We start from the raw sequence: 109,221 nt of genomic DNA, 5'->3' as shown, positions 1-109,221 counted from the left end.
CGAAGACAGCATCAGCGAGAATCACAAGATGGGCAATAGCTCCAATGAGTTTTGACTATGAGTTGAAGTACACGCCAGGAGAGCAGGTACCCCATGCAATGCTTTGAGCAGAATGGATTTTGACGAAGACGAATCGGACAACGATCGAGTGTGCTTCGCAATCAATAACATCTACTTCGCCCAGAGTGATTTGGTGACCCAAGAGGAAATCAAAACTGAACTTGGAACAAACAGACTCTTCCAGTACATAATGAAACGAATCAAAAGCGGCAATTGGAAACAATGTTCAGAAGCGGAAAAAGGATTCGAACAACAGAAAGATGCACTTACTTTACATAATGGAATCATCTTCAGAGGTGTTGTTCCTTTCATTCCACCAAAACTACGACACTTGGTTTTGGCAAAAGCGCATGAGACACATCCCGGGAAGAATGCAACTGAGGCATCAGTCAGAATGATAGCATGGTGGCCCGGCATTACCTAAGACGTTCAACACTTTGTTAGTAAATGTAAGAATTGTCAATTGAACAGGCCTAGCCTGGAAAAACAGTCTCTACGTGGCCAGAAGCCGACGTTTGGGAACGGCTCCACATGGACTGGGGTTATGTTAAGGAACAAGGCAATATCTTAGTAATTGTTGACGCAGGTTCTGGTTCGATAGAAGCCTTCCCCGCGGGAAATAGAACATCAGAAACACTTAAAATATATCTTAGTCAAATCTTTGCAAGATTCGGAATACCAAAAACTTTAGTATCTGATAATGGTCCTGAATTTGTAAGTGGTGACCTTAAACAGTGGTGTGAATCACTGGGAATTAAGAAAATGGAATCACCCGTCTATCATCCAAGAGCTAATGGACTAGCTGAAAGAGCAGTTCAGACAGTGAAGCGGGCACCTGAAGCGTGGAGTCCCAAACTTAATGTGTCATTTGGAGCATTCCTGCAAAGGGCACTGATGACACATCGCAACAATTCAAAGACGAGGAGCAAAACTCCAGTTGAACTCGTGTTGGGACGCAGAATGAGGCTACCAGCAATAGCAGATTTCGACTTGTGCGAACCCTTTCTATTCAAGGCCAACGAAAAGACAAAGACAGTTCCTTCTAACTTCATCATCAGGAAGGGCTTGAACACATCCTTCATACAGACCGAAAACTCAGCACGGACTATTCTAGTGAGCGACAGCCAAATTGCGAGACTAGACGAGGACAATGTGAAAACTGAACCAGCAGTTCAGGAGACCATATCTCAATCAGAACAACAACTTCAGAGCACAGATGTGGAACCTTCACTTCAAGATGAAGCCTCTGCAGCCACATCTGCAGAGCACCAACAATCCGAAAGCTCAGAGCCTTCACGAACATCAACAAGAAACAGAAAACAACCGGACAGATTTGGAGAACCTACACCCACAAACTTGCTTAAAAAGGAGGGAGGATGTGATGGTTTCAAAGAAACATCAAGAAACTTAGAAGTTTTCTTTATTAAAGTTTCAAAGAACGAAAGAAGAACTTACCTGACGAACTTTACTGCTGTGTCGATAAGTAATGGCCACAAAACTAAACTCAATTCTAATTTTATTTTGGCGCTATCATTATCTTATTGACCTATCAATCATATGTGAGAAGCAAATTCTCCCACCAACAGATTCTAACATCCACCGACCTCCAACTAATGAACTCGATTGAACCCAAGCCATATATGATTCTCATGAAATGTTGATGAAAATAGAAAATCACCCCCGGGATTCGGAGTTAAGATCTATTCACATGCCAATCATGTAACATATTTTTAGCTAATCTAAATTTTCTCTGTATATTTTCGCATAGATAACTACTATAAATACAAGCTAATTTTTGTATATTTTCAGTTCAAAATTTAATTTAAAATCCAACTTATTGAATTCTTTTACCCGTGTTATCGACCACGACAGCTTATTTGCACGCAATCCGAAGCTCCAAAAATGACTGCAATTCTAATACTCACTTTTGATTTAAAAAATCAACCATCATAATTTATGCCCTGCCTGTCCTTTACTGAAGAGATTTAAAACAAGTATAGTAGTGAAAATATCAATTTCAAAAACAATGTAACCACAGGGACAGTATGATGACAGAAGAGTAATTATAACTCATATCATTACTAGTTATGATAATTAAAATATTATCATCATTACTCCGAAAGAGAAAGTAATTCAGAAATTAATTGAGTAAGAATTGAATAAAATTGTAAAATTCTTATTTTAAAAATAATTTAATGGTTTCTACTGCACTTAGTACTATTAATGATTACCAGATAGATTTAATCAAATTAAATTGCTAGCACTCAATGAGATCATTGACGGCTGAGAACATCAATTGCGAAACTCACGTTGTATAAATTGCACGTTACGGCACAGAGATCATATAAATTGCACGTTCGATCTTTTCAACAATCGAGTCCTATTGCCAAAGGGGAGATAATTCTCGAATAGAATTTAAACAAGCAATTTATTGAACTATCAAAATTTTTCTGAGACATAGGCGAGTGAAATTTATTAGGGGTGGCGATTTTCGTCTAGGTACCAACGAGGCGATTGCTTGAAAAGATCCTTTACATCTTGTGAATTTGCGAGCTTGAAACAATAGGCCAAAAATAATATTTAACTTCACGAGTTGTAAAATTAGGCTTTGGCATGAAAATTTGCTGTTGTTTATGACAAAAACAAACTAATGAGAATTGAAAACCATAAAATTTAACAATTTGTCCTGTTTTTATTACAAATTTCAATTAGATCCACCGCTTTTACCATTAACGGTGCATTTTCCAGAAAAAAATGACGAACAAAGCCAAAAACAACTCGATGTTTTATCACGTCCGTCACCAAATATCATGTCAATGCAAATAATTAAGTCAAATTTATTCTGATAAAAATATTGTGTATAAACGAATGGAAAAGTAAATTTTAGCACTAAAAATTTTTTGGCAGGAATTCATGTCTAATATTTACACACCACGAATACAAAAATATAAAACCAAATTTATTCACTTAAGTTTAGCACACATAGTAAACCTGCAAACACATCCAAAATTACAGAAACTACTTGAAATATTCTGCAGTTTTCATCATTTTCGGCAAATATGAAAAGATATTTCAAGTCAATTGCAAAAACAAAATGAGCTCCTTTCACTTTCTTTTACTTTCCTACAGTACATAATTTTTTTTCTGAGAATATGGGTATTAGGAAAAGAAAGTAAGTCAAATGGAAAAATTCACCAGTCACTGCTCACTTCCACAGTTGAAGCAACATCGCGATGAATGAATGAAAATGTGGCAATTTTATAAATCGGAGTATCATTTCGATGCCCAGCTAAGGCGCAAATGTACACTTAACAAGCGTTGGTCAAACCGTAGTAAATTCAGAAAGCTATTTAACCTCTGTTTCTTCAGGGAAAAATAATTTCTGAAGCTTGACACTCAAAGCACTTTCCTTTTCTCCGCTTTTTTCTGTGGATTTTACCAGAGCTTTCCAGTACCCAGGGGTTTTGCCAGCTTTCATCAGGTCGTTTTCACGGCAACGTTTTTACAATAGCACACTCATTTTAAACAATATTTGAGTGGTCTAATTGAGGAAAAATTAACAATCATTTAACAAGCCCGTGAAATCACTTTGTTCTTGAAATATAACAGATCAAGAAATAAAACATAACCGACTAACGTCGGAAAAATTGCTCTCGGACGACTAGTGGGAGCTCTAATCTATTGCAGCTTGCTTCCGTCGCGGAGGCGGTAACTAAATTCACTAAGAGTTTCAAATGACGTCATTAGATGTGGAAAAAATTACACTAATTTTGGCGCACTTTTCATTTGAATTGAAAAAGTCAAGGGCGTGACGAAAAGTCAAGGGCGAAAAAGTCACTCGAAAAATCAAAAGGGTCAAGCGAAAATTTTGCATGAAAACACTTCGCTCGAGAGCAATTATTCAGCAGCCAAGAATTAACCTGAACTTCGTTTATAACGTTATCAAGTCTTTAAAATAATTAAAATGTCCGAAATTAGAATCAAGTTTGTTAGTATAAACCGCATTCTTGTAAGTTTTTCTTCACTATGACGTCTGTAACTGCATCAAAAACGAACTGAATGTTAGTGGTATCGGTAGCACAGGTAAAATGCGGGTAAATCTCCTTCGTTTGTTTCCGTTTATTCAAATTTTCAAACTTAACTTGAATGTACCTCCCGGCTTCATTATACGTATTTTCACCAGCGTATTCGGGATAGCATTTAGTAAGCGGTGAAAGTTCGATTTTGGCTTCGAATAAATCCATTTTATTTAGAAAAAGAATAATTGATGTTGTGACAAACCACTTGTTATTGCATATTGACTCGAACAGCTGCATGCTTTCGTGCATCCGATTCGTTTCTTCATCTTCGGCTAAAACCTAAACACACGAACTTTTTTTTACGATTATTTTATTAGACGAAAAACGATTTTCCACCAGCTACGATCTCCTAGTACGCTTTTAACAGCCCTAACTGCAAATTCTACGCCTTAACAGTACTTGATTCTATGATAAAAGGATGCGCGTCTGCGATGTTATAGATTAATCCGGGGGCGTAGGAAATTAGTCGAAAAGTCGATTGACAAATAACACGAACGCTGTTCCAATATGTTGATAAGTTTATTAAACCTTGCTCATAGTGCACCTTGTTTTTATCAATTCCTGAATAACGATCCACATAAAAGGATTATTTCTTGCAAATTTTCAATTCCAAGAAGAATGCCAACTTTCGCCAACATTTGTGGTTCTTAAAGTTGGCTCCCGATTGTAGACGTTCCACAAAACATCGTTTTTTTTAATCCAAAAATTTAAAAGTTCAAGAAATTTCTTAGAAGCTGGGTGACTTGTAAAAACCCGGCGACAAAAACCGGAATTCTTGAAAGAGTTGTAGCAAGGAACGATATTTCCAGTAGGCAAAAATCCAATAAAAACTTTGCTGAAAAATTGTTTAAAAGGTTTGCTAGAGTTGCTGTAATCAAAAACCAAACCAAGAAGTTGAATTTTTCGGTATAAAGGTTGAGTAAAATAGAAAAAACAACCGTAATGATCAGTGCTCGGTAGCTCATCAATAATTTCTGCCATAATTTCAAATTCATGCTCCCTCAAAAAAATTTTTTTGTTAAAATATTGTTTCCAAAAAATTTTGACATTTTTCTGAGATAATGCACATAACAAAACGATAATCTTCAGATTTTTCTGATAATAAAGCCCACAAAAATGGTATTTTTCTATCCGAAATGACAGCAAAAATTTGCTTAAAGGTATTGATGCAGCCTTAAAAGTTCCACGCCAAAGAATAAATTTGCTTTTTGCAAAATATTAAGCAATTTCTTGCTTGTAAATATAACCATTCCTGGTTCCTGATGAAAAAAAAATCTCGGCCATCGGACGTTTCTGCCCAATTTTTGGGACTAAAAAGTTGGTCCCAAATTTTGGTGCTGGTGCAAAAATTTTCGACTGCTTTTATGAAGTCCACTTCGAATTGTATGAAACTCATAAATGTTCCGAACGTTTTTAGAAGGATCATTTTCATTCGCACATAAAATTTGTTGCCTATATTTTGCATTGGCAATATATTCAAAGTCCGGGTTGTCACAGTGTTTGGATGATTTCGTATAATTTCTGTTTTTTTTTTCTACATTTGCTGCAAGTCGACTGGTGCAACCATTATTTACCGGTTTTTGGTTATTTGTTTCCTTGTAACGAAATCCGTTGTCAAGAATTAAATTACATCAGTCTCGTCTTTTGGATTAAACAAGTTTAAAAATTTTATTTTCATTCATTTTTGTCAGTTTAAGAGAATGAAGACCGTGGACCGTTTTTTTTTTTAAAAAAAAACAAAATTTGTTCAACTTTAAAGTACTTGTTCCGCGCCTGGGAGTAATTACGACTTGTTACAATTTTCCTGTTTTCGTTCATATTTTTCAAAGTCAGTTATGGTTACCAGGCTGTTAATTTGGTACGGTCAAATTTGCATGCTGTCGGCTAAATTTGTGGAAATTCAGCCAGATTTCCCCTCATTCAGATAAATCAACGCTTATTGAGACCAATTTAGCTCAATCTGTTCATTTTTCTGTAATAAATTTAACCAAAAAGCTCCCCAAAACTATAAAAATTTGGAAAAGGATACAAAAACTTAAACATAGCCGGCAGATTGCCGGAATAGCTGCGAAAGAATAGACCTGCGTGCCATACAACAGAGATAGAAACAGATACAGATCTAAATTGAAAAAAAAAATCGACGCCGCTCAAAAAAACTAGGTAAAAAACATTCAGCGATAAATTAATAAAGCTTGTTAAAATTCATTCCGCAGAAGCCTCTTATTAGGGACCTTTACTGCACGTATGATCAAAATCTAATCACGCAAATAACCTAAAAACTTTTGCTAAAGCGAGTGAGAAATGACGTCACGCGCGCAAATTCCGTTAGTGAGAGGAAGAAGTCATTCAGAAAATTTGACTTTTTCAGCTTTGCTGTGTGAAGAAATGTAAAACGAAAAAAGAGCGTCAGACGACGAAACAAAAAAACCAAGAGCATCGCAATATAGCTTCGCTCAGCTTACAGCTTCGCAGCTATAAAAAGCTATTAAAATAGTAGTTGGACAAAAAATTAGATCAAACTTGCGCAAATGTTTTTACACGTACTTTTCTCGTTCTCACTTAGAACAATGAATGAACAAAAAGCAATCTAAATTTCTCTCTTCTTTTGACTTTTGTTCAGCAGATTTCCACCTATACACAATAATATAGAAGTCACCGATTAAAAGAAAGAGATCACGATTAATCCACTTCGAGTCGTAAAAAAGACAAAGCACTAATACAAAACAATTTTTTTCCATTGTAAAAAACAAAGAGAAGGCCAATAACTGCCCAGCTGTTGCTTTGCGGCAATAAATAAACATGGCCGGCAGATTGCCGGAAAATAGCCGCGATAGACGCTTGAGGCCTTCCATGAATTGAAACAACTAAAGAGTCTTTTAATAGACCACTAGACTTTTTGGGTTAGCTTTGGACTGTCATTTTTATGAGACACATAAGCTCTATAAGGAGAAAACCTTAATAGGGCTTTTCAAAATTAGGATCTTTTCCGTTTGTGCCCCCTCGGCTTAGTGGGCGCATATTATTTGCACCCCTCAGATGCACGTACAATATTTTTTACATAATGACTTACTATGTAATGGCACGTGCTCTGTAACTGAGAGGCGCATAACGTAATGGGGGAACAAACGGAGAAGATCCCAAAATTAATATTCGAAATCAAAAACTCAAGACTCTAATAATCAAGAATTAGGGCATATATGTTTGGCACTACTTAGATGAACACTATTGATCTTTAACAAGTAAATGTTCATAAAATTTAAAGCTCCATAAGTGAGTTCAAAAGTCTTGCTTATAGAGGTAAGTCATTGTGTAGTACTGTGTAGTAAAACTGTGTAGAGAGGTAAGTCATTGAAAAAGTCAATTCCAAGAAGTCAGGGTAAGACGAAGTAAAAAACGTAGCAGGACAAGTCTTGAAAAACAATTCAAAGAATTGAATGAAAAACTTAGAAGTACTCGACCTGCAGATCGATTGAACAATGCCAGCCAAAACACAAATAAAATCATCTCAAAAAATGATAAACAAACAATCAAGCGAACTAAACAAAAATGTACTCATTACTAAAACTCTTGAAGCTTTTACCCTTTAGGCAAAATTTCATCCTTTGTATATAACTATTTCAAATATATGTTCAAGATCAATATTTGTTTTTAAAATCGGCCCAGTATATCTGCATGACCTGAAAAAAAACGACCCTTGAAGATCGATTGACTCAAAAACGACCGAAAAATTTAAAAAATGAAATCAATTGCAAACTTTAAAAAAAATTTGCTGAAAATCGTGATATTAATATCTTCAGAATCATTTCTGTGTCTCTAGAGGCTATCCATTAACCCAATTCCGAGCATTAAAAAATTCATTGGTTCAAAGATCGATAGGCAATAATTTTTAGAGAAAATCTCAAATTTCAAAAAATTTCTAAAATTCGAAAGGTTAAACTATTGGAAACAAATCCATTGAACCTAACAACCATGCAGTAACTTTTATCAGACCGTGAAATAGGTTTTATGGCACTTGAGAAAGGACAAATATCAAAAATTGACAAAAACTTTAGGAAACCTTGAAAAGTTTTCAGATTTTTTCAAAAAAAAAAAAAAATGCCGAATTTCGAGACATTAAAATGTTGAAAACAAATCCATTATTACTAGAAACTATGCAGTGCTCTATTTTCAAACCAAAAAGGACATTTACTAGCCCCTGAAGCTGGAAAAACTCAAAAAATGACAAAAATTTTCAAAAAACTTGAAAAAATTAGTATCAATTTGTTTGTTTGTTTAAGTTTGTAGTACCAAAATATATAGCTCATAAAATGGTCATAACAAGTAAATTTTTCTCGCAAAAGGCCTTCATCATTTTTCAAAAACTTCAACACAAGACTAATCAAACAAAAACTCAAAAAAGTCACAAAAAACATGAAAAATTGCCACATTTTGAGCCCAAAAACTCCTAAAATGACCTTTTAACCTTAAATTAAGGCCATCCCAGCAGCTGTACCACCCTAAGCAATTGAAAGACTACTGAAGCCCACTTTGGTCATCTAATGAAACTTGATGCCCGCTGGGCTTTACACGTTTATCCCGTTTTGAAAGATCAAAGTCTGAAAAATGTGTGAACACATCTTAAAAAAAAACAGCGCCCCAATACAATTCAAATTTTTTGAATTGTAAAAAAAATTAGGAGCGCTATAATAGCCGCCTGGAATTGAGGACGCGGCTATTAAAGAGATGCCAAGTCACCAGAGGCCAAGTCAATCAGGCTCTAAAGACTAGACATGAAAACTATGAAATATGCAAAATTCTACTTAAATTTGCCGGACCGCGGTATATTTTCTAGCGGATAGAATAAATGCGCCCAACAAATATGTCTGATATGTAACCTGATCGTAGGCTGATAAAGCAACGCAGAATATGATAGCAGTGACTCCCTCAAAGCAATGGATCCACTTCTTTCGCTCTGATCTTTGACCTAAAAAATCAGTTAAAACAATCCTCACAAAGTTTGATTTCCTAACTCCCAAGTTGTCCAGCTGTTAGTGCAAATAGGGGAATATAATAAGCGTGGAAGTAAAATTTCTCTTTCCTTTTAAAAACTATCCAGGATGTTAGATAAGAGTAACTTCATTCCCAGAAGTTGTAATTGGAACTAAATTGGTTTAAATTTTAGATTTTTGCACAATGGAGAAAGTGAACTGACCTCCGACATCAAACATTCTGAAGTTGAGGCGTCTGAAGGAGAACTGGATCTCTACGATGCCAGAGGTGCGCACTCTGGTGCGTAGGATGTCCTGCTCGGTGGGAATGTAGCCTGGCTCTGATATTCTGTCTATTGAATCGAAGTAGTACGCCGCACTGTCGTTCAGCTGATACTCGTTCGACCGGCTGTAGCATTCGTGGATACCTAAACAAAACGTTCCTTGCATTTCCTAACAACGATTTTACTTTTTTGGACTTTCCCTTACAACTGAGTAATACAGCAGCTCTCCGTCTAAATTGTATGAACTCTTGAAATCTATTAGGTTAAGTTAATTTGGTTGCTCGCATTTGATTTCCTATATAGTGCCAGATTTGAAAACTGTCTGTATCTTAAAACTCGCAAAGTGCGTGTATCAGGTAAGTGTGCGGGACTCGGCAAAAATCGGATCAAAATTTTGGTTAATAAATACACGCGCTTCCCGATTAATGCCAGATTTTCCCCCTGACTTCATCAGAGTCACGTAAAATTATACAAATATTCATTGAAAACAAAAAATTCAATACCAAATCACAATAATAAGTCAGCTAAATGAAAGAAGTTAAATGATAAGCATTACCGACAATTGACAAAATCCGGCAAAACAGGACCATAATTCTATAGTTTGGGTGATCTATATTGAAATTCAATAAGAGTTTACTTTCTCAACCTAGATTATATACGTGAGTGATTTAATATGGCACGAAATATTAACAAATTACACAGCATTGATCTAAAAACTCGAATACTATTGACCAGTTTTTGTTAAGAATTCAATTTAAATCATCTTGGTTATCAAAATTTTGGTCACTCAGATGAAAAGGAACAACAAACAATTCTAGAATTTTTGAGTTTTTAAAGAGCAGCCTGACTTTTGAGACAGCCCATTGATGTTGTATGTTGACCGTACATACGATTGACCTCTCTCAAGAAATATCAGCTAACGAAAGAGTGTTATCTAACTTTTGTTACAATTTTTGTCCGTAAGGTACTTCAATATTTGGTTATTTTACTCAGAGCTCATTGGGGGAAAACAAATTGCGTAAAAGTTATCAATATCCCCACTCAAACAGGTGACAATGATACAAACGATCTCTCCTCTGATTAGGCGAGTCGGCAATGAATGGAAAACAGTAAACTACTAGTGGGCTTTGCTAATATTATAGTTGATGATCCCCGAAAAATTGACCAATAAAAATTTCAACAAAATGCAAAATGCCAAGTACCAAATGACATCCCATGCATCGATACAGCTGGTCCATAACCAAAAAAGTGGCAATAATTATTGTCACGTGTTCGTGGTCGTAACAAAAAACCACGAAACAAAACCACGATATAATAAGGGCTTTTCTATCGCTTCGCGACAAATAAACAATGATGGAACAATTCATCTGAAGAAAATTTTAAAATTAACGCCAGCCTATTTGCACAACCAAACACAATAAACTATCGCCTGTCTTTTCGAAAATGTATTTGAGAAACCTATGAATGGGCTTTTAAACCGTAAAAGTGTTTGATCGAATAATTGGAATCTAAAGAAAAAACATTTCCAATCTATTCTCAAAATGACATTTAGTTACTATGGTTGCTCCATGCACAATAATTTGTTCTCATTAATTTGAGCACTTAGAAAAAAACTAAGAACGCAGATTTTTCCAATATCTTCGAAAGATTTGAGAGCTCTATGCCAGTCCAAGCTTCAATTTTGCTGAACGTATTCAAACCAATCATTCTTATAAGAAGTTCACCTCTTTCTTTCCAAAACAAAATTTTAAGAAATCCGTTTTATAAAACTAATCAGACAAGGTTTTCGGTCTGTTTTACCACATTTGTACTAAATTCATCCAAAAAAAACAACATTACCCAAAAATTTTGAATAACGAAAAAAAGTAAGAAGAAAAACCTGAAAGTAGTGGTATCTTATTGATACCTCTTCCAATAAAGGAAGGAATTATATGCTAGTCTTCCCTCCTTTGTTCCGTCAATTTTGAGAAACCGGCTTCTAAAAAATTCAATTTTTCTAGAAAAATAGCGAGCATATTCAGAACCCAGGGTTTGACCCCAAATTTTGATGCCCCAATTTTGATCTAAGAATCAAGCGAACCAATTGAGCCCCCATGTTTAACAACCAAATATTTACAACATAGGTTTTCCTAACATAATAGGGGAAAACTTGAGACCACATTTAGCCCCTCCTCCGTCTGGTGCACCCGGTTTTTCGAAGTCTCCCTGAGAAATTACGGGAAAATTTAACACAATTAATAATTACTTGAGTTCATTGGAACACGTCTATTAAAGTTTCCCGTTTTCAAAAGCAGTAGCTGCGTGACGATAAAAGTTCTCCCTTAATATTCAAAGAATAGATACTTAATAGCTTGAAAATTTTTCAATAGTTGGGTATATAAATGAAAGAATTACAATCATCTCTCAAAAGGTTATTTAGTAAATACAGTTGCTATACGAACGATAAAGTGATATCTATATCTTCATTGCTTACAAAAATACTACGATGGTACCTTTTCTCATTATTATTCGAAGAAAGCCCTATGCAAATTAAAAGTTTTGTCATGATTCAATATCAGTGAAGGTATTCCAAACCAATTATTGTTGTATGATGTTGAACACCTTTCTCAAGACTGCAATTCCAAAACAGTATTTTAATAATATAGCAATTCTTTTTTACAATTACTGAGACCATATTTTTGGCGTATTTAACACCTTTGCTCTACACTGATCCAAAAAAAAGATCAATAACTAACAAGGACCAATATTCCCCCAAAAAACAAGAAAACTTTAAACAAAAACCCAGCAGAATAGAAAACTCACAGCTTGGAAGCAAAAATTAGTATTTCTGGAAAAAAATTGGGGACCAATTTGAGCCCCCAGGTTTTTAAAAAATCGATTCCCCTAATATAATAGGCAAAAACTTGAGAGAACCGTTTCGACGCCTCAATTTTGCCTCCCTCCCCCGTTTTGAGCTCCCGGTTTTTGAAAGTTTTGTTGAGAAAATACGCAGAATTGAACAGAAATAATAAGTGCCGAGTGCATTGCAACACGTCTATTAAAATTTCCTGATTTAAAAAGCGGTAGCTGTGTAACGATAAAGATATTTAATAGCGTAAAAGTTCTTCAAAAGCAAGAATTACAATCTGCTCTCAAAACGTTATTTATTGACTATGCTGGCGCCACGAACGACAAGGTGATCTCTATATCTTCATTTCTTACAACAATAATACGATGGTAACTTTTCCCATCATTTTCAAAGAAAGCCTAAAGCAAATTACACATTCTGACATGATTCAAAATGATTGAACGTATTCCAAATCAATTATTCGTGCATGATGTTGAACACCTTTCACTTAACTACGATTCCAAAACAATCTTTTACGAATTCCATTTTAACACTTATTGAGACCCCAATTTCGGCTTATTTTAACACCTTTGTCCTTATTTCATCTAAAAAATAACATTGACCAATAATACCAAAAAAAACTAGAAAACAGCATAGAAAATATACGTCTTAGGTAGAACATGATTGTGGTATCTTAATGATAAAACCTCCTGAAACAATGAAACAGACTATATGCAGGTCTGACATCTTTTGCTCTGTCACTTTTGAACTCCCAGGTTCTTGAGAGCTTAGTTTTTCTAGAAAATTAGGGAAAATTTTGAAACCCCCGGTTTGATGCCCAATTTTGAGGCCCCAGGTTTGTGAAAAATAGGTTCCCTGAGAAATTAGGGGAAATGTGAGACCAACGCGTTGACTTCCCAATTCTAACCGCCTCCTCCATTTTGAGCCCCCTGGTTTTTCAAAAAGTAGTCTTCGTAAGAAATTACAAAAAATAAAAGTAATAGTTTCTGAGTTTGCTCGAAAAAGTCCAGTATAATTTCCCGTTTTCAAAAGCAGTGCCTCCGTAACAATAAACGTTCTCAAATAGACTTCAATGATTAGATATTTTATAGCGTAAAAGTTTTTCAATAGTTGGGAGAAAGAATTGCATTGTGCTCTCAAAACGTTATTTAGTAACAAAGATTACTCCACGGACAATGACGCATTTTTGAAGACTTTCCATTATTTTTGAAAGAATTGAAAGCTCTATGCAAGACAAGATTCAATATTATTCAACATATTCCAAAACAATTATTGTTCTATGATGTTCAACACCTTTCTCAACACATTAATTTCAAAACATTTTCAAGAACTCCTTTTCTTACAATTATTGAGACCAAGTCGTTTTTTAACACAATTGTTTCTAATTTGATCCAAAAACAATAATCAATAACTACCAATGACCAAAAAAAAACAACTTGAAAACAGCAGAATTGAAAAAGTTACAGCTCAGAAATAATAAGATTAAGTTACCTTATTGATACAACCTCCTAAAACGATGGAAGAAACTATATGGTAGTATGAACTATTAGTTCTGCTTTGAGCACCCAGGTTCTTATAAATTTTTTTCTAAGAAACTAGAGAATATTTTAAGACCCCAGGTTTCACACCAAATTTTGAGGCTCCAGGATTTTGCAAAAAAACTTCCTATGAAATTAGGCAAAACTGTAATCCCCGGTTTTTTAAAAAATATGTTTTCGATAGATATTATGAAAAATATTCAGCTCATCAGTTTGACGCAATTTTGCTCACCGGTTTTTGAAGAAAACAGACCTTGCTTAGAATTTAGGCAACGATTTGAGCCTCGCATTGGAACGCTCTATGCAAGTTACAAATTATGATTCAATATTATTGGACGTATTCGGAGCCAATCATTGTTGTATGATGTTCATTACCTTTCAAGACTTAAATTCCAAAACCATACTTTAAATACACTTTTAAAAATTATAGAGACCAAGTTTTGAGAAATTTTTCCACATTTGTCCCTAATTTCAACGAAAATCAAAAATTACCAAGAAGTAATATTACTCAAAATTTGTGGAAATACAGCGAAAAAAAATACAGCTGAAAACTAACAAGATTGTAGTATCTTACTGATAAGACCTCAATGAAGCAAGCAACTATATTGTAGTCTAGCATCCTTTGATCAGTCAATTTCTAAATTCTAAACATTTTATAAACTCGCAACAATTCTAAATGAGGGGTTTTTGCTATTCTTTTTTGTTGAGAAAAGAGGTGTTTCATAAAAACTAGGTTTACCCTAAGCAATTTGCGATAAATTTAGCGAAATTAATAATTGCTGATTAAGTCAAACGTCAAAATTTCCGTTTTCAAAAGCAGTAGCCGTTTAACGATAAAGGTTTTCCCTTACTCTCCAATGATTAAATATATAAAAACGTTGTATTAACAAGCTATTTTTATACATTTTGGAAGTTCCGTATTAAAGAGAAATAGATTGCCGGTATTCATGCTAATTCGTAGTATCTTTCACCTGAAAATAGTGCAGCAACTCTATTTGACGGATTTTGTTTGGTGCTCGGGAAGAGCTAACTATAACTCATTTCTGCGCTCCTTAAATAATTAACCAATTAAGTTTAAAAAACCTTAAACCTTTTACTTAACACTTCAATGTTTAGCTTCTTTTGTGCCCCTTAAAACCATAATTTGGTCAATTGAAGACTTATACTATTACTACTACTCAGCTCTATTAATCTAAGAAACTGCAGACTTTCCAAATTGTGAGTTTACCCCGCTGCAGAACATTTCCCGTTTTTCAAGTTAGTCCATGAGGTGTGCACATTCTTTAAAAAACAACTTAAAATAATAGCTGTTTTAACGCTTGAGTAAGCAATTGGCAATTTTGCTGACTTTGGAAATGCTTTTTTAAATAAGAATAATGTGAGTTCTTAAATTTCACTGCATTCGTAGCTTTTTGATGCTATTTCAATTAAAGATTACAAAAAATTAGATGTTTTCCAAAAAAAAAAACAAATTTTATTTAAGTATTTTTAAAGTGTCAGTGCTTATCTGCTGATTTATTTAAATAGCTCTTAATTCATGTTAAAACGCCGTCTGCCACCCAATTTTACCCGAATGTTGCGTTTTATAATTGTCTTTTCCTGCTGTTAACATAGAGTTTCATGTTTGTTGTTTTCGTTTGTGAATTTTGATGGTTTCAAAACGCAAATTGTTCTTCCGACCCCACTTGTGGGGGATGAACTATATACTCAAATGGGTTTTTTGTTCAGACAATTTTGGCCGATCGATATATTCATCGTAGAGAAATGTCAGTGGAATCATTAAAAAGCTCGTCTAGCGTAGATTTCGAGATAAAGATTTTTTTAATTTCGCTGTTTTCGAGGAGTTATCGGGGTTAAACGTTCCATGTGAACACGGGATATTTGGTGTACTTTTGTTCACTTCTACCGTAATTTTTGTTCGAATTAACATTTTTTCTATAATTTAAATTTACATTTCACGCTAAAAAAAGCATCAATTAGGTGTTCCTAATAGATAAAAGGCGATTACAAAGACTAGTTCTGGTCTCATAGGGAAGTTTCCTATCAAAAAATTCAAATTCTATTTGAGAGCTGTTTTTTGTTAAGAAAACCTTATACATTTCTTTGTTTTTAAAGTCACTAAGATAATAGTCACCTTTCATATCCAGGTTCCGTTGATGACAAAAGTCATCTAAAAACCAATGATGCCCAATGAATAGAAAGTTAGCTTTCAATGAATCGCTCATATTTTTTTGGCTTCGACTCACTGTTCGTAATTTCGAATGAAATTTTGATTTTCTTTTTGAGATAGTACTGAACTTTTGAAGTCCTATGGCACAGACACGTTGACTAAAAGTGCCATAGTCTACCTAATGAGCATTAATTGAACCTATCTAGTGCTTTGAGTGGACAGCTAATGACTGCTGAATCTTTGAAAAAAAAATTGACCTTCAACCAATCTTAAACTTAGTTTTGTGAAGCGTAAGTCAATCTCACTAATGACAGGACCCCCGTCTTTTCTACTGCAATCAAAATTAACTTGGCTGGCGGTTTTATCTTCAATTATTGGTTTAATGAATTCGATGCGACGAGATTTCATATATATTGTTAAATTTTTGGATAAATTATTCAAATTTTGTTTCCTTTTGAAATCTTATCACACTATACTTTTATTGATGGTTCTTATTGGCTCAGAGAAGACGTTAAAAGAATCATGGACAAAGTTTTCAGAGAAAACTTAATGCATTAAATGGGACTTTCGTCTCGCACTTTTCCACTGAATTTTTCGTTTCTGCCTTTATTTGTTATTGTTTTCGTAGTCACAAGACTTATTCTGATGTCTTATTGATGATTGGTGAACAACAAACAGCATTTTCTTCCCGTCGAGGCGTAACGTAGCGTATTTATTGACTTCGTTGAAAAGTATTGAGTTTAATGGTGATGATACTAAGGGTTTTCGAAAGATTTCGTGGTTTTAAAATATTTTTCATATTTGTTGAGTTTTTGAAGTCTTATAGTTAAAAAAAAGAATACTATTGTTGTTTAAAAATTGATTTGAAAAAAGAAACGTTTGTACTGAAAGTTTAATGGCTTTGACAGTTTCTTTCTCATTTTTTTGAGTTTGCTGTTTTTTTGCTCTTTATGTAGTCGTAAAATGCTGAGAGTTCTCAAAGGTTTCTAATTGACAATCGAATGAATGATATTACTCTATGCAGTCAGTTCATAGCAAATAGTCTTAAAGTGCACGATATTGTTCTCTTTCAAAATTTTTTAAAATTGTTTATGTTCTTTTGGTCAACTTGTAACTTGTCTTCATCATTGAGAGGTCCCATCCAATTCCTTGTTATTCAAAAATTGAACTTCCTATTGATATTATGTCGTAACTGATGTTTTGTTCGTGGGACAATATGCGTTTTCATAAATGTTTCATGAGTGGTCATTATTTGTGTTTATTTTTCTCTTCTTTTATCACATTCGCGTAATAACAGAGCCCAATTATTTTCAAATGATGCCCACGTGAACGTATTGAATTGTTCAGTATAACTTTAGCTCAATTAGTATAGATAACAATTGAAAAAAAAAATGATATTCATATAATATCTATTGATTTTATTGGCTTCAGTAATTTGTGTTTACGCAGATTGTTTGTAATTTCTTGAGTTTTCTGCTTCTTTAGTCGGTTTCTATTGTTTAGCCTGACCAAAAACAGGTCCTATCAGTTTCTTAAGGACTTTTAAGTAAATTAATCGAGAATTATGTTAAAAGCTAATGATTTTTAAGACGTTTGAAATTAATTGGTTTAAAAAAATATTGATAGATTTTTGAATTTCGCCTTAATATTTTTTTTCACTTGGTACCTAGTCTCAATAGGGAAAAGTCCCATCTGCTGTATAGTTAAGATAAAAGAAAATTTGTGCGGTTAAGGTTTTATCTGATTGCATTTTGACGTTGTTTGGGTGATTTTACATTTAGAAATAGTTTCTTTGCAGTTATTTTTTTTTAGTTTTGCTAATATTGTTTGTTTTTTGTTCCCGCAGTCGTTTATCGGCAGCTCTCGTGAGCGCATGGCATTATGTAATTCAATTAGTAGTTTGGGTGTGTAAAGATTTTTTAAAACTCAAACATCTATTTTTGGTTATCTCTTCATTTGGTTGACAATTAAGTCAAAAATGTAGATCAGCTCGGGTCAGAACATCATGTGCGAACGCGCATTAACGATCCTCCTTGTTAATATAAGGACTCCTAAAGGGTTTTTTCCAAAATATTATAGTTTTTGACTATACTGTCGTTCTTCTTGCTTTACTTTCAATTCAAGACTTTGCAACAAGTTGTATGTAATGAAACTTCGTTTCAATGCATGAATATTTTGAACAGCGTTTAATTTTCATTACTTTCAGAACGCCAAATTGCACAGAAAAAAAGTTGACCTCTTTCTAGTTCTGCCAGCATCTTTGGCTTATCTGCCATTTCGTGCTATTTGTAAAAATCAGTTCCTTGGCTTTACCAAAGCTTAGCCATTGATCTTAGTTGCCGTGAAAACAAAATATTTATTTAACTTTTTTAGTTTTGCCAGCCTATTATTGTCGTTTGTTTAATTTGATCATTTGCAACTAATAAAAAGGTGGCATGCTTTTGCAAATGAATTGCAGTTGTAGTTGCTCGGTAGTTCAAGCGTTTTTTGACTGCGACAAGACAATTTTTTTTCTAAATAGTTTTGATTCTCAGTTCCGCGAGTACTTTTCGCTGTTTTTTGATGTCATATCTAGTTGTTATTGAGGCCTTAGACATCCAAACTTGTTAAAACAACTTGAATAAGCAATGAAATTTGAAAGCTTCTAAAATCTTTTTCATTGCATTTTTATAGCAAAACTGCTCAAAAATATTCTGATCTTGCAGCTTTTATCTTATGTAAAATTCGCATTTAAACATTAGTTTCAAGGCATTAACACATCGAGCGATTAAAGGATCTTGATTATTTTTGTGCTTGTTTTTGCTTAAGCTTGCTTTGCCTTCTTGCGTTTTTGCGTGTCTCGTAGGAGATAATGGTTTTCATATCCTTTATCTACATGCTTTAAAAACTTTTATTATGCTTTTAGAACAATGAGATATGCATTTTGAAACATTCGAACTGTAGGCTACAAAGAGCATCTTTTAAATTTTTCGTGTTTTCAAACCCTAAGGTAAATAAAACCCACTTATGTTGGACTTATCATTGCTCTCGGACACCGATGGGGGCATTTGTTAGGTAGCTTGAATAAGCGCGCACCACGAAGCATCAATTTTTTATTAGAGCTAATTAAAGAACATTAAAAAATTATTCGTATTGAAAAGACCAATTCATTCTCATTTGCCTGTCTTAAAAGTTCGGGAAATGAGTTCAACTGAAGAATTGTGAATCAATGCAACTTAGACCACGCAAAACTCTAAAATTGAAGAGACAAAAATCAATCGGAAAGTGAATCTCAGGCAAACAAAATTGAATTAAACACATCGACCATAACAATAGCTTCAAACTTCGTTCGCGAGCAATTAATGAAATATACCTAAGATAAACCTAACCCAACAAACCAACGTCGGATGAATTGCTCCCAAACAACCAGCGGGGCAATTTAATTTGTAGGGGGCGTAGCATAGAAATGTTTTATGGGTGCAAAAAACGATTCAACAGGGGTTCGAACCCAGGACCTCAGTCTGACATCTTAACCAAACAACCGACTAACGTCGGAAGAATTGCTCTCGAACAATTGTCGAGCGCTGGTTTCTCAATAGCTTGCGGGGCTAACGAAAGCCAGCTTTAGGTGGGGAGAAGCAGGGAAGGGAATTGGGTGAATGAGGAAATGGGTGAATGAAGCGGACTTAATTGACGGGACGGAATGGGAGACTGTTTCATCTGTTTTTGAGGACAAAAATTCATGGTCAAAGGAAAAGCCGGTTGCAATTATATAATACGATTGCAACAATCTTCTTTTGATAGCAATTAATAGCAAAAATACAGCTTTGCCCAAAAAAACAAATTGAGTTTCACGTGCTTCGACCGGCTAAATCAAAATCGTATTGTGAGCTGAGTTTATTTTTAAAATAACCCAATTACAGCACATTAGGTTTCAATATTTCGGTAGGATGCATATTACAAAGTTGTTGATCAAATTTGGAACCAAGGCATGTTGAATTAGACACTGTCTGGTTTCTTTCATTTTATTAGTTTCAGTTAACTCAGTAATCGCTTATATGGATGGTTCTCCCCTTCTTGCAGCAAAAGAGCACCAATCATGCTCCAAAATACCAAAACCTAAAAAAAAAACAAATTGAATTTCTAAGATCAGCTATTGCTATTTTAGATTTATCATTACTCTGATATCTTCATTGCGAAAACCTCTAGCTATCATAGCAGAGTCATTTATATGTAACAATCTCGTTCTGTGTAACAGTAAAATAAGAACTCTGAGCAAAATTTACTGTTCTCATTTGCCTCGAAATAGTTTGTCATACGATGAGACAAAAGAAGTTTTGGCCATTTTGTGAAACTACTACAGAGTGGAGCATCTGATTCCATCGGGCAATGTCACACCACGTTTAGCTTTCTAATAAATTAAATTCAATGAATTGACACCTCTTGATTTGAAGAGATCCATAGCGAGTTATTTTAGTTTCAAGATTCGAACATAAACAGACAAATGTCGGAAGAATTGATCTCGAATTACAGCGAGGCAATTTAATTCAGGGACAAATTCAATTTTTCTTTATCGATCGCAGGAGCAGACGAATTAAAAGTTTTCCTTAATGACCAACATATTTCAATTACAGACTTTGGTCTTTCTTAAGCTTTTTTTTAAAAATAAATTTAAACGATTTTAAACGATGTGTATAAAAGACATATCGTAATGACGACTTTTTAATTGATGAGCCAATGATTCGATATGAATTTTCTTTTTCGATTGCATGAGCACACGAATCATAGCGAGTTATTTTAATTTCAAGATTCAAACATAAACCGACAAATGTCGGAAGAACTGATCTCGAACGACAGGCGAGGCAATTTAATTCGGGGACTGTAGCCTAGATAAATTTTTCATTATGGGTGCAAAAATAGTTTACCACGCCGGGATTCGAACTATGGACCTCCCGATACCTCACCAGAAGCACTGCCTACTCGGCTATCAGGCCCTTCTTTTTCCCATGCTGCAATCGATTTTATATTAGCAACATGCTTTAGTTCAGAGTGAGAACAAATGAGATCACTAAATGAAGAACGAAAGCGTGAAAAAGTCACTTGAGAAGTCAAAGAATGTTAAAGAAAAGCGCAAAATGGTCAAGCAAAAAAATTGCAGAAAAAAAACGACCAACGCGTTTACAAAAATTGTTACAAACTTCGTTCGAGAGCAATTAAACGAATATTTTGAAAAAAAAACTGCAGCTGTGTTTAGCTCATTCTATAAGTAGCTCATGTTATAGACTTCAAAAAATTTTCACAAAGTAGATTCATTATTTCTTAACCTGAATTTCCTCATCATTGCTTGAGTATAGAGAAGCAATTTAGCTCAGTGGCTTTAATTCTCGTTTCTAGAACATAAAAGGGCAGAAATGGTCAAGCAAGAATTTTGCATAAAAAGACACAATTACAATATTTGCTTCAAACTTCGGTCGAGAGCAATTAATAAGAAATTTCTTTGAGGCTAGATTGCCATTTGACCATATCCTCTTGTGACAAGATTCAGGAACCAAATACTTTTGGGAAAAAAGAATATCAAATTTATTCTCTTGTTTATCTTAGTTTCGATCCTTGTGGAGTTCCTTCCGCAACTGCAGGCTACGCTCAAACAAAAGAATAAATATTTATCTGCATAACCCAACAATTTGAAACAATGACTCTTCAATACCGATTCGAAAAAATTAGAGAAGCAACATTTCCTATAGATTTCTCCAATGAGGGATTCTGTTTTCCACAAACCAAAATGTCAAAGAAATCAACGCAAACATATCAAACCTAATAACTTGATAACATTCAGTTATTATGTCATTCAGTAATAAAATTCATTTAATATCAAAGCTGACCCAGTTCAAATTGTGATCAAAATTAATTGTTTAAAATGTTCGACACTCAATTCAGTTGGCTCAAAGAACCTAAAACATCTATTTTCTAGTAACAGTATTGCTGCCAAACATCAGTTTTCAATTAGAACAATATTTACTTTATGACTAACATTTTCATTTACAGACTTTGATCTAAAGCTTTTCTAAAATAATTTTAAAAGACGTGTATCCGTTGTATACTTCATATAAAGGACAACGGGAATGACAAATTTTTAATTGACGAGCCAATGTTTCGATAGTTTTCTTGTATTTGCCGCCAATTCTTCTTTTTCAATCGCACGAGCAGACGAATTAAAAATTTTCTTTAATGACCAACATTTTTCATTTACAGACTTTGCTCTTAAGCTTTTTTAAAATAATTTTTAAAGACGTGTATCCGTTGTATACTTCATATAAAGGACAACGGGAATGACAAATTTTTAATTGACGAGCCAATGTTTCGATAGTTTTCTTGTATTTGCCGCCAATTCTTCTTTTTCAATCGCACGAGCAGACGAATTAAAAATTTTCTTTAATGACCAACATTTTTCATTTACAGACTTTGCTCTTAAGCTTTTTTAAAATAATTTTAAAAGACGTGTATCCGTTGTATACTTCATATAAAGGACAACGGGAATGACAAACTTTTAATTGACGAGCCAATGTTTCGATAGTTTTCTTGTATTTGCCGCCAATTCTTCTTTTTCAATCGCACGAGCAGACGAATTAAAAATTTTCTTTAATGACCAACATTTTTCATTTACAGACTTTGCTCTTAAGCTTTTTTAAAATAAGTTTAAAAGACGTGTATCCGTTGTATACTTCATATAAAGGACAACGGGAATGACAAATTTTTAATTGACGAGCCAATGTTTCGATAGTTTTCTTGTATTTGCCGCCAAGTCTTCTTTTTCAATCGCACGAGCAGACGAATTAAAAATTTTCTTTAATGACCAACATTTTTCATTTAAAGACTTTGCTCTTAAGCTTTTTTAAAATAATTTTAAAAGACGTGTATCCGTTGTATACTTCATATAAAGGACAACGGGAATGACAAATTTTTAATTGACGAGCCAATGTTTCGATAGTTTTCTTGTATTTGCCGCCAATTCTTCTTTTTCAATCGCACGAGCAGACGAATTAAAAATTTTCTTTAATGATCAACATTTTTCATTTACAGACTTTGCTCTTAAGCTTTTTTAAAATAATTTTAAAAGACGTGTATCCGTTGTATACTTCATATAAAGGACAACGGGAATGACAAATTTTTAATTGACGAGCCAATGTTTCGATAGTTTTCTTGTATTTGCCGCCAATTCTTCTTTTTCAATCGCACGAGCAGACGAATTAAAAATTTTCTTTAATGACCAACATTTTTCATTTACAGACTTTGCTCTTAAGCTTTTTTAAAATAATTTTAAAAGACGTGTATCCGTTGTATACTTCATATAAAGGACAACGGGAATGACAAATTTTTAATTGACGAGCCAATGTTTCGATAGTTTTCTTGTATTTGCCGCCAATTCTTCTTTTTCAATCGCACGAGCAGATGAATTAAAAATTTTCTTTAATGACCAACATTTTTCATTTACAGACTTTGCTCTTAAGCTTTTTTAAAATAAATTTAAACGATGTGTTTAAAAGACATATCGTAATGACGACTTTTTAATTGATGAGCCAATGATTCGATATGAATTTTCTTTTTTGATTGCATGTGCACACGAATCAGAACAACAGTGCAAGAAAATGGGCAAATTAACCTATGAGAACAACGGAAAAACACCTGATTGCGGATTGATATACAAAACCAACCTGAGTCATCCCAGAGATCCCGAATAGTCTGCCAAAACTGTTCCGAGAGATCCCGCGATTCCCTCTCCGCGTGGTCCTGTGCCAGTCTGAAAAACTGTCTGGCAGCTTCTTCCTTCTCAGGACTACTAAATGGTATGCTCAGTTTACCCATAGCACGAATAATAGCCACCATGCTTTGTACTGTATTGCTGTACACAACAGGCTTGTACTTTAAGCAATCTTCTTCGTTATAACCTGTACGGTGAATAATTTGCATCTGTTTGACTATTGTGCTTTTACCGCTCTCTCCTGCACCTAGTAAAAGTAACTTCACGTCTCGTGCAGTTCGTTCACGTTCTTCACGTAGCGACTTCTCAATGTTTCGATTGACTTGGTTTGCCCGACGTTGGTCGGAGTTCAACGTGCAAGTTGGGGCTGAGTCGGGTCCTTGGTAGCTCCCACCACACAATCCACAGAGAAGAAATGAAGGCCATCGTTTTCGCTGACTTGAATCGTCACCGTCCCGTGTCATATTGGCAGCTTCGGCTTTAGGTGACGTCGCCGAAACTGCTTTTTGCGTTTGCTTTGGGTTCGAGCCCGCTAGTTGACCCGAACTTTCACTTCTGTCCGGGGCCAGCTTTTTAACCTTGACGCAAAATTAGGGGTCTTAGTAAGGCGTATTTTTGCTTTGTTAGTTTTTCTTTGTTGCTTTCGAATGACGCAAAAAAGTTGTCTTGACTTTGAACTTGACAGCAGTGAAAACTGTTCCTGTTCTAGATGACGCAGGTAAGCTGAAACTGCGCTAGTCTGCAAACTAGTGTGACTTAGTTTAGCAGTGGCAGCAACTTGTTCGTTCGTGACGCAACTTCAATGCGGTGAATGAAATCTTCTGACGTATTTTTTCAACTTAAAGACTATAGTATTTTTTATCTCAAAACACAGGAACAAAGTTGTAGTAATTTTTCTTCATCATAGCAATCAAGGAATGGCAGCCTAAACTACGTTTCTTTTCAGTACTATCAAAGAGCGGCGGCCCATTTCAATTCAAGTTTTCTTCGTTACAAAGCGATAGAAAAGAGGGGGAATTGTGCGCATATCAGCCTGAAAAAAAGGAAAACAGTTTCAAAAGCGAGCAAACAATTTCAACGAAGTATATTCAAGAACTAAGCGAGCACAAATTCAATGACGATTTCTACTGAAAAATAATAAGTTGCAAAAAGTCAGGATGTAAAATTATAATCAATTTTTACACTTCCAAAAATAGTCACGAAACTTCAGTCTAATAATCTTTAAGATACAAAAATGCACCATCGAAATCTAATCCAAGCTCTGAGCGTGCATGAACTTTCGCGGAAATTGGGAAACAAAATTATCCAGGAGGGCAACATTTATTTTTAAACAATCATTATAATAACTTGCTAAAGTTATCGTAACAGTTGAACACATTTATTAACTTATCAATTCACTGTAACTCAAGATGAGCTCATTGTTACCAAAAATAGCACAGATTGGAGCAACTAATAGCATCACAAGTCACGTAGCCGAATAGCTTGAGCCGCTTAATGTGAATCCCACATTGACTTTCAGTCAATCAAATAACTCATTAACTGTAACACTCGACAAATAACATCACTGATTGAGCGGATTTTGAGGCGACTTCTGAAACTCCTTCCAAATTATTTCCTTGTACTGGGATAGTCTCAACCCCGGCTGTTCGCCTTTTAATGCTGGAAGTCGTGATTTTTCGTAGCTTTTCAGAGCAGCTTTCATTCGTTTCTCAGGGTGTTGATCAGCAGCTACACCGCCATCGCCAAGACTAGAACACATTTGAGTCTTATATTAACAACCTTAACATCACTTGCTCTTATAACAAGGCTAGTTGTAGCCATTTTCATGCATTCCTCCACCCTAACAATACAAGATGGCTCGTGCGAGTCTGTTCGTATTACAGTATGTTCCAACATAACTCTCCGTGATTCGAAAAACAATTAATTGCTGTCACAGAAACAGTTGGGAGTACCCGAACGCAACTTATATGCATTCAAGAAAAACAACTTGTTCCGTTTGAACCCAAAAATATACCGTCTTTTTCGGCAGACAAAAAGGAAAACTCCTTAGCACATCTCAGCAATCTCAAACTCCTTAGCTCTCATACATAGCACATACATTACATACACACGCACTCACATACAAACACACAAGCGCAAGCACATAAACATAGCCGGCAGATTGTCGGAAAATAGCCACCGTTGACGCAATAGACGAACATCGGGATTGAAACAGAAACATACCCGGCAGATTGCCGGAAAATAGCCGCCGTTGATTCCCATAACCACGAATGGGATTGAATGAAGGGAAAAAATAATAAAAAAAAAAGATTTTTAGTAAAGTTATTTTGTAAAAACAATCGTAAAGTGCGAACTATTTTGATGTCATTTTTAAGTTGAACATACTCCTGTTTCATAGTGACACGATACAGGAGCTAATATCAATACAAATAAGCATTGGAGACGGTAACTAAGACATATAAGAACCAAGTTCGAGATACGGGCATCTAAAAATGGGCTCTAAGGGTTTATCCCGTTTCAATTTCTGATTTCATTTTTTGATACGGACTCCGTTCATTTTGAATTGCTTTGCTGAGCAACTGCTGTCTAAAAACACTTTTAGCAGAATGAGCGAACAATGAAACTATCCTAGAGAAGTCAAAAAGATTTCACGCAAATTGTTGAACAAGCTATGAACTAAGGTAAAGCGAAAAATCTTTATTCGACGAAGTAAAAAAAGGAGCGCTATAATAGCCCACTGAGAAGCTGAGGCGTCTATTAAAAAGAAGATTGAAATCGACTACAATTTTTCCAAAGTTTCAAAAACTGTTCTAATTCAGTGTGCAGTTTTAGTTGATTCTAACCTCTACTTACATCAGCTTCTAAACTAACGGGTATTAAGCTTAATACTAGTATCAGCTAGCAATCGCTCTAATGAACTTTGATAACCTAAAGCACTATGATTTAACGACCGGGCTTTATCAGTTTATCCCCTTTTTTGACTTTGCTCTTCTGACCTTGGCTGTATTCACTACATTGCATAATTCAATGCGTGAAAGAAATTAAAATTCATTCAGCTGAAACAGTGAGTGAGGTAAGGCAGAAGTCAAACCTGAAAATCGTGACTTAAGTAAAACAAAAAACGTGAGCAAAAAGTTAAAGCGAATTAAAAAAAAAGGAACAACGAAATATAAGCCGTTTGAGAGGCAACTGGCCTCCACCCATGGTTCGAATCGTTCATTTATATGACATTCTTATTTCTGCTCACCCATATAATCACTTACGCAAACAAACTCGCGCTCGCACACACACACACATACACACACACACACAAACACGCAAACGCATCTTTTTTGGAAAATTAGGTGTTCACTTTTTGAGGCAATTGTATCGGTAATTTCAAAATTGACACAAAATTTTGAAATAAACTTTATTCAAATTTTTAAAAATTTTGTGTCGTTTTGACCTTTCAGGAGAATACTGGGCCAAATCGTGTTTTTGAAATCTCTCAGATGTGCTACCGGCTATAATTAATACACACAATCTTGGTTTTGACGATAATCAAAACCGCAAACTGCAGCATATATTAGGTAATTTTAATAATTTTTAAGATTTATTACAGTTTCACACTCTGCAAGGTATGTCAAAGGCCGCCCTTAGAAGCTCCAGATTAAAATTATTGAGTATTAAATGTTTTGAAACAATATGTAATCAGTAAATTTCTGCTTTTTCACAATTCATAGTATTTTAGAAAATTAAAAATTTCTAAGAACTGAGAAGGAAATGAATTTTTTTCTTTCAAACACACTCTTGTCTTTTATATGAAGAAAAAGTAATTGGTTTTTAAATTTACAGATACGTCCACTGTCACGAAACGATCAATTCGAAGTGCAAATTCAAAAAACAGAAGTGAAAAGTAATTCACAACCTGGCAATCTAACAGTCACTAAAATTATCAGATATAAAAAGATCAGGGAAATACACCGAGAAAGACCTCACAAGTGAAATTTTTAATCTTTTGAAACAAAATGTATTTAAAACGAAATCGCCAGCAAAAAAGGTTTGAAAAAAATTACGCTATGCTGCCTGTTTGATTTGATAACCTCAGCCTTAATTTAATTCAATTAAAAATAATTACACAATCATTAAAACATAGCTGCAAGATTGCCAGAAAGTAGCCGCAATAGCTTCGTAGATCTGCAGTCTAAAAAAAACAGAAAAACGGACAGACCAAAAAATTATTTTCATTGAAGGCCGAGCGAGATGTTGAAATTTGATTAGGAATCTGTATAAGTTACTGCTGCCTCTATAAGCTGCTCTTAAATAACCTGTATTTAGAGTGACACGCATTCAATTGAACTTATCTCTTCGAATTAAAGTAAATAAGAGTCAATTTCAAAGTCAGGAAGTCATTTTTGAGAATCTTTTTGATGAAACTCGCTCCACTAAGAGCAAAAAATGACGTCACGCACGCATTCCAGTTGAAATTGCATGAACAAATGAACAAAAAGCAGATTTGAAGTGGTTGTGACGTCATATGGTCGTAACAAAAATCTTGGCAAAATAAAAAAAAAAACTGAGAAGGCAAAAAAACAGCCCCAGCTATCGCTGTGCCGCTATTAAAAACAAAAACAAAAAAAACTCTACTTCAAGTGTAATGTTCTGTTAAAAATCGAATGAATGGCTGAACGCAAGAGGCAATAGATCTCCGGCAACTGTAATATACCTTGATGCAAAATTCCAAATTTTAGCAAACAGCGAAAGGACAAAAATTAAGTTCTTTAGGTGAAAACATACCCCGCAGATTGCCGGAGAATGGCTGCTTTTCATTCCCATAACCCCAATGGGGATTGAAAGAACAGAAAAAATGGAAACCTGAATGATGTAAGAACATTGTTAAAGTTGCGAAATATTTTGATTTCATTTCGATGTCAGGCATACACCTGTTTCTAAATGAGAGGGTACAGGGGATAGTATCAATACCAATAAGAATCAAGCATGGTAACAAATACTTATTAGAACAAACTTCAAGCAGCGGGCATCTAAAATTGGGCTTCTGGGTGTATACCGTTTCTATTTTTGATTCTCTTTTTGGATACTGATTCTATTCATTTCTGATTGTTTTGCTGAGCAACTGCTGTTTAGAAGCACTTTGAGCAGAACGAGCAGACAATGAAACTATCCTAGAGAAGTAAAAAAAGCAAAAAAAATGTCGAAAAAGGAACAAAATGAGGTAAAAACGAAACAAAGTTTCACAAAGAATAAATAGCAGTACGGGTCCTAAAATACAATCCAAAGAATTGAATGAAAGCCTTTAAACTACTGTATCTGACCGGCAGATCAATTAAACAATGGAATCCAAAAAACAAACAGTAAACGGTATCTGACCGGCAGATCAATTGAACAATGGAATCCAAAAAAGTAAACAGTATCTGACCGGCAGATCAACTGAACAATGGAATCCAAAAAAGTAAACAGTCCGAAAATTGGAGAAAAAAATCAAACTAACTAAACAAAACATGAACATTGCTAAAACTCTAGAAGCTCTGAGCCTGAAGGCCAAAATTTCTATTTTCTCTACTCTCTCCATTATCCTATCTGCAAGACCTAAAAAGTTTCACTGGCCCTTAAATATTGATAAACTCAGAAAATGTCATTAATTTAATTGAAATGTTGCTACAATTCGTGATATTAATACCTTTAGAACCATTTCAATGTCTTCAGAAACTATCCAGTGATCCATTTTCAAGCCTGAAAAAGTTTCACTGGTCCATAAAGATTGATAAACTCGGAACATAGTTTTCAGAAAACTTGAGAATTTCAAACATTGCAAAAGTTAGTATCATTTTGCGTGTTTATGTTTGCAGTACCACATATATAGGTCACAGAAAGGTCATGAAAAGTAATAACGTCTTGCAGAAGAGCATTATCAACTTTGACAAACGTCAATTTGAGACCGATAAAACAAAAAACTAAAACAACAAAAAATGACAAAGTGAAAAATTGCGCCATTCTGACCTCAAAAACTCCTAAAAATTGCCTTTCAAAGTCATGAAAAAAGACATCTTACAAAGAAAAAGAAAGCACCAACAATCCAAATTGTTTGGATTGTAATAGGATTGCAATAAAAGCCTGCTGAGATGAGGGCGGCTATTAACAAGACAACTGACTCAAATCGCGTCGAAGGGTTACTACCACGGGCAGTTACAGACTGGTATCAGATCACAGAAAAGGATTTCACTGGATCAACTTGAACTTTACTGCAACAGCTTATTACTACCGTTCAATTAAACAATCCCATTTCCGAAAGACAACATTTTGTTAAAAATAAGTTATGACTTTTCTTTCCCTCAATTTAAAACATTTCTTTTTCCTTGTTAGGTGATTTCTTTCTTTTTCTGACAGCTTTCAATCATAATTGCGCCTGATATAAGTTGTTTTTGTTCTTTCCAATTTTCTGCCAATTCGCTAGTTTGTTGCTGGAATTACGAGTCTGATGCCCTTTCGGCTATTTGCCCTCTATTTCCTTCAGGTGTTTTCTTGGAAGCTTCTGTTCACATTGGGTTTTTGGTACGACTTTGAACCGTTATACCGTTAGGCTCGGTGACGATTCAGCTATAATCATATTTCCACTGGGTCCTGAATTCAATTCGGTTGTGAACAGGCGTTCATCGCGTCAGTTGCGCTGGGGTCACTCTGCGTTGTTGCTTGTGGAACGGGTACAACTTTCAAAAACTATCGGATGTAGTCCTCCCAGCTTTGCCAATGTGGTCTTTGTTCCAATGCTATGCTGTCTCCATCCAAACCTCCGTTATTTTTTAGTTTCTAATCCAGTTATTTATTTAGTGCTCTCACTTATTCATTTTTTTCCGTTTCTTGTGTTGTTTTCTCCTCGGATTCCAAGTCCCAACTTTCCTACTCCTGGTTGATTTTTATTCCACTCGAGCATCCACGTTCTTCCAAGTATTGCATTTTCACCGTTTCCCGCGGTTTGACTTCACCGGTAGTCCACAATTATCAGAGCGATTATCCATCCCCCTTGGTTTACGTTGCCTCCCATTCACCCTCTATTTCCTCTACACGGTGTTGACCGACCCATTCGTCGTCCTCCGATTACCATTCTACCCCAAACGCATTCGCCGGGTAAACATCGTTATATGCCGCAACAGATGCTAGGATTTCCAAACATTTTTTAAATAGTTGGTTCTGTCATGATAGCAATGAAAATATCGCTCAAGGCAATTTTCGGTATTTGGCACTTAATTGCAATTCGATTTAACGTCGCATAAAATTTTTCCAACAGCCCTCCTTTTCGTTGTCTTGCGGTTAAAAGCTGGAACCCCTCTTACGTTATGTTACTGTCTCGTTTGAACATAACGGTGGACAACGCTAGGTATAGGTTTGAGATTAACTTCCTCTCTTGGCGTCCGGAGAAAGCTCTGCAGTTTGATTAATCATAATGTAATTCACCAAATTTCACAGCTTCTCCAATCAATTTGTTGTGCTCACTATCATTGCTATTTTAAAAAAGCTTTCTATCCTACGTTCCCTAAGAACCCGTCGATTAATTGCACAGATCGGCAAGAAAGGGGCTAACACCAATTATTTCTACTCATCCTTAGATACAGATCCCGCTGATTCCGCCATATACCTCTATGGTCAAACGAGAAAACTAACCATAATTTCACCAGCGCATCACTACCAAGGGCAGTTACCTACTGGTATTAGATCACAGATAAGAAATTCACCAAAGAAAGAACGAATTAATTTTGTTGCTGAATATTTACAAATAAAAATAGCAAGCAACGTGGACAAATAACGAGATCAGACCAATCTTCTTTTTCGGTTTGCCCAATAAATTAATGACTACGATGACTTGGTATACGTTCGTTAAATATGTTCAAAATATAGCAAAAAAATATTCATATAGGGCATCAATTCAATAAACTAGAGTAGCACATGTTCAATATCAAATTGAAACGGTAAAATATCACATGTAGTTTACTTTTTGAGTTCCAAAATCTATTTATTTTCAAAAAATATGCGTTTGTTAAATTTTGAGAAAATATTACTGATCAAACTATGCGTTTTCGGTGTTTCTTCTTTGCGAAAGTTCGAATTTTTGTGCTCCTATTTTTTGCTTGTCCTGAACCAAACGCACCGCTACGGCTATCTAAAATTTAACCACATTAGGACAGCCCAAACCAAACGTCAAGTGCAATTTTAAAAAATGTTAAGGCAATGGAACCGCAACCACATTCAACCTTCTCAGCTATCATTGGGAGAACAATCCGAACATTTACTTAGAAAAAAGAACATAGCTGGCAGATTACCAGAAAACAGCCGCAATAGCTTCGTAGATCTGCAGTCTCGAAAAGTTTCTTTTATGGTCTGTTTCTTATACTTCTCCTTACAAAATGCTGAGATGTTAACTTATTACAGCTTCTAATAGGTGCTCTCAAATACCCTTCCATTGGAGTGACACGCACTCACTTGACCTTATTTCTTTCAATTAAGGAAATAAAAGTAAAATACAGAGCCAATTTCCAGAAAAATCAAAAAATTAGTCACGCGAATAAAAAACATAGACGGCCAATTGTCGGAATAGCTGAGAAAGAATAGACTTGGGTGCCGTATACCACAGACAGAAACAGATACAGATATAAGTTGGAAAAGTTATCGACGCCCCTCAAAAAGCTATGTAAAAAATTCAGCAAAAAATTAATAAAACTTGTTAGATTTCATTGCGCAGAAGCCTTTTCATTAGGGACCTTTATTACAAATACGAGTTCATTTGAACATAAACGAATTCAAATTAAAATTAAGTTTTAAAGTGAAAAAGTCTTTTTATTGAGTGAGGTAAGTCATGATGAAAATCTAATCACGAAAATGAGCTAAAAACCTTGGCTAAAGACAGTGAGAACTGACGTCACGCGCGTCCCGCAAGCAATTCAGTAGAAACTGCATGAAGGATTAAAAAACAGATTTGAAGTGATTGTGAGGTCATATGGTGGTAACAAAAATTTTGGCGACGAAAAACAAAAAACCAAGAGAAGGCCAATAGCAGCCTCAGCTATTGCATTGCGGCTTTTAAAAAGTAATAAATTGTAGAATTTGATATCAAAAAACTATGCATGCCACCTAAAATGCTTAAATATTCGCAACATAGTGAGCAAATTGTCAAACACAGCCACTCGCTTGCTATGCTAAACAGATCGAGACAAGTATTAATTCTTGATGAAGTTTCTTCCACTGCAAAAACTGTAGATAAAATATCAAAGTTCTTTCATCAGTGCGGTAGCCATGCCCTGTTGTTATTAGCCGTCATCATCGCAATGTATTTCCTTGACTTCCAATTCGTACTCCAGTAAGCTTAACTTACAAAAGTAACCAATAAAAGTAACCAATCGAGTGAGTAAAAAAATCAATCGAGTTAGGTCATTTATGGCGAAAAACTAAATAACCGACTAACGTCGGAAAAAATGCTCTCAAACTAGTGAGAGCTCGAATCCATTACGCCGGCTTCAGTCGGTGGCTACCTAAATTCACAAAGGGGGCTTCAAATGACGCCATTACAGGTTATTATACCACTATAAAAAGTTGCACATTTCATTTGACTTTTAGTCGTGAACTGTTGCTTGATTTCAACTACTGACACTTGTGAATGAGACAAAATTCGATCAAGTCAAAACGGTAAAGCCCATTTTTCCAACAATTGCTTCAAATTTAGTTGGAGAATCAATCCATTCTTGCATGGCCAGACTTCAACAGTTACGGTTCATTCTCCGTTTTAATTTAGTTCGAATAATCGGTTTGCCTTAGGTCGCTATTTGTTCAAGAACCCTAAAAATGTACACCTGAACAGCAACCTAAAAGTCTGATAATTGGACTGAAAATTTTCATTGCAAGTAGGCAGCAAGACTCTAATACTAAAGAATTAGGGCATATACGTTTGGCACTACTTAGATGCCCAGTATTCACCTTTAACCATTGAATGTTTAGAAAATTTAAATTTCACTAAGAAGTCAATCGGGTTCAGAAGTCATTTTTTGAGTGAAGTAAGTCGCGCAATTGACTTAAAAGCAGAAACATAGCTGGCAGATTGCCAGAAAATAGCCGCAATAGATTCGTAGATCGGCCGTCTAAAAAAAGCAGTAAAAAAGACAGACCAAAAAAATCCGTCTTTTCATTGAAGGCTGATCTGCTATATTTTGATTAAAAATCTGTATAAGTTATTGCTGCCTCTATTAGCTGATCTGAAATAACCTTCATTTAGAGTGACACACACCCATTTGACCTTATCTCTTTGAATTAAAGTAAATAAAAGTCAATTTCAAAGTGAGGAATTCATTTTTGAGAGTGAGGTAAGTCAAGTGTGACCAAAAATTTAATCACGCGCTTGAACAAAAAAACTCGCTCCACTAAGAGCGAAAAATGACGTCACACATGCAATTCAGTTGAAATTGCATGAACGAATGAACAAAAAGTCGCTGTGACGTCATATGGTCGTAACAAAAATCATGACGACGAAATAAAAAAAAAACCAAGAGAAGGCCAATAATAGCCTCAGCTATCGCTGTGCGGATATTAACAAATGACGTCGTCACGCACACAAATTTTAACTACAATGCAGTGAAGTCATTGAAGTCATTGAAAAAAGTCAATTCCAAGAAGTCAGGTCGTACGAATCATCGATGGAGACGACGAATTAAAAAAACATAGCAGGACAAGTCCTGACGTACAATTCAAAGAATTTTCATTGATTAAACAGAAAACCTAGACCTAGAATGGACGAGTGAATTGCGAAAACCATTTAAAAAATCAGATAAAAAATAAGAAACAGAAAATCAATGTCAAAATGCCGCATGTGAACAAAAAAACCACAAGCGAGAAATTAAAATTTAATTCAAACAAAAAAATTAGGCCTAGAATGAGCTGTGAATGGATTGGGAAAACCATTTAGAAAAAAGCCGATCTAAAAAAAATCGAAAAAACAGTAAAAATCAGAGTAAAATTGCCGCATGTGAACAAAAAACCACTGCCGAGAAACCGAATTTTTGTTCAAACACAGTTTTCTCACTATCTTAAAATTAGAGCGAAAAAAATTCACACAGCAAAACCACTCGCTTTTTCGCCCATTTCCTGTTTCGGCGTGACCAAAATCACTACTCCAATTTGACTTCAAAAATCATGAAAATGTGCGAACAGATCTTAAAAAAGTGACAGCGCCCCAATACAATTCAAATTCTTTGAATTGTAAAAACATAGCAGGCCAAGTCCTTAAATTCAATTAAAAAAAACTAAACAAAAATATACTCATTGCTAAAACTCTTGAAGCTTTCACCCTTAAGGCAAAATTTGATCCCTTTAAATATACCTATTTCACAATTATGTTCAAAACCAATTTTGGTCTCTGAAATCGGCCCAGTATTATATCTGCAAGACCTAAAGAAACTGACTGGCCCTTAAAGATCGATTAACTCAAAAATGGGCAAAAATTTTTAAATGAAATCAATTGCAAATTTTAATGAAATGTTGCTAAAAATCGTGATATTAAAATCATTTCTGTGTCTCTAGAGGTTATCCAGTAATTGAATTCCAAGCCTTAAGAAATTAATGGCTCAAAGATCGATAGGCAATAATTATTAGAATAAATTTCACATTTCAAAAAGTAGAAGTTCCTTCATTAAAATGTTGAAAACCATTCAATTGCCGCGTAGCAACTATTTATTAACATACTACCAAACCCTGGATGAGGTTACCTGGCTACAGAGGCAAGAAAAACCGAATGAAAGAAATGTTTTGAAAAAAAAACAAATTTTATCTAAAAATTTCTAAAATTCGAAATGTTAAATTGTTGAAAACACATCCATTGACACTATCAACTATGCAGTAACTTTTTATCAGACCGTGGAATAGGTTTTCTGGCACTTGGGAATGGACAAATATCAAACAGACAAAAATTTTAGGAAACATGAAAAATTGCAGAAAAAAATTAGAGTGATATACTCATTTGACCTTATCTGTTTGAATTAAAGTAAAGAGAAGTCAGTTTCAGAGTTAGGAAGTCATTATTGAGAGCGAAGTAAGACACCAAAATCTTAATCACGCAATTGAACAAAAACTATCTCCAATAAGAGTTAAAATGACGTCAAACGCCCAATCCAGTTGAAATTGCATGAAGGAACTAACAAAAAACAGATCTAAGTGATTGTGACGTCATGTGGTCGTAACAAAATTCTTGACGACAAAATAAAAACAAAGAGAAGGCCAATCATAGCCTCAGCGATCGCTTCGCGGCTACCATTAAAAATAATTTCTTAACTTCGTCTTACGAAAGTTGCGGTTTACAATAATTGCAACAACATGTCGTACAAAAATTTATTAAGCAGCAGAACCAAACATAACCGACTACCGTTAGACCAATTGCTCTGAAACGACTGTTTTAGGAAGACTGGCTTTAGTATAATTGAGGTGGGAGCATGGGGGTGCGGTTCTCTTGTTTATCTCGTTTTTGCGGACGAAAAGGCAAATTGTAAGACGAAGTAAGGCAAACTGTAAGGCAAACTCTCAAACAAAACAACGGTAGTACCAAAAACCGCATTAAACATAGCCGGCAGATTGCCGGAATAGCTGCGAAATAGACTTGCGTGCTGTAAAATAGATAGAAAAAGATACAGAAATGAGTTGATAGAAGTTATCGCCACCACCTAAAAAAATTACAAGCTTAATTCAAAGGAGGTTGTTTTTGGGTGCAAAAAATGTTTCACTGCCGCGGCTCGAACGGCCGATCTGATTAAATGCCTTAACCACTCGGCTGTCGGACAATGCAATCTTTTTTCTTACAATCAACTTTGTTTTAGCCACAGACAACTTCTGAATAACCGCAATTTAGGTCACGCAGAAAGCGTGAAATCAAGCGCGAAAAAAACCATTTAAGCAGTGACGAGACAGAATGTTCTAGAACAGATGTAAAACGAAAATGGAGCGCCAGGCGACGAAACAAAAACATAGCCGGAAGAATTCCGGAAGCCACTCGAAGCGTCAAAACTTCACAAAAAGTCCGTAATTGTAGCTGAAGCCATTACCTTTTGTATTGGACCATTAACTCATTACCTCTCCAGGTCTGATCTAAAAATAAGTGAAATCTAATCCACTGTCACCAAGAGAAACAAAATGCAGCAAAAATTTATATTATTGAAAACGTTTGGTAATGTTAAAAAAATCCGAAAAAATTAGGACGGACAAAAATCTGATAGGCTGAAAAAGCTGACAGTGGTATCAATTGCCTTCAATTAAATCAAGATTCTTATCTCAAAAAAATCGCGAAAGCAAACAGCAGATAAATCTTAGAAAATAAGTTAAATTTTTCAAAAAAGAATGCTCAAATTTAAGAATAAGAAAACCACAATTAAATTGCTAATCACTACAATTAAGACAAAACAACATCTACTTCTTCCTTGTTGTATATACGCTAGACAGCTGATTTCATACGAAATCAAAAATTTAATGAATTATAAAAAAGAGATAAGCAACAGAATAAAATTCAAAGGCAAAAAATCGCTTAAACCAATACCAATGCCGGAAGAAAAATGCAATAAATAGTATTAAGTGCAAATTTTACCAACAGGTTTTCTAGCAAACCCACAGTACAGCCATAGGATGAATGAAATCAATTGCAAATCAAAGAAATAGCAAAATCTAAGAAAAAACTGAAATCATTCAATTTTTTAACAAATGAAAAAATCAAAATAACCAATATAAATCTAGGTGCCAGGAAAAAGCTAGACTGATAAACTAGAATGTGAAGAATACACACATTGTAAAAAACACCGTAACAAACACTGATTCTTGATTCCTGAAAATTAAAAATCAAATTGAAAAAATCAAGAAAAACGAATACATTTCATTGTTCAGCATTTAAGACATAGAAAAGACAACGAGTCATCCCAGACAAAGATCCGTCATCAAACAGAACAAAAAAAAAGAAAAAAAAAACAGAATTCAAACATACGAAACATTGAAGCATTTTGAAAAAAAAATTGGTCAAAAGAATTTTAAGACTGCATTTATGAAAAAAGTTCTATTTTTTTTCAATAACTTAACGACAAAAATTGATTGAATTTTAATGAAACGAAATTAAAGTCCCTTCTGTTGCACAAAAACACTATTTGCAGTAATTAAAACCAAAATACAAGCAAAAAATTGATAAAAATTAAAAAAAAACTACCAAAAACGGATTAGCATATGTATAATTTTATAAAACAAAATTACATCGATGTAGAAAGAGGCGTTGAGTATATGATTTCTCAAAGGGAAGTTGCTATATTAACTGATTTTTGACAAAAAGACCAATTAAAGATCCAAAAATGAAGAAAATACTTGAAAAAAGCAAAAATTAACTAAAAAATCAAGAAAAAATCAAGAAAATCAGGAGATAACTTTGAACTTCAAACGCATTTTTAGGCTCTGCAAAACACTATGGTATCAATTTCCGAGGTTTATATTTCAATATAACATCGAAAAAAAATTATTTCTACAAAAAAAAACAAATTACAAGCAAAAAAACTGGACCACTTGGACGAAAAAAAACGGCTAAAAACGATTATCTATATGTGCCATTCAGTCAAAAACTACTTTTCTAAGTCAAAAGGTCATTCACTAAACGCAGCGCATGATCAAAAAAACTTCTCTCGCTCAGAAAAAAAAGTTCACTCGCAATTTTACTCACTTTCGCTTTTAGGTCAAAACATCGTCTGAACGAATAGTACTTCCGGTAAAAAAAACCTTAAGAAAACCAATGCTCCTCTTCGAGTCATAAAAAACCAAGAGCACCGCAATAAAGCAACGCTCAGCTAACAGCTTCGCAGCTATAAAAAGACCAGCAGGACTAGTATAAATAGCTAAAATATTCGTTTGAAAACAATTAACCATCTTTTGAGTCAAAGTAAGCTTGTCTAAAATTGGTATATCTCATTTAACGAAACAAAATACGTACGCGAGTTGCGCAATAGCTTCGTCGACGTTTCTAGCTCCAGTGTCATTCAATCCAATCTCTCTGTTCATATTGGGTACCAGGTCTCTGTCATCATCTTCGTCATCGAGTTTGTTGGATCCTGCAGCACCTTGCCTAGCGGAGCCATCACCTAAACCCCTTTGGATTAGAAAAATCAAGAGTTCAGGGTCATGCTAGGTCAAAGAAGCGACAAAATCAGCTGTCAAGTAGTTCTCTAAACGGCGCACTGTGAAGAAATTGAAGATTCTTTTAAAAACAAGATCGTCCCATATCAATTTCTACGTCTCAAGGTCCAGAATAGTTCTACGACTTTAATTGAGATTCAAATTTGTCTGATGTCAATTAAGTATACTTGTGAGTTTGAGTAATTTGGACTTTAAAAAAATCGATGATTCCACTGTCATTACATTCAGGCGACATTGATTATTAATTTGCATAATATACCTGATTGTGCAGCATTTTCGGTGCTCTTTTGGGAGGCCAGCATGATTTCATGTCTTGTCATCCTTGAGTTACTAGCAGACGCGTTCGTAGACTGTTTTCCTCCCAATTGTGATTCCTCATCTTCAAGCAGCCGCGAGTTCTCTTGTTTCTTTTCTAGCTTGTCATTTTTCTTCTGCTCACGCGCTTGCTGAAAAATGAAATTGAACACTACACTGAAGTCGGTTGAACCTTTGATTTCGGCGCCAATAAAAGAGCTGAAAAAAAACTTATTTGAGTATTTAAGGCTATTATTGTAATCAGAAATTTTCTGATTACAATAATAGCCGCGAAACCATTAATACCAAAAGAAAAGGGCCACTGACAACAAAAACGACCAAACTATACAATAAGAATCTGATTGTAAATTTACATCGAATTTCAAGATTACTAAATTAAAAAAATAAGCTAACTAATTTCAGAGCACCGAACGAGTAAAAAATTGCTGTTTCCAGCTTTCGAACACGTTCAAATGGTTGCGAACATTCCAACAAACTCTGGACTCCGCAAAAAAGTCAAAATTGGACAGATAAAAAACGATCGAGCGACAAATTGCATTAAAAAGCAACGTCTGTGATGTAATTCGTGCTAATGCCATTCCCTTCGAAAGTTATAACGAATATGAACAACAACGATCTCGTATGAGCAACACATCTTATGCCAACAGAAAAATTTATAAACCGATTGACTAATTGGGTAAAGTATAAATAATAACAGAAAAACTATCATTGTGACCAGAAAAGACAGATGTGGACAAATTTGCGCTAAAAGGCCTATCTATAGATTTCTACATTAAAAAGAAAAAAAATTCTCCAAGCACTCAATACAAACAAACTTTAACAAACATCAATCTATAAAGAGACTTGGAGGGGACCGACAACAAGACAAATTGTCCTCAACACTCTCCCTTCAAAATTTCAATTATGAGATTATTGAAAGGTTAAACGAATGCATACATTAAGGATATACATTAAGTAAATTTTTCCCCCTTTTCCAGCATCATTAATGAAAATGTGCCGGAAAATTAACTCATGGTCCCCAAAATTTCTTCCTCCTTCAAGAGAAACCAGGCTTATTCTGACAGCCCTGCCGCATGCACGTAAATGGTAGCATAGATTTAATCCATACAAAAACATTTTTTTTACAAGCTCTGTTGTTAAGTATGTAAGAGTATTTCAATTTGTGATAGAGATTACTTATGTCAATACCAGTGCAGTTATAAAAAGTAGTAATGAGATTCTGTTTTTGTTAACAGGTTATAAAGTTTTGCGGCGCGAAATCGCACAGCCATTCTTTCAGCTTTATTCTACAAAAAGGTTCAAGCAAAAGATTATAATCATTTCTAGCAGATCTTTTGTTCTCAAAACAAGTCATTTATGTATTTTTCAGAATGCAATTGGTATGTAGATCTCAAGACGAATTTGAGCATTTCGTAGATATGTAGTTCGAGTACTGACAATATTTTGTGTCTCTGAAATATATTCGTTAGATATTTTTCTGCAGACAAATTTGTTCTAAATTTGAATATTTTGTGCAACCAGATATTAAAACATCGTATTGTATTGTTGGATTTAAATTGCTTTTATAGTAGCGAACTAGCAACTGCCTTGAAACGTAATGCCTTAACTTACAAATAATTCTACACTGTTGACCGAGTCTCTTTTTAACAATCAATATGAAAAACATAAACAAAATCGAGAACATTTTAAACAAAAACCAACAGAATACAAAATGATTCCACTAATTGTTTAATTGGATACAATATTCAACCAATGCAATGTTAAAATTCCATCAAAATGGAGAAAACTAGCTAGCTTTTAGTTGCAATAAAAATTACACGAGTTTGAAAGTCGGCAATCACAGAATTAAAAATCTTAAGAAACTTCCTTTTGCCAACCTTTGAAAGCAAACTTTTGCGATATTATAGCTAGATGTGAAAATCAACGCTACTGGATAGTCATTTTTTTTAAAAAAATAGATAGCCAAAACTAGTTTCACATTGACAAACCCTTCTCGGTTCATCAAAACACGATGGGACCAATAACAGCTGTAGATGTACCACTAAGTGGCTATCAAAGAACTCGTTAATCTGAGTTCATAGTCATATAAGGCTTCAGTAAACCGGAGTCTGATGGGTCTCAAATCTTTTCACTTAAACAGCTTGTTTCGTTCAAAACTTAGCTGATTTCCGAAAAGGCCGCAATGAACATCAGGCAAAGGTTTGTGTTTGTCGAGATTGGAGATACTTTGTTTACAGACTACTTTAACATATACAGCACTGGTTACAAAAATTTAACCACAACAAGAATAAACAGTCTATGAAGGGCAGAGGACAGATGCTTTAGACTCACCTTGCGTTCTTCCTTTTTCTTCACATGCTTGTCGTCATCAGCCCAATACGCGTCCTCTTTGGCTTTGTCATCTGCTTGCTGCTTTGCTTCCTTGGCCGCAGTCTTGCGAGCATTGGCCTCAACGGCCTTCGAATTTTGTTGCGGGAACTTTTTGGGCATGCACTACGTTATTCGCAATTACTTTCGATATCCAGTAAATGCGAAGTAGCTTTAACAGCAATGTATCTGAAATACAATGCAATTGGAACAACAAACATACCCGGCAGATTGCCGGAAAATAGCCGCCGTTGATTCCAATAAGCATGATTGGGATTGAACGAATAGAATATATTGAAAAAAAAAGATTTTTGTACAAAAAATTTTTTAAGTCCGATTTATTTTGATGGCATTTCGTAGTTGAACATACTTCTGTTTTAGAGAGGCGACTACCATCAATAACAATAAGCATTAGAGATGGTAAATAAGACTTATAGGAACGACGTTCAAATAGCGGGCATCTAAAATTGGGCTTTATGGGTTTATCCCGTTTCTATTTCTGATTTTTTATACCGACTCTGTTCATTTTGAATTGCTTTGCTTAGCAACTGATGTTCAAATTCACTTTTAGCAGAATGAGAGAAGAGTGAAACTAGCCTAGAGAAGTCAAAAAGATTTCACGCAAAATGTCGAAAAAGCGGCAAAATGGTAAAGCGAAAAAAAGTTTGACGAAGTAAAAAAACATAGCAGGACAAGTCCTGACACACAATTCAAAGAATTTTCATTGACTAAACAGAAAACTAGACCAAGAACGGACTATGAATGGATTGGAAAAACCATTTCGAAAAAAATCCGATCCAAAAAATCGAAAAAACTGTAAAAATCAAAGTGAAATTGCCGCATGTGAACAAAAAACCACTAGCGAGAAAGCGAATTTTTGTTCAAACACCGTTCTCTCACTCTACTTTAAATTTAGAGCGAAAAAATTTCACGCCGCAAAACCACTCGCTTTTTCGCTCCACTTCCTGTTTCGGCGTGACCAAAATCACTACTCCAATTTTACTTCAAAAATCATGAAAATGTGTGAACAGATCTTAAAAAAAAAGACAGCGCCCCAATACAATTCAAATTCTTTGAATTGTAAAAAAAATACGAGCGCAATAATAGCCGGCTGAGAAGATGAGGGCGGCTATTAAACATTAATTAAATCGAGAACATGTAAAAAAAGTCACTAATTTCCCATCAATGTTGTATCCTACCCATTCAAACACGTAATAAAGCAACCAGACCAGACAAACTAAATCACATTTTGAATTAACTTAATTGTCATATTATGAAACTGTAAAAACGACAACTTTATCAGCAGCAAATCGTTAGAAGTCAAGTAAAAATAAGACAGAAAAGGGTACCAAAACATACTTAGTCTGAAGCTGAATAACGAGTGAACTACAATCGACCTACTGATCAAATTATTCGACGATTTACTCACAAACTGGTTAGCACCATTATAGGATAATGCAGAACTATCAGCTAAGAATTTCACTATAGATGACTGCTTTAAAGAGCACTTATTGCACTGTGGGTACAGAGCCTGTTTGAAATGCTTCGACTGAAACAATAGCAGTTGACAACGATTCCACCACGACTGCATCAAAACACCTGAAGGAGGCTGATGATCGCTTATGAAAGGCTTCGTCGTCGTCGGGTATTTGATCCAAGATTTCATAGACTCTTTCATGCGTTGCAGGTACAGCTTTGAACCACAAGAATGACAGCCATATGTTGCGCCAAGTTTTTGGATAGCTTCCTTCTGATTCTGAAACACATGAACACCCTGCTAATGAGATCAATTTCAGCAAAAGAGGATAAAATTTGAAAAAATGATCTGCGTAGAAACTCATGTCACCAATTTTGCACTCGGAGCCGGTGTCAATGTTAAAATAAGCATAGATTTATGAGAAACGGTCAGAGACGGATATTAAAACAAGCTTTGATGAATTCAGCCAAATGGGACATTTATATAGTTAGAGCACTTCACAAAGCGAACCTTGATATCAAAATCTGTTAGCTTAACTGAGGGGTGAATCGTAAAACCTTATAATTTGCTTAACGTTTATTCTGAGTAGAATCGCCATTATGTGAAATAGAGAAGACTAAAAATGAAGTGTAATCACTTAAACGTTTAATTCTAGGCTCCAAAAAAGTTTCTAACCTTCGACGCGCTTTTGATAGAGCAGGATAGGCCTGTCCTTCCATAACCTCCAACAGCCAAAAGGTGACTAGGAAGCAATGAACTTAATCTCCCACCACAAATGTGAAACATGACCAGATTTGCCAGCAGTGACGCAATCACTGGTTTCATTTCAATTGTCTGCGTTGCCCCAAAGATTTCATCATAAACTGAAGAAAGCATATTCTGATTGAAATTTATGTCACGATTGTTTCTGGTCAAGATTCGCACATGATCCTCCTTGTTCATCGTCGTGAATGATACATGAAATACGGTTGCTGCCAATCCATGGGCGATGGAAAAAGAAATCAAACCTAAATAAGAAACCAGCTCAAATCAATAAACACAAGCCAAGAGTGAAACCGTTAACGCTGTACAGTTAAGTTAAAGCGACGTGTTTAAATATCATTTGACAATTTCAACACAATTTTATAACTTTAATAACTTAATAATTTATAACTTTATAATTTTATAACTTAAAACTGAATGTAATCCGAACATGAGTACGATTTGGCAGAAAACAAAGCTACACGATTCCTGAAACTTATAAGAGACCAGTCCATCAAGATATTGTCGGAAAAGATCCAAGACGTACTTCTATAGAGAGAATGAAAAAGAATGATGTTTCAAGACGGCAAAAAATTATGAATTAATTGTAACCAGGACGAATTAAGATAATTCAATATCACATCAACTATTTGTTGAAAGGTGGAGTTAATCCGTTCGAACATTTAAGAACCGCCCTTCACTCTCTTCAAAAATGTCTCCTCAAAACAGTTTCGGTGAATGATATACTTAGAGACTAGCAAGGCTCGAGAGCTGCTCAGTCACGAGTGCTCCGACCGCTACCTGGTATGTCAACTATATCATTCTTCAATTTTAAAAAGAGGTAAGTCATTTGAAGGTGCAGATGGGAACTAAAACCAACAACAAAAGTGTGGTATTGATTTAAATCAACTCTCGTTGCGATTAGAACAGTTACATAACTTAAATCACTGGCCCTGATTACACTAAGAGTTTATCACACTTCTATCGACAGTGTTTAAAAGAGTGCGATAGGCTCGTCTAATAACGAAGCAGATTTGTGTTAATTTGGCTTTAACGTGATACTTCACCGGTAAGTTACGCAACAGTTTTTATCGCAAGGGGAATTGATTAAAATACATTTTGACTGTCCCATAAGCAAAGGGAACAAGATTGTCCAAATGATGATTATTCTGAATTTAGCTTATTACTAATTGACTATCAATAAGGGTACTGGTACTGAAAAATCGCTTGCTCTACTGAAAACCCTTTCCTTCGACAACGTATGTAAGTGAGGAAAGTCGTAAATTGAACTTGTTTAATGCTGACTATAACTAAACTAAACTAAACTTCACGCAAAAAAGACATTACGAAGAAGTGGACTGACTACAGCCAACCTATATGAGCATGTATTTGGGTGTAACTGTTGAAAAATTATTAGCGCACCAATTCAAAATGAACAAAGTTACCAGTAAAATGGCATCAGCATCAAACCTTACACTTGGTTTACCATCAAACGCATCCAAAAACAAGGATAGATCATTTCCATTCACTCGTATTGTCCGATTATTATTTTAGTTTTATCTTTTTTCCAAAACTTACCCTCTCATTCTATTGATAGAAATAGCAAACATATACAATGAGGAATTAACGTTTGTTCTCTCAAAACCAAATACGATACAGCTAGAAATTGGCTAAGACAAGATATTCCGTCGTCAGCACTTTTCCTTGATAAATACTTGATATACAGAAACGATAGCAAAATTTCTGAAGACCGAAAGAGCAAATATGGTGTTGTTCTCATCGCAGTCACGATGAACATTCCTCACCAATATATAGAGTTCGGAATTGAAAACCCGGACTTCAGCATGAAAATTTTGACAATAACAGGTTCTGATATCTTGATTTGCAATATATACAATGCACCGAACCCTAGCCCCTATCAATGGAAATTAAATGAAATGCAGCAGCTCCATGAATAAGCAGTTGAAAATCATTGTGATAGTGATAATAACGGGTGACTTAAATTTCTCACAAAAAACTGGGCCTCTATGTCGTCGTCAAAGCTTGATTACGAAAAAGAGCTATTAGCAAAACTAATTGACCTTAATTTGTAATTTTTCTAATAACGAACTTGATGTAGTCCTTTGTAAAAATCCTCATTCGGTAATAAAATGTGATTATCAAGAAAGGTTATTGATAGATCTTTTCCAGAATAACGAACAATTTTCTGACCACAAGCCGATCGAAACAATAATTGAATCGTCTAAAGTTGAAACTTCATCCGTAACAAAATCTACAATGTCAGCCTTCAAAAGAACCATGGGGAGAAATTAAATGAATGCATTCAACAAGAACCGTTTTTACCTTTTTGCTAAAGCAATGTTGACGAACTATTGTTCCGATGGTACAAATGGTTATGGAAAAAATTGACAAAAAATTGTGCGAGGATAACCAATCACCGAGCTAATCTGGTTCCATGGATTTCAAGTTTTACATCAAATTTAATCAAACGACTGAATACACTCAAAAAACGAACTAAGTGCTCTCTAAGCAAATTGATTAAATTGATAAGGCTAGAAAAGCAAATCAAACAGTAGAGTAACATTGACTGACAAGATTTCGAAAAATCGGTTTTTGAAGAGCGAAACTTTAGTAAGATTAAAAAACATTTGAAGTGCATCAGGAAGACCGCTTTGATACCACCAACAGTGAAATTAAATGATGAGGAGACGTCCGTTGACATGGAAAAGGCAGAACTATTTAATCGTTATTTCGTTTCAGTATTTAGCAAGTGTGAAAAATTAGCAACAACGAAAACTAATGGAAACTTAAATAAACTGACATGTAGTGAAAAGCAAATCGGCGATATTTTATGTGATCTAAATCCAGACAAATCCACCGGACCGGATCGAATTGGGAAACTCATATTAATGATTTGCCAAAAACTTTGTGTAAATCAATGAAGTTACTCTTCCAGACATACATAAACAAACAGTGGTTTCCTACATATTGGAAAATAAGCCAGATAACGCCAATGTTTAAAGAAGGAAGTTAGGCTGATGTGACATATTTGACAAATTTTACTACTTTTTTGAAAGAAAGTTGCGCCCAAGTCAGTACGGTTTTAGGAAGCGACGATCTTCCACACTTCAGTCCATCACTTTTCTAGATCAAATTTCTGATTAAAACGATCTTAGAGAGACAACTTAAAACGATCTTAGAGCAACTAGAGAATTAAGTGTACTGTGTCTTGATTTCGCCAAAGCCTTTGACACTGTTTCGCAAGTCGTCTTAAAAAATTGAAATATCTTGGAATTGGTGAAAGCATATGGGGACTAATAAAGTCTTATCTCTCAAACAGAGAGCACTTTGTTCAAGTAAACGGCCAAGAGCCTTCCCTCCAAATTGTCACAAGCTGTGTACTCCAAGGGTCAATTCTTGGACCACTTCTGTTTCTCCTGCCTGTTCATCAATGACTTGCCCGAAATGATGCAAGAAGTTGAAAGGCTGATGATTTTAAATTGATAGCGCACAACCAAAATGACCTGAATAAGGCAACATAAACTATTCAAAAATGGCTTGAAACCAACAAAATGAAACCAAATACAAAGAAATCTCAAATACTTAATAAATAAAGGGAGCATCAAGGCAAAAAATGGGGAGAAAGATCTCGAATCAGTAAAGTCTCAAAGAAATTGGGGACTCAATATACAGCAAAATCTAAGTTGAAATGAAAATTACCTTAGCAAGTATAGGAAAGCAAGCAATGAGCTCACCCTTTCAAATAAAACGTAATTTGTCAAGCTCATGTGACTGGAAAGTGAAACTAAATGCATACAAATGATATGTTGTGCCGATTGCCGTCTATGCCTCTCAAACATGGCTACCAAGTAGAAGTAACCTCCACGAATTTAAAAAAGTTCAACACCAAGCAACGAAATGGATACTCAACTCAAATCGAGCTACCGGAATCGCTTAGTGACCTTAAAACTGTTACTACTGAGTCTATGTAGAAATGCACGATCTTTTGCTTCTATTATCTATTATTCGAGGGGATTATGATGTAGTTATTAGCGATATTGAAGAAGTAGTAGAAACAACACGTCAGACCGAACGAGGTGAACATCGAACCACAAAAGCGAGAATTAACAAAACTAACGATAGCTTTTTAGAAGAACGAAATTGCTCTTCAACAAGTTTTCTAGAGTTGCGCATGAGATTATGGAAAGACCCTAAACAAAATTACTTTACAGAAAATATACTGGAATTTCTTCACAAATCATTATGTGGAAGAGAACAAATGCACATGGAGAGTAATTTGAAGATGTCGAAACTGCAATATACTAAAGAAGAAAACTGATCTGAACTGTAAATTGGGTGGAAACTCAAGAGTCGTACTCTAAATCCTGCACTACTACTACTAAATCTTATTGGAAAAAAATCTTTAAGACAGATAGCCAATGTCTCATTGAATAGAATTCTCAATTTTGTACAGCACACAAAAGACCACTCTAAAAAAGCTTCAATATAAATCGATAATAAGCCAATCAATTTTGACCAGCGTGCCCATACCTTCCTTTTAGCATCAAATCGTAAATCAAGATCAGCGGTTCAACTATACAAACTTTTAATCGCAAGTGGAATAAACATTCAGTTTCAATTAGATCATGAAAGTCGAAGAGCAAATTCGAACAAAAACAATATCAGCAAAGACTTGACGCCACGAAAGAGTTCTAATGGACAGAAAATAGACAGTTCTAATAGCAGGGTTCATACATTTTAATAAGATTAATTGAAGAAAACCAATCCTTAGGTTGATCCAAGTTAAGAATAAAATTGTTTGATTTTGAAATTTCAAGTAAAACTAACTAAGTAGCTATTTTTTATTTAAATGTTATAGACTAAAAAATGAGAGAAAAACTCGTCCTTTAACTGATTATCAAATTTCGTTGAGATTAAACAACGGAGTGTATATGCACTTGAAGCCAATCTGAATGTACATGTACTTGACGCCGCAATTGAACAATCTTCTACCGCAATTGAAAAATAATTTAGCCTTAGAAACCAACTAACCAGAAAAAGTACGATCAAAAAGAACAAATACATTACAAAACAGTCGTCAAAATAATTATCATAACCTACTAATATCGGAAAACTTGATCACGAACGAACGATAAGGACTCCATTTCACTGGTGCCTGCTTCAACCGGAGAAGGCGCGGTAGTAAAAGCGATAGCGGGGCAATAGTTTCACTAAATGCCTTAAACAATGCTACTAGAGCTTATATTTTTTCTTTTAGTAGTAAATTGTGGCCAACAAATTTTGAGCTGTTCAAAAATGTGAAAGAACAATTTAGATCACACAAAATTCAAAAAGTCAAGATCGTAAGAGTCGCCCGAAAAGTCAAAATGGTCAGTCAAAAATAATTTCGTCAAAACAAAGACACGACTGCAAAAGTTATGGTTTGAGCAATTACGAAACGCTTCATCGAAAAGCAACATCTTACAGACCAACAGAAAATCACTCGATTTCTTGAAAAAGTTCGCAGTGTTTTTCAAGTATGAGAAAACATTAACTTACCAAACAAAGGGGCCGCTTTCAAATTACTAGTCAATCTCAACGGCTTCCAAACTAGTCGTTGTAACGTATTAATGCAAATAGGAAAAGCTAACACCCCCAAGCACCCACTGATTGCAAGAGCCTGCAATCTTCCTCTGCTGTATTTTGCTTGTTTCTTCGACAATGTCGGAAGCGTAGCCGGTGATCTCCATATTAAATCTATCATATATATCTAAAATCAATTGGTACACTCAGCGACAAATCTTGCTCGTCATTTTTAAACGGTGCAAAAATATCCGGTTGAAATTAAAGTTTTTAAAATTAAAGGTTTTTAAAATCACAAATATTGACTATCTTAATTTAAAACATAGCCGGCAGATTGCCGGAAAATAGCCGCGATAGACGCTAGTGGCCTTCCATGAAACAACTTAAAAATAAAATAGACAGATTGACCACCAGTCCTTTAATAGACCACAAGACTTTTTGGTAAGACAAAATTAATATTCGAAATCAAAAATTGAAGACTTCAATACTCAACAATTTAGATCACACAAAATTCAAAAAGTCAAGATCGTAAGAGTCGCCCGAAAAGTCAAAATGGTCAGTCGAAAATAATTTCGTCAAAACAAAGACACGACTGCAAAAGTTATGGTTTGAGCAATTACGAAACGCTTCATCGAAAAGCAACATCTTACAGACCAACAGAAAATCACTCGATTTCTTGAAAAAGTTCGCAGTGTTTTTCAAGTATGAGAAAACATTAACTTACCAAACAAAGGGGCCGCTTTCAAATTACTAGTCAATCTCAACGGCTTCCAAACTAGTCGTTGTAACGTATTAATGCAAATAGGAAAAGCTAACACCCCCAAGCACCCACTGATTGCAAGAGCCTGCAATCTTCCTCTGCTGTATTTTGCTTGTTTCTTCGACAATGTCGGAAGCGTAGCCGGTGATCTCCATATTAAATCTATCATATATATCTAAAATCAATTGGTACACTCAGCGACAAATCTTGCTCGTCATTTTTAAACGGTGCAAAAATATCCGGTTGAAATTAAAGTTTTTAAAATTAAAGGTTTTTAAAATCACAAATATTGACTATCTTAATTTAAAACATAGCCGGCAGATTGCCGGAAAATAGCCGCGATAGACGCTAGTGGCCTTCCATGAAACAACTTAAAAAATAAAATAGACAGATTGACCACCAGTCCTTTAATAGACCACAAGACTTTTTGGTTAGACAAAATTAATAATCGAAATCAAAAATTGAAGACTTCAATACTCAACAATTTAGATCACACAAAATTCAAAAAGTCAAGATCGTAAGAGTCGCCCGAAAAGTCAAAATGGTCAGTCAAAAATAATTTCGTCAAAACAAAGACACGACTGCAAAAGTTATGGTTTGAGCAATTACGAAACGCTTCATCGAAAAGCAACATCTTACAGACCAACAGAAAATCACTCGATTTCTTGAAAAAGTTCGCAGTGTTTTTCAAGTATGAGAAAACATTAACTTACCAAACAAAGGGGCCGCTTTCAAATTACTAGTCAATCTCAACGGCTTCCAAACTAGTCGTTGTAACGTATTAATGCAAATAGGAAAAGCTAACACCCCCAAGCACCCACTGATTGCAAGAGCCTGCAATCTTCCTCTGCTGTATTTTGCTTGTTTCTTCGACAATGTCGGAAGCGTAGCCGGTGATCTCCATATTAAATCTATCATATATATCTAAAATCAATTGGTACACTCAGCGACAAATCTTGCTCGTCATTTTTAAACGGTGCAAAAATATCCGGTTGAAATTAAAGTTTTTAAAATTAAAGGTTTTTAAAATAACAAATATTGACTATCTTAATTTAAAACATAGCCGGCAGATTGCCGGAAAATAGCCGCGATAGACGCTAGTGGCCTTCCATGAAACAACTTAAAAAATAAAATAGACAGATTGACCACCAGTCCTTTAATAGACCACAAGACTTTTTGGTTAGACAAAATTAATATTCGAAATCAAAAATTGAAGACTTCAATACTCAACAATTTAGATCACACAAAATTCAAAAAGTCAAGATCGTAAGAGTCGCCCGGAAAGTCAAAATGGTCAGTCAAAAATAATTTCGTCAAAACAAAGACACGACTGCAAAAGTTATGGTTTGAGCAATTACGAAACGCTTCATCGAAAAGCAACATCTTACAGACCAACAGAAAATCACTCGATTTCTTGAAAAAGTTCGCAGTGTTTTTCAAGTATGAGAAAACATTAAATTACCAAACAAAGGGGCCGCTTTCAAATTACTAGTCAATCTCAACGGCTTCCAAACTAGTCGTTGTAACGTATTAATGCAAATAGGAAAAGCTAACACCCCCAAGCACCCACTGATTGCAAGAGCCTGCAATCTTCCTCTGCTGTATTTTGCTTGTTTCTTCGACAATGTCGGAAGCGTAGCCGGTGATCTCATTATTAAATCTATCATATATATCTAAAATCAATTGGTACACTCAGCGACAAATCTTGCTCGTCATTTTTAAACGGTGCAAAAATATCCGGTTGAAATTAAAGTTTTTAAAATTAAAGGTTTTTAAAATCACAAATATTGACTATCTTAATTTAAAACATAGCCGGCAGATTGCCGGAAAATAGCCGCGATAGACGCTAGTGGCCTTCCATGAAACAACTTAAAATATAAAATAGACAGATTGACCACCAGTCCTTTAATAGACCACAAGACTTTTTGGTTAGACAAAATTAAAATTCGAAATCAAAAATTGAAGACTTCAATACTCAAGAATTAGGACATCTACGTTTGGCACTACTTAGATGCACACTATTGACCTTTACCTAGTAAATGTTCATAAAATTCAAAGTTCATTAAGCGAGTTCAGAAGTATTTTTTAGTGAGGTAAGTCACGCAACTGACCTAGAAGCAGAACAAAGGACGTCACGCAGACAAATTTTAACCGCAAAGCAGTAGAAATCACTGAAATTGAAGAAAGTCAATTCCAAGAAGTCAGGTCGCAAGAATCGTCGACGGAAACGACGATTTGAAAAAATATAGCAGGACAAGTCCTGACGTAAAATTTAAAATATTTTCATTGACTAAGCAAAAAACTAGACCTAGAACGGCTTATAAGTGAATTGGGAAAACCATTAAAAAAAGATAAAAAAATTGAAATCAATGTCAAAATGCCGCATGTGAACAAAAAACCACTAGCGAGAAATGAAAATTTGGTTCAAACAAAAAACTAGGCCTAGAATGAACTATGAATAGATTGGGAAAATCCGATCCAAAAAAATCGAAAAAACGGTATAAATCAAAGTGAAATCGCCGCATGTGAGCAAAAAATCACTAGCGAGCAAGCGAATTTTGCTCAAAAACTTTTTTAACTCTACTTCGAAATTAGAACGAAAAAATTTCACGCCACAAAACCACTCGCTTTTTCGCTCCACTTCCTGTTTCGGCGTGACCAAAATCACTACTCCAATTTGACTTCAAAATTCATGAAAATAGGTGAACAGATCTTTAAAAAAAACAGCGCCCCAATAAAATTCAAATTCTCTGAATTGTAAGAAACATAGCAGTACAAGTCCTGACGTACAATTGAAACAAAAGACTAGACCTAGAACGGACTGAGTGAATTAGGAAAAACATGAGTTTGGGAAAATTATAGCCGCATGTGAACAAAAAACCACTAGCGAGAAATGGAAATTTGGTTCAAACAAACAAAACTAGGCCTAGAATAAACTATGAATGGAATGGGAAAGCGATTAAGAAAAAAATCCGATCCAAAAAATCGGAAAACATTAAAAATCAATAGACAGCGCCCCAATACAATTCACATTCTTTGAAATGTAAAAAACCAAGATGTTTCCAATAATAACCGCTATCGTTTCGCGGCTCTAAAAAGATCTTAATAAACAAAGTATGAGTAAATCTTGTTAACTAAACAAATCTTCTCAGTAATGCTTTCCTATTTGATCTTGACAATTGACTTCGATGGAAAGGATTTGTTAAAAATTTTACTATCGCTACATATTTACACTACAGTTTGCACTAAAGATTCCAATTTCAAATCACTTAAGTGGTACGAAGACAAGATCTTCAATTATAAATAAGCGGGCAAATTGTCATGTTCGAATCTCCACAATCCAATACTCCTAGCATACTGTCTCAGTGAGTCTACTTCTGACTCCGTCACTGGTCTGTTAATTTCCTCGTAGTTGGTGTAGCCGATTCGACTACGCAACTCCCGCTTTCCCACTAAAACAATCTCCACGTTATAATAACCCCTTTTTTATCGCCACCTTTTACTGTTACACTTGAAGTTCGACCGTTCTCGAACAGATGCTAAATTTAAATTTGTTTAATTTGACATTTGTAGATTTGTTTATCAAAGATTTGGAAACTCAGCGCATCTTTCCATAGGCAATTCAGAGTCCTTGTTTTCTTTCAACCGATGTGACAGATCTAGCAGATTTAATTTAAAACGGTGAAATAATAACTGAAAGATTTTAAGGTGCACCGAAACCGGATGCGATATCAATTTTATTCGGGATTTCAAAAAATTTATTTCCGTGACCTCGCAATGCTTCATTTGGAAGTAAGAACTCCATTATCACTGAGAAATAACAAATTAACAAATACCAATGTGAAATGAAATTATAAAAACCATTCTTACTACCTTTGAAATCAGGATGATACTGTTCCATTAAATTCATATACGTATCTTTCGATATCTCACTGACTACCCAATCGAGAATCAGCTTGGCCTCATCCTCTAGTCCAGGCATGACCAAATGCCTTAAAATTAATCCCTGTTTCGCCAGGCCACTTTCATCAAAGACTAAATCGCCAACTTGTCGAAACATTTCTTTAATTGCATTTCTCGCAACCTCGGGATAGTTTTTGCACTTGGCTAGTTTAAATGATGTTTCATTGGTCCAGAATTTAAAATCTGCAAGGTAAATGTCGACTAAACCGTCCATAATTTCAAGCGACGAGAGGCCATCGTATGAGCTGGTATTGTACACTTTTAACGGAACAATTTTTTACAACCTTTGAGAAATAGGAAAAACACTTTGAGCTCAAATATACTCGGCAGTTTTACAGATTTTTCTTTTTGCATCGATATTTTTCAAAAACCAAACCAATATTTTTCAAAAAATCAAACCGGAATTTTAAAAATCCTTTAATTACTCAGTGCTTAACTTTTGATGCATTTTTTGACAGCTAAATGCGAACACTCGGTTTCTTAATCAAAACATAGCCGGCAGGTTGCCGGAAAATAGCCGCGATAGACGCTTGTGGCCTTCCATGAATTGCAACAACTAAAGAAACAAGATAGGCAGATTGACCAAAAGTCCTTTAGTAGACCACTAGATTTTTTTGGGTTAGATATGTACTGTCATTTTTATGATACACATACGTTCTATAATACACATAACCCTAAAAGAGCTTTTTCAAAATTGAATTTCGAAATCAAAAACTCAATACTAATATTCAAGAATTCGGGCATATACGTGTGGCACTACTTAGATGCACACTATTGATCTTTAACTAGTAAATGTTCATAAAATGAAGTTCCATAAGTGAGTTCAGAAGTCATTTTTTGAGTGAGGTAAGTCACGATATCGACCTAAAAGCAGAAATGATGTCACGCGGACAAATTTTAACTGCATAGTAGTAGAAGTCACAGAAGTCATTGATAAAGTCAAGGTCAGACGAAACAAAAATCTGTTAGACGAAGTAAAAAAAACATAGCAGGACAAGTCCTGAGGTACAATTCAAAGAATTCTCATTGGCAATACAAACAACTAAAAATGAGATCAAAAAATTTAAAAACACCCAACAGATTGCCAGAAAATAGCCGCCATTGATTCCAATAAGCATGATTGAGACTGAAAGAATAGAAGAAATTGAAAAAAGATTTTTGTACAAAAACATTTTTTCAGTCAGATTTATTTTGATGGCATTTCGTAGTTGAACATACTTCTGTTTCTTAGAGAGGCTATAGGCGCTACTATCAATACCAATAAGCATTAGAGATGGTAACTAAGACTTATAGGAACGACGTTCAAATAGCGGTCATCTAAAATGCGGCTTTATGGGTTTATCCCGTTTCTATTTCTGACTTTGATTTTTAATACTGACTGTCTCATTTTGAATTGCTTTGCTGAGCAGCTGCTGTTAAAAAGGACTTTGAGCAGAATGAAAAAGGAGTGAAACTAGCCTAGAGAAGTCAAAAAGATTTCACGCAAAATGTCGAAAAAGCGGCAAAATGGGAAAAGCGAAAAAAAGGTCGACGAAGTAAAAAAATAGAAGCGCTATAATAGCCGGCTGAAAAGATGAGGGCGGCTATTAAAAAGACAGAAGATGTCAAAATGCCGCAAGTGAACAAAAAACCACTAGCAAGAAATGGAAATTTGGTTCAAACAAAAAACTAGGCCTAGAATGAACTATAAACGGATTGGGAAAACCATTTAGCAAAAAATGTGATCTAAAAAATCGAAAAGCAGTAAAAATCAAAGTTAAATTGCCGCATGTGAACAAAAAAACCACAGGCGAGAAAGCAATTTTCGGTTCAAACACCATTTTTTCACTCTACTTTTAATTTAGAGTGAAACAACTTCACTCCACTTGAAAAAAAAATCGACGCCGCTCAAAAAACTAGGTAAAAAAACATTCAGCGATAAATAAAGTTTGTTAAAATTCATTCCGCAGAAGCCTCTTATTAGGGACCTTTACTGCACAAATGTGTTCCTATGACCTTAAACAAAATATAAACTAAACTTAAGTTTTAAAGTGCAAAGTCATTTTATTGAGAGAGGTAAGTCACGGATGATCAAAATCTAATCACGCAAAACTTTTATTAAAGCGAGTGAGAAATGACGTCACGCGCGCAAATGCCGTTAGTGGAGGAAGAAGTCATTCAGAAAATTTGAGTTCTTCAGCTTTGCTGAGTGAACAAATGTAAAACGAAAAAAGAGCGTCAGACGACGAAACAAAAAAAACCAAGAGCACCGCAATATAGCTTCGCTCAGCTTACAGTTTTGCAGCTATAAAAAATAGTTCCAACTTTCGCCACTTTTTGTCATATTTCTCAACAAAGAAATGCTTTATGTCAACAAAATTGTGACCACTTCTTATCTAAAAAAATGTTCGATCAATAGAGGTCTTTTCAATACGATTTGAGGCAGTAAAACAAAACAATCGTCAAAAAAATTGCAAAAAATAGCCCAAAAATCTGCAAAATACCTGAAAAACTTCCGAATTAGCATAAAATTAATATAAATTTCCAGAAACCTTCAAACCACTACCAAAACCAGCCTAAAATTAAAAACATACCCGGCAGATTGCCGGAAAATAGCCGCCGTTGATTCCAATAAGCATGATTGGGATTGAACGAATAGAAAATATTGAAAAAAAAAGATTTTTGTACAAAAACATTTTTTAAGTCCGATTTATTTTGATGGCATTTCGTAGTTGAACAAACTTCTGTTTCTTAGAGAGAGAGGCTACAGGGGCTACTATCAACACCAATAAGCATTAGAGGTGGTAACTAAGACTTATAGGAACGACGTTCAAATAGCGGGCATCTAAAATTGGGCTTTATGGGTTTATCCCGTTTCTATTTCTGACTTCAATTTTTTATACCGACTCTGTTCATTTTGAATTGCTTTGCTTAGCAACTGATGTTCAAATTCACTTTTAGCAGAATGAGAGAAGAGAGAAACTAGCCTAGAGAAGTCAAAAAGATTTCACGCAAAACGTCGAAAAAGCGGCAAAATGGTAAAGCGAAAAAAAGTTTGACGAAGTAAAAAAAAAATACGAGCGCAATAATAGCCGGCTGAGAAGATGAGGGCGGCTATTAACAAAACAATCACCCAACCCTTTCAACCAAAACACCGAAAAAAAAACTGCTTTAAAATGCCGCACGTGAACAAAAAATTTCTCTCGCTTGCAGATTTTTTTCACACCTCAATTTCTCGCTCTCTAGAAAAGAGCGATATGAACAAAAAACAACTCTCTTTTCGCTCCACTCTTCATTTTGTTCAGCAACAAAATCACTCCAAATTTTTTCACGTGTTTCATTTCCTGCTTCAAAATTCACTCCAATAAAAATGATTTAAAAAAAAGACTTCTCCAATACTCCTCTTCGAGTCGTAAAAAAGACAGCGTCCCAATACAATTCAAATTCTTTGAATTGTAACAATATTAGGAGTGCAGTAATAGCCGCCTGGAATTGCTGACGCAGCTATTAAATAGTAGAAATAAAACTAGAGCATAAACTTCAACAAGCTTTAGCTGTCATCCGGAAACATTTGGAAATGATGCAGTCCATTTTAATTGTTGATTTACATTAGAAAAAAATTGCTCCTTGCCAATTGGAACTTTCAATCCCATGTCTAATGCCTTTATAATACATTCTGCAACTTGAGGCCCCACATGCTCAGGTGTTACGAAATTAATATTGTGACACTTGTATTCATCCTGCAGCAATATCATTATCTCCGCTATGTGTTCAGGTGTCACTTCTTTGCCGTGTTTTTGTTGGCTGATGTCCCAGTTCTGGCAGAAAACGCACCGCAGGTTACACATTCCGAAGAATATTGTTCCAGAACCTTTCCAGCCTTGCAAAACTGTTTCTTCACCAAAGTGAGGAAAAGCGGTGCTAAAAACAAACGCATTTGTTTGTAATTAGCAGAATTGATTTGAATGTAGTATCAAAAAATCCACAGAGAAAGACTAAAAAATGGTAAAAAATCTTGCAAAAAATTAGTTGCAGAAAATCATCTCTAAGTCAAAGATATAAAATGAAATTTAAGTCTACAGCATGCCGAAAAAAGCCATGAAATACACCTGCTTGGTCTTAGTAGCAGAGTATTAAGAAACGAAAGTTTTCGATACAATTTGGGTGTATAAAAGCATTTAAAAAGTTAAATAGCCTGACTTACTCCATCAAGAAATGTTCAAACGGGACCTTACCCTTGACTTTTGTGCTGAAAGACATTTAGACACCAAATATGAGCGTTAGACGTCCAGACAAAAACCAGAAACCGCTACAGTGAAGCGAATATTTGTACCAAGCAAAAACGGAAGAATACTGTCTCATCCCCTCCCCCTTATTCTCGCGTCATATAGCCTTCACCAAAACATCATATTTCCTTAAAAAGTTGCTTCAAATAAGTTCTCAATTAATTATTTTCAGTCCAAACCTGGTTATTATTTCCATCTAGAGCCCTTCTCATTTGTTTATGAGAAGATAACTGTTATACACGTAGCATGTACCAAAGATTCCAAACATTGACTTTTTTAAACTATTCTGAAAACTAAGCTTGCATCATGCGAATATTGTAAGAGAAGTAAAGTACTTGGTGGAATAATTATATTGATATAGCAGCTGCTAATGCACTCAAATAGATTTAAATGCAATCAAACAACACGCAAAGAACGGGTAAACCAAATGCAGCTCAACAAAAAATTAAAAGGACCAGTAGAGCCTGCGGTAGACCTCAACGAAAGTTTCTTTACTGCCAGTACGTAACAAATATCCATACCAGCTCATAATAGAAATGATTTAATAACACAATCAAGAAATTAAACTATCGGTTTGAAATCATTATAGACGAAACAAAGGAAACTTAAAAATCCTCATGAGGAAAACGAGTGATTCGTACCAACAGTTGCATTCTGTCAGCCTTGAGACATTGTGCATTGAACAAAATCAAACTAGTAGGATAGGCCTAAAAAATTGATCTTCCACTTTACCTAAGCGGGTAAGCAACCTGAAGTAGTAGAAACATTAAAAATTGAGCCAAGTAAAGCCAATTAAAAAAATTAGCAGGACATTGACTAAAAGAACCTCACCCAGAATGGACTATGAATGGATTGGGAAAACAATTTAGAGATTAATCAGATAAAAATTAGTGAAACCAATGTCAAGATGCCGCATAAGCACAAAAACCAATAGTGAGAAAGCAATTGCTTTGTTCAAAACACCTTTTTCTCACTGCACTTTAAAATTAGAGCGGAAAAATTTTACGCCACAAAACCACTCGTTTTTCGCTCCACTTCCTGTTTCGGCGTGACCAAAATCATCACTTCGATTTGAATTCAAAAATGAAAATGTGTGAACAGCTCTTAAAAAAGTCTAGAGCCCCCATTACAATTAACATTATTTGAAATGAAAAGGAGAGCTCCTGAATAAGTAGTTGCGAGGCTGACGGCGGGCACTAATCAGAAAAATATCGGGCAAATACCGCTTAGCAAGAGCTGATAACCTCCAATTAAAAAAATTCAGGGAGATTTCCTGAAAAATAACAGCGATTAACCGTCTTCAGACCGCGATTAATCTTCACCTTCATTGAGATTAAAGAAGAGAAAAAAAAGCTGATCATTTTTCAAAAAGTAAAAGTAAGGATATATGAAACTGGATATCCTCTAAAAGTCCTCATAAGGAATAGAGCCTCGCGTAGACAATAGTCTTGCTCACAATGCACTCAGTCCCGCATTAGGTATTTTTCAATAACATTTAATTTGTCTATTTTTCGTTAAGTCATGTATAACAAAAAATTACATTAATAAACTGAAAAGTTTGTTTCGGCAACTGTCATGAATGCATTTCAATAGTTGAGCGATAAAATCATTGAACAATGTCCTTTTTACAGTGTGATCAAATTGATAGAGACAAAAAACTAGACAATCACGAAATCGATAACGGCCTTAGGTATAGCTGCGCGGCTACAATTAAACAAACATAAACGACTACATTTGGGTGAATTGCCCTCAAACGACTAGCACTGGGGAGCGCTTGGCTTCATCTGTAGCTAGCTGCGACTTAGGGAGGCTAGCTTAATTAAGGGCGTGGCGTGAGCATGGGTGTAAGGAAGTGAGCGCGGGTTAATTAACTTGCAAAGATGTAAATAGAGCATGCTTTGAATCAGTACATAGATTTAGGAAAACCTGAAACCTACCGTGAATTAAGTTACCGGCATAATTCTGAAAGAGCAACTTAGATCACTCAAAAAACAAGCAGTCAAATCACTCAAAAATTCGAATCGCATAGACCACAAAAGCGAGCGAGAGAATATTCCAGAACAAAACGGTCACGCAACGTATTGTATTAAAAAAGAAATCGTTGCAAAAACTGCTTCAAACTTAATTTGAGAGCAATTAATCACTCTCTCTCTACTCTCTAATATAGTTCATTAGTCAAACCACAATAAAGCAGCCTAGCAACTTAGATCTATAGCAAAATATTTTAGCCTCGACAGACGGCTAAACTTTAGCGGAAGTAATGCCCTAATTTAAAAACTGCGTCTGTAATCATAACTAGCAAAAAATTAAACTTAATGCACAAAAAAATTAAAAATGATTTTAAAAATAGACGATTTCAACCTTACAATTGGATTACGTCCAGTATTGCAAACTCCTCGTTTGTCCTCTAATCTGTTCACGTCGCAGTTCCTGGGACAGGCACGACAAGAACGCAACTCTCGATTCCCCATGTCTAACTTCTGCAGCAGAACTTCTGGAAGTTGCAAGTTTGCTTTTGTGATGTAATCGTATACAAGAAATGGCGGTGCCAAATGTAAATTTCTTCCTACACTTTTCGAAGTGACGCATCCCAGCATAAACTTAGCTTCTGACAGGACACGTCGGTTCATTTTTCGCTTCACATCATAATGGTTTCACCCAAACTAACTTCAATTAACATCTGAAAAAATTCAAACCTTATTTATTGCTTTATTTAACTCGTTCACTCGCAGAACTTGGTACCCATTTGTTAAATAGGCCGTCATAAGAAAACAAATAATTTTTCAGCAAAGTCACATCGTAAAATTTACTGATAGATGAACAAATCATAACAAAACGGCCAATAAACGACATTCAAATTAATAGCTTGAAACCAACATATTTTCAATTATCACAACAACAGAACCTGTACATAGACAGCAAAAGACGCAATTTATCACGACCCTTGTTAAAACATGCTCCACATTTCTTTGCAAATCAACATTTCATGTAAAATATTTAACGAAAAGAAAAATTTGTCAGTTCTGTCCATTTTTCTGATAACCTTAATTGGAAAAATTCCATTTAAGGCAGTTACCATCCGCCTCTGTAACCACCACGGTATCCACCGCCACCACGATTTCCACCACCATATCCCTGGTATCCACCCCCGTAATTCCTGTTTCCACCCCATCCACCTTGGTTTCCACCGTAGTAACCGCCCCCACCTCTATTACCGCCGTATCCACCACCGCCACCTCGGTTCCCGTATCCTCCTCCGCCTCCGCGACCACCATATCCTCCTCCGCCTCCACCTCGGTTGTAATTGCCGCCACCTCTGTTATTGTATCTGAAATTTTAAAAAAAAATGACAATTATAGGTGCACAAACTTAAATTTAATTTTAAATTTCAATTTTAATTTGCGTGCTCTTTGAATTGAACAAAAATGAAGATCTATACGTTGCTGAGGCTCTAGACGTTACTGAGACGTTGAAATTACCGATGCTCTTCAAATTTCGTTATTTGAGATTATCATAGATCACTATTATTAAGGTCTAAACTAAACCAATTTAGGCGCAATTTTCACTCACTTTAAAAAAGTTGTCGCCAATTGAGTTCTGCTGCATAAAATTGTGGACGAAAGAGAAGTTCGGATGATGAAAATGCAAGCACTCAGTGACGGAAAAGCCACTCGAAAAGACAACCGATCGAAAACTTCGCATAAAAAGACATAAAACTACAATGACAGCGTCAAATTTCGTTGAAGAGTTCTAAAAAAAATCAGCAGAATTGCAAACATAGTTGACAGATTGCCAGAACAGAGCAGCGATAGCTTCGTAGATCTGCAGTCTCAAAAAAATAGTAAAAAACAGACCGAAAAAGAAATTTCTCATCCTTTCATTAATTGCTGAGATGTTATATTCTAATAGCTGCTCTCAAATAACAATCAATAAGATTGAAACACGCTCAAATGACCCTACCTCTTAGAATTCAAGCAAGGAAAAGTCATTTTGAAAGTGAGGAAATCATTATTGAGAGTGAGGTAAGCCAAGTGTGATCACGCGAGGGAACAAAAAATTACTTCACTAAGATTGAATAGTGACGGAATTCAGTCGAGATTGCATTAATGAATGAACAAAAAACAGATTTGAAGGGATTGACGTCATATGGTCATAACAAAAATCTTAGAAAAAATAGAAAATAACAGGACAACTCATGAACGACAATTCAAAGAATGTTCATTGACCATAGAAAACACTAGACCTTGAGGTCTCAGCACGATCAAACTCAAAAAACAGTAAAAAACAGAAAAACTACCCCAAAAAACAGCTGGACGAAGTAAATTTTTGCTCAAACGCCATTTTCTCACTACCTTAAAATTCAAGTGAAAAATTTGGGGCCGTAGAAAAATTTGGGGCCGTAGAAAAATTTCGGAGCTTAAAAGTAGCAAAAAACCAATCGCGTTTTTGGCGCGACCAAAATCACTTCTCCAATTGGGAGTCCAAAAATTCATCAAGTCAAAAAACAGCCGGAAGACCTCCGAAAGTAACACAAAGCACAGGACCATTTTGAAGAATCTACAGAAACACCGCACACTCACGAAAAAGCCAATGAAAAGATAATTGAGCTCCAGCTCATTAAGATTCCAGCTCATTATTATTCATAAGATTGAGATTGTTGAACGAGACTCATCAAACAAAAACCCAATTTTGAGAACCAAAAGTAAATACCATTGAAATCAAATCCATTTTTGACTGCCAAGAAACAACCTCTGCCACGCTACTGTTAACTGAGATACATTTAAAATTAACATTTTGTAGGGAGAGCAATTTTTAGCAATGACATCATCAAAGCAAGTGAAACTTCAAAAAAACATTGCATCGTCAGAAAATCTACTAAAATGATTTACAGCACTAAACTTTTACGAAGAAAAACATGGAAAAAGATACTACTTTCGGTAAAGCTGGAAAACAGACAGATTCTTAGACGCTCAAAAACTGCCGAACTTGAAAAAGTAAACCGGGCTAAACATTCTTCAGACAACCAGTCTTCAAACTCAGATCAGCGGAACTGAAAATTTGAGCAGGATGACACAATTGGAAAGCAGAGGGGAAAAGATCTTATAAAATGAAAGGAATCACAGGAAAAAATGGAAAAAGAAATCAAAGTTTTAGGAACAAAAACCGATATTAATGAAAAATTAGAACAGAAAATATCGCTTTTGACTTCACGGCATCTCTAAAATTTCAGCGATAAATCGCTAGTAAAATCCTTTGGGGAAAAGATTAGCAGAATCTTGCAAAATCATTCTCTTACAACATTCAAATTACAAAAAAGAACTAAGGGCAACGATTCAAATCAAAAATTATTTTGATAACAAAGACTGCTCTCAATTAATCGCTCTGAAATTTTTGCTTTGAAGTAAATACCACTCATTTGTTGATAGGGAGTTCATTGAACACTGTGAATGCAACCATATTACAAAATCAACATTACTGAAAAAATAAGTAGTTTAAATTAAAAAAGAATTAAAATCGAATCAACAGGAAATAACACCCTTACCAAAATAAACGATAGCAAAACGACAACTTCATCAAAATTATGAAATTAAAAATTAAAATCAACTTCACCACACTTGCAATCTGTTAAAAATATGAAAAAATTGCTTCAAAATTACAATTTAGAAACCAGTCTGTTCAATTTCAAGAACCTAATCCCATAAAATCAATTATCAAGAGAACAAAATGCACCTACCTTGACGTGCACAAAAAAGCTTACCACATCTAAACAGGACAAAATTTAGAACAAATGAACAAAAGCTGCCAAATCGATTTCGTAAATACACAGTTTTGTAAACAGAAAAAAACGTCATGTCAAAAAATGGAGACCCACGAATGAGTTATTAAAATTTCCACATTCACTGATCACATAGAGGAAGTCCGCTCCAATCAGTAAAAAAGCATTTATTGCAAAAACCGCAAAAATTTACAACATAAATTTTTGCACATAGCCGCAAAAGCTTCGTAGATCTGCAGTAAAAGAAACATAAAAGAAACACAGTAAAAGATTCCTTTTATTAAATGCTGAGCGGCTGAGTGTTATATTTTTATTAAGAATCTGTTTAACTTATTGCTGCTTCAATTAGCTGCTCTCCAAAAACCTTCAATTATAGTGACACACACTTACTTGACCTTATCGCTTTGGATTAAAGTAAAGAAAAGTCAATTTCTGAGAGAGGAAGTGAATTTTGAGAGTTTAAGTCACATGTGACAAAAACTCGCTCCACTAAGAGTGAAAAATGACGTCACGCACAGAATTCATTTGGAATTGAATGATTAGTATGTGAAATACTATATATACAAAATTGGGTAGTATGTGAATAATTTCATAAAACAGAAAATACATCACGTTAAAAAGAAGCGATCAATGCATTAAACTGTTTTTTAAGAAAGTTTTTTAAGGAAACTGCCATATACACTGATTTTTTAAAAACAGACCTCTCAAATGTCCAAAAAAATAAACAAAAACAAAATTTAAATGTAATTGAGAAATATGTGCCATTTTGCAGTTGAAACGCTTTATTAGATTCTTAAAAATACTGTGATATTAATTTCAGATGGTTACATTTGAATGCAGCATCAATCGAAAATTAACTATCAGCATCTACAAAACACCAAACAAAGCAAAAAAGTTAGCAAAAAAGGACAAAAAAACGGCTAAAACGGTTATCTATATGCGCAATTCTCTGAAAAACACTTTTCAAAGTCAATAGGTCATTCACTGAACGCCAGACATGATTAAGAAAAAATTCCGGCTTAGAAAAAATTGGTCGACACTGCAATTTTACTTATTTTCGCTTTTAGTTCAAAACGCCGTGTGAGCAAATATTACTTCCGGTTTAAAAAAATCTCAAGAAAACCGACACTCATCTTCGAGTCGGAAGAAGGCAGCAACCTAATTGTAAGAAAAACCACCCTAATTGTAAGGCCAATAATAACCCCAGTTATCGCTTTGCTGCTTTTAAACACAAAAACTGTTGGCTTTTTCTGCCAATTGAGAACTTTTTATTTTTTAACTGTGAGCTTATCAATTCGCAAAATTACGTTTACAAAACAGTTCTCGGACTACTAAACCAATTTTGATTACCATTCAGCAATAATTAGGTTTGCAAAGTACTAGAGTCAGCCATGTGATTAAAGTTTGTGTCATCAATTAATTTTTGCTCGTTTCCTTCTGAGAACCGCGCGTTTTGAGCCGCCTTGAACGGCTCTCAAGTAGTCAAATCGATCGCCGAATTTCAATATAGTCCTATTTTTCTCGACTGGCGAAACAAATTTAGTCTTACCTGTTTTGCTGTTCTGCCGAATTCTGCTGCATAAATGGGCTCTTCCTTGACCCCTTTTCAAAATTGATCATCATGTTGTTAATTAACTTGCTTCCATATTTGTTCAGGAATTTCTCCACGTCATCCCAGGATTTGACAAAAAAGTATGCGAATTTCCCAGCAGATGCTGTGTTGCTTCTAGAAACTTCTATAGATTCCTGCTCGAAAGCCTGTAACGAAATGGCGTTCTATTGAGCTGCTGATTTCATGACCAAAAAATCATCATCACATAATAATAAACCTTCACAACATTCAAAATTTGATCTTTCTTCAATATAAAACGTGCTACTCTTAATTGCAGCCTTATCAGACAAATAATATAACCAAATAATTAGAACCAATTATCCTTGTTCACTAGGACCCAAAATTAAAATTCAGCAACAAATTCTACCGATTATTCACCGAAGGTTGAATAGTTAGATTAATACTTATTGGACTTTACTAGTGCGGTAGAACATTGAGTCTTTTTATTACCTTGCATAAAATTTTCATATTTTTTGGAGTGAATGAATCTGAGCTGGTCTTCATTGCCGCAAACACGAACGGCTCGCAACTGAGATTCTCAGATTCCTGACTGCTTTTATCACTGCCAGTTGTGCTGGAGGCATCACCTGAACACAATAACTATTCAAAACAAATTTCAAAACACACGTTCATAATAATTAACTTATTAAATGGCATGCATTGTCTCGAGGTTAGTTGGCACAGACACGGATAGAAAGTTGGGCATAGAATAGTTGGTCAAAAATTCTTCTATGTGGTCTACGTTTCCAACTGCGCAGCTATAGGCTCCAATGCGGCCCGCTTTTTTGGAATCTTTCTTCAACTTTTTTTCTTTGAAATCTTTCGCGTGTAATCATGATTGCGCTCAGATATAAGACAGGAGGTTATATTTAACAACTAAAACTAAATTTGATACTGCAAGATGAGTATTAAAAAGTGCCAATACCTGACGTCTCAGTGGAATCTTCTGTCTCAGTTTTTATCTCTCCATTTTGACTCTCAGTCGATTCTGAAGTTGCCGAAGATGACGAAGCCGTCTTGTCGTCTGCCTCCGACTCAACGTGTGATTCGGCAACAATATCGATGAATCCGAAGTTCGTGTTGTTGAATTTTTCCAGGACCTAAACAGTCCAGAAAAAGTTCGTTTTAGGTTTGAAAAAGTTGTCAGATAAAAATACATAATTGAGTTTTTCGATCTGAAGAATCATTAAGATACAAATGATATAATAGAATCTTATAATATGCCCAAATTCTTATAAAATATTTGAAAATTCACCATTTTTATACGTAGGCGCGCATGACTCCATGGCAATATACAGAAATTATTAAATGAAATACCGTCTGAAAGTCCGCCGTCAAACAGGTCAAATCTGCCTCTCCAAGTAACACTCCATTTAATATCTCAGAAAACTGTCCACATCTTGGACGGACGTCCATTAATTGTTCGGACCAACTTTGGAGGGGCGGTGGGGGGGGGGGGGGGGGCTATATGCTAAAATGGGTATGATAACTCTCTTCTTAATTTGCTTCTACCTTTTCTATCTTTTTAGAGGCGGCTGTGTAGGTGCTAGTGCCAAGTGCTATATTGTATGAAGACGAGTTACCGTTGCAATATCCTTTCTAATAAAGGCTTTTAAGAGCAAGTTTTTGCTAAGTGCTATTCGGAGCGCGGGTTCAGTAAAAACGCTCTTTTTCTGCTACAAGTTTTCAATTCAAGTAATTTAGTAAGCAACTGAACTGTACTGAGCAGAATCGTCTATATGAATTTCAAGATAATAAATGCGTGCTGTATGAATTTACAAAAGTCTTTTTCAACCAATCAAAATTTAGCATCGTCACATTACGGCTCTTCAGAAAAAGCGGAGGCGATGGGTTTCGAACCTTTAATCTTATGATTATAAACAGGGTTGCCTAGTGTGCTGTGCCAAGTGGGTCTTGATTAGTGGTATTGCCAAAGTCAAGGGATTTACTGGGTTAATTAAGTATAAATGGAAAGCAACATCAATAGTGGTTTGTTCTAAGTTTTTATTGAGTATTCCAGATCAAAATGCTGAAAGTTTACTTTCTGTTTGCTCTTTTGTGGCCTTTTGTTTTCTCATCTCATGTATGCGAAGAAATTGAGCTGGGGAACGCGACTGCTGTATGTTGTGAAAAGAATACTACATTCCGCGTTGGCCAAGTGGATGTGAGTTTCGTGCCATATCGGAGCCATATTTGTCCAGTTGGTGATGGAGGGATTGGTGGTTTGTGTCCTCGATTCTTGCCAAGTCTTTCAATGATGTTCGTGTTGGTCGTGGCAGGCGTAGTAAGCATGCATTAGAAAAATAAAGGCGTGCAGTTTTGTACAAAAATAGATTAAAAATGTCTGATTACGTAGTGGTGAGGCTCGATTTGTAGATTTAGGGCCTCCTGACCGCCCACAACTCTCCTTAAGTGAGGCATAAGTCTGCTTCGTCTTGGTATGAGGGCTGTTTTTCTCAGTACGTCCAGGTTCGTGGGCTCGCCCTGCCAAACGTATGTAATTTGCACGTAAGTGCGGTAAATGGGCGTCTCTAGTATGCCCATTTTTATTAGCAGGGCGAGCCGCCCGTCGAAGGAGAAGAGTTGTGGGGGGTCAGGCTGATAGTTCATTTGTTTTGTTTACTTCGCTGCCGTTTTCTTCGCTGTTAAAAATAAAAGTGGAACTGAATAGATAAAGTGATGAATAGTTTCTTTTTCTTCTGAGTAAGGTTAGAGTGGGAGGCCGTTCATTAGATTTTGTATCAGTGAGACAGTTGTTTGATAATCTCTTCGGGTTTATTTGCATTTTTCCCAGGAAGATTAATGTAGTAGTGATCTGTCAAGTGTGGCAGTTCCATTTGCTCCACGTTGTGAGGGGAGTAAAGTAATGAAGTAAATCCCTCGACATGGCAGTAATTGACAGTCACTAATGGAGTTTTCGGAAGTAATTCCCTCGGTATGGCAGTAATTGACAGTCACTAATGGAAGTTTTGGAGGAAAGTAAATTGAGAACAGTGTGATTGACTGCTCTAGTGATAAAGTTATTCAGAATACGTTTACTGCGAAGAGGTCAAACTTTAATAGCGGCGTTATTCATCGACTGTTGGATCTTTTATCGAAGCTTTGCAAAAACGATTGTAATAACGAAGAGACGGGATATTGTATTTTATCAAAGTATGGACACTAAAAGGTTCGTTAATTACTTATAACAATTTAGGATTTCATAGGCTAGCATTAAATTTTTTTTGTGTTTATCGTGTTTATCGTTACAGAATTATCGTGTTTAGAACGACACGAGGCAGACAAGATTTGCTAATCGAAATGAAGGAGTTCAAACATCAGTACTACGATCGGAAAAAATTAGTAAGTCTCGGATGGAAAGAAGTGGAAACAGTCGATTGAAAGGCAATTGAAAGGCAATTGAAGGGCACGCGATTGAAAGGCAATTAACATTTTGACTTTCAATCGCGTGCCCTTCGAAGTGATAACAAGGTGGGATGTTAATTTTTGTTGATAAAGGTTGGGAATAGATTGGTCAATAATAGTGCTCACGAGTTATGACTCACGAGTAATTTTTTTTGGTCAGAAGTAAAAAAAATAAATTGGTAAGAAATTAGAGGGGGACTGGTTGGAGAGAATGGTTGGCCAAAGGTACCATTGGCAATAAATAATGAAGAAATTGTGGGATTACAAGAAAGTTTAGCAGAAGGGTTCCGGGGCTGTAGAGATCAGGGCGATGTGTATAATTATGTTAGTAAATTAAAGTTGGAGATTGGTGATAGCAGGTTGTATCAAGAAGTTGGGTCGTATTCTGGTTTGTGTAATTCAATAGGTTTGACGTTTTGTGTGGATGGTTTGATGAGTGGTGTTTTGCCTGATGGTTTTACTGGTGTAAGGAGAGATGCCATGGTACAATGGAATGAGTGGTGGACGGCGGCACATGTTGAGATTGGGGGTAATGATAGTGTTTCGAAAACGCCGTGTGGTGAGAAATTGTTTCTGATTTGTGGAAGTTATCAGACATCAAGGGATTTTAATAATGTTATGGGTACTCCGCAATATTTTATGGATTTAATTAAGAGGGGTCCTTCTGCAAGTGGTTTGGGAAAGGATGTTTGGTTTTTCATTCCGACGAAAGATAATGTGTTGTGCCAGCCTTCGTTGTGTGCGCATGCTGTTTTAACTTTTACAAAAGGTTTGTCGTTAGTGACGGGCTGGGAGGCGCCTGATCAATCGAATCAAGTTGTTGTTGATCGGACTTTGGGATCGTTTGCTTATGGTGTGCGTAAAGGTGCGGTAAAAAGAATTGTAATATCAAATAAAAAAAAGGCAGTGTTAGACTGGGCGAAAGAAAGAGAAGTATCAACTGGTGGTGCTAGTGATGTGACTGAGCATGTGCAAAGTTTCGCTAATAGTGGTCTAATTTTGAAAACAAATAACAAACGAGGTAATCGAAGAAAATGGGGTGGGAAACGGGAAACGAAAACGCAATCGAACGAGAATATTGTGTATTCGTTTCTTCCTCCAAAGGATCCTTCAATGGAATAAGTGAGTTGTTCGACTTTAATTTACATTTTTTTTAGGGTTGGAACTATACTGCCAGGTTTTTTTCTTTTTTTGAGGTTTTATTATTTCAAGCCCGTGCCCTTTCAACGTATTTTGAAAGGATTATTTTGCTGATACTGGGCAATCGGTAAGGGTCCTGTCTGTGTTAGTTTGGTGTTGTTCTGGAAAAAAAATGATGTTTCGTGAGTTTTTTGGGTCGTTACTTTGCACAGTCGTATGTAGTGTAAGCAATTAACATTTTGACTTTCAATCGCGTGCCCTTCGAAGTGATAACAAGGTGGGATGTTAATTTTTGTTGATAAAGGTTGGGAATAGATTGGTCAATAATAGTGCTCACGAGTTATGACTCACGAGTAATTTTTTTTTTGGTCAGAAGTAAAAAAAATAAATTGGTAAGAAATTAAAAATAAGAAGAGGAGGCGTTACATTTGAATAATTTGCGGTGTTTATAAAATAAGTACTACATTAAATTAATTGCGACTCATGAGAGAAAAGATTTAAAAAAAATATTTCGAATAATAAAAAAAATTAAAGAAGTTTATGCAAGTCTAAGTGAATACACGGATGCCAACAGGGTCAAACTCAATGGGGTCGTCATTGTCCATTTGAATAAAATCCCAGAATTGGTGGGTGAGTTGGGTACCTTGGGATGAAGTAATGAAGTGGTAAATGTAGGTGTAGTATTCCCAGGTTGTGTAGAAAAAACATTTTTTCGTGAGAAGGCCTGTATGGGAGTGTGCCCAGATCACGATGGTTCTATTTTGTAATATGACATATTCATTGCAAAAACATTCCCTGTATTGGATTCCTACTTTCACGCAAACGTTGATGTTGTGGTTCGTGTGTAATTTTGGGGCGATGTCTTCTGGGCCGACGTAATTTCGGATTTGGTCCTAGTTGCTTGTCATGATTTTTAAGAAAATTCAGAATTGCTAGGTTTTGAGATTTGGAAATATCAGGGAAAGAAAAAGTAAATATGGTTTAAAAAAAAGAAATTACAGGTCAAATTCGCCTTCTAAAAATTCTTTGGTGTTTTGTAAGAAATTCAAAAAGGTAAGAAAATTTGGATGATCTGGTTCCAAAGTGATTTTTTTGTCTTGATTATTTATGCAGTATTCAGAAAAGACTGCAAGTTTTATATCAAAATCAGTGAGAAAGTAAGCATAAAGTGGAAATTGGGTTGGAATTGGAGAGATGTAAGGAATGGTGTCTTCTGATTGGTCAATTGTGGTGAAAGTTGGGGTTGGTGGATAAGACATGAGATAAGATTTTTAATGGAAAAGAAATGCAAATATTTGAGGAAATTTACATAGAGTCATCTGAGAATGGAATGGGTGATGGGGAGAAATTGGAATATTATTTAATTCAGTTGAATTGTGGTCTGATGTAGGGTCAGGGCTGTCGGGACTTTCAGAAATGGTTGGTTGCGATGGTTCTACTGCAGCTGGTTCTCCTTCTGAGTTAAGATAGAAATTCCCATTATTATAATTATTTCCCGATTGTATGCATTGTAGAATTGTTTGCCATACGGCTGATGTCTCATTCACTGTAAGGGGGATAAAAGAAATTGAATAAATATTGTTGACAATATTGTCCTGTTGCATGTTAATACTAATTATTGCTTCACGATCTGTAAAAAAGGCAATGCTGTATTCAGTAATATAAGCTGGCTGGCCGTTGAATGTAGTGTTAATGCGCGGCTCAACTTTAATTCTGAAGTGATATACTGGATTCATTATAAAATGTTTGAAATAGTGCAAAAGGTAAAGTTTTAGTTGTAGGAAAATTGTTTAAGTTGTTTGAAATAATTTCCAAGTTTCTATCCGCGAAGAAATTGTAATAGGTTGAGAGAATGAACAGTTAGCAATGAAGAGTGTTGCTGGTAGTTAGCAGGCAGAAAGTAGTTTGAATGATTGATAGTGTTGCGGGGGAAGTGGGGGAAATTTGACATTTTGATTAATTGGGATTGTGGGGAATTATCCCTGGTTGGATTGATTAGTGTTCCATTATAGGCTGTCATTGTGATTGATAGACAGTTCGCCTTCCGGGTTAATGGATTTCCTTCTTTTTCTCGCTTTGACAGATAATTGATAAGTTTCCTTTAGGAGTCGCATCTTATTACTCCGTTGTTTAGTGCGTCAGTATAAATTCTTTTTTAAAAATAAATTCGTCGCTGGATAAAAAGGTAGGGAGCAAATCCCCGCCTTTAACAACGGAGGTTTAAGGGGAATTGCTCTGTAATTTTTCCTTGTTGATTTTTCTCAAAGAATAATTGCAAGTAATGAAAATTTCGGTTTAATACACGAGTAATATCAAAATTTTGAATTAAGTTTTCGCAAATATAATGGTAGGTACTTTCCAGATGGAGGATAGGTCTCTCTGGTTTATTTAGGGCTATTATAAATGTTGTTAATTAATAAATTTTTTTTTAATTTTTATTTTTAAGTTTTGTTTTCCTTGCTCACTGCTAACACAAAATTTCTAATTTGCGGCAGAGTAGAAGTGAATGTAATTGATAACTTTTAACAAGTGACTTAGTTCAGTGGTTAGTATCTCTGGCCGTTGAGCTGGGGTTCCGGGTTCGAATCCCGGCGGGTTCCTGGTGCTTCCATAATGTGGGAAAATCTGGGAAAGGGCAAAGGGGTGTAAGGGTAAGCTAGGGTAAGGGGGAAGAGAAGAGGGGAAGGGTAAAAAAATTTAACTTTTTTTTCTTTTTTTTTTATTTATAAGCTGTTTTTACGGACCACGCGGCCGTCCCACTTAGCGCAGTTGGTAGCGCGCTGCACTCTCATGCTGAAGTTGAGGGTTCGAGTCCCGGTCAGGTTTTTTTTAAACGTTTCCTGTATTGATTGTTCTGAGAGGGTACGCTCCGTAATGGGATACCGGTGGTTGTTCCGGTATATGTGTATAGATGGGCTGACTCGGTGCGGCAGGCCTGTTGACATGATCAATTTTGATAGTTGGTTCTTCGTTACGTTTTAGTCTCCTGATGTAGTCTCTTAGGAATGTGTAAGGAGTGCGAGGTTTATTTATGTTTTCTTCGTTTTGGTTTTCGAACTCAGTTTTAATTTCGAGTGGTAGTACTAGTGAGCATTTGTGCAGGGGATGTTCTGGATGTTCTTGTAGGTAATCATAGTCATTTAATGCGACAACTTGTACTGGTTTTGTTTTTATTCGCCGTCCTTCGTGTGTTATTCGGAAAGGGAAACGTCGGTGAAGTTTTGCCCATTTGTGTAAAAGATGCAAATAAGTTAGATGTAGTAATACGCTAATCAAGAAGGATAAAAATCCGAAAAGAAGAGACATTTTCCATGGTATGTACTGTTCGAATCGGTGTTCGAGTTCGGGCTTGAATGCTCTTATTCTTTCTAAAAGTGGTTCGGCCATTCGTTCTATTGATTTGCTATTTGTTCGTCGTGTTTCCATTTGTTTAAACTCTGGTTGAATTTGCTGAAGAATATGAATTTGTGCCTCAGATCTTGATGAGAAGTTTGGTAGTTCATCCAATGGGGGCAGTAGTTTGAAGAGTGTACTTATTGGATCTGGTAATTGAAAATCTAACCGTATTGCCGGTACTGTGTCACAAGCAGTGAGGTCTGAGCGAAGATGAACATTTGGTCCTCTAAGCTGTTTTCCACATCCCAGTGTGATGATACACACTCTGCACCCAGGATGCTCAATTCTTGCCAATGGATTGCTGCCATTACCAGCGCTTTCGATGAGTGTATAATCGTCTTTGGACGATGTTATTAACCAACGACCGAAGCCGAGATTGCGTGCTTTTTCAGTCAACGGCAATTCTACTACATCCAGTTGACAGCGTTGCAATGCAAGTAGCTCGTCATCGTGGTAAAGTAAAGTAGCCATACAGGACCGATAAGTCTGTTCTGTTGGAATGGCTTTGGTGCATATTGCGTATTTTTGGGATCCGATACAATTTTCGAGCTCGTCTTCATCGATAAACGCTAGTTCTTCTCCGTCGTCTGAGAGGGCCATGTATTTGGCTTCAAGTCACCAAACTAAAGCCTTACCCGTATCCCCGTCCGGCATTGGGATCGGAATGGCATGCAATACGTTCACAACTGTACTTTTTGAAGCCATTGGAATTGCAAGTGTAAGTATAAGACCTGCGTCAATTGCCTCGACTTGTGTGACTAATTTCGTTTCATAGTACGAGAGAATCTCTTGAATTGGTACGGCTAGAGCAAATCGATCCTGTTGTCCATTTTGTTGCAAATGAACAATCGTAAGAATTTCATGCAACTGCTCCCTTGGGACTCATGACATTGGTAATAGTTGATTCATGAGAGGCGTCAAGGCATTCAGTATGTTGATTCGAAACGTATAAAGGGCCGATCGGTATGTTTTGATGTTAGCAAGTATTGCTTGAAAAATATTGCTAAGTACAAGACTATGTTGATTGATTTGTTCTCTTACGTATAAGTATTGGATGCAGTTTCTCATGTGGTGCACGTTTTGTCGTAACGCCTTGAATTGTCCTTCAGCAAGTTCCCAGTTCCTGTTTTGTGTCTCTATTATTTCGTTCTGGGCTTCTTTGATGGCTTTCAGTTCACCTGATACAACATAGAATTTTTCATTATTTTGGATTGTTATTTGTTTGACATGATCGGTTAGGTATTGAAGATAAGCCATTGCTTGTCTGATGTTTTTCTGGTTTCTAGCCACTCTTTCGTCGCATCCTCCAAACACTGATTTGATGAAGCATAGTATTTTGTCGCCTGTTCCTATTCCAATTCCCAGCACTGCGGCTGCTGCTGCTGCGGCAGTCGCACCGCGGGGTTGTCTTTGCAGTGTTGTAGAAGTTTGACTGTTTGCTCTTAGTAGTGTGCTCATTTCCAATTTGAGGTTTACAATGTCGTGTTGGGCCTGTTGGTTTTCTATCATTGTTTGTTGCGCTATCCAGTGGAGGCCTGCTGTCGAGTCAGTCATATTTGTGAAGTTCAATGGGCATCCATGATTTTCTGAAGTCCACATTTTGTCTATCTCTTTTGTCAGGTTGATCAGTTTGTCTTCCACTGTTTTGTTATATATTGGGTAGGGGACCAGGATTTCAGTTTTGACAAATTTTTCTGTCAATAGAATTTTCTGGTGAAGGTTGAACAATACTCCATCTTTTGTTGCCACCGATGGTTGGTTCGTTTTCATCAATGGTAAAAGTTGTAGTAAAAATAGTACGATATTGAGCATTTTGCTAACTAGGCTTGTTTGTGAAATTGAATCAGAGTCTTTGTGCGACCGATTTTGAGGTACAAAATTTTGGAAAATGATTTGAGCTGTGTCTTTTTTCCTTTTAAATTAGGATTTTTTTTTGGAGTGTTTTCATTGGTTGGTGACGTATCTAATGTGTATGTATAATAGAGAATTGGTGCTCAATTCCTATTGGCTGTCATCTTCGAAGCCAAAAGTTTGGTGAAGGTTTCCGTTGATCTCCCGACGGTGAAGTGTTAGCGGAACAATTCTCCGTCTGTTTTGAAGCGTTGGGCCAAGGTCCGCTAGTTCTCTGTTGGATACTCTTTGAGGAAGTGGTGAAGATGTTCTTGGGTTGTCGTGTTGAGCAATAGCACTATTGCTTTCGTTATTTTCAATTTGTGAAATGGTGCCTCCTATAAGGGAGTGCTCATTGTTCTCGTCGGATCTCGGTTGTTGGACATCATTGCTTGAGGTTGTATTGTTGTAAATATCGTTGATCGAGTTGGTCCGGTAAAAGGTTTCGCCTGTAGTGTCTAATATTGGGGGCGTGTAGACGGGGCTATTAACGTCATCAAATAGATCGCCAAGATTTTCAGGTGAATCGAACGTGAAGTCATTGAGACTCTGGTTTCGCGACTGTGAGCTTGTTGCTTGTGAGTCTGCAATGCTCTCATCGTGATCAGTTTCTGTTGTATCAATTGTCAGGTTTGGGTCTGGGATGTGGTCAAGTGGGAAGTAAGTTATTACTTTGACCTGTTCTTCCTTTGCTTTTTCTGATGGTTGCAAGAGGTTATATAGCGAGTTCTCGGGCCAATGCCAGATGATCATTTCTGCGAAGGTTGTATCGTCGATTTGAGCCAAAACGACTGTCGGACGGTAAGAAGTTTGAGTTGTTTGAGAAGACGTAGTCTCCTGTATCAATTGATTCTGGTGTTTCTTGCGTGTTTGCGCTTGGAACTGAGCCTTCCAAGAAGAATGCATCTTGGTCAAACGTCGGTTCGTGTGTCATATCATGAAATTGTATTGGCGGGTCTTCAGAAGAAAAATTTGCTGTTTGGATGTTTGAGTTGAAAGAAACTGACTGGACATCTGGTGTTGTTATGGGTAGCTGCATGTTGTCTTCGTTAATGTGGTGCCTGACTTGGTTGTCGAACAGCTGTGGTTCTCTTGTAGCTCTTTAATGCAGTCGTATTTTGGGTGAGACTCCCATAATTTTGTATTCTGAAATCTGAGGTCCAAAGGATTTATCGGTGTTCTGCCATGAAAGACGTCAGATGGCGTGCACCCAAGAGCTTGTGCAAATGTTGTGTTGTGTATAAATACTGCAATGTCAACGTATCTATGCCAGTCCGAGGAAGTTTGGTTTTCGTTAATTCTCAAGATTTGTTTGAGCGGTGCGTGGTTTCTTTCAAGTAAGCCAATGGTTTGCGCATGTTTCAGTGTGCAATGTTTGAGCTCTACCTCCAATAGGTTTGCTAGTTCGCTCATTAATTCGGATGTAAACGCAGTTCCAAGGTCACATATGATTCTTGAGGGAATGTAGGAGTGTCTCAGAAAAATTGAGACAAGGGCTCGTGCTACGATGTCTGCGTCGCCTTTCATAAGAGGTGTGGCGAAAAGGTACTTCGAGAACACGTCAATACCTGAGAGAATGTACGTGTAGGGAGAAGGGTGCATCTTTTCCACCAGATCTATTAGTAAAAGGTCTGCTGGGAAGTTTTGCAGAGACGAAAGTGGTTGTAATGGGGGTTTCAATGCAGATACTGGGTAGCTGCATGTTGTCTTCGTTAATGTGGTGCCTGACTTGGTTGTCGAACAGCTGTGGTTCTCTCTCTTCTTCTGGTATGGTGGGATCTGCTTCAAAGTTTTCTGGGTCTACATGTTCGAGGTCTTCTATTTGATATTGAGGTTTCACAGGTCGAAGTCTCATTCGATGGATACATTGCGTGTAATTTGTGTTGGTTTTGCGTACAATGTAGTTTGCATTCATGAGCAATTTTTCTACTCTGTATAATGGTATCCACCTGCTTTGCTGTTTATTGATCACTGCTACTTGTGTTGTGCTTTTTGGGTCAAGGATCAGGCAGTATGATTTGGGTTTTAGTGGTGTGGCGTTGGCTTTTCTGTCATAGTACTTTTTATATTTCAGATAAGACGAGATAAGGTTGTCTTTTACGCTGGAGAAAAGCTCCGTAGTTTTGTCTTGTAGCTCTTTAATGCAGTCGTATTTTGGGTGAGACTCCCATAATTTTGTATTCTGAAATCTGAGGTCCAAAGGATTTATCGGTGTTCTGCCATGAAAGACGTCAGATGGCGTGCACCCAAGAGCTTGTGCAAATGTTGTGTTGTGTATAAATACTGCAATGTCAACGTATCTATGCCAGTCCGAGGAAGTTTGGTTTTCGTTAATTCTCAAGATTTGTTTGAGCGGTGCGTGGTTTCTTTCAAGTAAGCCAATGGTTTGCGCATGTTTCAGTGTGCAATGTTTGAGCTCTACCTCAAATAGGTTTGCTAGTTCGCTCATTAATTCGGAAGTAAACGCAGTTCCAAGGTCACATATGATTCTTGAGGGAATGTAGGAGTGTCTCAGAAAAGTTGAGACAAGGGCTCGTGCTACGATGTCTGCGTCGCCTTACATAAGAGGTGTGACGAAAAGGTACTTCGAGAACACGTCAATACCTGAGAGAATGTACGTGTAGGGAGAAGGGTGCATCTTTACCACCAGATCTATTAGTAAAAGGTCTGCTGGGAAGTTCTGCAGAGACGAAAGTGGTTGTAATGGGGTTTCAATGCAGATATTGGTGCTGGTTTTGTTTGCAAGCATGTGAGACAGTTTCTGATATATTCTGTTAGGCGTTCAGTGAAGTTCGGGAAGTAAAATCGTTTTCTAAATTCTGCTATTGTCAGTGAGACTCCTTTGTGCCCACTCCAAACACTGTTATGAATTCTGTAGAGTACTTCCTTCTGTAAGTGCGACGGGACGCAATATTGTTTAATAAATTGGTTTCCAGTGTGGTTATAGAACTTGCGATGAAGGACGCCTTCTGTTATCGATAGTCTTGGGAACTGCTTGAGATACTTTTTTAGGTCACTGGATAGATATTGTCCTGTAGTCGGTGAACCTCTCTCAAACCAGAGCAGTACCCGTTTGATATCTTTGTCTTGTTGTTGTTCGGCACGCAGATCTAAAGGTCCGTGCCCATGAGTGATGAATTCATCCAATGGGTTTTGTTCATGCATGGCGTTTATTTGTTGCGTTGCAGGTGAAAGAATTTGCAGTTGAACGTCAGCTCGAACATTCATAGGATCTTCTCCGCTGGTTTGTTTTCTCTCAAGTAAGTATGTTTTCATAATTTTGGGGGTATCGTCATTTTCTGAGCTGCTCAGATAACTGATTGAATTGTCAGGTGTATCTGCTGCTGTGTTGATTTCGATTTCGTGCATCGGTATGCGTGAGTTGATGCGTAGATCGAGCTTCTCTTTCGGGTTTATGTGTATTCTCGACAGATAGTCCGCTGCTAAATTGGCTTTTCCGGGTATGTGTCCCAGTATGATGTCGAAGCTGAGTACATGATCGAGAGCATTCCAAAGTGTTGGCGGTATGATTTTTGTTTGAAAGAACCTGGTTACTGATCTGTTGTCTGTCAAAATGAGAATTGGTTTTTTACATCCCCATATAATATTTGCAAAGGTATCTAGGGCAAAGTGAACTGCGAGGAATTCTTTCGCATATATCGAAAGTTTGAGTTGGTTTGGGTGGAAAATTCTAGATCCAAAACTGACGGGTGCATAAATTTTCAGTTCCTGATTATCATCATTTGTTGTGTAGTCTTCCATAATTAGTACGTATCCGGCTGCGTAAAAGGATGCATCAGCCATTATTACATATTGCTGGTCAACTTTTTGGGTAATCTGAGTGAAAGGTCACAGGCTGTTCTTAGATCATTTGTGAGCTTTTCAAGCATAACTTGGTGTTCTTCTTCTATCACGAAATTGGTGCCTTTCTTAAGTAGACGATAGAACGGTAAAAGTTTTTCAGCAAGTTCAGGGATAAAGGCTTTGTAAAATTGAAAAAATCCGATCATTCGTTTGACTTGTTTTGGGTTTCGCGGCATTCTGAATGTTTTCAGAAAGGTTGTAATCTTCTGTGTAATTGGTGTGAGACCCTCAGAGGTTATCGTATTACCAAGGAATTGTATTTATCTGAGTCCAAATGCGCATTTGTCTGTTGCGAGTTTCATTCCTGATTCTCGGATGCATGTAAAGACTGCTCGAAGTTTTTCCAACATGTCGTTTGTGTCATGTGCTCCGATGCCAATGTCGTCGACGTACTGAAAGCATTTATCCGCTGTTATCACGGGGTCCAGGTTTTGACGCATGAATGAGCTAAAGGCGCTGACTCTTCTGCTTAGTCCTTGGGCTAGTCTTTGAAAAGCATATGTTCTCGATGCGAAGTTGAAGGCCAGTGACTGTACTGATTGTTCATCTGCCATTGGTACAGAGAAGTAGCCGTGGCTGCCATCCATCTTGCAAAAGAGTTTCTTGCCGGCTAAGTGGGTGCCCGCATCTGCTAGTGTAGCTATCGGGAAGTTGTTATTGTTGTAGTCGTTTCTAACGAGATGGTTCATTTTTCTTAGATCTACTAATATTCTGAGCTTCCCGTTTGGCTTCCGTTTTGCAAATATTGGAGATGAGTAGCGGCTGAAGGGGAGCGTTGTTATGACTCCGTAGTACTGGAGAAGGGCTAGTTCAATAAGCAAATCGTCTTTGAGATGGATTGAAATTCTTTGAGTTTTTGAGTATACAGGTCTGTTTGTGTCTGGTGTCAATTTGACTGAGAATTTGTGAGTGTAGCCAATTTCAAGGCGGTGCCTTGTGAATATGTCATTGAATTCGACTAGAAGCTGTTCTGTTCTTTCTTTATCTTTGTCAGACAGTACGCTGTCGCTCCATTTGAATGCGTTAAGAAAAGTTTTCCTGTCTTCGTTTTTCGAGAGTGGTTGAATTGCTTCAAGATTTTTAAATTTAACAAGTTCGTCATATATGCGTTTTTCAACTTCACTCATCTTCGATGTGTCGGGATTGGTTTCTGGGGTCGGAAACCAGAATCCGTTTTCGTGTGTTATTGTTATATGATTTATTTCGCCTTTTGCTGTTCTCTCTATAGATTTTTCTATTTGCTTTATTGTTTTCTTTGAGTCGCTTGATGGGAGAAGTTTTGGCTCAAGTGGTATCAGGTAGCGTGCTTGCTCTGGTGTGATGATTTCGAATGTTGCTACTGGAGAGTCTTGTCTAATGTGCAGTGGAACTTCTGTTGTATTGATTGCAAGTAGGGTGGTAGTTTTGTTTTTTGTAAGTTTGTCAAGCGTGCTTGTTAGACCAAGGCCCAGTTTTTCAAATTTGACAGTAGGCTCTACGAGTCCAATTTGTTCTTGTGCATCAGTTTCCTCCAATGGGATTAGTTCCAGAAATTTTTGTTCCCCAGGTGATAGCGTATAGGTTGTTTTGGTTTTGAGCATGATTTTTTTTCGGCTGTTGAGACGTTTTTGTTTGTTGTTGCCTTTTATGTGCATTAGATTTAGCTGAAAAGTAAATTCTGGTGTTTGGAGTAGTCTGTTGTGGGCATCAATAATAATCTCATTTTTATCAAAGAAGGGAAAGCCAAGAAGGATAGCGGAAAGTGTTTCAAACACCATGAACTGTTCCTCAAATTGTAAATGGCCAATTTTGAATGTCAGTTGGACTGTAAATAAAATGGGTGATTGGTGTAGGAAAGCTGTAGAAACGTTTATTTCAGGAGGATTTGTTTTTTCTGGTTTTTGGTAGAGGTTTCTGCTTATTTTATCAAAATGTTTCTTTGACATGGCGCTGCTGAATGCTCCAGTGTCTGCTACTGCTTTCATTATTAATGTTTCGAACTGCAGAGGTATTATGAATACATTTTCGCTATAGTTTGTCATGCTATCTGGTATATGTTGTAGAAAAACATGCAGGTTATTTAGTTTTTTGATTGCTGAATGAATGGCATGTTTCCATCGCGGTATGCTGGTTGACGTTCTGGACAATCTCGGGCAGTGTGCTCATTGCTAGCACATGTTCTGCAAAATGTTCTCATTGGTGTAGGAGATCTTTCGGTACGTCCATTACTTCGGTCGTTTCGTTGGAAGTTTGACCTTCCTCTCGGATAATTTCCTCGGGCTCTCTGAAAGCTTCCACGGTTACGTCCTCTGCTGTTGTAGTTGTTACTGTATCCTCGGCCATTTTGGTTTCCATTATACTGGTATGTTTGTCTGTTGTGGTTGTAGCCTCTGTAGTTATTTCCTCTTCTGTAGCTAGGGTACTGAGTACTCTCCACGCGCTGATGCGGTGGCTGTGCTACTTGCATTGATGCTATGCCGGCGGCCATTATGCTTTCTATGGCTTGGGCCACAGCAGGATTTCCTGATGCGTTTAGTGCATTGAATGCCGTGGTGTATTGTGGTTCGGGGTTTATCTGATCAATTCTGACTCGTCGTTTGATGATAGCGCATAGTTCGTTTACAGTGATGTTGTCATTCTCTCTCAGCAACACTTTCTTGTACTTGAAGGGCATGCCTTGAATGAATTGTTCTCTTATTCGTCTTGTTCTTTCGTCAGTGCGGTCTATGTGAGCTGCAGGATCGTCCACAATTGCGAGGTTGGCGAGGCGTTGCAGATCTGTGAGGAAGTCATCGGGTTGTTCTTTCACTGGATCGAACTGTCTCGATTGCAGATCGAGCTCAAAGTTTCTTCTTTGGTCTGCTCCTGCATATCGGTTGCGTAGTTGTTCAAGCGAATCGTCTAGATCGTTTCTTGTGTTTTCGGCGAGTCGAAGGTAATAGTTGAGTGCATTACCGGCTAAGTGTAGGTGAAGATATCTTGCACGTTGGTGGTTCGCTTCAGGAATTCTAGATACAGCAAAGTTTGCTCTCAGTAGTCCTTCAAATTCAGGCCAGTTTTCGTTTGGTAGTCCTGAGAACCTTTTCAGATGTACGTGAGGCGGACTTGGATCTGCCATGTTCCTTTAGTCAGTTTGTTGTTGAAGTGTTTTTGTGGAAAGAGCAATTTGTGCGTTTCTCCAATTTAGCTGTGTCACAGAGTTTGCAGTTTAGGCTATTTGGTTGGTCTTTTTTGTTCTTCGCTGCAAGTTTTTGACTTACTTTTCTGTCGATTGTTTTGTCGTTGAAGAATACGAACGGGTTTCTAGTATGATAGCCTTCCAATAGTGTCATAGAAGTACTGTTGTGGCTTGCGTTGTATTTTCTCTTTGCTAGCAAAACAAAGAGGTTGATGCTCAAATAATTTTGAATGGGTAAAGTTGGTTTGTGCTTGTTGTTTGGTTAATTTCTCGAATTCGGTAGTTTTGAGAGAAATTGTAAAGTTCTGAGTTTTTTGTAATACGGATCCGTTTGATATCGGTTTGATTGTCTTCTTGTGCGATAAAATAAAGGCTAATTCCGGTGTTTGTTTTTCTAATGATTCGAAGATTGTAAGTTTTTCCGTTAATGGCTAATTCCATGAGTTAACTCTCTTCTTAATTTGCTTCTACCTTTTCTATCTTTTTAGAGGCGGCTGTGTAGGTGCTAGTGCCAAGTGCTATATTGTATGAAGACGAGTTACCGTTGCAATATCCTTTCTAATAAAGGCTTTTAATTGCAAGTTTTTGCTAAGTGCTATTCGGAGCGCGGGTTCGGTAAAAACGCTCTTTTTCTGCTACAAGTTTTCAATTCAAGTAATTTAGTAAGCAACTGAACTGTACTGAGCAGAATCGTCTATATGAATTTCAAGATAATAAATGCGTGCTGTATGAATTTACAAAAGTCTTTTTCAACCAATCAAAATTTAGCATCGTCATAATGGGATTTTTTGTTCAGTCAATTTTGGCCGATCAATATAATCATAGTAGAGAGTAGTGAGTGGTATCACTACTTAGAAAGTTGGTCCAGCGCAGAATTTGAACTTAGAAAGTTCGTCCAGCGCAGAATATGAAAAACATTTTTTTGAATTTTGTATTTTACAGGGAGACATCAAGATTTTAAGTTTTGTGCTCCGAAATACGTTGCTTTCGTTCCAAGTTTTCCTTAATTTGTCCCAATTTTCGTCTTTTTCTAAAAATTTATTATTAACTGTAGTGTTATTGGCTTTATCTTTTAAGATAAAGGAGGGTTGCTGAATTGTTCGATCCGAGTTTTTTTACTAGAATATATGCTAAACTTTCCAAAATGCAGACATTGTCAAAAAAGGGACCAAATATGCATTTTAAACCCATTTTCTTCAAATTTACTGAAAGTACACACCTAAAGACTGCGGATATACTCTTCGTATGCTCAGAAAGAGAGCTAGTTGTACTCCAGCTGGCATTAACAGTCTTCTGGAATAAGAACTTTGCCAGTTAGCAGTAATTTAATCTTCAACGGCTTCAGTTGCAACCATTTGTTTCTCGAATTTGTTACAAGATTCATAAATTGTTTATGATTCTTATATATTTGTAAAATTTATAGGATTTTCCTTTTCTTTTTAAATTATAACATTAATGATCGCTCCCATTGGCTTTAAAAAATTCCACAATTGAACAATTTTAATGTTCTTAAGGACAAACTTATGGTTTTAACAGCGTCACTGCGATTTTAGCGCAAAGTTTAAAAAACTTTTTAATTTAAACGGTATTTGTCCTTCTTATTGTAGTCTTCTGACGTACACTGGATAATGACAATTGATGGTCTCAATTGTTTCTTATGAAGATATAAATAAACATTTTAGTGATTTCAGTTAATATCTACCGATTTTAATCACTTTGAAATTAATTGTTTTCAAAAACAGGAACTTTTTTAATTTCGCAACTTTTTGCTGTTATTGTCGACCTGCTACCCAGTCGCACTGAAGACAGGTCCCATATCTTTTCTAATGAAGTATAGGTCAATCTGTTTTGTTCAGGTTTTATCTGATGGAAGTTTAATTTTGTTATTTTTTAAAATATAGACGTCGAGTTTTGGTCGTAATTAATATTTGTCATTTGATGTTTATGATTGTCTGTTCTAGTAGTTCTATTAACAGCAAGTTTCATCGGCCATCAAACGTGTCATTATTTTTAATCCATTAGTGATTTTGTTAAACGATATGTATGTTTTTGAACGTTTTCTATCTCTGCCTCATTTGGTAGCCAATTAGCCAAAAATGTGGATAAACGGGGTCGGTGAAAACGCATATTATCGAGCCTCTTTGCATATATTGATAATTAAAATCCCCATTATTGCTCCGCATTCAATAGTTACTAAATTAAGGAACTCAATTATTCGTGAAGTTCATTTTGGGATTCTATACAAACTCAAATAATGTGAAAATGAAATATTGCTGGTTTCGAACCAGCATTTCGTACTTGCACGCTTAGTGTGTTAAACATTACATCAAGCAGTATTAAGGTGTCGACACTGGGGTAACTCTTTTAACAGCTTATCTCGTTCGTCAAAATTTGATCTTTTTAGCGAAGTATACTGAGAACAAGCAGAACTTCCTATCATTCACAGTATCAAGCGTATCGTGCGCGCAAACTATATTGTTGTTCTTTTTAACCTTTTTACCGTTACAATTGCTTACAATATACGCAAGCTTAACTTGACTGAAATGTATGATAAATATATGAAATGTTTTTTACCTTGGGAATGTCCTCTTGATTGTACAGATTGATCTCGACCAGTTGACCTCTGACCCCTCTGCAGTTGTGCACGTCTATATCCATCTTCTTCAGCACCTCGGATATCTCCTCTGAGAACTCGTAGTCGAACATTACGTTGGGGTTCGCAGGCTTTACCTTCACTTGGAACTGTCCAGATTTGGGCGTCTTCGTTTTAACATATATTTCTAAGCCTAAAATACACACGATGTGGACAGTTGAGGAAAAAAAGAATCTGTCTCGTTTCCTTCTCTCAGCCATATTCCACTAGGGATTATATTAAAGCAAATAATTTGCGATTGAAAATCCAAATTTAGTTTTGCTCGTAAGTCGTTAGCATTTAGTGAACACGTCGTGTGTAGATTATACGTAATACGTTTGTTTAAAAGACCAAGTTCACGAGAAACTAATGCAATGATATCTAACAGTGCAGCATCCCCTGAGCAACAACTTACAATAAGAAGCAGTTTTGATTCAATTTTGATAATATTTTCGAACAACAGATTCTGTTTAGTTTTCCTCGCTCTACCATGTTTCTACTAAGCTTTCTTTACATAAATGCACCATGCAATAAAGATGTTAATCAATTCCTTTCTTACCTGCGACTACTTTTTTGTGGAAACTGTCGATGACCATCTGTACTTCTTCGGCTGTGGACAACCTGACTGTGAAATTGAATGGATTTGTGGAGAACACATCCATCACATTAATGCTAGATGAGACAAACTCTTGCTTGATCTGCTGCACAACCTGTAATTGAACATATATTTGAAGCACTCAAGCGACAGTTTTAAAACGCCGGATATCTGCAAGGCCACATCCTATATAGTACCTGATTAGCACTTGAAGCAACTCTGTGAGAGATCTCGCGTCGCTACTGGACCAAGACGAAAGACATTTTCTCAGTAACTTCACCAGAATCATGTAACACTACTTGAAAGTCTACTATTTACACAACGGAAAACTGTCGAATATATTCTGTTTCGAACCCCCCCCCCCCCCCCCCCCCCTCCCCCATGCTGTTTATGACCCCCAGTTACAAATTATGGGTTGTTTTATAACACGTTACCATATAAAAAGTAGTAAGTGCACCTGTTGCGTAAAATTTTCATGCCCACAAAGATGGTGGGTCCGAGACAATAAGTCCAAATTGTCAACCACATGAACGCAGAATAAAAAGATTGAACACAGCTCGTACAAAAGCGAGAAAAAAGAAGTAACATGGTTTAATCTTTAAGAGCTACTCAATTAATAAAAATAACAGGTAGATTGCCAGAAAATAGCCAACGTTGATCAACGTTCGGATTGAATCAGGTCGAAAATGAAAAAAAAACTAAGGCTGCCACTTATTGCTTTAGGGTTCTAATATGGTCCGCAGTTCCATTAGATTTGTGAAACACGGCGAATTCCGCCAACAAATTGAAGGACAACGAGCTAACACAAATAACAGTTAGCAGTATACTCTAGGGACCATGATAATTTACTGCACTCGTTCTGCCAGCCTTTAACGTTTATCCCGTTTATCTAGCTTTTTGACCCTATCTTTATTAGCGTAAATTTATTGTTCCGACCCACTTTAGTGGGGGAGGAAATATATACTCAAATGGGTTTTTATTTGTTCAGTCAATTTTGGCCGATCGATATAATATCGCAGAGAGTTGTGAGTGGTATCATTAGAAAGCCCGTCCACCGTGGAGCATGGAACTAAATAGATTGTTTTAATTTCAAATTTTTACAGGGAGTTATAAGTTTTGTGAACATTCGCCCGATTTAAGATGCTTTCGTTCAAGCTTTTCGTAATCCATTTTTCGTCAATTTTGCCAAAACATGTTAAAAGTGTTAACCGTACAGTTATTGGTGTAATCCTTGAAGATAGAGGAGGGTTCGATGCAAGTTTTTTGGCTAGAAATTAAGCTCAATTTTTCAAATCAGAATTTGTCAAAAATGGGACTAAATATGCATTTTAGGCAACTTTCTTCACATTTGCTGGACACAGACACCTAAAAACTGCGCACATATTCCTCGTGAGCTCACAAAAGAGCTAGTTGTACTCCCGCTGGCCCCAAAAGACACTGAAATCACAATTTCACCATTTTTTTGTAAGTATAATACTCGATAATTATACAAAATGAATTATTCATTTTTGATATACTAAACAATTATGTTTAAAAATTGACATATTTCGCAACCATTTGAACAATCAAGTGTTTCCTTAGACGCGCAGAAAAATCAGAGCTAATTTTGATCCCACCATGGATCCTTACGATAAAACTTTATTTGGGCGGGGTCCTTTTTCAAAAAAATTTCCGCATTTGTAATTTTTTTTTATGTTAATCGCTGACAAGAAACTCATATCAGGGCTTAAATATTGACAGATGATATTTACAAAAAATGAGGTCCAACGAAAAAAATATTACGGTTGAAGAGTTAAGCTCATGGTTTTTATTGCTTCGAGCAAAAACTTTCGTAAGAAAATTATGGCTATGCTTTCATTTGTTATACTTTTCGTAGTTCAAGGACTTAGTCTCGCCAATCAGAGATTCGACTGCCTTCTTTAGGAGCTAAACAGAAACCTAGAGAATACCTTCAGTTGTTATCTAATGTTTCTTACGCCTTGAAAATATTTGATTTAAATGTCGCTGACTCAAATTCTTGGGTAGTCTCAGTAAAGATAGGCCAAAACCCATTTACTGTGAGATTTAAGTGAAAGTTTGTAACGTATTATATTTAACTGATGGTTTCTTGGTTTTGATACGAGTTCACAATTAATTTTCATTTTGGACAATAATTACCAATTTTATAGATTCATTTTGTTTCTTTGTCAAAGTATTACATTATTGACAGCTCCAATTAAAGAAATGAAGAGCTGGAAGAAGGCAACGCGATGAAAAACGGCGAAACTGAATGTTCATTTTGTTGTCGAATAGTTTATGCTTTTATGGGTTGAGACATAGATCTCGAAGATTTTATTATTGCTTGTGTTTGTGTTTCCTATCTGATAATGATAGTTGTCAATTGCTTCCCCAAGACGTATAATTGAACGTATCTGACAACTACAGTTGATAGCAAATTATTTAAATGACTATCAATTGAATTTCTTTAAAAAGAAATAAAAAATTTGATTTGTCTGCCTCCTTTCTGCTCTCATTTTCGTCATCAAGTGACTCAAAACTCTGGAGCGATGCGATTTGTGGAGAACACATCCATCACATTAATGCTAGATGAGACAAACTCTTGCTTGATCTGCTGCACAACCTGTAATTAAACATATATTTGAAGCACTCAAGCGCCAGTTTTAAAACGCCGGATATCTGCAAGGCCACATCCTATATAGTGCCTGATTAGCACTTGAAGCAACTCTGTGAGAGATCTCGCGTCGCTACTGGACCAAGACGAAAGACATTTTCTCAGTAACTTCACCAGAATCATGTAACACTACTTGAAAGTCTACTATTTACACAACGGAAAACTGTCGAATATATTCTGTTTCGAACCCCCCCCCCTTCCCCCATGCTGTTTATGACCCCCAGTTACAAATTATGGGTTGTTTTATAACACGTTACCATATAAAAAGTAGTAAGTGCACCTGTTGCGTAAAATTTTTATGCCCACAAAGATGGTGGGTCCGAGACAATAAGTCCAAATTGTCAACCACATGAACGCAGAATAAAAAGATTGAACACAGCTCGTACAAAAGCGAGAAAAAAGAAGTAACATGGTTTAATCTTTAAGAGCTACTCAATTAATAAAAATAACAGGTAGATTGCCAGAAAATAGCCAACGTTGATCAACGTTCGGATTAAATCAGGTCGAAAATGAAAAAAAAACTAAGGCTGTCACTTTTTGCTTTAGGGTTTTAATATGGTCCGCAGTTCCATTAGATTTGTGAAACACGGCGAATTCCGCCAACAAATTGAAGGACAACGAGCTAACACAAATAACAGTTAGCAGTATACTCTAGGGACCATGATAATTTACTGCACTCGTTCTGCCAGCCTCTAACGTTTATCCCGTTTATCTAGCTTTTTGACCCTATCTTTATTAGCGTAAATTTATTGTTCCGACCCACTTTAGTGGGGGAGGAAATATATACTCAAATGGGTTTTTATTTGTTCAGTCAATTTTGGCCGATCGATATAATATCGCAGAGAGTTGTGAGTGGTATCATTAGAAAGCCCGTCCACCGTGGAGCATGGAATTAAATAGATTGTTTTAATTTCAAATTTTTACTGGGAGTTATAAGTTTTGTGAACATTCGCCCGATTTAAGATGCTTTCGTTCAAGCTTTTCGTAATCCATTTTTCGTCAATTTTGCCAAAACATGTTAAAAGTGTTAACCGTACAGTTATTGGTGTAATCCTTGAAGATAGAGGAGGGTTCGATGCAAGTTTTTTGGCTAGAAATTAAGCTCAATTTTTCAAATCAGAATTTGTCAAAAATGGGACTAAATATGCATTTTAGGCAACTTTCTTCACATTTGCTGGACACAGACACCTAAAAACTGCGCACATATTCCTCGTGAGCTCACAAAAGAGCTAGTTGTACTCCCGCTGGCCCCAAAAGACACTGAAATCACAATTTCACCATTTTTTGTAAGTATAATACTCAATAATTATACAAAATGAATTATTCATTTTTGATATACTAAACAATTAAGTTTAAAAATTGACATATTTCGCAACCATTTGAACAATCAAGTGTTTTCTTAGACGCGCAGAAAAATCAGAGCTAATTTTGATCCCACCATGGATCCTTACGATAAAACTTTATTTGGGCGGGGTCCTTTTTCAAAAAAATTTCCGCATTTGTAATTTTTTTTTTATGTTAATCGCTGACAAGAAACTCATATCAGGTCTTAAAAATTGACAGATGATATTTACAAAAAATGAGATCCAACGAAAAAAATATTACGGTTGAAGAGTTAAGCTCATGGTTTTTATTGCTTCGAGCAAAAACTTTCGTAAGAAAATTATGGCTATGCTTTCATTTGTTATACTTTTCGTAGTTCAAGGACTTAGTCTCGCCAATCAGAGATTCGACTGCCTTCTTTAGGAGCTAAACAGAAACCTAGAGAATACCTTCAGTTGTTATCTAATGTTTCTTACGCCTTGAAAATATTTGATTTAAATGTCGCTGACTCAAATTCTTGCGTAGTCTCAGTAAAGATAGGCCAAAACCCATTTACTGTGAGATTTAAGTTAAAGTTTGTAACGTATTATATTTAACTGATGGTTTCTTGGTTTTGATACGAGTTCACAATTAATTTTCATTTTGGACAATAATTACCAATTTTATAGATTCATTTTGTTTCTTTGTCAAAGTATTACATTATTGACAGCTCCAATTAAAGAAATGAAGAGCTGGAAGAAGGCAACGCGATGAAAGACGGCGAAACTGAATGTTCATTTTGTTGTCGAATAGTTTATGCTTTTATGGGTTGAGACATAGTTCTCGAAGATTTTATTATTGCTTGTGTTTGTGTTTCCTATCTGATAATGATAGTTGTCAATTGCTTCCCCAAGACGTATAATTGAACGTATCTGACAACTACAGTTGATAGCAAATTATTTAAATGACTATCAATTGAATTTCTTTAAAAAGAAATAAAAAAATTGATTTGTCTGCCTCCTTTCTTCTCTCATTTTCGTCATCAAGTGACTCAAAACTCATTAATAAGAAGTCTCGTCTCCTTTGGTTGATTCTAACATTAATTTCTGTTCGTTATATGTTTTGACTGATGGCTTCGATCATTTAATTTCATTAAAAAAATTCGATGCTGTTCAATTTTTGATTTCTTTTTGTTGTCATTTCTACGTACTGCTCTTATAAAGAAGAACTAAGGAAGAACTGATGTTCAGATAAGAAGCAAGTGATTTACAAATCTTGCCGATATCATATGGTGTCTGAAAAATTTTTGTGAAGTATTGGCTTCTGCCTGTATTTGTTGTTTTGTAGTTGCAATCCTGAAGTGGTGCAATCCAACCCTTAGTGAAAACCTGTGTTATGGTTTTAAAACTTTTTGTCTTCAAAACATTTGGATTTTTGAGCCTCATTTTTTGGTCAATTTGTAAATGAGTGTCTGTAAAGAGAGGTCACAACCCGTTTCCATTAAGTTATAATTTAATCATTATAACAATTTTTGTTTCAAACATTTGTTTCTTGGCTTTGTTTTTTTACAAGGTACATTTATTTTTTGATGGTCCTTTCTAGTAATGCTATTAAAAACTATTATCATCGGCCCTCTGCAGTGGCATTAATTTACTCTATTAGTGCTTAGTTGAGCGATATGTATGTTTTTGAAAGTTTGCCATCTCTTTCTCATTTGGTAGCCAATTAAGTCCAGAAATAGACGAGCTGTTTCGGAACATTATGTGCAAACGCGCGTTACCGAACCTCCTTGTTGACTGAATACTCAATTCTATTTAGTTTTTATTACTTAGAGTTATTCAAATATTAGAACATTATGCACCCGATGACGCCCAATTGCCAAAAAAAAAATTTCCAGCAAGACAGTTTTCAAAAGTTTCATAATTTATTACAATAAGAGGTTGCGTTTTAAATTTCAAATTCAAGATTTGACTCTCTAATTGCTTACATTTTAACAAAATAAACGCAAAACCGGCCAAACTCCGCGACCTGCAAGTCATTTAAGTAACCTACAAAATAACCAAGCCAAATAAAAACTTTCGTTCCAACATGACTTCAACATAACTTCAAATTATTTTTTAAAAAAACGCATGACTAAATTATTAAGAATTTGCTTTGAAATTTTTAGGCGCACCAATAGAATGTCATGACGTTATGACCAAAAAACAAAAAAGAACACGAATATACACAAATAGTAGAGCTCCACTGTCGCAGATTTTTTCTGTACTCGGAATCTTTTTATTTTGAATGGAAAAAATTCAATTTAAAATAATCCAAATAACCATACCAAAACTACAAAAGATCAAAAAACAATTTCTGATTATATTCCACCATAAATAAAGAGGACATTCCAGGCAAAATCTTAGGGCAGCCATCATCCAGTCAGAAAAACTGTTCTCCAAAAAACATTCGAATCTAGCCTCATTAAAAGTTGAAAGTTTTTGTTCTAAGCTGCCATTGCAATGTGAGTATAAGTACTTCAGAAAACATACAAATAAAATAAAATCATACATTAAACATGGCCAAAGGAAGTCAAACTCGTCAAACGAAACATCACGCAAAAATATTAGTTCTGAATATTGAAGTTCCGATTTCGAAAGCGAAAAATAGCTCACAGCGCAAACGCTAAATTAGATCAAATAGTTCTGGTCCAGGTTTATTTCAAACACTTACATTCTCTGACCGTAAAAAAACTATCGTAGTCTGCATTTCTCTTGGTGAAAAATATCCAATCAACCATATTGACTGGAAATAGCAGTGAAGGATTAAAAAGCGTAAAGCATAACCGACTGACGTCGGATGAATTGCTCTCAAAGAGCGGCAAGCAGTCGGCTTCGTCAGTAGCTAGCGGCTTCGTCAGTAGCTAGTGAAGGGACGCGTTTTGAGCACAGCGTGGGGTGCACAGGGGGGGGGGGGGGTGGGGCTGATGGGGGCAACAATTGGGGGGGGGGGGGGGACAGTGGGAGGACGTCTTTGGCTGCAGGAGGCCCCTACGACCTGAAAGACGCGCAGGGGTCGGGATGGGGGGGGGCGGTGATGTGGGTGGGGTGGTTGTGGTGGGGGAATTAGTCAACCTCTAAAAGAACCGCCCCTCACACCATAAGTAAAAGTGTCCAAAACAGTTTCTCTGAATCGCATACTTGGAGACTACTGAGCTGAAAGGCTCTAACAGCACTTAATGCCCATTGGGCGCTACCTGTTTATCCTGTTTTTGAGGACGCAAAGTGAAATGGGTCATAAGAAAATCGCATTGGGTCATAAGAAAATCGCAAAGACCGACAGGAACTAATATAATTGCTACAAACTTCGTTTGAGAGCGATTAATAATTTGGTCAATTTATTAAAGTCAAGCTTAATGTGATACCTGTAAGAGCAAAATGCGGTACTAAAAATGTTCTGCTGAAGATCAACGGACATTTTCACTCTTTGGGAGCTGAAAAATTAATTTTGGCATAAAGTGTTCCGAAAAAATGGATGCCATTTATTGTTAAATAAAGAAAACAGCTTCGAAATTTTTCTGCTACTCAAGAGAGACCCTTACTTGATTCGTCATGAAAGTTTACAAACTGACCAAGTAAGGTAAACTAGGTTGTTTTTGAACAAATGTTTCAAACATTCTGATGTTGAAAATGATAGGAAGTGAGCATAAATTTGAAATCTACAGAACTTATTTTTGAGTCATTAAAAAGATTTAAAGCAATAATATTTATGATCATGAGTCAGTATTTAGCAGCTTCTATCTATAGCAAAACTCTTCGAGACAAAAAAAATTCAAACCAGACTCCTCAGAACGCCATTTTCGGCTAAATTGTGTTTATACGAACCTCTTCAGGTATTTTGAAATTTCTTCTCCTAGCTGAGACGTATACTGTGAACAGATCTTCAATCATGAGTTCAACTTCCTCTTCTGGTTCAGTTTCTTCTTTCACGGCTGCTTCTGTACCACCTAAAAAATTATTACCGCTGGAACAAAATGAGCAGATATCAAACGTCTTTACTTGAAAGTCCTTTTTATCTGTAAGTCACAAACATATTTTAAAGGAAACGCTTGTTCAGCTATTTTGAAAACAGCAAGGCACCTAGTTTTCAAACAAGAACCCCTCCTACAATGAATTCTGACAGCAAAACCTCAGAAATAATCCCACCCCGAACCCAAAGCTAATGCCAAAAAATAGTTCGCAAACTTTTTTAGCTGAAAACCTTTTACCTTTAGTTTAATAAAGTCTGTCCAAACTCAAACTCATTTTTTCAATTTCGACTAACCCTCCTGTGATCCCTCAGCTGCCCCATTTGCGCCATCCTGCGGATGGTCTCCGTTCGATTCACCGGGTGGCGCCACGTCTTCTTCAGTTTTCACCATCTTTGTGGCTCTCTCGTGGTCATCTTCCGTACTCATCTCAGACTTGCGCTTCATCGTGACGTCATCAAGGCCGCCCGGTGTGGAAGTGTCATTCTGCAAAAGATATAATTAAGACAGAGTCATTGAATTGAATTCCAAAACCGCGAACCATGTCCAAATGTTTTGAAAAGAAATATTGTAGAAATATAATATTCTGGCATAAAATGTTCCAAAAAATGGATGCCATTTATCGTTAAATAAAGAAAACAGCTTTGAAACATTTTATGTTTCGAAGTCTATATTTTACGAAACATTTTAAGCCAGAAATTTAGAAATAATTTCTTTCTGCAAGTTTTGTTTGATATGAGTTCATCGATGTTTCCAAGATAGATGTTTCCATCGTAAAATATAGACTGGTCCAGCTACCGAGTACGGAAAACTAAGTCACGCTTTAAAGCTCAACATTTCTCTTTTGAGCGTGCTTATCTACTTAGACCACAGTTGCCATTAGAGAAAGGCACGATACAAATATAAAACCAAATAGACGCGAACGGTCTTCGACGTACCGCCGAGTCAAACATGGTAGCTGTTTCACCGCCCAACTGGCTTCCGACGTTTGCATCTTCAGAAAACTGATCCATTAACAATCTAAAAAAACAAAACCTGCAAAATCACAAAGGAATAAAACAATCTGAAAACCGTTCCTAATTTCATATAGACAAAAATGGTTGCTTAAGGTCTCACCCAATACGAGCAGAGGATGACAAAGTTGAATTATAAAATGAAAACCACAAGGACATCAGAAGGTCGGCCAAGATCGAGAATATCAATTTGTCCAGGTTTTCGAATTTTACCCATTATTTAATTGTGAAGTCCCAATGACTGTCAAGGAAAGACGCAAAGCTTAAAATCAGTCAATACAAATATTAAATGAAACAAGAAAGGCAAGAATTTGAATTCAGCCAGAGCTCGCTAAGTCGCAACATAGTTAACATGCATCAACAGTCGAACTATTTTAGGAGTTAACAGAAAAAAAAATCACAGAAAAATCATCTAAAATAAGGCCACGCATTCATGCACGCTTTCTGCAGTTTCTTCGAAAAAAGTCGCATCGCCAACTTTACAAAAAAAACAGTTTAATATTACAATTGCAAAATGTAAAAAAAAGACAATGGCACATCTGAAATCAAAAATCAGTTCTCTAATTTTTCAAAGGACTCAGACTCCTATCATACAATTTGCTTAACGCTTCTTAAATTGTACGCGAAAAGGGAGGTTTCAATATTTTCCTATCACATAACTCATAATACTTCATTAACAAAGCAGCTTTCACTGCTATATATCAATTAAAAAGTAAGTTATTCCACTAATTCCGATAATTGGCATCTCATTAGCTAGTCTTTGATAAAAAATATCAGTGCCAAAAAAATTTATACAAAGCTTCAGAAATACCAAAAGCGTTGTCATAACATGCAATTTTTGGCAATCTGTACAAAGATCGCGGATTAAAGTAGGCCTTACTTGTTGTTCCAACCCCACTTCAGTGGGGGGGAAATTAACTATATACTGAGGTTTTTTGTTCAGCCAGTTTTCGCCGATCAAAACATTCATAGTACAGAGTTGTGAGTAACTTATAAAACATAGAATAAGATATTGAGATAATTTTCAATTACCATTTCCCAAGGTGTTATCGAGGTTTAAACAATTTTTAACATTAGCTCATTTTCGTTATCTTGCTCAGGTTTCTCTATATTTTGCAGAAAATTCGATCAATATTGCCTAAAAACGATTGAAAATTCTATCAAATGTGTTATTCGTTCTACGTTCAAAGATGAAAGTTGCTGAAAAGTTGGAACCGACTCTTCGGGTTAAACACTAGGCAAAATTTTCAAATTCTGCATTTTTTATTTTTATGAAAAATGGCAACAAATATGCTTCTTTAGCCACATTGTCACCATTCACCGATAATAAATAGTAAAGATAAAAAACTGCTGACAATCTTCGATCACTCATAAGAAGGCTAATTTTGACTCCTATTCCTATGAAAGTTTTCTGGCACTAACAATTTTCCCACCTTTCGCCTATTTAAATCAATATTTATTTTTAAAAAAGCATCAATTAGTCTCATCATATTTAGAGCTTCTTCTGCCTAAATATCTCTTTCGCAAATAATTACGCAAATAATTACAAGAGCGATTACGTTCTTCTAACAACTGCGCAATGGTAGCAAGAGGAGTTTTGGTCTCGTTCATGAAAAAGGCTCGGAATTGTAATGGTGTATTGTAATTTTTAAATTATCTTTGACATATTTTCCATCCCAATTACCGACAAGTTTTTTTCATTTACAGATTCTAATGAAATATCCCATTTACGTCCAAAAAGCTCAACGACGAAATATCATAATTTCAAAAGCTAATGGTTAAATTGGATCCGACAACAAATTCCGCAAAATTTAAGCAAATCGATTATTTCATTTTTCGCTGAAAGATTATGATTGAATTTTTATTATTGTAACCTTTTAAAACCTTAACTCTGTCAAATTTTAGCGCAGTCTCATTATCGGCGGTTTTATGTTTTAACTTATGATTCCATGATTTTGATTGTGTAAGTTTTCTAAAAGTCTTGACCGTAATTAATGTTTTTATTTGTGCTCCCTTTTTCGTCTCTTTATAATATCACGCGAACGACAAGTTCTGTCGTTGTTGAAAGGAGGCCCGGTTGAATATGTATAACAATTTCAGCGAATAGCATAAACTTTACCGGCCTGAACACATTTCTTGCGAATTTCGTTTTTTTTTCGATATTTGAATGTAATTCATGTTCTTTTTGTAGTCGTATGAAGAATGACAGTCCTCAATGGCCTTCTACAAAGGTATAAGTGAACTTTTAACTCCTTCAGTCGATGATTTTAATGACTTTGATCTTACTTGGTTTGATGTTCAAATGAGGCCAACTTTGACATATGTATATTTCTTCGTTAAATAGTTAATAGGTTAAGATTGTAATGGCTTCAACGTTGTTTGTAAAAATTTTTTTGTGTTTTTTTTAACGTTGCTTGTATTTGTGTTTATTGTGTATTCTTATGACTTAGTTACTCTAAAAAAAGGTAATAATGGCTTCCTAGACAGTTACATGTGAATTATCTAGTTTTTTTATGTTCAAAGCTGATGATTTCATGACTTTTGATGTTATTTGGTCTTTAAAAAATACAATCGATATTCAAATTTTTCTGTCTTTTTGCCTGTGCTCATCAAAGACAGGTTCCGTCTGTTTCTTTGGTCAATCACAGGTCAAAATATAGGTTTGGTCTGATACTATTTTGAGTTTTCACTAATTGTTTTTTTAAAGAGATTTGACCGTAGTTAATGTTATTTGTTTTATTTTTTTCGTAGTCTCATTAATGGCAGGTCTCAACGTTCCTCTAAAGAAGCCTCTTTTTGAACAGTATGTGGATTTTTAAATTCTGTTCTATTCTCTTTGGTAGCCTGTGTAAATATCGAGCCTCTTTGATCTACTTGGAACTAAACGACAAATTTTTGCGCAAAAAGTGTAGCAATAATTTGATCATTCCGTACTAGCAAAACGCTTGTAAAATTCTAATGCAGCCTGATCGAAATGTGATCTGAAGTAAAAAAAAAATTATAACAATCCAGCGATCCATTACATAAGCCGCAGAATTGAAGTCAAAGAGTCACTGCAAAATCCGAGAACATTATGCTTGTCAACATTAGAAGAGAATTTCTAAAAGGCTGCGAAATGAAGTTAAGGGAAGACTTTATCGGAGACCTGTTGTCGTTTTTATCATGAAATGTGATTCCGAGTTCAATCACTTCTTAAGCTAGTGGCCAAAATTAAAAAATTGTGAAGTGAACGAGACTCCCAACGTTTGAAGCATTTGAGCAATTCTGCGCCAAATTGCTTACAAGGCGTTTCTACAAATATTTCTAACCCAAACGGTTAAGTGACCACTTTTTCCCGATGGTACTGATGTTTTGGAGAAACATACCTGGATCAATCGAAATACAGGGACAACATAATAATACAGAAAAACCAAAAATGGACCACGATAAAGTTATATTCACTTTACCGAAGACGAAAACAAATTCTTGCAATTTTTTTGCAGCCAAATAATAGGGTACTGAAATCAACAAACTCCGACTTTAACACTTCTCTGTACTTTCTCGACAAGCGCATGAACTCCGCCGTGTCACTTACAGTTCCAGTTTCCTCCAATATCTCAAAACAAATTGATCGGGGGACAATTTCATATTTCAAAAATAATACAAAAATACAGCTGTGACGAAATAATTTGTGATCGCCGCATCGGTTTATGAGATACAAGCAAGCAAAAATTGAAGTTTTTGAAAATTTTTCCCCGTAATAGCTGATATCTTTAAATATTACAACTCAGTGCGTAAGGATCTCACTTTAAAACATATACTCTTCACAATGATATTATTTTCATAAAGAAAATAAAACATTTTCCCGCGTATGTCTACGTAACTATGTTATCTATAATGGTCACTGTTCAAATAATAGTTATCAATATTTCCGAGCAAAAAATTTCCGAGTTTGAAGAAAAACGCAATTTTTCAAACAATTATATTTTTAAAATTCTTTTGAGATTCTCATCTTTTTGACAAAGAAACTTTAAACCCGTCATTGCAAGAAGCGAAAAGGATATGGCAATTTCCTTTAACATGAAAGTTTTATCAATTTTGACTAAACAGAAACTCGAAGCTACGTTTTGAAAGCCAGTCTTCATTGTTTTTCTGGAAAAACATTACTGGTAGTTTTTTTTAATTAAATGCTACAAAAATTTTGATCTAGGTAAGGTCATAATTTCATTACAGAAAATTTGCACTCCGCCCCTTCGAAATTGTATTAAATATTGTATTGTACTACATTATTGCGAAGGGGTCTCACAGCTAAGTTACAGCTAAGATGTAAAGCAATAGAATGACCACTTTATCAGGCTATAAACAGACGCTCATTTACAGTTCATTTAAACAGTTGACCTTTAAATGCTCTTTTTTGAATACTTTAAATCGTTTCGTGCACGACAAATTGAACAAAATCTCACAGTTTCCTTTACATAATACGTTTCTTGCGAAGCCAAAAGCAAAGAATATAAATAACAGCTTTCAACTTCCCAACCTGCTAACTATTCCCAACCTGCTAAAATTACTGATTGCTACTTAGAAAAATCAATTTCCTCTCTTGTTGACTATTTTTCATACCGTTCTCTAAAACTGAATTAGAAACAGTTCATTGTCTTTGGCACTTCATCCGCAGCAGAGTCTATTAAGATTGCCAACCATATAATAAAAGTTAAGAATGTAAAATATCTCGGAGTAATATGGGACAAAAAGTTGTTGTACCAACAACAAGTTAAACAAATACTCAGCAAGATGGCGTAAGGAATAAAAAACACTTTATGTCCTCAGAAGCGTAGTACCATACCATTTGCGCAAAATCCTACTGAATTCTCTTGTAATTAGTCATCTCCAGTGCTCAGCTGTTTTGCTCTTCCATTTCAAAAATTTTCTTACAACCTTAGAAAAGCAACTCAATTGCGCAGTAAAAGCCTGTTACTTTCATCCATTTAACAATTCTTCACTTGGTATCAAACTGGATAATTATATACTGCCAATAAAACAATTGCTTGAATACAGAACAGCACTGTATGTCACAGAACAGCACTGTATGTCAATCAAATCTTGACATATAAGAAACCTGCCTTCAAGAGAATAACAGGACTTAGCTTGCCAACTTATAAGTTTTAAAGACATTCAAGAACGAAAACCATTTTTCTCGGAGAGGTCAAAAACATCATGGCTGGACAAAAGTTTCATCGGAAGAGGCTTATCATTTAATAATTGTCTTGAAAAAAACTTAAAAGGGAATGAATCAAACAGGCGGGTTTTTTCCAACAATTTCAGAAGGACCCAATGGTACAAATTGTTGACAATTTTTCTTGGAAAGCTTTTACGATTAACTAACGCTTCATTTGTGAGTTTGTATACTCACATTTGAGCTTAGAATTTGTCTCTTCTACGAAAATCTTTTATCTGTTACCTAAAAATTACTTATAATTTATGTTATATCTTTACGCTGCCATTTGTGTTATTTTTAGGTTCCCTGACCTATTTATACTCAATTGGAAATGCAATGTTTTCTTTTTTTAACAATCTAAAAATACGCTGATACTTCTCCCAACATTGAGGCTGAAATCAAGGCAAGGCACTTTTGCTGAAATTCTCAGAAAAATTGACCATTTTTAAAAAAACTTTCTAGAGAATGAAAACATTTCTATGACATTAAGTTTCTCACATCTAATTTATCAGCTTTTACCTTCTACCTTAAAAAACAGAAATTTTTGCTGCAAATAATCAATCCAATTTGCACAGGACACAGATTTTTTAAGACATTCACAGATTTACAAACGATAAACTGTACACGAACAATTAATTGACAAACTAATGATCATCCTTGTAAAATTTCCTCCAACAATTTTCCCACATCGCTGACTTTTTCACCGACTAAGAACTGTCGTTCTTGGTCGTCGTTCTCTGAGCCTCGGATCCGAAGATTCAAGTAACCGAAAGACAATACCAATGCCGAGAACCCGCAACAACAAATAGCCACAATAGCAAACGATTGATTGAGAGACGAATATGAAACACATGACGATCTGATTGCGTCATCAGTTTCAGGTTTGAAGTCACATGATTGGTCAAAAATTACACCAGTCAGGAGCGGCGCTGGAGTTGTGCCAAAAAGGCGAAGTATGAACAAAGCAACTCCAAAACCAAACGAACGGTACTGGGGCAGTACAACTCGATCGATTGCGGTCGTTGTTGATGGGAAGACGAAAAATGCGATAAAGCACATTAGGGACAGCACAGTACCAAACACAACAAACAATACTTTACCGCAATTGCTCTCGTCTGAACAATCGCCGGGTTCCAAAACCGTGTTTATGGTTTCGTCATAACAGCTGCAGTGGGTGATATCATCGTCTATACATCCGTAGAAGCAAGGATTGTACAAAGAAACTTGATGATCAACACAATAAGGCTTGAATACGTAAGGATCACAATTACAATCTGTAACGTTGCATGTTGTTCCTCTGTAGTCGTAAACACGTGAAACATTGATATCATTTTTCTTGTCGCAAGGAAACAACAAAGCAAATCCGAGGACAAATGTGATGAATGATCCGACCAGGCAGGATAGAAAGAGGTCCTTTATTGAAAATTTGAATATTTTCGGAATCAATCCTCCAACAATAACCGCCATTATAGACGTAGGAAATACGATACACGCACATAAGAGAGCTGCTTCTTTTGAGGAAACCGAGAACAAAACTTGGGATAACTGAGGTCCAAACATTGCGAGAGATACAACGAAAAACGCGGAAGAAGTTGAAGCGATGATTAGTGATACATATAACGGGTTCGTGAACAAATGGCCAAATCCCGATCGAACATCGTTAAAAGTCATTTCTTCCGGGGCAGTAACAATCGATTTGCTCTCTATGGACCCGTAGCCAGCTGGAACCTCCTTTCCTTTGCGAATTTCAGCAGAGTTTGGGAATTCTCGAGGAAAGCCGATTAGCGGTATTATTACAACAAACTGTATAATAGCAATGATCAGAATGCCCAACCAGTAAGCTCCAATATATAATGGACTACTTTGCAAGTTTTCCAGTTGTTCTTCAGTCAGAGAGTTGTACCTATCTGAACTTTTCTGAACGTCATCAAAGGGTAGCCTGAGAACAAGCCACCCTATGACGTAACCGAGACCAGGTCCCCACACAGCGGTCATGGAAAATATGGCGTTGTAAATAATGAAATCCTCATCTGATAAGTTTTTATCGAGGTAGTCGAACGAGTTGGCCCATAAAGCTGCATTTCCGAATCCCATGATTACGCAGCCAATGTAAAACACATAAATCCAGTCATGGAGATCTTTTGCAGACTCGATCTAAACAATTAAATTCACGACCTTAAAGCAAAAAAACAAATGCTTTGACCTAAAATAACAACTAAAGGTTTTATTCAAAACGATTGTTTAGATTTGATGCCTATGTACATCATTTTTAGGCTACTATAAAAACTTTGATAAAATGGTTTAACGAAACAATCCATTGAAGACAAACTATTGTTGCAAATCGATTATTACACTGGAAAAATATTAAAATATGGAAACAGTTTAAGACAGCTCACCTCAAATTCTGGCGCGCAATATCCAACTTCCAAGTCATCGGCTTGTGCCACCAAATGACCCATAACGGACGGCTCATCTTTGGTCATATAATGTGGAACCAACAGAACAGAAGTCCCCAGAACCTGTACAAATAACCCTAGAGCCAAGATTCGAGGCTGCGATGATCGACCACCGATGTACGAAATGGGTAACAAAGGCAAAAGCGACGAGAACTCGAAAAGCGCCGGCATAACAGATACTTCAAAACTGCTAACTCCGAACCGGGTCTCAATCGCGGTGAAGGATGACGGCAAAAATCCATTTGTTAAAGCCCCTTGGAGCAATCCTGATAACGAGATACAAACAGCAAAAAGGCTGATCTTGTTCAGTGGTTGAAGAAAAGCAGGTCGAAAATTAAAAACGCCATAAGACGTTCGTGTATCAACGTTCATAACTACTTTTTTACCATTCTTGTTTTGATTAATTACGCAAAAGAATGAAGGCACATTGGCTTGCAAATAAAAAATTATTGAAAACTAACATTAGCTCAAAATAGAAGTATGGTTTACAATCTCACGCTTTGTTGATAAGTAAAAAAGTTCTTGCTATGAACAAAAGTATCATGCTGATTAAATTCTCTATCAGTTTTACAATTTTTGGATCGTTAAAACTTGGCAACTGACCTCACAAACGCTTTCATGAAGCTTTTTAACTAATACAGATTATTTTCAAATGCAAGCTGCTTCAATTTGAACTCGATTTATCGAATCCTCAAAATATAAACTGTACAATGCTTCATGAGGTACCAAAATATTCAAGAAAGAATTATTATCTTTGCTCCATTTCAGCACACTTCATGTTCAAATATACGTCTTAAAGCATTTTACTCGTGCACTTATAAAAACTTTTCAAAGTCAACCGCAAAGATTGCTATTTTCGATTGCCCAAGGAATCGAAACATTTGGGAGAAAACGCCTGAGTATTATTTCAGCTTTCAAAAACCTTGACTTCAAAACCAAAAAATTTTGTATATATGAAACTGCGCTATCTATCATTTGGTACTGACATTGACAATTAAAAACTATCAGGCGAAAAGAGAAAAATTGTTAAGCATAAAAGGCGTTCAAGCAAACTTGCAATTACCTATAAATCATAAGACGCTAACACTGCTGAAATTTTTAGGAAGATAAGTGACTAACGTCGGGCGAATAGCTCTCAAAAGACCGACAAGCGGTCGGCTTCAGTCGAAGTTAGCTAGGGCAGAGGGATGCTAGCATTAGGGTGGTGAGAGAGTAGTGGGGGAATTCAAGCGTTGCCGGGGTGAGGGTGGGCGAGGGAGTTTCAAGCCATGGGGGTAGGACAAGGAGGGCTGGACGAGAGGGGACCAAATCACACGCAAGGTGGAAGAAGGTGCACAGGGGAATGGTGGGGAGAAGGGGTGAGCGAGAGTGGTCGAACTAAGATTAAGAACCGCCCTTCACACAATTGTCTCCTAAAACAGTTTTGGTGACTCGTATTCTTAGAGACTAGTAGAACTTAAGAGAGCTGCTCTGCCACTTAATGCCTTCCATCTTCACCTGTTTATCCCGTTTCAGAGGACCACAGGTTAAAAGGGCCAGACGAAAAATCCAAAACAGGTGAAAAATAGCGAAAAAGACCACAGGGCTATTATAAGTGCTACAAACTTCTTTTGAGAGAAAATTAAAACATAACCCACTAACGTCGGGCGAATAGCTCTCAAACGACCGGCGAGCCGTTGGCTTCATCCGTAGCTAGACACGGTTTAGTGAGGCTAGCTTCAATTTAATTAAAGGGGCGTTCTGTGAGCGCAGATAGGGGGGGGGGGGTTCACCGGGGGCTGGGGCAACATTGGGGTAAGAGGGGGAGGGTGTGTGTGTGTGTGTGGGGGGGGGGGGGGGGGGGAGGGTAGGATGGGGGTTGGGGTTAACCTCTTAGAACCGCCCTTCACATCATAAGTACAAGTCTCGCAAAACAGTTTCTAAGAACACTTAACGACAGCTGGGCGCTGCCTGTTTATTTCATTTTTGAGGGCTAAAAGTTAAATGGGTCAGACAAAATCCGGTCAAGCGAAAAATCGCATAAAAAAGACCGATAGGACTAATACAACTGCCACGAATTGCTTTTGAGAGCAGTTAAAAAGACTAAACAGGGAAAAATTGTACTGTTCGTTTGCACATGAACTTTGGCTCTTTTCTGTTATTGCCCCCAGCCTTATATAGCCAGTCTATTTGCACCCCCCAAATATGTTCTTTTTGGTCCTTAGAGATCCTTTATTTTATTCATAATAAATTGCCGGTACCGGTAGACGAATGGATGCATTTTTGTTTCCGGTTGTCAAAAAAATTAGTACCATAGAGCAATTCCTGCAAAAGAAAGGCGAAAAAATATTAAAAACACGATTATTCTTTGTCTGCTTACATTATAAGCAAAATTTGATTACCGTATATGTCTTAATTTCAAAACTTGGCTGCACAATTGAATTGAAAATGCCGTTTGTATATAATTGTATATGTTAGTGTATGAAATGAAACCAATATGCTATAACATGTATAAGTGGGGGGAGCAAACGGACGTGGGGGGGCAATAACAGAAAAGAGCCTGAACTTTTGACTCGTCAAATAAATAAACTCCTATCAAATTTGAAAACGTACAAACTCTCCATGCGAGGCGCAGATCCTCGCATTTATTAAAACATGATATTAATTGTTGCTCTTCCTGATTCCACAAAAATCGGCGGACCTTTAACTGTCCAATAACTTGTAGGCAATTGGCACCTTATTAAAAAACAGATCAAAACCTTATTAATTACACTCAATTTGCAGCAATTATTTTGCTGCAGTTTGTCTTTCGTGGAAATTTTGATTGATCGTCTAAGAGAAACAGTATAAAATAGTTACGCGCGAGGTGATGTGCTTCGCCGACAATATTAATTGCCTTGCAGTTCGCTTGAGTTTTTTCTAAGGGTGCGGTTCACCAAAACTGCTGATCAGGTAAAAATTCATGGTTAAAAGGGGACAACTTTCTCACATTGTGTACAGTTTTCTCATATTTTTGCTCTTTTCTGCCTTCTTTCAGTTTCAGGCTAGCCTTTTTACGGGTAAGTTGGTCTACAGTCAAAACTAACTTCATACCAATCATTTATTTCGGTCTTTTCATTTTTCACAATTTCTTGCTCAATCACTTTCAGAAATTTTTCTGCTAAACACTCAACAGGATCCAAGAACCAAAATATATTCTTCGTCTGATGCTAGTTCTGTCGTCAGATAAGTACAAAACATTGCCCCCATCAACAGAATAGTGAACCTTTTGTAATGTCGGATATTTTTAAAAGACGACAAACCAACTCACTATACACTATTTAGAACCCCAAACGACCGGCGAGCGTGTGCCCTTGGGGTGGGGGGCTGGACGTGAGGGGGGTCAGATTAGCCAGGTGGGGGAGGCTGGATGGTTTTTATTACAGAAGGAAAATTTCCACCAGATCTTAAAAAAGCTTGTGTAACTCCACTCTTCAAAAAAGGGAATCCCGAAGACCCACTCAATTATAGACCTATTTCTGTCACTTCTGCTTTGTCAAAAATTTTTGAAAAGGCGTTCAGTTCACAAATCACAAGTTTCCTAGAAAGGGAGCAATTATTGTCTGCTAGTCAATTTGGTTATAGAAAACAAATTTCAACAATTGATGCTATCCTGAAATCGACAGAACAAATAAGATTAGAACTCAACAAGAAAAAATATGTTATAGGGGCGTTTTTAGATCTTTCAAAGGCTTTTGATTCCATAAACCACAAAATACTGTTACGGAGACTTGAAAATATGGGTTTTGATGAACATGCTACTAATTTAATGGAGAATTATTTGAGTGAAAGAACGCAGAGAGTTGTTCTGAATGGAATTGAATCAGATTGGATAAATTTGAAAAGAGGAGTTCCACAAGGTACTATTTTAGGACCTCTCTCATTTAACAATTACGTAAACGATTTAGCAAAGATTGTAGAAAAGGATTGCACGGTCGTCCAGTACGCAGACGACACTTTTCTTTTTACATCGGACACTGATGAAATATCGTCAAAAATAAAACTTGTACATAACACCTCAAAAATTATTGACTTTTTTGCAAAGTCCCAGTTAGTAGTGAACAAACAAAAAACAGAATATATTGTGTTCAGCACCAGGAAGAGGTTAACAAATACTGTTCTGAATGTCGACAATGAAAAAATAGCAGAATCAAATAGTGTGAAGTATCTTTGCGTAATTATTGATAGCAAACTAAAATTTGATGGAGAAGTGAGAAAGATTCTTCAGATAATGGCTTGTGGAATAAAAGTTTTGAATACACTTAGTAAAAATTTACCAGAGAAAACGAAAGTGTTACTACGTAATGCAATAATAATAAGTCGTCTACATTTTTACGCTCTAATTCTGATAGGGTTGCAAAAGTCATTACTGACAATTTTAGAAAAACAACTGTATTGGGGAATAAAATCCATTTTTAATAGGAGAACATACGATCGGTCTACAGATCTCAAACTTCGCAACAAAATACTACCAGTTTCTTTTCTCTTGAAATACCATTGCTCAAAATATTTTTTTTTCGCTTACTTAGCAACGATCTTCCAGCACGTAAAATTGAACCTCTCTCTACCATGAGAATAAAACATGACAGGTCAAGAAAAGTAACGTTCGATGTAAGAAAGAACAATAAATTTTTAACTGATTCTTTTATTGCACAAGCCATTCCATTTTATAATAGTATGCCTTCTAATATTAGACTGAAAACAACATCGACGGCTTCCTTAAAAAAAGAACTGAAAAATATTTTTGGAAAGAATTTTTGAAGGACCCAAAAGTAACTGATATAAAAGATGACATTGAGAGCATTAGATTTTAATTTTATTTTTTAATCTTCATGATCTACATATAAAAAAGTGAGAATATTTTATACTCGCATTTTACGTCATTTTTTAATAATGTAAGTTCAAATTTATAGTTAAGTAACTTAATGATTTTATAATTTTACATAATGTTATATTCTTATCTTTACATTGCCTCTTTTACCATTTGCTTTTTATACTTATGTGTACCAGAGGAAAAAAACATTGTTCTGTTTTTTATGGTGCTGTTGGAGGGATGACTGAAGGGGGTGGTGCGGAGTGTTGGAACAGTTCCGGTGAATCGCCTAACTAGACTAGTATGGATACAAGAGAGCTGCTGAACCACTTTATGCCTTCCGGATTTTACCTGTTTATTCTGTTTTAGAGGACGAAAAGAAAAGGGTCAGAAGAAAAATCGAAAACAAATAGCATAAAAAAGACCACAGGACAAATATAATTACAAATCTTTGAGAGCAACTAAAAAAGAATAAACAGCGCCAAACCATAATGTTCCTTTGCACATGAACTTCCGAATCGTCAAGTAAATAAACTCCAATCCAAAGTACTTATATCCAAAGTACTTAAGACATTTATCAACTTTAACCAGCCTCAATTTTAGACTAATTCAAAAAAAATTCGGAAAATGACGGGGAAAAAACGAACAAATTGCAACATTTTCGGCTCAAAAATTCCTAAAAATGACCTTTTAACCCTAAACTACGGCCTTTCTAGTAGATTCACCCCAGCAAGCACTTGAGGGACTATTAAACACTGCTAAGGGCCTCTAAAGAAACCTTATGCGCGCTGGCCGCTACCTTTTTATACCATTTTTGAGGAAAATTTAAATTTAAAATCGGTCAAGCAAAGAATATTATGAAATTCATAATATTCATAATTTCATTATGAATATTATGAATATTATGAAAAAGAAGAATATATATCGCAAAACTAAGATAACTGTTGAGAACTTTGATTGAGAGCAATTGAAGAGCTAAACCCTACAAAAAACGAAATGAAACGCTCCCAGACATTGAAACGATTAAAACATAACACTGTCAGATATGTAAACAATGAGGAACTCAAAGTTTGTATGCTGTAAAGTTTGTATTTTGAGACACTTTACCGCTAAGAAGCCTCGGAAACGAGAAAAAACTAACTAGCCAGCTACCAACATCCCTGCTAAGCAATAGATGGATTTTTAAAATTTACAAAATCCAATATTCACTCCGGAAACATTGATATTATTGTCGAATTTTCAACTGAGCAGCAACCACAGAAAAAGTGAATGGATCAAGTTTCGGCGCACTTATCAGTTACTTTTTAGTATTAAATTGCCGTCAATTGTGTTTAGCTGATTGAAATTGTGAATAAGAGAATTTTATATTATGCAGAAGGCAGAGTTCGAGGGAATCAATATCATTCGAAAAGTTGAAAAACAGTCTATTGAAAGTTTTCCATAAACAGAAGACGCTCAAGTTTACAATAATTACATCTCTTCGAGAGCAATCAATCACAACAATTACCACAATGTTATTTAAAAAGTTTTCATCAATACCAAATTTTGACCTTCGCTCAAAAACTCTATTTCTACATGCAATTTGTCTGAGAAATTTAAAACAAGAAAATGCTCATTGTTTCGATTAAGTTTACCAAAAAAGTAACATCACTATTAATTATATCAACCACCACAAAAGATAACAATTTGCCAGAACGGACTTACACTGGATCAATGAGGAAAGACAAAAACTAAATCAAATTTAATAGGGCCCCTGCACAACATTGGCTGAATATTAGCTGGACCAGGGCCCTACAAAAACTACGTCTTTGTTATGATTTTGTATTTCTCAAATCTATAAAAAAAATATTACACAAAAATCAGCTGATAACACGAAAGAGAGAAAACTCTTGAATACAAACAACTAATGGTGAAGATTGATGTTTCAAACCAACTGATTCCCTTGT

The 109,221-nt window shown here is 36.0% G+C and overlaps 6 protein-coding genes across 6 annotated transcripts; all 6 read right to left on the bottom strand.

The window, feature by feature from the left end:
• Positions 1 to 2,546: 2,546 nt before the first annotated feature.
• On the bottom strand, positions 2,547 to 24,758 carry LOC142350712 (guanine nucleotide-binding protein G(i) subunit alpha-1-like). The gene is made up of 4 exons (XM_075402654.1): positions 23,638 to 24,758; positions 9,331 to 9,534; positions 9,014 to 9,102; positions 2,547 to 4,418 (listed from the first exon to the last, which is right to left on the bottom strand). The coding sequence occupies exons 1-4, from the start codon at positions 24,146 to 24,148 to the stop codon at positions 4,050 to 4,052; spliced, it is 1,173 nt and encodes a 390-aa protein (XP_075258769.1). The 5' UTR covers positions 24,149 to 24,758; the 3' UTR covers positions 2,547 to 4,049.
• Positions 24,759 to 24,842: 84 nt separating this feature from the next.
• LOC142350713 (coiled-coil domain-containing protein 124-like) lies at positions 24,843 to 41,753 on the bottom strand. Its single transcript, XM_075402655.1, has 4 exons — positions 41,511 to 41,753; positions 39,124 to 39,310; positions 38,662 to 38,809; positions 24,843 to 25,432 (listed from the first exon to the last, which is right to left on the bottom strand). The coding sequence occupies exons 1-4, from the start codon at positions 41,667 to 41,669 to the stop codon at positions 25,246 to 25,248; spliced, it is 681 nt and encodes a 226-aa protein (XP_075258770.1). The 5' UTR covers positions 41,670 to 41,753; the 3' UTR covers positions 24,843 to 25,245.
• A 947-nt stretch (positions 41,754 to 42,700) lies between these two features.
• LOC142350230 (uncharacterized) lies at positions 42,701 to 49,577 on the bottom strand. The gene is made up of 3 exons (XM_075401991.1): positions 49,324 to 49,577; positions 43,699 to 44,030; positions 42,701 to 43,302 (listed from the first exon to the last, which is right to left on the bottom strand). The coding sequence occupies exons 1-3, from the start codon at positions 49,526 to 49,528 to the stop codon at positions 42,784 to 42,786; spliced, it is 1,056 nt and encodes a 351-aa protein (XP_075258106.1). The 5' UTR covers positions 49,529 to 49,577; the 3' UTR covers positions 42,701 to 42,783.
• A 3,725-nt stretch (positions 49,578 to 53,302) lies between these two features.
• Positions 53,303 to 61,043, bottom strand: LOC142351004 (uncharacterized). The gene is made up of 4 exons (XM_075403044.1): positions 60,697 to 61,043; positions 57,681 to 57,970; positions 53,981 to 54,328; positions 53,303 to 53,559 (listed from the first exon to the last, which is right to left on the bottom strand). The coding sequence occupies exons 1-4, from the start codon at positions 60,963 to 60,965 to the stop codon at positions 53,405 to 53,407; spliced, it is 1,062 nt and encodes a 353-aa protein (XP_075259159.1). The 5' UTR covers positions 60,966 to 61,043; the 3' UTR covers positions 53,303 to 53,404.
• Positions 61,044 to 61,096: 53 nt separating this feature from the next.
• On the bottom strand, positions 61,097 to 94,812 carry LOC142351003 (uncharacterized). The gene is made up of 9 exons (XM_075403043.1): positions 94,720 to 94,812; positions 94,078 to 94,267; positions 93,639 to 93,760; positions 85,767 to 85,917; positions 85,150 to 85,361; positions 66,649 to 66,823; positions 66,174 to 66,310; positions 65,661 to 65,869; positions 61,097 to 61,663 (listed from the first exon to the last, which is right to left on the bottom strand). The coding sequence occupies exons 1-9, from the start codon at positions 94,792 to 94,794 to the stop codon at positions 61,408 to 61,410; spliced, it is 1,527 nt and encodes a 508-aa protein (XP_075259158.1). The 5' UTR covers positions 94,795 to 94,812; the 3' UTR covers positions 61,097 to 61,407.
• A 5,650-nt stretch (positions 94,813 to 100,462) lies between these two features.
• On the bottom strand, positions 100,463 to 103,176 carry LOC142351235 (solute carrier organic anion transporter family member 4C1-like). The gene is made up of 2 exons (XM_075403375.1): positions 102,385 to 103,176; positions 100,463 to 102,142 (listed from the first exon to the last, which is right to left on the bottom strand). The coding sequence occupies exons 1-2, from the start codon at positions 102,814 to 102,816 to the stop codon at positions 100,640 to 100,642; spliced, it is 1,935 nt and encodes a 644-aa protein (XP_075259490.1). The 5' UTR covers positions 102,817 to 103,176; the 3' UTR covers positions 100,463 to 100,639.
• Positions 103,177 to 109,221: the final 6,045 nt, after the last annotated feature.

The sequence above is a fragment of the Convolutriloba macropyga genome, chromosome 12 (assembly GCF_964194025.1).
Source record: "Convolutriloba macropyga chromosome 12, txConMacr16.3, whole genome shotgun sequence".
Classification (NCBI taxonomy): Eukaryota; Metazoa; Xenacoelomorpha; order Acoela; family Convolutidae; genus Convolutriloba; species Convolutriloba macropyga.
This window is presented reverse-complemented; position numbering and strand designations above follow the sequence as displayed.

Coding starts and splice junctions, on each gene's coding strand:
- LOC142350230 (XM_075401991.1), bottom strand. CDS start 49,528: ATGATAGATTTAATATGGAGATCACCGGCTACGCTTCCGACATTGTCG. Junction 44,031..49,323: donor GAAAGCGGCCCCTTTGTTTG/GTAAGTTAATGT, acceptor TTTCTTATTTAG/GTTTGATTTCTTTTTCCATC. Junction 43,303..43,698: donor CTATCAAAAGCGCGTCGAAG/GTTAGAAACTTT, acceptor CATGTGTTTCAG/AATCAGAAGGAAGCTATCCA.
- LOC142351003 (XM_075403043.1), bottom strand. CDS start 94,794: ATGGATCAGTTTTCTGAAGATGCAAACGTCGGAAGCCAGTTGGGCGGT. Junction 85,918..93,638: donor ATTTCAAAATACCTGAAGAG/GTTCGTATAAAC, acceptor GTTCAATTACAG/GTTGTGCAGCAGATCAAGCA. Junction 66,311..66,648: donor AGATTCCACTGAGACGTCAG/GTATTGGCACTT, acceptor TATTGTGTTCAG/GTGATGCCTCCAGCACAACT.
- LOC142350712 (XM_075402654.1), bottom strand. CDS start 24,148: ATGACACGGGACGGTGACGATTCAAGTCAGCGAAAACGATGGCCTTCA. Junction 9,103..9,330: donor CAGAATGTTTGATGTCGGAG/GTCAGTTCACTT, acceptor CTGATTTTTTAG/GTCAAAGATCAGAGCGAAAG. Junction 4,419..9,013: donor CTTTATCAGCCTACGATCAG/GTTACATATCAG, acceptor TCGTGTGTTTAG/GTTTTAGCCGAAGATGAAGA.
- LOC142351235 (XM_075403375.1), bottom strand. CDS start 102,816: ATGAACGTTGATACACGAACGTCTTATGGCGTTTTTAATTTTCGACCT. Junction 102,143..102,384: donor ATTGCGCGCCAGAATTTGAG/GTGAGCTGTCTT, acceptor TTAATTGTTTAG/ATCGAGTCTGCAAAAGATCT.
- LOC142351004 (XM_075403044.1), bottom strand. CDS start 60,965: ATGAACCGACGTGTCCTGTCAGAAGCTAAGTTTATGCTGGGATGCGTC. Junction 57,971..60,696: donor GGACGTAATCCAATTGTAAG/GTTGAAATCGTC, acceptor GTTTGTTTTTAG/CACCGCTTTTCCTCACTTTG. Junction 54,329..57,680: donor GGGATTGAAAGTTCCAATTG/GCAAGGAGCAAT, acceptor TTCCGTTAAAAG/TGTACAATACCAGCTCATAC.
- LOC142350713 (XM_075402655.1), bottom strand. CDS start 41,669: ATGCCCAAAAAGTTCCCGCAACAAAATTCGAAGGCCGTTGAGGCCAAT. Junction 39,311..41,510: donor AGAAAAAGGAAGAACGCAAG/GTGAGTCTAAAG, acceptor TTCATTTTTCAG/CAAGCGCGTGAGCAGAAGAA. Junction 38,810..39,123: donor CGAAAATGCTGCACAATCAG/GTATATTATGCA, acceptor AAAGGGGTTTAG/GTGATGGCTCCGCTAGGCAA.